Source organism: Crotalus tigris, unplaced genomic scaffold (assembly GCF_016545835.1).
Source record: "Crotalus tigris isolate CLP2741 ecotype Arizona unplaced genomic scaffold, ASM1654583v1 scf7180000017773.841730, whole genome shotgun sequence".
Taxonomy (NCBI): Eukaryota; Metazoa; Chordata; class Lepidosauria; order Squamata; family Viperidae; genus Crotalus; species Crotalus tigris.
In genome coordinates, this window is record NW_024096624.1 from 533,298 (window position 1) to 676,800 (window position 143,503).

General features: G+C 42.3%; 5 protein-coding genes across 14 annotated transcripts in view; 4 read left to right on the forward strand and 1 right to left on the reverse strand.

The window, feature by feature from the left end:
* Positions 1-37,049: 37,049 nt before the first annotated feature.
* VARS2 (valyl-tRNA synthetase 2, mitochondrial) lies at positions 37,050-80,578 on the reverse strand. Of its 4 annotated transcripts, XR_005556487.1 has the most exons (32): positions 80,440-80,578; positions 78,856-78,902; positions 77,785-78,143; positions 76,166-76,247; positions 74,977-75,077; positions 74,140-74,261; positions 73,316-73,382; positions 72,511-72,608; positions 71,405-71,486; positions 69,535-69,654; positions 69,199-69,310; positions 68,116-68,204; positions 65,997-66,087; positions 65,764-65,891; positions 65,485-65,588; positions 64,460-64,541; positions 63,487-63,563; positions 62,492-62,579; positions 62,256-62,364; positions 59,762-59,832; positions 56,897-57,022; positions 54,646-54,750; positions 54,224-54,292; positions 54,059-54,137; positions 53,245-53,372; positions 51,045-51,197; positions 48,885-49,094; positions 48,613-48,724; positions 39,007-39,188; positions 38,245-38,379; positions 37,434-38,099; positions 37,050-37,307 (listed from the first exon to the last, which is right to left on the reverse strand). XR_005556487.1 is itself a non-coding variant. In XM_039341892.1 (31 exons), the coding sequence occupies exons 3-31, from the start codon at positions 78,031-78,033 to the stop codon at positions 38,007-38,009; spliced, it is 3,264 nt and encodes a 1,087-aa protein (XP_039197826.1). In that variant the 5' UTR covers positions 78,034-78,143; positions 78,856-78,902; positions 80,440-80,578; the 3' UTR covers positions 37,377-38,006. The 4 variants fall into 4 exon arrangements, 3 of the variants coding, with proteins under 3 accessions (XP_039197826.1, XP_039197827.1, XP_039197828.1); XM_039341892.1 differs by lacking the exon at positions 37,050-37,307 and having other exon boundaries at positions 37,377-38,099; XM_039341893.1 differs by lacking the exons at positions 37,050-37,307; positions 80,440-80,578 and adding an exon at positions 80,267-80,329 and having other exon boundaries at positions 37,377-38,099.
* Positions 80,473-103,623, forward strand: GTF2H4 (general transcription factor IIH subunit 4). Of its 4 annotated transcripts, none has more exons than XM_039341895.1 (14): positions 80,473-80,601; positions 84,156-84,329; positions 86,277-86,381; positions 86,941-87,072; positions 89,253-89,349; positions 91,217-91,305; positions 94,215-94,326; positions 94,440-94,508; positions 96,472-96,555; positions 97,576-97,708; positions 98,550-98,680; positions 98,812-98,859; positions 100,380-100,458; positions 101,977-103,623. In XM_039341895.1, exons 2-14 carry the CDS (start codon positions 84,196-84,198, stop codon positions 102,147-102,149), a joined length of 1,386 nt encoding a protein of 461 aa, XP_039197829.1. In that variant the 5' UTR covers positions 80,473-80,601; positions 84,156-84,195; the 3' UTR covers positions 102,150-103,623. The 4 variants fall into 4 exon arrangements, with proteins under 4 accessions (XP_039197829.1, XP_039197831.1, XP_039197830.1 ...); XM_039341897.1 differs by having other exon boundaries at positions 94,485-94,508; XM_039341896.1 differs by having other exon boundaries at positions 94,218-94,326.
* Positions 103,624-113,698: 10,075 nt separating this feature from the next.
* Positions 113,699-125,964, forward strand: LOC120307274 (cholinesterase-like). The gene is made up of 5 exons (XM_039341838.1): positions 113,699-113,826; positions 115,083-116,604; positions 119,280-119,434; positions 124,035-124,083; positions 125,485-125,964. Exons 2-4 carry the CDS (start codon positions 115,109-115,111, stop codon positions 124,067-124,069), a joined length of 1,686 nt encoding a protein of 561 aa, XP_039197772.1. The 5' UTR covers positions 113,699-113,826; positions 115,083-115,108; the 3' UTR covers positions 124,070-124,083; positions 125,485-125,964.
* A 4,755-nt stretch (positions 125,965-130,719) lies between these two features.
* Positions 130,720-138,136, forward strand: LOC120307275 (cholinesterase-like). 3 transcript variants are annotated; one of them, XR_005556486.1, is made up of 7 exons: positions 130,720-130,872; positions 132,950-133,002; positions 133,852-135,376; positions 136,351-136,505; positions 137,383-137,431; positions 137,659-137,728; positions 137,830-138,136. XR_005556486.1 is itself a non-coding variant. In XM_039341839.1 (6 exons), the coding sequence occupies exons 2-5, from the start codon at positions 132,960-132,962 to the stop codon at positions 137,415-137,417; spliced, it is 1,758 nt and encodes a 585-aa protein (XP_039197773.1). In that variant the 5' UTR covers positions 130,721-130,872; positions 132,950-132,959; the 3' UTR covers positions 137,418-137,431; positions 137,659-138,136. The 3 variants fall into 3 exon arrangements, 2 of the variants coding, with proteins under 2 accessions (XP_039197773.1, XP_039197774.1); XM_039341839.1 differs by having other exon boundaries at positions 130,721-130,872; positions 137,659-138,136; XM_039341840.1 differs by lacking the exon at positions 132,950-133,002 and having other exon boundaries at positions 130,723-130,872; positions 137,659-138,136.
* A 2,362-nt stretch (positions 138,137-140,498) lies between these two features.
* The window catches only part of LOC120307276 (cholinesterase-like), a 7,928-nt gene continuing 4,923 nt past the window's right edge, over positions 140,499-143,503 (forward strand). Inside the window, exons 1-2 of one of the 2 annotated variants that reach the window (XM_039341842.1) lie at positions 140,499-140,619; positions 143,167-143,503. The exon at positions 143,167-143,503 is cut by the window's right edge and continues 1,188 nt beyond it. In XM_039341842.1, the coding sequence (XP_039197776.1) occupies positions 143,193-143,503 (311 nt within the window). In that variant the 5' untranslated portion in view covers positions 140,499-140,619; positions 143,167-143,192. Of the gene's footprint in view, positions 140,620-141,509; positions 141,654-143,166 lie in introns of those variants that run through there. The other variant, XM_039341841.1, reaches the window with a different exon arrangement.

Here is a 143,503-nt window from a genome sequence, read left to right on the forward strand (position 1 = left end):
TAATATCTATTTATTTACAAATATACAAATCAGAGCAGGTAGAAACAAATTACTGACAGAGCAAGCAGATAAGATAATTTAGCACTACTATATTACAGAAGGAAGAAAATTCACGTTTCAGATTCCTACAAGACTCTTGCATTCCAAAGCATTTACCAGTAATCCTCAACTTATGACCACAATTGGGACTGAATTTTCCATTTTAAGTCAGCATGGCTGTTCCGTAAGTCACCAGACTCAATTTTACTACCATTTTCACTGCGATCATTAAGCAAATCATCTTTCTTTTTCTTTCTTCTTTCTTTCTCTTCCTTCCTTCTTTCTTTCTCTTCCTTTCTTCCTTCCTTTCTTTTTCTACCTTTCTTTTTCTTTTTTTCTTTCCTTCTTTCCTTCTTCCTTCCTTTCTTCCTTCCTTTCTTTTTCTATCTTTCTCTTTCTTTCTTTCTTTCTTTCTTTCTTTCTTTCTTTCTTTCTTTCTCTTCCTTCCTTTCTTCCTTCTTTTCTTTTTCTATCTTTCTTTTTCTTTCTTTCTCTTCCTTTCTTTTTCTACCTCTTTCTTTCTTTCTTCCTTTCTTTTTTCTTTCTTTCTTTTCTCTCTCTCTCTCTCTCTCTCTCTCTCTCTCTCTCTCTCTCTCTGTCTCTTGCTCTAAATTTGCATCATATTCTACCTCTTCAGACCATTCTTTTGTTCCTTCTCATTAGCCTTTGCTGTTTCATAAATGAGGTTGAAAACTTTAGCACTGATCAATAAACTTTTTGGATATTTAGTAAGCCAAAGAGGGTCCCCCAGGACTCCATGGAGTGTGGGTTCCCTTCTTTATTCTTTACTGTCACAGAACTATCATCAGCTTCTCTGTCTCATTCCAATCTAAGAATACTTTTTATTTCTTTCAAGGGGGCACTACATAACAGAAAGTAGATAGGTGGTAAGCAGGAGTAGACAATTGATGGAGAAAAGCGCTAAGAATTACTAATTAACTACAACAGTCACCAATAGAAGTGAGATGTTCTGAAGAAATGTGTCTTTGAACACCAAACAACAGAGGTCCATTAAGGACCATTATGTTTGGCTTCCGAGCCAATGTAGAGTCCATATTCTAAATTATTGATAATCTGAGTCTACATGTGGAAGAAGGAAAATGTCCTGAATATGTATTAACAGTCTGTTCCAATTACGTCTTTTCCATTGTTTAACATCTTAGCATCGTCCACATTGCACAGCATGAGGGATGTAACTTCCTGTTGTTACACAAGTGCTCTGTTGCACAGGACATCTTCTCTTCAGATAATAGCAGATCTAAAGTAAACAAGAAAGGCTTTGTAAACATACGGTCATAATTGCTTCAATTTTGTCTTTCTACAACTCCCTGGAAATAGTTTTCCTGTCTTTTACAAGTTTCTCCCTATTTGCCCTCCGCTTCAAGAACCTAAGCATGAAATCTGCACTGCAATCAGCAGTTAGTCTTGCAGTGTTCGATAAGATCACATATATGAAGAGAGAAGAAAAATAAAAAGGATGTACGCTTTTCATAATGAAGCAGGGTGGGGGAAAGATGGCCCCTTTATGACTTGTGGACTTCAACTCCCAGAATTCCTGAGCTGATTCGATGAATGTGCACAAATTGACTACGTTTCACTTGTGGTGAAAATGGAGGTGGAACAGTCTCCAACCTGGGGTCTTCCAGGTTGGAGACTGGTAGCAATGGCTGGCTCAGCATGGCTGGCTCAGGAATTCTGGGAGTTGAAGTCCACAAGTCATAAATGGGCTATCGTTCCCCACCCCTGTAATAAAATATCTCAGTAAAGTACATGCCTCTCAGGGACCAATTGATCTATGCATGTAGGACAGGAGTGTCAAACTCAATTTCATTGAGGGCCGCATCAGCATAGCAGTTGCCCTTGGTGGGGGTGCGGCCTACTGGGTGGGCGTGGATGTAGTGGGTGTGGCCTATTGGGTGGGTGTTGCCAGCTCTACATCATTCACGTCAAGGGTGCCCGTGGGGGCCTGGGCAGGAGTAGGACAGATCTGAGGGTCTCTGGCAGAAGGGGGTGGGACCGGGACAGAGACCATCAAGCCGGATATGTGAAGTAGGCGAGGGCCGTTTGCTGGCCATTTCCAGGCGATGGTGCATTTCTTGATTCCTCATAAAAGGTGACACTTCCCCAGCATGCACTCAGGAGGTGGGCCGACACGGCAGGGGCTGGTTCCTCACTGTTTCCAGATGGCCTTGTGGAGCTAAGACTGAGTGCATTTCAGCATAGATGGCCACCACAAAATTGACTCCTGGCTGGCCTGGGCCAGGCCAAGGCAGCAGGGGCCATTCCCTCACTGTTTCCAGGATGGCTTCACGGGCCGCATCCGGCCCCTGGGCCTTGTGTTTGACATGTCTGATCTAGGACATTAGATTTTTTCCAGAAAAAGCTTTTACCCCTTTTTTTCATTGTGAGATCCTGATCCATTTTCCCTTGGAGATCAATGCAGAAGCAACAAACCAACCAGCCTATAAATAGCCATATATTTACCATGCACATTAATCCAAAGATCAGCATGCCTCCAAATAAACAGCCCAGAACAATCATCGCAATTTCCCAGGGTCTAAGGGTCACGTTATCTGTCAAAGGTTAGGAAACAAAAAGGAAACAGAGTTTCAATAAAAAGGCAAACCTATGCATGTTCTTCTACGATTCTAAAGGCGGTAGCAGCCAAAACAGAGAGAAGGATTTAATGGCTGATTTTGAGGAGCATTATCTTGCCTCCATAAGGATTTTGATTTTTTTTTTTTGCAAGATCAAAAGGTACCACCTGACTCTAGATTGTTCAAATGAAGAGGGCTTGAAGGAAGGTGGAAGATGGGACCGATTTTTTAGGCAAATGGACTAGACCAGTGGTAGGCAACCTTGGCTCTTTTATGACTCGTGGACTTCAACTCCCAGAATTCCTGAGCCAGCCATGCTGAGGGGAAAGGGAGAGATTTCCAAGCTGAGCCATGCTGGCTCAGGAATTCTGGGAGTTGAAGTCCACGAGTCATAAAAGAGCCAAGGTTGCTTACCCCTGGACTAGACACACAATTTTGGTTCAGTTGACATGGAATGCTAGGTCTACAGAAGTATCTAGAGATATTCTGCTCCTCAATATTATGTCTCTTTTGAATCTGGCTCTGAAAACATCAGATCTTTTCATGACTGTTGTAAAGCAGATTTCTTTGATCCCCTGGAAAACATACCGTAGACATGAACTCTCTTGCTCAAAGGGGACCTTGAAGACATTTCGACTCAAAGATATAAAGTAAATAGAGACCAGGAACAAGAGGGATCCCATCAGAACTCATGAGTCTTATCTGTGATTTTTCATTTCTTTTTTTTTCTTTTTGGTTGATTAATTAGATCTTTTTCTCTGCGTCCCCTGCCCAACCTTATCTTGAAACATAGCTATGTTAACATAAGACATGGTCAATAGCCAAAGGTCATCCAGTGAATGTTGTGGCTGTGATGAAACTTAGCTTCCTTAATTCCTACTCCATCAGAATGGGTTAAACTTCAGATGGCCATAGACACGATGTGACATTTTTGAAGGTTAAGACTCTCAAAGGGAAATTGGGGATATAGTAGTAGTAGTAGTAGTAGTAGTAGTAGTAGTAGTAGTAGTAGTAGTAGTAATAATAATAATAATAATAATAATAATAATAATAATAATAATAATAATAATAATAATGTTGGAAGGGACCTTGGAGGTCATCGAGTCCAACTTCCTGTTCGGACAAATGGCTGTCCAGTCTCTTCTTAAAAACTTCCAGTGTTGGAGCATTCACCGCTTATGGAGGCAGGTGGTTCCACTGGTTAATTGTTCTCATTGTCAGGAAATTTCTCCTTAATTCTAAGTTGCTTCTCTCTTTGATTAGTTTCCATCCATTGCTTCTTGTCCTACCTCAGGCACTTTGGAAAATAGCTTGACTCTCTCTTCTTTGTGGCAGCCCCTGAGATATTGAAACACTGCTATCATGTCCCCCCTCGTCCTTCTCTTCATTAAACTAGAGATACCCTATTCCAACAACCGTTCCTTATATGTTTTAGCCTCCAGTCCCCTAATCATCTTTGTTGCTCTTCTCTGTACTCTTTCTGTTGCTCTTCTCTGTACTCTTTCATGCACATGGGTCTGGCTGTATTTTGGAGAGGAGTTTGGAGATTTTTAAACTGAAATACAGGTAGTCCTCGACATACAACCAAAACTCTTTGTTGCTAAGTGAGACGGTTGTTAAGTGAGTTTTACCCCATTTTATGAACTTTCTTGTCACAGTTGTTAAGTGAGTCACTGCAGTTGTTAAGCTAGGAACACGGTGGTTAGGTGACTCTGGCTTCCCCACTGATTTTGCTTGTCAGAAGGTTGCAAATGGGAATCACGTGACCCTGGGGATGCTGCAATAGTTGTACATGTGAAAAACAGCATAAATCTCTTTTCTAGTGCCTTCAAACGACCACTAAACAAACTGTTGTAAGTCAAAGACTGCCTATATACCCATAATAGGCTTCTGTTATAACAGGGCAGGAAGCTGAATTGGCATTTTTCAGCCATTATGATTAGAAGGGCCCAACGAGTGCAAAGATTTGGAGACTGTCCACCCCATGGAATCTATGAGTTACATTGATATACATCTTACCATTGGTGGTAGCATAAGTTGTACCGCACCCATTTACTCCTAGAAGAGAAACAAATCAGGGGTGAGAATACTAAAATAAATATCACTGAATGATTAGTTCGAATTACAAATGACAACCCTAAAAATAACCGCATCAGATGAAATATTACTGCCATAATCTCTGCAGCTAAAATGAAAGAGACTAAAATTCACAACCACAGGCTGTTTTGCTGCAGTAATATTAATGTTCCTTGCCCAAACCACCATCTTTACTTCTCCAGAACCTCCTCGGACCAACATTCCCATTATCCCGTTGCATCCTCTTGAGGAGCTTCGGAAGGGAATAAATGAGAACGTCTAGACCAGGGGTAGGCAACCTTGGCTGTTTTATGACTCATGGACTTCAACTCCCAGAATTCCTGAGTCAGTCCACGAATCATAAAAGAGCCAAGGTTGTCTATCCCTGATCTAGATCACGGGTGTCAAACTCATCACGTGTCGCGACGTATCACAACTTTTTTTGCATTGCCAGAGCTGCGTGGGCGCGGCCTCCTTATGCTGCAACCGGCCCGCAGGCCAGCAGTTTGACACCCCTGGTCTAGATGGTGTGGTAATAGTGGTAGCCGATTTTGGCCCTACTCCTGAAGATCACCCCCCCCATCCCTACTATGCTCTCTATGAGTACAGCTGTAAAATTGAATTGCATCCCTGCTACAGTATTTGGTGGGTCTCATTGTCTATTCCAGCATTTTCTTGGGGGGGGGAGAGAGAGAAAATCACAAGTTCCACCACCTTATCACATCTCTTAAGACTTCTCCTCCTCCTTGCCATTAGGCAAAGACCTACAGGGGTTTCCACCAGATGCTATTACGCAGATGTCACACAAATGGCTGGATGCTTACCAGTTGTTGTCACTGGGGTGGTAGTGGTAGTGGTGGTGGTGGTAGTGGTGGTGGTAGTGACGGGCATTCTTGTAGTTGTTGTAGTGACAGGAACTCCTCCTCCGGTTCCACCGCCTCCGGTTCCACCACCGCCAGCTCCACCACCACCACCTCCCAGTATTGGTGTTCCTCCTCCTCCTGTTCCTCCTCCTCCTGTTCCTCCTGCTCCTGTTCCTCCTCCACCATCACCAACTATTGGTGTTCCTCCTAAAGAAACGTCAGTCCCGGGGAGCAATCCACCACCACCTCCTGGCGAGTCTCCTCCTGTAAGACCTCCGAGGAGTTGTGCATCTGGTAAGAAAACAGGACCATGGAAGATGACAGAATTGGCAAAACTGACTTGTCCGGTTAGGGAAAGAGCAGTAAACATATTTATTAGTGACTGGAAACCCCTTATGGACTTTTTGCTGGAAAAAAAATGAGTTTGTGATTTACGGGTTTGATGATTATGGAAAGAAGGAAATTATGATGTAAGGTAAAATATAAATATAAAATATAAAGAGCCCTGGTGGCGCAGTGGTTAGAAGGCAGTACTGCAGGCTACTTCTGCTGACTGCCGGCTGCCAGCAGTTCAGCAGTTCGATCCTCACCGGCTCAAGGTTGACTTCAGATTCTTCTGAAGGTGGTAAAACGAGGACCCAGTTTGTTGGGGGCAAATATGCTGACTCTGTATACCGCTTAGAGAGGGCTCTAAAGCACTATGAAGCAGTACATAAGTCTTAAGTGCTATTGCTATCAATGTACTTGTGACTGCTGTTAAAAAGATTGGAAGCCACCTCTTTACAATTTTTTTTCTTCTCTTCTATTTTTCTTTCTTTCTTTATCTCTCTTTTTTACATACCTAATACTTTATTTTTTCTACTTTCTTTTCCAAAATGTGTAATTTTTCTCTTGAAAATTTCTTGAATTAAAATTTTATACATATATACATATTGAAATTAGACAATGCTTGAAATGTGGTTAAGCGTCCAAATTACATCACTTTTAACTAGCAGCCAGACTGAAGGCAAGTCTGTTCTCCAAGCGCAGGTAGTCCTCGACTTACAACAATTCATTTAGTGACTGTTCAAAGTCACAACAGCACTGAAAAAAGTGATTTATAACCGTTTTTCACAGTTACGACCTTTCTAGCCTGCCCATGATCATGTGATTAAAATTCAAATGCTTGGCAACTGGTTCATATTTGTGACTGTTGCTGTGTCCCAAGATCATCTGATCCCCTTTTGCGACCTTCTGACAATCAAGATCAATGGGGAAGCCCCATTCACTTAACAACCAGGTTACTAACTTAACACCTGCAGTGATTCACTTAACAACTGAGGCAGGAAAGATCATAAAATAGGACAAATTTCACCTAAATATCTCACTTTTAACAGAAATTTTGGGCTCAATTGTGGTTGTAAGTTGAGGACTACCTGTAGCTGGAAACACGTGGTTTATTTTTTGTAAGTCTGTTTGCATTTTGGGGGAAAAAAATAACTCAATCTTTTTTTCTGAGGAATTTGGAATAGCTTTATCTCCACACCAAATAGAACCAGTTGTTTAGTTTTAGTAAAAGAAACTCGTATTTTGTTTTCTTTATGTCATCCTGTGTTTTTTCTGAATGCAGAGTGTCAGCAAAGTTGAAATAAACAAAAGCCAAACCAAAATTAAAGCTTAACCGGCTAGAAAAAAATACTACTTGAATTTGTTTTAAAAGCGTGACTAAGTGTGGGTTGGATATTTGCTTTGTTTAGTTACTTCAGCCTATGAGGACTGCTGTAGGGTGGTTCACAAATTTAAAAAAAAAAACACCTAGACACACTCAAAGGCAACAAATATATTAAAACAAAGCAAGAAATAACTATAGCAAATTATAGGTAGAGCTAGTTAGAAAACTTGGGCTTACAGGAATCATGGGAATAACCTATTTCTCTGTTGTTTAACAAATATTTTGACACCATGGAGTCTATATATAGGACTCATATGCTTTAGTTCCATAAAAAAGGCACGGCTAAGCCCATGATAGGAAATACCTATTTTTTATCAAGAATGGTCCTTTCTCACTTGGTCGAAGTACGAAATGAAAATCACCCCCAGATAATATGGAAATATTTGCAGATACACTGCAATACAACTTGGAAAGGCCAGTAATTTTTTCCCACTCTTCTAATGACAAACTTCTACCTGTTCAAAATTGAGACCTAAATATTCTTTTTTGAGAAAAACAAGGAATTTCTTGGAAATATTTCCTTTAATAACTAGGCTTTTCCAGGTCCACTGTTTATATATTTGGCTCAGTTGCTGTTTGATGTTTTCCTATTTGAAGTGATCTCACCCAATCAGGGATCCTATAGGAAATGCTGCCTTGTCTGCCTACAGTGGCTATATTGTGAATTGGAGTTAGCCCCCTTGAGATATCCCTATATCTCATACAGCATGCAAATGCATTACTATACTTATATTTATGCATCATTATATCAAGTATAGGGTGCAAGTATCATTGTGTGTAAATCAAACAGAACTGAAAGCAATATGGCTTAATTATTACAGCAATTTAGCCAATATGTTTAGCATTGTGCATGAAAAATGACCAGGTATATAGCCATGTTTTTAAAGTCTTGAAAAAGGCCAATAGGGTTGGGACCATTCTAATCTGGAATTATCCTTTAATCTTAATTGTTAATATAACTTAATCTTGAACAGAATTAGAATAGAATAACAAAGTTGCAAGGGACCTTAGAGGTCATCTAGTCCAACCCCCTGCTCAGGCAGAAAACCCTATAACATTTCAGACAAATGGTTGTCCAATCTCTTCTTAAAAACTTCCAGTGTTGGAGCATTCACAACTTCTGGACGCAAGTTGTTCCACTGATTAATTGTTCTCACTGTCAGGAATGTCTCCTTAAGTTCTAGGTTGCTTCTCCCCTTAATTAGTTTCCATCCATTGCTTCTTGTCCTGCCTTCAGGTGCTCTGGAGAATAGCTTGACTCCCTCTTCTTTGTGGCAGCCCCTGAGATATTGGAACACGGCTATTATGTCTCCCCTCGTCCTTCTCTTCATTAAACTAGACATTCCCAATTCCAACAACCGTTCTTTATATGTTGTATTCTATTTTGTATTCTATTTCAAAGCCTGCCAAATATGATATCAAAATAGGAAAGATGCCCCAAAACAGCCAGGTCAAGGGATCAAACCAACCAGGCAATTTAACCACTTGGGATTCACAAGCCCATAGTCCACTGTCTGTTCTCTGTAGTGGAAATAACAACAACCAACATGTGAAAGAGCTGAAGAATTAGCTATCTTCTCCTAATATCCAGAATTGCTTCTGATTTAGTCTGGCTAATGGGGACCTAGTTCACTTTCTTACCACACATCCATATCTACTTCCACTTTTTTTTTATAGATCACTTATCATTTCTTTAAAAGAATGGAAACAGTACACAGATTGAAAAGAAAGAAAAAAATGACAAATTTTGGAGCTGGGAGTTGATGCCACAGGCAGGTCACACAAACACTTGACATTTGATTTTTCCCTTTATCATCTATACTGGTTGTCCTTTTTTAAAAAAAGATAGGTCTGGACATCATGTTCTAGCAATTATGGTACTGTCAGGTGAAAGTCTGCAGAAGATCCTGTTTAACACTGACATATCGTTGAACCAAAACTTATGATGACACACACAATTTAGTTATTCCTTCAGACACATTTGTCATCTGTTATCCAAACAGAAAGTGACATGCTTACAGGGCCAAAAAATCATGAATGTAAAGAATGAATATAAAATCATGAATATAAAGAATGAATATAAAATTATGACTATAAAGAATGGCTCACTTTATCCTGTAATTAAGTTAGAACTGTGTTTCTCTACCTTGGTAACTTTAAGATGCATGTCTAGCTGGGGAATTCTGCAAGCTGAAGTCCACATGTCTTAAAGCAGTGGTTCTCAACCTTTTTAATGCCTTGACCCCCAACCGGTCGTAAGTCGAGGACTACTCAACTGGTTGTAAGTCGAGGACTACTCAACTGGTGCAGCACCGTTTGCAGAATGGGACTTTTGGTGGGCTCAGCAGGGCAGAGACAGCCTGAACAATTCTATTGGCTTTTGAAAGCCAATAGAATTAGACTCTATTCAAGAGAGTCTATTCTATTGGCTTTCAAAAGCCAATAGAATAAAAGTGAGTAGCACAGCTAAGGAAAAGGGGGAAAAAATGGCGGACTGCGTTGTTTGGCGACCCCCGTGAAATGGTCGTTTGACCCCAAATGGGGTCCCGACCCACAGGTTGAGAACCACTGTCTTAAAGTTACTAAAGTTGAGAAACACTGGATTAGAAGCATAAGGATCAGGTACAATTACCTATCAACTTCCTCAACTCTTCAATCCAGTCAAATTTTGGATTTGGGCTAGAAAATAATTTGTCATTAATATAGCCAAAGTTCACCAAACTGCAACAGGTTGTCGTAAAAATTCTTACGTTATTGGCCTTAAAGCACCTGATACTTTAACTATTGGATGTGTTATGTTAGAATCCCTATATATGGATGGAATAGAGCGAAGAGAAGGATGTATGCTAAGTACAGTTAAAAATGCCAAGCAAACATAAGGATTAATTTTGTGATATACATTATCAGAATATAAATGTAAACAGATGAATTACAGATGGATAACAGTAATAAAAATAAACTAGGTTGTACAAGATGTTTGTAATGCAGAATAAATCATTCAGTTTTAAAATTGTCTGAGGAATTATGGGAGTTGATATCTATACATTTGGAAAGCTTACATTCATTGGCATCTCTAACTAAACTGGTTAGACTATAGTAGAGAGTAGTGAAACATGTGGACCAACTAATCAGGTTATAAAATACACTTCAATGGAATTTACCCTAACTGCTGAATTAACTTTTTTCTCCATTGCATTACATCCATTATTATATGGTTTATTGCCAACATTTGCCCACATATTTGTAGATCGGTGTAGGATTTAAACCACAGAATTGTCTGTTAGTAGCAGTGAACATGGCAGCCTTCATGAGGGTTAGGACGATGAGACAAGCATTATGAAGGAAGTGTGACCAGCTCACAGCAGCCTCTCTTGCTATGCAAGAACATTCAGGTCTACTCAGAGAAGATGCAATGATTTACAATACAATATTTTGTCCTACCAGACCTCCCTTCAGAAATGATATGGTCCCTGTTTAGCAATTATGGAAGGAAGACTTACTTGTCCCTTGAAGGTATATAGCAATCCAGAGGAACAGCGTTGAGAAGAAGAAAAGTGATCTTTTGGGGTGATCCATGGCTGATGGGAAGGAAAGAAGGCAGGTGGTTGCCAGATGCCTACTTCCAGATCTTGTCCCTGTCTCCGGTTTTATCCTTGCTTAAATAAGCCTGGATAAAATGGCTCTATCCCCAACTAACCAGTTCAGGCTGTTATCATAAGACAGGGTTGCTGACATACATTTTGCCTGACAAGATTCCTGACTTTTGGTATTTTTGTAAGGAAAAACAAAACAAAAAAAAAAGAAGAGGGGAAGAATCCCTGTCTACTCATTCCAGAAGGGCCTATCACAGGAAACTGACACACAATTCCATGTAGACACAGGGATTAATAAAAATAATTCTGGATTGATGTGGGGAAATGATGAATTAAGCACACAAAGAAGAACACTAGTACACCCAGAAACATGCCAAAGACTTTTAAAATCAAATCCTTGTTAACTATGTGGAGCCTCTGGCTCAGAGGTCCCCAACCTTTTGGACACCAGGGACCAGTTACGTGGAGAAAGGTTTTTCCACGGACGGAAGGAGGAGTGGTTTTGTGTGCTGCCTGCATCCCACAGATGGGGCTTTGATTGTCTGTGTGGACCGGTTGCTGGCATGCTGCAGCGCGGTACTGGTCCATGGACTGGGGGTTGGGGACCCCTGCTTAGCTCACATAATTACAAAGTACATTTTAAAGATGCCATGATTTATTTGGGGGGGGGGAGCGGATGAAATTTGAGATGGACATTAGATATCCAAATATTAATTGCAATCCTTGGATTCAAGTGGTGCTCTGCAGTTCTAGAGTTCAACCAATATGGCCAATTCTGCTCCTACTGTAGAGTGTACTGCACAGAGAAGAGCAACAAAGATGATCAGGGGACTGGAGGCTAAAACATATAAGGAACAGTTGCTGGAATTGGGTATGTCCAGTTTAATGAAGAGAAGGATGAGGGGGGACATGATAGCAGTATTCCAATATCTCAGGGGCTGCCATAAAGAAGAAGGAGTCAAGCTATTTTCCAAAGCGCCTGAAGGCAGGACAAGAAGCAACAGATGGAAGCTAATCAAGGAGAGAAGCAACCTAGAACTAAGGAGAAACTTCCTGACAATTAGAACAATTAACCAGTGGAACAACCTGCCTCCATAAGTGGTAAATGCTCCAACACTGGAAGTTTTTAAGAAGAGACTGGACAGCCATTTGTCTGAAATGGTGTAGGGTTTCCTGCCTGAGCAAGGAGCTGAACTAGATCAGGGCTTTTCAACCTTTTCACCCATTGTACCACTTTTAGGGTATGGCAACATCTGAGTACCACCAGTCGCCTAGTAAGGTGTCAAAAACTTGATGACAAAAAAAGGAAAAAAAGTGATAAAGTACAGGTAGTCCTCAACTTACAACAGTTCACTTAGTGACTGTTCAAAGTTACAATGGTACTGAAAAAAGTGTCCCTCAAGCCACAGCCGAGCAAGACACCTGCCTGCCCATCCAGCAGCGCTCTTCCTCCTGTCCGAGGTTTTCATTGCTGTGAGCATTTCTGTTGAGGATTGGCAGCAGGGGTGGGGTGGGGGGTGTTTGGTTTTTATCCCCCCCGACTGCTGGCTGGTTGCAGCAGGTTTTGGTCACTTCACATGACCCTTGGACACTGTGACCATCATAAATATGAATCAGTTGCCAAGCATCTGAATGTAAATCACAAGCCCCTGGAGATGCTGCAACATTCCAGCTGATTGGCGCTTCTTCTGGGCTCAGAAGAAGTGCCAGGATCAGCGCCGAGCTCCAACTGGAGCCTGTCGCTGACCGTGGAGCTTCCACTGAGCCCTGACAGTCCCGAAGAAGCGCTGATCAGCTGGGAAGTGGCACTGATCCTGGTGCTTCCACTGAGCCCTGACAGCCTTGCAGCTCCAGCCATCTCTCGCTCAGGCTTGTGCAGTGCTGCCACCAGTTCAGTTCATTCCCCTGTGGTACATTGGCAACTGGCAGGTGGTATGCGATCATCCTAGAAAAATGGTAGCAGGGTAGGGGAATGAGCTGAACTAGTGGCAGCACTGCACAAGCCTCTGTCTATCTGAACCATGACATTATCTATCTATCTATCTATCTATCTATCTATCTATCTATCTATCTATCTATCTATCTATCTATCTATTATCTATCTATCTATCTATCTTTCTATCATCTATTTGTCTATCTATCTACAATCTATCTGTCTGTCTGTCTATCTATCTATATCTTGTATGCTGCCCATCTTGCCTAGAGATGATTTATGCTATTGAATGACGAAAGCAATGTTTCAATGTTTGCAGTTTTTTTTTCTCTGTGGGAATGCTTTGGAAAGGTTTTATAAAGAACCATTCGAAATACTAATCATTTTATTATGACAAATGTGTACAGGTTTTATAACAATAACAGTACTTAAATTAAACCAAGTAGAGTTTTGATAAGGAAGCATCTTAAGCACGAGGCTAAATCATCACATGGAGCTAAAGCCAAGGAATAGTAAATGCCACAAAGAAGAGGGAGTCAAGCTATTCTCCAAGATGCCTGAAGGCAGGACAAGAAGCAATGGGTGGAAACTAAGCAAGGAGAGAAGCAACCTAGAACTAAGGAGAAACTTCCTGACAGTTAGAACAATTAACCAGTGGAACAACAGTGATGAATGCTCCAACACTGGAAGTTTTTAAGAAGAGACTGGACAGCCATGTGTCTGAAATGGTGTAGGGTTTCCTGCCTGAGCAGGGGGTTGGACTAGATGACCTCCAAGGTCCCTTCCAACTTTATTATTATTATTATAACCATTAGGCTATAGCACCAATAACCTGGTGATGTCATGCTTAGGAATGAATACAAAGGGTGAATGCAATTAAATGGGGATGTACAAGGTGAGCCCTGCACATGAGCAAGGGTTTAAGACATGGAGGTGAACGGATCCAATCTGGGTCACCCTCACTAGAGGCGAGTGCTCTTTGAGGACTGGAGGGGTCTCCAAACTTGGCAACTTGTGGATTCAGTTCCCAGAATTCCTCAGTCAGCCAGTTTGGAGACTTTGGGATTTCTGCCAGGACCTGGCAATGTAAATAGCAGAGACCTGCATTTTTAGAGGAGATGAGGAAAAGGAGTTGTACATTTCGAACTGGATCTAGCAGGCAATTTGCTTTGTGTGATTCGGATTCAGTGATTCTCAACTTGGCAACTTTAACTTGGGTGGACTTCAACTCCCAGAACTCCCCAACCAGCCATGAAAAAAATGGTCATAACACGAGGACCACTTGTATTATATGGCATATTACAATATCCACTTTAACCACGACAATGTCCAAATGGCCCATTCAGACTGATTGGTGGATTCTCCACCCATTTCACTCAGGTTGTGAAAGCAAAAACCTATCACACTCCTTTCATGGATGGGTTTTGGTCAGTCCTTCAAAGTAAACCAAACTAGGAAACCAAAGTTATGTAGGTCAATATAACTTTTATTGTAAAATTATAGGAACAGAGTCTTGTAAGTCTGAATGCATGTTTTTTTTTTTTGAGGGGCTGAAAAAACAACTAGGCGCCCTTTTATGGAATTTTGGATGTGCCACCCAAACATATGAATCATTTATAGATTTCGGGGTCTGCCATACCCAATAATACTGTCCCATCCAGTCAATAGAGATTTTTCTTTTAATTATTTTTCTTTCTGTATTACTTCCTGTGTTGTTCATTTGTCCTTTGGCTTGTAAAACTCAATTTAATAAAAGTTTTTTTTTAAAAAAAATAGTCCCATTCTACCCATTCAGACCAGATTTCCTGGAAACAGGAAAATCTTTGAATCTAAAACATTAGCGTAAAATTGCTTTGGTGTCAGATTTAATCTGCTGGCCTTTGCTTCAGATGGAATGAGATAAGATCTCTCTTATAGAGGTAACCATTGTTACATTGGACATTAGGGTCAAAATATATTGCTGATGTTTCATTTGCCTTGTGAAGTACCACAATCTTTTGGGAATAAGTCCAATTAATACCAATTCCCTGGTGCAAAAGTACAGGATTTCCAATTCCCCAGGTATACTCCTCTAGAGTATGAAATAATAATGCCTTATAAACCTAAATTTCTACCCTTTTCACAACTGCATTTATGGCAGAAAGCCAGTAGATGCTTCTTTCTCCATCTGCCCAATAATGTTTATTTTTTGATCTCAGAATAACAGAGTTGGAAGGGATCTCCTGATCAAGCAGGAGACCCTATATCATTTCAGACAAATAGCTGTCCAATTTCTTAGTCCCACATCCTAACAAGATGACCATGATCTCCTGATTCCATCATCATGAAGAAAAACAAGGGGAGACATTTTCTGGAATATTTTTTTCTTCGTTTAAATTCACCTGGAGGTACAATATGATGGATTTATCTGCAGGTTCCCTTAGAATAAATATACGGGGGAGGAGATAGGTGGGGATTAGTCCTTTATGGGTTCCATCAGCAACTGAAGTGCCTATATAACTTTCTATTAAATTTGAAAATGGAGGATGAACAAATGAAAGATACAATGATACAACGGGCAAAAAAATTTGGATATAATATAGAATTAGAGAAATGGCAAAATCTTTGGGAAAGAAATTATAAACTGACAGTGGCAACTTCTTATAAAGAAAACCTATATGTTTTATAGATGGCACATACCACCTGCTAAATTAGCAAAAATGTTTAAAATATGTCAGATAGATGTTGGAAATGTAAACATAAGTCAATTTTTCAAGTACCCTTTTGCTTCAACATATGTCCACCATACATGATAATAAGTCAGGTACTTATTATCATGTATGGTGGACATATGTTGAAGCAAAAGGGTACTTGAAAAAAATACATACTTGGCTAGAAAAGATGCTGGGAAAACATGTAGATTTTAAACCCGAACTTTTTTTATTAGGTATTATGCCAGAAAAGATTGATAAACAAAGTATATATTTGATTTTACATGTGATAACAGCGGCAAGAATCATATTTGGACAATATTGGGAAAAGGAAGAGCTACCATCAGAGGAAGAAATAATTTAAAAAAATATTAGAATGTGCAGAAATGGACAGACTTACTATGAGGAAGAAAAAGAAGAAACAGAATACTATCAGATTTGGGACTTGTTTTATCAATGGCTGGAGAAAAAAAAATAAAGGATTAGGAATTAAATTTGTATTAGCAAATGATAAACTCAGACAACACATTGTTGAATAAGTACTATTGAATTGTATGGAAAAAATGTATAAAAATTTTACAAAAAAAGAAGATATTGGACTGTGGTAAAATGGACAGACTTATACTAAGGATCAAAGAGAAAAAAGATACAGAATATTTTCAAACATGAAATTTATTTTATCAATGGTTGGAAAAAAGGGGTAGAGACTAAGAATGTAACTTGTATTAAGCAAACAAATTAACCCAGGCAACATGATGTTTATTAAGCACTAATCAAATGTAATAATAGAAAATTAATATTTTTTGGGAAAAAAAACAATTGAAGTGTCAATTGCTTGAAGATATCTCTACATCAGCTTTCTTCGAAAACATGTCTATTTTCTTGAGCCTCCATCTCTTGTTGTGATTACCTTACAAATAATGAATCGAAAACAAATGTCTAGTTTGTGCAAAAACCAGCTGGAGCACTAGAGACCTTGGGGTCGGGTTTTCAAGATTCTTCTTCATCTCTTTTCATTCTAGAGGTAGGTTTTGTTCCTCTGGAGCCACATAGACCTTGTGGTTATATCGGGCACACGGTTGCTGAGCCCGTAAGCGTCGGCAGTGAAAGAAGTACCAGAGCTGGAGAACACAATCACAATCTGTTTTAATTTGTGTTATTATGATGTGGAATCTCATTGACCCCAGCAGTGAGAAATTATTCAAATTAAAAATGATAAATGATAAGAAATTATTAAAATTTAACTTATAAAGATTAAGAGTTGGTTTTACCAAGTAGCATGGGGGGGGGGGTTTCCTAAGAGTATGAGGTAACCCTGTGATGGTTGGTAGTTTAAAGGCACTCCCTCTGCCTTGTTAACCTTTTTTTTTAAAGCCTTCTGAATTTTTAACTTTGACTTTTACTTCTAATTTGTATGTTTTGACTTATTTTTAACTCAATTTTTATCTGTGTTTTAATCAGGTGTTTATATTGTTTTATGATGCTGTTGTAAACCACTCAGGTGAGCTGGACGATGTGGAAATTCAATAAATAAATTCTTCTTGAACAGGTGTTTGTGGATCACTTACCATAACTGGGAGACCAGCTAGGAGGAGCACTGCCAATAGGGCAGCTAAGCAGATAAGAAAAATGGCCCAACCCTGCAGACAGGTGGGTTTTGATGGCACATTGCTTTCTGTAGGGAACAAAGAATGAAATAAAACAATCCATTTTAAAAACTGCCCATTCCTTTTTTACTTCCTGAAATCTAGGAATCATCCATTTGCACAACTTAGTTACTGTGTTCTATGATTTTGGCAGTCATATCAAGTTTCTAGCGATCGTTGTTGAATCATTGTTGGTTTGTTTATTAAATCTGTATGCCACCATCTTGCCTACTACAAGGTGACTCTGCTGCCTTCCAGTTTTCACAGAATTAGTCAATAATGGTGAAGTGCTCAGTGGGATAACTAAGCTGGAACTTTAAGAGAACAAACTTACAGAAAAGGACAGGGGTAGGCAACCTTGGCTCTTTTATGACTCATGGACTTCAACTCCCAGAATTCCTGAACCAGCTATGCTGAGGAAAAAGGGAGAGGTTTCCAAGCTGAGCCATGCTGGCTCAGGAATTCTGGGAGTTGACCTACATAAAACCACTCGCGAAAAACTCAGAAAACATATATGTATGTTTTTGTAGATTTTCACGGGTATAGGTATGCAGGTCTTGGTGTATTCGGGTCTTTTTCCGTGTAAGATTGAGAGTATCTTGGCGCTAGACTGCAAACTCGGAGCCAAACCAAAGCCTGGTATGTGACTTCACAGCCTTCAGCCCTGGACATCACATCACAGAACTCAGGAGGCTACAATGCCAAAGCTCAGGATGTTACAACACAGCCAACCACCCAGGATGGTGCAACATAGAGTTCAGGATATCACTACACTAGATCTCAGGATGTCATCACACAACCCATTATCCAGGTTGTTACAGCACAAAAGACTAATGGGCACACAGCCAGCACTTCAACTACTCAGGATGTTACAAAACAGCCAAACAATCCACAAACAATAAGTCCTACACAGCCAAGCAATCCACCTACAGCAACTAAGCCAGCATTCCACATCCCTCCACCAATATATATAGAGAGACGGCAGCTCCGATCACACTTTGCTTGCACAAGCACGAAGCTGAAGACCCCAGTGAGTGGGACTTTGTCGAAATGTCACAAAGTGGGACCTCGTCGAAACGTCGGCAAGATACTCTCATTCTTACATGGGAAAAGACCCGAATACACCAAGACCTGCATATATATATATATATATATATATATATATATATATATATATATATATTCTGAGGTTTTCGCGGGTATTTGTATATAGGTCTTTGGTTGTTCGGGTTTTCTCCCACGTAAAATTGGAAGTGTCTTGGCGACGTTTCGACGAAGTCCCATTCGTCATCTTCAGGCTGGTGCTTTCAGCTTCGTGCCTCGAGCAGCAATGTGTGGTCTTAGCTGTTTCTTCCTTTTAACTGCCAGTGGGGGTATGAACTGATTGGGTGGGAGCTTGGCTGTGTTCTGATTGGGTGGAGGTGTGTTCTGATTGGTTAGGGGCTTGGCTGTGCTCTGATTGGCTGGGGGGTTGGCTGTGCTCTGATTGGCTGGGGGGTTAGATGTTGGTTCCTCTTTTTTGATTGAGTTCTTATGTTCTTCAATGCGTGCACTTATTCTTCTGTTGGTTTGTCCGATGTATGTGGTGGGACAAGTGGTGCATGGGATTTCGTATATATATATATATATATATATATATATATATATATATATATATATATATATATATATATATCTTAGCTGTTTCTTCCTTTTAACTGCCAGTGGGGGTATGAACTGATTGGGTGGGAGCTTGGCTGTGTTCTGATTGGGTGGAGGTGTGTTCTGATTGGTTAGGGGCGTGGCTGTGCTCTGATTGGCTGGGGGCTTGGCTGTGCTCTGATTGGCTGGGGGGTTGGCTGTGCTCTGATTGGCTGGGGGGTTGGCTGTGCTCTGATTGGCTGGGGGAGTGTTCTGTTTGGTTGTGCTCAGGTTAGTCTGAGTTGCAGAGGGGTTTAAGATTTTGGGCTGCCTTGCTATTTTTTGGTTTCGCGTTTGTGGTCGTGCCTCATTTTCATGGAGGGTGTCAGTTTGCTTCATGTATGGATTGGAGGGCTTTAAAGTGGCTAATGATGCAGCTCTGGTCTGGCTTCTGGTTTGTGGTCGTGCCTCATCATCGGTGTGGCTTTGGGTTTGCTTTTTGCGTGGATGTGTGGTGGTGACATCCTGTGTGGTTTTTGTGAGTGTGGGTCTGGTATCATTTTTTGTGTTAGGGAGTCGTTTGTCAATAAGGGCGGGTTTCCAAATGGCTGGTAGGCGGGAGGTATCATCTCGCTTGTTCATGCTGTGTGGGCGTTTTTCTATCTCGATGGCTTCTCTGATTATTCTGTTATTAAAATGTTCACTTTTGGCAATGGTTCTGGTATTTTTAAAGTCAATTTCATGTCCTGTGGCTTTAAGGTGTTGGACCAGGGAAGATGTTGGTTCCTCTTTTTTGACTGAGTTCTTATGTTCTTCAATGCGTGCACTTATTCTTCTGTTGGTTTGTCCGATGTATGTGGTGGGACAAGTGGTGCATGGGATTTCGTATACTCCTTGATTTTCTAATTCAATTTTATCTTTGGGGTTTCTAAGGATGGTGGATATTTTTCTGTTTGTGCAGAATGCTGTTTTGATGTTGTGTTTATGGAGGATCTTACTGATTCTGTCTGTGGTGCCTTTTATGTATGGGAGGAGGGCTTTGCCGTTTTCTTGTTCTTCGTCTTGGATTTTAGTGGGGGTTTCTTTTTGGATTAGGTTTGTAATCTTATTTCTTTGGAATCCATTGGATGTTAGTACATTGGTGAGAGTGTGTAGTTCGGTTTTTAGGTGTTGTTCGTCAGCTAAGCGTTTTGTTCTGGAGATGAGTGTCTTGGCTACAGAGTTGATCTGTGCTGGGTGGTGGTGTGAGAGAGCGTGCAGATAGCGGTTTGTGTGTGTTTTCTTCTGGTAGATGGTGTGTCCTAGGGAGCCATTGGATTTCTTGTAGACTAAGACATCCAGGAAGGGAAGTTGGTTGTTAGCTTCTGTTTCCATGGTGAACTGTATTTTGGGGTGTAGGCTGTTGAGGTGTGTGAGGAAGTTGTCCAGTTTTTCTTTCCCATGTGGCCAGATTATGAAGGTGTCGTCTACGTATCTGAGCCAGAGTTTGGGTTTGTGATCCGATTTTTCTAGAGCTTGGGTTTCAAAGTGTTCCATGTAGAGGTTGGCAATGACAGGTGAGAGGGGTGATCCCATGGGTGCTCCTTCTGTTTGTTTGTATTTTTGTCCATTATAGATGAAGTATGTGTTGGATAGGCAGTGGTTGGTCAGATCTAAGATGTGTTTGGGGGGGTTATATTTGTTTTGAATAGCTGTCAAGGCTTCTTTGATAGGCACTTGGGTGAAGAGGGATATGACATCGAAGCTCACTAGTAGGTCGCTGGGCTGTAAGTTTTGTTTCTTTATGATCTCTATAAACTGGAATGAGTTTTTTACGTGTGAGGTGATGGATTCTGCATAGGGCTGTAGTTGTTTGGCGAGAAATTTGGCTAGGTTTTGTAGAGGTGAGCCTATGGAGCTGACTATAGGTCTGAGTGGGGTTCCTTCCTTGTGTATCTTGGGGAGACCATAGAGTTTGGGGCATCTGGATGATTTCTCTCTGGGAATGATTCTTTGCTGGATCTCTTCGCTAATGGGGGAGGCTTTTATTTTGGATCTGGTGGTTTTTTCCAGGTAGGTGGTGGGATCTGTATTTAGGGGTTTGTATGTGGAGTCTTGGAGTAGGTTGGTTAATTTGGTTTGGTAGTCAGATGTGTTCATAACCACCGTGGCGTTGCCCTTGTCTGCTGGTAGGATTCCTGAAAGAAGACACCAGCATAATAATCCTACCAGCAGACAAGGGCAACGCCACGGTGGTCATGAACACATCTGACTACCAAACCAAATTAACCAACCTACTCCAAGACTCCACATACAAACCCCTAAATACAGATCCCACCACCTACCTGGAAAAAACCACCAGAATAAAAGCCTCCCCCATTAGCGAAGAGATCCAGCAAAGAATCATTCCCAGAGAGAAATCATCCAGATGCCCCAAACTCTATGGTCTCCCCAAGATACACAAAGAAGGAACCCCACTCAGACCTATAGTCAGCTCCATAGGCTCACCTCTACAAAACCTAGCCAAATTTCTCGCCAAACAACTACAGCCCTATGCAGAATCCATCACCTCACACGTAAAAAACTCATTCCACTTTATAGAGATCATAAAGAAACAAAACTTACAGCCCAGCGACCTACTTGTGAGCTTTGATGTCATATCCCTCTTCACCCAAGTGCCTATCAAAGAAGCCTTGACAGCTATCCAAAACAAATATAACCCCCCCAAACACATCTTAGATCTGACCAACCACTGCCTATCCAACACATACTTCATCTATAATGGACAAAAATACAAACAAACAGAAGGAGCACCCATGGGATCACCCCTCTCACCTGTCATTGCCAACCTCTACATGGAACACTTTGAAACCCAAGCTCTAGAAAAATCGGATCACAAACCCAAACTCTGGCTCAGATACGTAGACGACACCTTCATAATCTGGCCACATGGGAAAGAAAAACTGGACAACTTCCTCACACACCTCAACAGCCTACACCCCAAAATACAGTTCACCATGGAAACAGAAGCTAACAACCAACTTCCCTTCCTGGATGTCTTAGTCTACAAGAAATCCAATGGCTCCCTAGGACACACCATCTACCAGAAGAAAACACACACAAACCGCTATCTGCACGCTCTCTCACACCACCACCCAGCACAGATCAACTCTGTAGCCAAGACACTCATCTCCAGAACAAAACGCTTAGCTGACGAACAACACCTAAAAACCGAACTACACACTCTCACCAATGTACTAACATCCAATGGATTCCAAAGAAATAAGATTACAAACCTAATCCAAAAAGAAACCCCCACTAAAATCCAAGACGAAGAACAAGAAAACGGCAAAGCCCTCCTCCCATACATAAAAGGCACCACAGACAGAATCAGTAAGATCCTCCATAAACACAACATCAAAACAGCATTCTGCACAAACAGAAAAATATCCACCATCCTTAGAAACCCCAAAGATAAAATTGAATTAGAAAATCAAGGAGTATACGAAATCCCATGCACCACTTGTCCCACCACATACATCGGACAAACCAACAGAAGAATAAGTGCACGCATTGAAGAACATAAGAACTCAGTCAAAAAAGAGGAACCAACATCTTCCCTGGTCCAACACCTTAAAGCCACAGGACATGAAATTGACTTTAAAAATACCAGAACCATTGCCAAAAGTGAACATTTTAATAACAGAATAATCAGAGAAGCCATCGAGATAGAAAAACGCCCACACAGCATGAACAAGCGAGATGATACCTCCCGCCTACCAGCCATTTGGAAACCCGCCCTTATTGACAAACGACTCCCTAACACAAAAAATGATACCAGACCCACACTCACAAAAACCACACAGGATGTCACCACCACACATCCACGCAAAAAGCAAACCCAAAGCCACACCGATGATGAGGCACGACCACAAACCAGAAGCCAGACCAGAGCTGCATCATTAGCCACTTTAAAGCCCTCCAATCCATACATGAAGCAAACTGACACCCTCCATGAAAATGAGGCACGACCACAAACGCGAAGCCAAAAAATAGCAAGGCAGCCCAAAATCTTAAACCCCTCTGCAACTCAGACTAACCTGAGCACAACCAAACAGAACACTCCCCCAGCCAATCAGAGCACAGCCAACCCCCCAGCCAATCAGAGCACAGCCACGCCCCTAACCAATCAGAACACACCTCCACCCAATCAGAACACAGCCAAGCTCCCACCCAATCAGTTCATACCCCCACTGGCAGTTAAAAGGAAGAAACAGCTAAGACCACACATTGCTGCTCGAAGCACGAAGCTGAAAACACTAGCCTGAAGATGACGAATGGGACTTTGTCGAAACGTCGCCAAGACACTTCCAATTTTACGCGGGAGAAAACCTGAACAACCAAAGACCTACATATAAACATCCGCGAAAACCTCAGAAAACAAATATATATATATATATAATAGTAGTAAAGTTGGAAAGGACCTTGGGGGTCATCTAGTCCAATATATATGTGTGTGTGTTTGTGTGTGTGTGTGAGCGTGTTTGTGTGTGTGTGTGTGTGATACTATACATTAGAGGTCTTCAAACTTGGCCCTTTTATGACTTGTGGACTTCAACTCCCAGAATTCCTCAGCCAGGCATGCTGGCTGAGGAATTCTGGGAGTTGACATCCACAAGTCATAAAAGGGCCAAGTTTGAAGATCCCTGCTATACATCCTTGTCTTACTCCCTCTTCAGTGTTAACTATTCGCTGAGTATATACTGCTCAACGTATTGCAGACTACATTCACATGAATCATTATTCAAATTATTCGATCCTGATGACGTAGAACGAGAACTTGCAGACTAGGAAGAAAGATGAGGTCTGATATTTCTCCATGGCAGAATGTAGTTTGTAAGGAGCTGAGAGTTTTGTGAGAATCACATCCATCATTTGAACCATGCCATTTAGAAGTCCTCTTTCCACTGGAAGAACAATGCTATATTCTTTGCATGACTTTCAAAAATGAATGTTCAATCATTCCAACTCAGACCTATTTAAGCGACTTACCAGTGCTATTAGGTGAGGTGTAGAAGGGTAAATTAGTGGCTCCTGGTGCATTTTCTGTGGCGTTATAAGTTTCATTGGCATTTATTGTGGCTGTTGAACTGAGGGTTGTACTCTTTGTTGGGCAAGTTATCTTTTTATGGATGGCTTCTGGAGTCAAAGTTGCAGGAGTAGCGTTAATCATCTGAAGCCCAGCAAAGCCCTGAGGAGGGTTGTCCTCACAGCCTGTGGCTGGGTGTGGATGGTGAGAACCTGGAAAATGGAAAATACAAGAAAAATGGGATGAATATCATTTGTCCTAAATCAACACTACTCGTCATTATTGTGTTCTCAAGTATCGAGTATTGATTTTAACCCTCGTGTTTGGTCCTGGACCACAAATAAAATTTTGATTTGATTTTTAGCCTTCTGATTTTGATTTATTAGTATGGTATTATATCTGGGAGTAACTGATTCAGAGAAGACCAAAGATGGAAGGAGCATCCTGAAATTTTGTATAGCAGAAAGGTCAACATCCAAGCGAGCTGAGGAAATATCTAATTATAAGACCCCCCCCCCCGACAATGATAACTTGAAAGAAATGAACAGCCTCTGCTTTTCATAGAGTTTAAGGTGCTTGAAGACGAGGTGAGGGGTCTTCTGCACAGATGTACAGAAAGAGAGTTCCTTCATCAGCAACCGCTCCCAAACTGAGATTCTGTGGTGATTGTTTGTAACAACTCCCAATACCTCCCATTATTTCATTTCATATTTCATTCATATTTTCCAAAGCACCTGAAGGCAGGACAAGAAGCGATGGGTGGAAACTAATCAAGGAGAGAAGCAACCTAGAACTACAGAGAAACTTCCTGACAGTGAGAACAATTAATCAGTGGAACAACCTGCCTCCAGAAGCAGTAAATGCTCCAACACTGGAAGTTTTTAAGAAGAGACTGGACAGCCATTTGTCCGAAATGGTGTAGGCTTTCCTGCCTGAGCAGGGGGTTGGAGTAGATGACCTCCAAGGTACCTTCCAACTTTACTATTATTATTATTATTTGGCACTAGAGGCTGAGGAAGAAAATTCTGCACTTTGGCTATTTCGAATAAGATAGCCCTTTTGCCAGTCCATGTTCCGTAAACTATGGAACAGAAATGCACATTTCAGCAAATACATCCATTTTGCCAAGTTAATGCAATTTCAATTGTCATAAATTCAGGCAGGGAAAGATTCAGGCAAGATGGCAGAAAGGTGCTCAACTTACCATGAACCTTTTATTTTCTGTGGGAAATTCTTAACTTCCCACCCTTTTACAGCTGTATTTTAAGATAAGATAACCTTTATTGTCTTTTTTTTTTTTTACTGTGGGCACACTGGCACACATTAAAAATAAAATTCTGTTGCCCGCTCTCAAAAGTGTACACGTACATAACACACATATAAACATGCTAAATTCAACACATGTATATACCTACACCCTTACATATAAATAAGATATAAATATTAATCACTGTTCATCATGAATACATAGCGGAAAGAGGAAGTTTGAGAGTTCACAAGATTAATACTGCATGGAACAAAATTGTGACTGAATCTGGATGTTCTGCTACGGATACCACGAAGCCTCCGCCCAGAAGGTAACAAGGAAAACAGGCCGTGAAGAGGATGTGTGGTGTCCCAGATAATCTTACGGACCCTGCTCAAGCAACGCTTCTGTGCTACATCCTGGATGGAAAGGAGGGAATTGCCAATAATCTTTTCTGCCATCCTCACCACTCTCTCCACCGCCTTCCTGTCTGAAGCAGTGATGCTTCCAAACCAGACTCTGATGCAGTATGACAGGATGCTCTCTTTTCATCCAGATTCTGACTCCACATGAAGAAACATTGGATCTTGCCAACAACGAAGGGACACTATTTTCTCAATCGATAGCGAAAACTCAAGCTGCATGTATAATTTTGCCTAATGATGTTAAAACTTTGAAAAGTTCCTCAACTTTTGGCAAAATCTGATCTCCAGATGGCTTGATCCAGTGGTGGGAGTCAGCCAGTTCACACCAGTTCGGCAGAACCGGTAACTAATTTTTTGTTGCCCAGGCCCAGAATGGACTTCCAGAAGTGGCATCCAGACAGAGAACTGGTTGTTCACATATTTGAATCCCACCACTGGCTTGATCCAAATAACACGTGACAAAGATTCTTACCTGCTGTGCAGAGGAACAAGACAGTAAACATAAAGAGAATCCAGAGAGGGTCCTTGAGGCATTGCCATTTCTTCTCCATAGCAGCACCGTAGAGCAGAGAGCAGAGGACTTGGGCTGAGTGGTCAATTTCTAGCAAGCCTCCTGTAATATTTGCAACTCTTTTATATAAGTGATTGCAACAGCCAATTCTTTCCTAATTTAGCAATATCTCTGCAAGAAAATAAGTGCCTAATCGCAGGAAGCATTTGTCATATTTTATCAAAATATGCATATATATGCATTGAAACAGGAAAGGACCGGAAATACACTTGTAAATCTGGATTTTTGGCATCTTCCTTCAGCTAACGAAAAAGGGAGAATTGAAAAAAAGAAAAAGAGAGAGAGACAGACAGAAAGAAAGAAATATTGTCCAGATGCATTAAATTGCGGTGTAGGTTAGTCCCATGCAGTTAATTACAGAGACAAAAATTAACAGCGTGATTAATAGCCAAGTTGGAATGAAGCCAAGTTGAACTGAATTATGGGTGTTTCTGGAAATGACAAACCTGTTCCTGAAGTGTCCTATTATTATTTTTCTGTATATAGCCCTCGTCTTTATAAAAACTCACCACTACCTTATTACCTGCTACCTCAAGAATGCCTAGGATAACAAGGGCAGCGAATGAGATTTCTTCCAGGCTTGGTTAGAAGGCACTGAGATGTCAAGTCAGAAGAGGTAAGGATGTATCTCTCAATTTAGAGTCCCCTCTGGATGGAGGCAATTGAAAAACCCCATAAATAAATAAATAAGATCAATTCAACTCAGCCCAACCTAGTACCTTCCAATACATTTCCAATGCATCATGATTACATCTCCAATATTCCTCAGCAGTTGATAAAGATGGCCATCTCAACCATGTATGGATAGGAGAAATGGAGATAGACTTACATGCCCTCCATATATGTCCATATCCTTATGTTGGAATTGTAGGGTGTGGAAGTCAGGAAACGCATCCATATTTGCCTGACCTGAGCCCTTCCTTCTTGGTTAGGACATATTTATCTACACAATTATTTGAATCATGTGTATTAAATGCTGATAACCCATTCAGAGCTGCTAATAATAGCAATGGCAATAGCATTTACACTTATATACTTGCTTCATAGTGCTTTACAGCTTGGTCTAAGCGGTTTACAGAGTCAGCATATTGCCCCCAACAATCTAGGCCCTCATTTTATCCATTTCAAAAGTATGGAAAGCTGAATCAACGTTGAGTTGGTCAGGATTGAACTCTTGACAGTGGGCAGAGTTAGCTTGCAATACTGCATTCTAACCACTGTGCCACCATGGCTCTTGACTCATTTATTATAACAAATAAATGTCAAATAAAACACAACAAGATACAAAAAAGGAGTAACCATTTTGGAAGTTTATATCCAGTATTTCCAGAAAAACTCGAAGTATAGAGGAATATTGATCAGAAGAGAATATTTGTAACTCAGGGTTGACTTGTGGAGTCCTTGAGGTTCTCTCAGCTTGATTGTTTTATTGACGTTTCAGTACCAAACTAGGTAACATCATCAGTGCTAATAAGTACTAGTAATGAAACATCAACAGGAAAACAACCAAAGCTCAGAGAGCATCATAATACAGGAATATTCCTGACATCATCTGAGCATCATCATCGTCCTGGGTCCCGAAGAAGCTTTTTTGTACCTTTCTGGTGTTTTAGAAGTCTAGCAAGAAGGAGGAGATTCATCTTTTGTTTTTGCAGTTATTTACAATAATACTTCTTTTTTAATTACAGGTTATCCATATATTTACATAGGAAATAGTATACATTCTCTAGGTATATAGTGAGCCAGTTGTTCTTAATTTAACAGACCACTGTCCATAATCTTTGCTAAAAAAAATTTGGCTTGATTACACAGGTTAGACAATGAATAATTCACAAAAAAATGTTTTAATCAGAGTATCCATGTCTGGAATAATTCCGCAAATCTATCAACACTGAAGCAATCGTTCACACAATATGTAATTTTTTTTTTAATTTTAAAACTAAGAAAACATTACAAACAGCCATTTTAAATAGACGTGGTGACCTGGTCCAATAAATCTGAATATCTGGATGGCACCTCCAGCCAATCTTTTCTCTCTCTCTCTCTCTCTCTCTCTCTCTCTCTCTCTCTCTCTCTCTCTCTCTCTCTCTCTCTCTCTCTCTCTCTCTCTCTGTGTGTGTGTGTGTGTGTGTGTGTCTGTCTGTCTCTCTCTGTCTGTCTCTCTTGGTGTTTCTATTTCTTCTTTTCTCTATCCAACTTGATCCTGATGCTCCAAAAGCAGAGTGGTGAGAGTAGAGGCTGAGTGGAAGAAGCGCACCATGCTCAGCTTTGCTGACTCTCCGAGGCTGTCTGAGCAGGGCACCCAATCCACTTTTGGGGTGTCGGCAGCCTTAGTGAGTCTGAGGGAGCAGGAGACCGCCCTCCCAAAGGATTCTCTTCTCCGTGCCAAAAGCTTTTGCAAAAGGACGAAAAGCTTCGGGAGAGTGATCTCGCACTGCTTCAGACCTTCAGTCCCTTTGCAAAAGCTTTTGGTATGAGGAAGGCCGAAGGAGCCCGAAATTACATCCCAAAGGCTTCTCTTCTCTCTTGCACAAGTGGAGCTGCATGGGCCCCATGCAACCCAGTTCCCCTCTTCCTCCCCCCAGCTGGCCCATCAAACTGCAAAGGTTGGGACCGCTGGACTAGAAGTTGTCCAAGGTCCCTTCCAACTCTGTTATTGTATGTTCAAAGATGGAGAACTTGACTTCTTCTTTTCTTTCCTTTTCTTTTTGATTGGTACATCATCATCATCATCATCATAATCTGCCTATCCCTCTCCTTTGTGGCAGCCCCTGAGATATTGGAACACAGCTATCCTGTCACCCCTTATCCTTCTCTTCATTAAACTAGACATACCCAAATCCAGCAACCGTTCCTTGTATGTTTTAGCCTCCAGTCCCTATATACACTTAATGTCAAAGCTAAGTAATTCATACTCCATATTCTCCATGTTCTTAATGACTCCAGTAAAGTCATTTGTAAGTTTTTTCCAGGCCAATCTGGAGATGTTGAAGACTGAATTGTAGGCCCTTCTGCATAAAAATCAAGTGCTGACTGTTAACTATGCTCCCTTCTTAAAGTTGTGGAAATTTTTTCACATGTGACAATGGGAAAACATCTTTCCTCTTCTTAGGCAAACTCCCATATAAACTTGTATTTATAAAGTGTTACTTACAACACTTCCACAATGTTTAGGAAATGTTAGATGCAGTCATCCTGTTGATGGAAATATAATTCTGGAGCTGGAACATTCTTTGTAGATGTGTCCTATTATAAGTGCAGTTTGGACTGAAATTCACAGATTATGAACATAAGTTTACACCCTAGTACTGTACAAGCTTAGATATATTAAGTTGTCTGGATTTAATTGAAAAAATTAACAATTGTGAAGTTTTTATTCATGAAGGGTGGCCAACATGGAAGAAATATTCCATTTCTGATAGCCATCAATACGCTGCTGGTTTTGTCTCTCAACCTTTTTTTAAGAAAAAGTCAAAGAAGGAGATGTTTGAGCCATGTTTTAATTGTATGTATGTTAATGTTATGTTTATTGACAGATTTTATTGTTGCTGATTTTTATGTTTATGCTTATTTTATCTTGATTGCTGTGAGTTGCCCAGAATCTATGACCAAAAGGCATACAAATCATATATTGAATATAATATCATTTAATATAATAATAGATCAAATTTTTTGGAATGTTTGGGCTAATTGCCCAAGTCTTTCTTTCTTTCTTTCTTTCTTTCTTTCTTTCTTTCTTTCTTTCTTTCTTTCTTTCTTTCTTTCTTTCTTTCTTTCTTTCTTTCTTTCCTTCTTTTTTCTTTTTTTCTTCCTTCCTTCCTTCCTTCCTTTCTCTCTCCCTCCCTCCCTTCCTTTTTCCCTCCCTCCCTCCCTCCCTCCCTTCTTTTTCTTTCTTTCTATTTTGAAGTTATAACATATAGTATGTATAAATTTCCCTTAACTAGTTAATATAATAGTTTATATTTTAAACTAAATCCAATTGAAATAAGACTTAATTGTCTTTTTAAAAAATTGTTATTTATTTTGTTTGCTTCACTTCTGGCAAGCCCTGTCTTCCATGCAACTGCTTATTAGATAGGGAAGTCCATGTGTCATCATACTTTAGCAGTTTAGAATAACTGGAGCATATAAGATGATGCTATGTTTGTGATGGATGTGACATCTTGTGCTAATAGCCAAAGGCCACTTTATATTTAAGATGTGTTTTAAAGAACAAACATCCCCTCCTCCCATCTATATTAGATCCATTGTGTGGGGAAATGAGTGTTTAATTCTATCTCCATTTTATAGTTCCATTGAATATCATGACTTCGAAGCTGGTATTTGCTGTAGGAAGAAAACAGTATAGGAAGCAATTCACTTGTCTGAAATGGTGTAGGGTTTCCTGCCTGAGCAGGGAATTGGACTAGATGACCTCCAAGGTCCCTTCCAACATTATTATTATTATTATTATTATTATTATTATTATTATTATTATTATTATCATCATCATCATTATCATCATCATCATTATCATTATCATCATCATCATCATTATCATTATTATTATCTGCACAAGCTGGTATCTCAAATATTTTTCAGAATGTATTTATTTAAGCAATTTATATGACCACCAATCACACAAAAAACAAGTCTAGTAGTATACAAAGGTTAAAATCAGCAACAATTTAACAACAACCATAATATCTGAAACCACAAATAGGAAGATTAAGCTCATTTGTCTATTTGTTAGCCTCAGTCAGGTTTGATTCTGATATAAACATCAGATTCTGGGTATCATAACAAGCACAGGTAGCACAATTTGTTGTTGATAGATTTTTATTGCTAGATATCAAGACAAGGATGATGAGGATCATTTGACTGAGCATAAGCTGACTTGTTTGTTGAAGTCCACACATCTTAAAATAATCAAGTTTAAGAAACATTGAACGCCATTCTTGGGTGGATAAGGCATTGCCTATTGGCCTCAGCCCAGATCTTGGTCAAAAAGTGGCAAAAATCTCTCTAGTACAATAAAACTAAACAATTGTGACAAACATTAGGAGACAACCACATTTGCTCAGGCCTTTACAATGCATTTGCTCAGGCCTTTACAATGCTCCAAGATGACACCTGTGGGTTCACAGAATTACTGGGTATGATCTTCAAAAATAAAAGAAATGGTGGAAACATGGCAAGATTACTAAATCGCAGGAGATGCTGCAGTTCCTGTAAAGGATCTTGAAAAGTCAGAAGTGAGAATGGGTGAGCTCTTGGTGCATTGTCTTGAGCAGGGCTTTTCAACCAGTGGTACGGGTACCACCTGTGGTACATTGGCACCTGGCAGGTGGTACGCGACCATCCTAGACAAGTGGTAGCAGAGGAAGCGAATGAGCTGAACTGGTCGCACAAGCCTGAGTGAGAGATGACTGGAGCTGCAGGGCTGTCAAGGCTCAGCGGAAGTGCCAGGAGCAGCGCTGGGCTCCAACTAGAGCTCTGCGCTATCCTGGCGCTTCTGCTGAGCCCAGAAGAAGCGCCAATCAGCTGGAATGTTGCAGCATCTCCAGGGTCTTGTGATTTACATTCAGATGCTTGGCAACTGATTCATATTTATGACGGTTACAGTGTCCCAGGGTCATGTGAAGTGACCAAAACCTGCTGCAACCACCCAGCAGACGGGGGGAATAAAAACCAAACAACCCCCCCCCACCCCACTCCACTGCCAATCCTCAACAGAAATGCTCACAACAATGAAAACCTCGGACAGGAGAAAGAGCGCCGCTGGGTGGGCAGGCAGGTGTCTTGCTCGGCTATGCCTTGGGGGGCACTTTTTTCAGTGCCATTGTTAATGTTGAACAGTCACTAAGCGAACTATTATAAGTCGAGGACTACCTGTACTTTATCACTTTTTTATTTTTTATTTTTTTTTGGGTCATCAAGTTTTTGACACCTTGCTAGGTGACTGGTGATACTCGGATATTGCCATATTCTAAAAGTGGTACAATGGGTGAAAAGGTTGAAAAGCCCTAGTCTTGAGAATGTATGAAAGCTGGAAACTGAGATTACATAAAAATCCTATAAGGTTTGGTGATCTTGTACTACTTCAGCCATGCATAGGAGAGACAATGTGCATATCTGAAATAATCTATTTTGTAAAATTAGACCATGGCTGTTTGTAAAAGAAAAGCTCAGCTTTCCCCAGCATGTTCTGTTTGGTTAAACTAAAATGTTTGTCCTGAAGATACTTTAGGATTTTTAGTATTTTATAATGTATTTTATTTAACTATTTAATAGATAGTTTATTAATTGATTAGTCCCTATGGCTATATAAAAAAATAACAGAATCTAATTCCAGGGTAAATCGATAAAAGAAAATACAGTAATAAAATGCATATGTGATAAATGCAAAGAATCAATACATTACCTTTACAGGATACCCCAGTCTGTTGATATAATAACAGGTTCTTAGCTCAATTGCCTTAATTGCAAATTTAGCAGTCCTATTCACAATGTGTACTTCAGAGTCTGGGAGATTATTTGGTAATAGAAAGTCTTAATATAGTGAGGAATAAATGTCAGCTTATTTTTTAATTATGTTCTCACTATGCACAATTACTCTGAATACTTTCTTAGAAGATGATATATCAATATTTATTAGAACAAGATTTGTTAGAACAACAGGTAAAAGAAACAATGTTAATCTGGAGTAAAAATTTTGGTTAAGTGTTGACCTAGATAATTGGCAATCATTATGGGATAGAAACAGGAGGTTAACACTAGTCACCTCCTACAAAGAAAATTTATACAAGATGTTTTATAGATGGCACCTTCCCCCTACAAGGCTAGCAAAAATAGATAAAAAAAACCTCACCAACATGCTGGAAATGTAGAAGGCTTCCAGGGACTTATTATCACATGTGGTGGGAATGTTCAAAGGTGCAAAATTTTTGGAATCGGATAAAAAATTGGCTAGAAGAAATACTATTACAAAAAATTGATTTAAAACCAGAAATCTTCTTATTAGGGATTATTAATGATAAACTTAGCAAAGCATCTTTCTACTTACTATTGCATATTTTAACCGCAGCAAGATTGGCATACGCCCAAAAATGGAAAGGAAAGGAAACCCCCACTGAGGAAGAAATAATAAATAAAATTTTATCCTGTGCCGAAATGGACAGGTTAACTCTAGAGATGAAAAATAAAACTGAAACAGAGTATTATGAAATTTGGAAAAATTTGTATGATTGGTTAGAAATAAAGAGGATCGCTGAGTTGATTATCGATTGATTAGTTGATATTATAAGGACTTCTTATTAGTACCTATATTAGGACACAACTGAATGGTATGTAAATACGTTGATTAAAAGATGGTTTATCAAAAAATTTACAGATGTTATACGCAGTTTGTTATACTCTGTCCTGTTATAGAATTTATTTTAAGTTTCTGTTTTTCTTTCTGTAACATAAGGTAATATTAATAGCACTGTTGAAGCCAGAGAAGTTGAATCATGTCCATTTTTGTTTTTTTTTATATTTAATAAAATTTGTAAAAAAAAAACTTTCTTAGAAGATGAGAGAAAGAATATGATAAACCATAGGCCATGTCTGCAGCAGAAACTCATATGTTTTATTGGTGGAGAGCTAAATAAAGACGTAAAAGGACTCATTCTAAAATCCCATTTTATTAGCATGAAAATAACTCACAGCGTTTCCTTTCTTGAAAAAAAATCATATAATGCTTGAAAAATCCAAGGGTCCTTAAAGCAAAAGGATTTTTTTTTTCCAGTGAAAAGAAGGACCTTCTCTATAGGTTGAACTTTTTTTCTCTCTGAAGATGTGTTTCTCTTGCATTTAGGGGAAGATTACTATGAGTTCTAAGGATGGCTGCAACTCAACAAAATAATTTTCTATAGGCTTGAAGGTTTCTAGGCACCTTCAATGGAAATGTCAGATCTTCTCAGATGGGATTTCGCTCGGGCCAGTGGACGCTTCTCTTCCTTCTCCCCTTGAGTGTCTGCTTCAGCAGGCCCCAAGAAGAAAGAGGTACGGCTTGGTCAATGGTGGCCACACGGGTTGCTGGAAAACATGCGTGCGGTCAGTTCCTTGCGCATCAACTCATTCACTTCATACTGAAGGTCTTTGGAACTGAAGAAGCAGAGATTCCGGCCAACTTTTGTCCTTTTAGCTTTGGAGGAGGCCCGTCGGCTGGCACCGCTCCTGGTGGAGGAAGCTGCCTTCCCGCTGCCCTTCACGGGCAAGCGAGCTTTCCTTTGGTGACATACTTGAGACATCTTAGGCGCAGGCAAACCGGACGCCTGTCCCGTCTCCTTCCTCTTATTCCCCGACCTCAGAGTTGATGTTTTGAGGTCCCGTTTGCTTTGTCTCAGCTCTGGTTTCTTCTCCTTGGGTTGTATTATCTTGCATGGGGTCTTTCCTCCTGGAAGCTGCTGTGCTTTCTTCTGAGGCTGAGACTTCTTCTTTCCCTTTTGGGCAGCAGCCATTTTCCTTTTGTTTCTCGCTGCCAGCTCTGGGGCTTAGGGACAACGGCGTCTGTCCTCTTGCCACCTCTGGGAATTGTATTCGGTGAAGGACAGGTTTGACTGGCTGGCTGGACAAATGCAACTGCCTTGTGACATGGCACCTGGAGAACTTCATAATCTGTATCTATGAGGCATCCATCCTTCCCGACCATATGCAAATACAAGCAATTATGACATCAAATCCTTTGTTGGCCAACTGGAAGGATGACTAAAGCCAAAGAGTAATACAGTGGTTATTGGCGTCTCTGGGTTTGAAAAGTACCCAATAAAGTAATAAAGTCAGGGTTAAAACCTAATAAACAAACAACTCCCACAATTAATTAGCATCATTTTGATTAAATGTAGCATGTCTGGCTGAGGAATTCTGGGAGTTGAAATCCACAAGTCATAAAAGGGCCAAATTTGAAGAGCCCTACTCTAGAAGGAACATTGAGATGAACTACATCAGGGGTCCCCAACCTTGGCATCTTTAAGACCTGTGGAATTCTGGGAGTTGAAGTCCACAGGTCTTAAAGTTGCCAAGGTTGGGACCCCTGAATGACATGATATGGCAGAAGGTTGTCTGGTTTTGATGCAGTAGGGAATCTGAGGAAAAAAAGAATAATATTTAAGGAAGTATAAGAAATATATTTTGCTCAGTTGATTCCATGAGCTTTCTAGATACTTAGGAAAGAGCCACAGTGATTTTCATGACTGCAGCTATTGGCCCACTGACAAAATTAAACTCTTGCAAACTTATGCCATAGAAAACTGTTGAGTGATTCCCAGAAAAGTGGAAGGGATATGAAGGAGAAAGAAACTAGATTTATGGATTCCTGCACTGTTATTCCTTGTACTGCCATTTCATCTAGTGCTTTCCAATCCTGGGCACATCATTCAAAAGTGTTTTTTTCTTTGGGTAACAATACACAAATACCTTACTCAGAAAAGAGGGACATTTAAGTTGACTTAAAGATCGCCATGCGTGTTAAAATTTTTTCCAAAATCTCCCAAAGTATTCCCATTAGGACAAAAATTGATGAAATTACCAATAGAAATTTGTTGAAATGACATAAAAGATCATTCAATGGTATTGCTTCATAATACTCCAGATAATAATCCTTGAGTTACGTCTACTCATTCAACAATCCTTCAAAGCTACAACAGGGCTTTTGATAAGACTTTTGATAAGTGGTTTTGGATAATGAAGAAAAAAGTTTGCAAGGCAACTGAGTCAGGCATCCTTAAAAAGTAGCAGCATCTTTCTTGACTGTAGCTTTTGATGAAGTTAATCATTGCCAAGTAATCCTGCATAATCAGTCAGGATGGATTTACTTGCATATCCCAAAGAATTTGATGCCAACAAAAAGTAGGAATGGGTCATCACTGTGGTTGGATTTGATTCTACAGTCACCATGAATAGGATAAACTGCAAGATGGCAATCTAATGGAGCAATAAAATTGGACCGGGTGGAAATAAGCCAGCAATTTAGAAATGGTTCTTTTGACAGTTCTCTTTTGCTTCTCTGTTGAGACAACCAGGCCTCCTGCTGGTAAAATAACAAACTTACTAAAGCAGTAATAATAAATAGTCTGGGCTATCAGATCTGGGCTATAACATTCCAGGTGTCCAATAGCTGGCAGCAAAAACATACAGGAAAAATTAAATAGTCCTGTAAATTTCTGAAGCCAGAAATCAAAACTGACTTGAAGGATCATATGTATACACCTAGATTATACAATTATAATTATATACACCAGTGATGGCGAACCTTTTAGAGACCGAGTGCCCAAAAACTGGCCCCGTCCCTGCCCCACCCTCTACCCCGCCCCCACCCCCCCTGCCCGCAAGGCCACTCATCGCCTCCAGGACCCGCCGCAGATCGCTCAGGCATCCCAGCAGAGCCATGGCAGCCACACCCTCTGCCCGCGCACTGCAGCATCAACTGTCCGCGATGGGGCGTGATTCTCCTCCAGGAGGGCTGCTGGTGAGGAGGGGGTCGCGGGGGGAGACAAGGCTGGGGCAATGGCATGTGTGCCTACAGAGAGGGCTCCAAGTGCCGCCTTTGGCACCCGTGCCATAGGTTTGCCAACACTGATATACACTAAGTTTTCTTTCTTTCATAAAATAAGGTCATGTGACCATGGAACATTGCAAGCAACTGAAACTGTGGCTCGACTTGCGCACCTAGTGTGGTCATGTGACCACAGGAGAAGGGGCAGCAAACACCAGAATTTTAAATCCAGGTCATAAGCACCCCTTAGGTAGGTCCATCAGAACTTCAAACTGTCGCTTAAGTCAAGGAGTACCTGTATTAGGGCAACTCTCCAACTATGGCTTGGCTTTATAACTAGCTGGAGTGAACTGTCCATGGTCCTGAACTACTTTGCTCCTCAACAAAGGATCTCCATGCACTCCCAACTTGGGGAGGACCGGCCCTTTTTCTTGAAAGAAACTAACAGTAAAAAGTTTTAAAAACATAAAATATTTTAATAGGGTACCAAACAATATTATACTCCAAGTCACGTGAAACAATCTGAGCTGTGTAGTCAAAGGGGGCAAAAAAATGTTACCCATTTGATCATCCCTGCTAATGGAAAAGAATTTATCCCTAGGGGAAAAATACAATGCCCGTTTTCCCTCTATTAGAAAATTAGAACAACGAGCCATGGCATATTTCAGACATTCCTATCCTTGTCCAAATAATCTATATCAGTGTTTCTCAACCTTGACAATTTTAAGGCATGTGGACTTCAACTCCCAGAATTCCACAGCGCTGGCTGTGGAATTCTGGGAGTTGAAGTCCACATGCCTTAAAATTGTCAAGGTTGAGAAATACTGATCTATATCAACCATCTGTTAAGTAATACATTCATGTCGAAAACAGGTTTCCCCGCAGATGCCACCATGATGGCTCTAATAATATTTTCTCAGCCTCCATCATTATGTGAATTTCTTGTGACTTCTTCCCTTGGACGGTCAGGCTCGTGCATTTTGCTCTCAATGTGGAGGTATTTCTGGGAGAGTTCGAAATACATTCTCCTGGGCTGAGATTTTACAATAATGTGCTGACCGTCCAAGAAATCTGGCTACGTTGTGGGCAAAGAATGCATTTTGTAGAAAGAACATTGATTTCTTGTTAGAATTCACATTTCCATTAGAAATAAAGGATCCTAGGTAAAAAACAAAAAACACATCTCTTCCATGGAGACTCCATGACTGCTTATGTTAGTTAGTCCATTGATGCTTCTGAAATTGGGGCTGGTGCCACCGAATCCTGTGTGATAAAATCCAGGATCAATTCGCAACACGGAAGGTGATGGTGCCTAAACTCTCGTAAACCTTTCAGCATGTGCCCTCAAGCTCAGCATCTTTTGCTTTGGAGTTAATTCTGCTATCTGGAACAAAGTAAATCCACTAATTCTCCTAAGTCAGTTGAGCATTCTGGTGTTCAGCCATTTTCTGAAAAGTGGCAAACATCTGTTCTGTGTGCTCCAACTCCGAACGAAGCAAAGAAATCTGGGGGGAAAAAGAGAGTGTTAAGTAAATAGGTGGGCCACGCCTTGCCTATTTTCATGGCGATGGCTTTCTTTTGAGCCCTATGACATGCTCTCAAAACGTCAACTGGCCCAGTGGAACCGCACAATCAGGAATCTCTTGGTACCTTTTGCTCATGATTCAATTTGGCTTTTAAGGAGTTTTGCTTCTGAAGTTTTTCTGTGAGGTTTGCCAGCCGTTGCTTTAATTTCTGTTGCCGAGATGTCAGTTTGAGGAGTTCTTTGTGAGGATCCACCAAATCCTAGCATGAGGGAAGAATCAGAAAAAAATTGGTTGAATGGAAGATGTAACCCACCTTCTAAACACCCAACTCTCTGTCTATGGTCCTTCAGTTATCATTAACTCATCTCTCTCTCTCTCTCTCTCTCTCTCTCTCTCTCTCTCTCTCTCTCTCTCTCACATCTATCTATCTATCTATCTATCTATCTATCTATCTATCTATCTATCTATGTCTATTTATCAATCTATCAATCTATCTATCTATCTATCTATCTCTATTTATCAATCTATCAATCTATCAATCTATCTATCTATCTATCTATCTATCATCTATCTCTCTATGTCTATTTATCAATCAATCTATCTATCTATCTATCTATCATCTAATCTATCATCTAATCTATCAACTCTATCTATCTATCATCTATCTCTCAATCTATCTCTCTATGTCTATCTGTCTCTCAATCTATCTCTCTATGTCTGTCTGTCTGTCTGTCTGTCTCTCTCTCTCTATCATCTATCTATGGGGCATTGGCCTATACATGTTCCCTGAAAAGAGGCCATAAATTTTCCACAGTACTTTCAATCACCTCCTTTCTTTGATTCCCTATGAATCTTGAAGCCGGTAGTACCCTAAATTGTAACCCACCTGCAGATCCATGTAAAGGCTAGTGTGACCATTGACCTTCACAGCCAGGCAGTTCAGAGGTAGCTCTATTTCCTCAGAATTGGGGAGAAGATGCACAGATCCAGCCAAAGACAATGTCTGTAGTGGCTCCTGATATTTCTCATAGGTAGCCCAGGGGGCTGTTTCTGAGCAAGCCAGATACACTGGGGGACAAGTAGGGAAAAGAAATAATATATATGTGCCACCTTCAAGAAGTCAAGACCTCAGAGATACTTGAAGTGATAATTTGTTGATGTAAAACAATATCTGATTATGGTAATTCTAAATTGATAAAGCTTTAAAACAGGTTGAGTAGTAACAGAAATTTAAGCTAGAAATGGAATATATTAAATCTATTACGTTATTTGTGAGAAATAGAGAGATGATAGTGAATGTATTAAGTTGAGCTGTTTATGTATGTTTTTTACCTTGAAATGTTTGTTTACCCAAACACCACGGTGTGTCTTAAGTATTTTTTGTTAAAATTAAAAAACCAATAAAATATATTTAAAAAAAAAGAAGTCAAGACCTCAAGAGAACAAGAAACCAACATGCTTTTGATTGGGAACCTTGTTATTACTCTCACTTGGATATATTTTATAAAGTCTATAAATAAATGTCTAAGAAATCTTGCAAAGAGAAACCTTCCTCGTCAGCTAAACCTAAGTCTTGATATTCTGCCTACCTTTGCGACGAACCCAGGGATACCTCAAGAGATGTGGTGAGTTTTATTCCAGATCATTGCAAAAAAGCAAATACCACAAGAAAGCGAGTCACATGAATTTTTTTGGTTTCCCAGGGCATATAAGTTATGTTTACACCATACTGCATTAATTAAGTGAAGAATAACATTACAGATAATCCTCAACTTACAGCTGATCACTTGGCACTTGGAACCCCTCCCCCCACAGTTGTGCCCCAACTTTGGGTGCTTGGCAACCAGACAGCATTTATGGGCATTTGCAGCATCCAGTGGTCACATGACCATGTTTTATGTCACTTTGGCCGAGAACCAGAATTTACTTCTGGTTTTCAGCAAAACCGTACTCAGAGTGAACCACAGGTTTGACTTGCAACCGTGACGGGCAGGTTCCATTATAGCCATTAAGTCAATGACTATCTCTCTGTTTCACAAAAACCATCATTACATGGTTTCATTAAAAATACTTTATTGATAAAAATGTTAATCATCATTTGAGCTTTGACGAATGGTTCCCTTTTTTGCCAGTGGAAAGCCTTGTAAAACAATTGCAGTATCTGTGAAGCACCATCAAGAAAAGTGACTGAAACAAAATATATGTCTGTATCCATTTGAATATCTGTTGGACTGAAGTGGCTTTAAAGTATCTGTTGAAAATGCAGAATAGACAGAATGGAGCACATCTGCTGGTGCCGGTGCTACAATCCATAGGCCTATGGGTACATCCTATGCATTCTTTAAGATTATGTGCTACCCACAAAGTACAGGTCATCCCCGAGTTACGAGCGTTCACTTAACGCTCGTTCAAAGTTACACGATGAGCGCCCCCTAGTGCTTACAAGCAAGTCCCGAAGTTAGAAATATTGCAGCACCACAGCAGTCGTTCACCCTTACGAGCGACCGCAGTGGCTCTGCAACATTCACCCTGGTTAGTCCCTCCCTCCCCACCCCCAGTCTCCCTAGGCACCAGGCCTTCAATACTCATCCTGCGAAGATCAAGATCCTTTGCTTTCTTGGCTGCTCCAGGCCTTCGGTGCGTTCGCAGAGAATGGAGGCCTAAAGTAACGCAGGATCACGCAAGATCAGTGGGGCGAGATCTCACGCATGATCTCATGGTACTTTAGGCCTCTGTTCTCGGCAACAGAGAACAGAACCGAAGCTGGGGGACGCTTCCACGTGCCTCCAGAGGCTGGATCGGGGCTCCAGAGGCTTTTCCAGGCCGCTGCACTTGGATCGGGGATGTCAGAATCCAATCATATTTCATCTTTAATTATCAAATATAGAAACTCCCAATTCTGCCTTCTTTGGATTCTGCCATAAGAGGGAGAGAAGGGGGAGAACAAAGGGGCTTTATGGCCCTCACTTCCTTCAGTACACTTCAAAGAGCTGAATGCTGAATGTGTGTTTATTGTAACATCAAAGCGTTAGCACTAGAGGACCTTATCATAACAAAGCAGGGTATTTGCCTTTCATGTAGTTACCTGAAGTCTCCATTCAGACGGAAGAAAGAAGAAAGGGGGTGGAATTGTGATACTTGAAACTATCACTGGAAGGGGGGTTGATTGGGTGGGACTACTGGGGAACCCCTTAAAACCTTGAATGGGAGAGCTTGGACCCCAAGTCCTGTCTAGCATGCCTGCAACCATTTTCTCTTAATAAAGGATTCCTGTTGGAAGAATTATTCCAAGAGTTCTGTCTTCTTAAGATGCAAAGTGGGGTGGGTCCTTACATTAGACAGGACTTGCAAAATTAATCCACCTGGAAGGGAGACCCTTGCCGGGGGATTTTGCAAAAATTTACCATGTCAGACAATGGAGCAAGAGAGGGGGAAACTCCCTGGAAAGAGAGCCGCTGACCCAGTTGGAACCTTGCCAGATGTTGGGATCCGAGAGGCCAGATTCCTCAGGAGAAGAAGTGGTGGAGACACAGGACCACAAGCCTCGCTGGTCGATGGGCGTTGGAAAGAAAAGTGAGTGGGGAAAGGAATCAAGAAAGGTGACCCTGAGACGGGGGACCAAGCAACCAGAATGGAAGCAGGAGATGGAGAAATCCCTGCACGCAAGTGAAAAGGGAGGAAGCTGGGCACCGCACTCAGACTGGATCCTAGAGAAAGCCATTGACCTGATGAAGAGAACTCTCAGCTCCCTAGGAGAGGAGAATACTGAGCCCTACGGCCGCCCCAGTTCCTGGAGCCGCAAAGGGAGAGACACCGAGGGGGACATGGAACCTGCAACCCCAGGGACATCTACTGATCCAGGAGCCCCCACCCCCTACCGGACCACAGATGGCAATCTGGACGGAAGGCACTACCACCCACAACAGAGGCACCGATCCATTCCAAGACGTCCACCGTTGGAAGTGAAATTCAAAGGGGAGCCAACACGCTTGGGATTTTTCCTAACCCAAGTCCTCAGCTACATGGAGGAATATGGGCAGGATATTCCCAGCGACAAAGCCCGCATCCGGATCGTGCAATCTGCCCTGGATGGACCAGCTGCGGATTGGGTAGTGAACTTGCATGACTCCAATGCCCCAGAACTCAGTAACTTCAACCGTTTCATGTCCTCTTTGAGAAGACGATTTGAAGACCCCCTGGCTGATCGCAAAGCCCGTGAAAGAATAACAACGATGAGGCAGGGCAAACGCCCAGTGGCTGAGTATACACAAGAATTCCGGGCCATTGCCAGCAAACTGAATTGGCCAGAAGACATCCTCCTTGGCCATTTCAAAGACGGACTAAACTATGATCTATATGATACTTGCCTGCCCCGAGGGGACCCACATCGACTTGAGGAATGGTACGTCTTGGCAGAGGAAGCAGAGATCGACATATTGAAGAGGCACCGCCGAGGAAAACAATGGAGCCGCCCCCCGCCTGAGCTGACACACCAACCGGTGAAATCATCGGATACAGCCAAGAAGCAAATGGGATGTTTCAAGTGCGGAAGAGAAGGGCATCGAGCTGTAGAATGCCGCTCAAAGGCCCCCCAGCACAACCCAGACAGATCCCCAATCAACAAACCCGGAAAGTATTCAGCTAAGCCAAAAGAAACGGCCATGAGAATGATGGAAATTGCAGAAACCCCCACCTCTGCTCACCAAGGGGAAAGGACTCCAGCCTACACCACAGGGCCGGTGGATGCCTCAGATGACAGCTCGGAGGGCGAACCCCTGGTAAGTGGATGCATCACACCCATCTTCAAAACAGTGACTATATTAATCCCCCCCATGCCCGAAGCTGTGAAGGTGAAAGCCTTAATAGACTCTGGCTGCACCCGCTGCCTCATTAGCCCAACACTAGTGGGGAATCTGGGCATCCCATCCAGGAGACTGGAACAACCAATCTCATTTGGCCAGCTAGATGGATCCATAGCAGGGGGGGTGCCAGCTACCCTAGCCACTTTGCCAATACATCTCTCCCTGGGCAACCATGAAGAGGACTTAACGTTTGTGGTGACCCCAGGTATGGAATGCCCAATGATTCTAGGGATGGAATGGTTGAAAAAATGGAACCCCTGGGTAAATTGGAGGACGACAGAAATCAAATTCCCGAAGGGGGACCCTATGGACTTAAAACCCCAAGGGAGGCTACCAGAATCAAGAATAGAAAAAGCATCCATAGGAGAGGAAAAAAGATTAACAGAAATACCAGAGGAATATAGGGACCTTGCTGAAGTCTTCAGTGAGGAGAGGGCGAATGAGCTTCCCCCCCACCGACCCACAGACTGTACCATTGAATTCAAGCCTGGGGCAAAACTCCCGAAGCCCAGATTATACTCCATGAGCCCAAAGGAGAAGGAGGAAATGGAAAGATTTATAAAAAAAACCTGGAGAGAGGTTTCATTGAGCCAGCCAAGCCTAAAGTGGCTGCCCCGGTCCTTTTTAGAGAGAAGAAGGATGGCTCTTTACGTTTATGCGTGGATTATAGGGCCCTGAATACAATCAGTGAAAGCAACCTATACCCGCTGCCCCTCATGAAAGACATGCTGTCACACCTATCGAAAGGGAAAATTTTTTCTAAACTAGACTTAAGGGAAGCTTACTATCGCGTGAGAATCAAGGAAGGGGACGAATGGAAGACTGCATTTAACTGCCCCATGGGGTGCTATCAATTCAAAGTCTTGCCATTTGGATTACAAGGGGGCCCTGCAGTCTTTATGCAATTAATCAATGACGTTCTAAGGGAGCACCTGTTTAAGGGGGTCCTTGTTTACTTGGACGACATTCTTATCTTTACTGAAACAAAAGAAGAACACGTCAAACTTGTCAGAGCGGTTTTAAAGAAGCTGCGAGCCGCTCACCTATATGCCAAACTCTCAAAATGCGAATTCCACCAGGAAAGGATAGACTACCTAGGCTATCGCATATCCCCACAGGGCATTGAAATGGACCCAGAGAAGGTCAAAGCAGTACTAAATTGGGCACCACCCCGCACAAGAAAGCAACTACAAAGTTTCCTGGGCTTTGCAAATTTTTACCGCCAATTCATCCCCTCATTTGCACAGATAGCCTTGCCCCTCACTAACTTACTAAAAACGAAGGGAACATCCTCAGTAAAACCTAGCCAGCCACTAACATGGACAATGGAGTGCCAAGCAGCGTTTGAGAGACTAAAGAGACTTTTTTCTGCCGAACCAGTACTAAGGCACCCAGACATGGACAAGCCCTTCGTAATACAGGCAGATGCAAGTGATGTGGCAGTGGGGGCTGTGCTATTACAAGAAAATGATGATGCAGTATTGCAACCCTGTGCATATACATCCAAGAAACTCACGGAAACAGAACAGCGCTGGCCCGTATGGGAGAAGGAGGCTTATGGGATACGTTGGGCATTACTCACGTGGCGACAGTTCCTGGAAGGCAACAAAATCCCCTTCCAGGTGTGGACTGATCACAAAAATTTAGAAGCCCTGAAAACTTCCAGGAAACTCAATCCCAAACAAGCCCGCTGGTCCCAGCATTTTCACCAATTCCAATTTAAGCTCAAACATTTACCAGGAAGAAAGAACTTCCTGGCAGATGCACTATCTCGCATGCCCCAATATAACAGCGCACGAACCACAGACTCTAGACCAATAATGGCAGAGTCACAACTGGCAGCACCAGTAACCACAAGAACCCAAGCCAAAATAAAACCACAACTGGACAGCCAAACTGGGATTGAATTCAGAAAAAGTTTGGAAACAGATGAATGGTTCCAGAAAAACAAAAATGTGTGCACAATGAGAGACGGGTTGCCTTGGGTAGGGGAAAAGTTATATATACCAACAACTCAAAGAGTAACTTTCATGCACCTTTGCCATGACACAAAATCAGCAGGGCATTTTGGATTTGTAAAAACTTTACATTTAATTAAACGGCAATTTTGGTGGCCATCCATGAAAAAGGACATTGAAAGTTATATAGCCAGTTGTCCAAAATGTGCCACGGCAAAGAGGTTGCAAGGGAAAGTGCCAGGACTATTGCAAACAGTGGCAAGTCCCTCAGCCCCCTGGAGAGAAATAGCCATGGATTTTATAGTGGAATTGCCAGAAAGCAATGGGAATACTGTGGTCTGGACGGTCACGGACTTGTTTTCCAAACAGGTGCACTTTATCCCTTGCCAAAAGATTCCCACTGCAAAAGCCTTAGCAAAACTTTTCATCCAACACATTTACAGATTGCATGGGGCACCCCAACGCATCATCTCTGACAGGGGGGTGCAATTTACGTCTGCATTTTGGAAGGAATTTTTATCCCTCTTAGGAACCACTCAGGGACTGACATCTAGCCACCACCCTCAAGGAAATGGGGGGGCTGAAAAAATGAACTCCGTACTTAAGCAATATTTAAGATGTTTTCTTAGTTTCCAGCAGACCGAGTGGGCGGACTTACTCCCTTTTGCAGAAGTTGCCTACAATAATGCAGTCCACTCCAGCACAGGTTACACTCCTTTTCAAATAGCCACCGGTCAAAGTTTCAACCCCATGCCAGAATTAACCCCAAACGAACCAACGATCCCCTCGCTGAAAGAATGGATGGAGAAATTACAAAACACCTGGCCAATAGTCAGAAAAGCACTAGATGAAGCTAGGCAGGCATATAAAACACAAGCCGATAAAAAAAGGGTTGAGCCTACACCATTCATTATAGGAGAAATGGTGTACTTATCTACAAAATACCTAAAGTCCCTACAGCCCTGTAAAAAACTTGGACCAAAATATATAGGACCTTTTCCAATTAAAAGAATCATAAATCCAGTAACAGTAGAATTAGAATTACCCAAAAATCTCAGGCAAATACACCCAATTTTTCATTGCAGCTTGCTGAAAAGAGAGCATCAGTCACCTCTACGGCCAAAAATCCCCCCCCCCCACCTCCAATCATGGTGGAGGGTGAACAACACTTCGAAATAAAGGAAGTCCTTGACTCTAGGAGATATCATGGAGCAACTCAGTACCTAGTTGCCTGGAAACACCTCCCTCCCTCACAAAATGAGTGGGTCCATAAACGTCATGTCAGAGCCCCGAAGCTATTGAAGAAGTTTCACACAGAGTATCCTAACAAGCCTAACTAAATTTTATACTTGTGTTTTCTTTCAGGTGGATCTCTCTTATTTTTAAGAGGGGCCGGATGTCAGAATCCAATCATATTTCATCTTTAATTATCAAATATAGAAACTCCCAATTCTGCCTTCTTTGGATTCTGCCATAAGAGGGAGAGAAGGGGGAGAACAAAGGGGCTTTATGGCCCTCACTTCCTTCAGTACACTTCAAAGAGCTGAATGCTGAATGTGTGTTTATTGTAACATCAAAGCGTTAGCACTAGAGGACCTTATCATAACAAAGCAGGGTATTTGCCTTTCATGTAGTTACCTGAAGTCTCCATTCAGACGGAAGAAAGAAGAAAGGGGGTGGAATTGTGATACTTGAAACTATCACTGGAAGGGGGGTTGATTGGGTGGGACTACTGGGGAACCCCTTAAATCTTGAATGGGAGAGCTTGAACCCCAAGTCCTGTCTAGCATGCCTGCAACCATTTTCTCTTAATAAAGGATTCCTGTTGGAAGAATTATTCCAAGAGTTCTGTCTTCTTAAGATGCAAAGTGGGGTGGGTCCTTACAGGGCCATGGGGGGATAGCGGAAGCATTCCCCAGCCTCAAATCTGGGTAGTAGCGGCCTGAAAAAGGCCTCTGGAACCCAGATTGGGCCATGGGGGGGGAGGCAGAAGCCTCCCCCAGCCTTAGATCCGGGCGGCAGCGGCCTGGAAAAGGCCTCTGGAGCCTGGATCGGGCCGCACAGGGTGCGTGGAAGTGTTTCCTGGCCTCAAATCTGGGCGGCAGCAGGAGACGGATCTTTTGTAGGTGAGTCTGGCACGGCAGGAAGGGAGGGGGAAGCATGTGGTATCTTAGTCGGTCGGGAAGGCCTTGGGGGTCTATTCCAGCACTAGGCCCTCCATGGCTTTCCCCACCCTGAGATACCTCATGTTCGCTTAACGAGCCGCGTGTGTTTTAACAAGCAAGGTGTCAGAATCCAATTATATTTCATCTCTAGTTATCGACTATGGAAAACCCCATTTCTGCCTCTCTGGATTCTGTCCTACGATGAAGGGGAAGGGGGGTGAACAAAGGGGTTTTATGGCCCTCACTTCCTTCAGTACAACTTCAAAAGGGACTGAATGTGGATACCACCAAAAGGACTAACCATAACAAAGGGGCCATCAGCTTTCATCTACTCCCCTCTGAAGTCTCCCTTCCACTGGCAGTGAGGAAAAAGGGGGTGGAAATGTAACGCCTGGGATTGTCGCTTGAAAGATGGTAGGGTGGGGCTGCTGGGGACCCCTTAAAACCTTGAACCGTAGGGCTTGGGCCCCAGGTCCTGTCTAGAACGCCTGCAACCCTTTTCTCTTAATAAAGGATGCCTGTTGGAAGAAATATTCCAAGAGTTCTGTCTTCTTAAGATGCAAAGTGGGTATTACCATATCTGGTGGTCATGTAAAAGTATAAAAGCTTTTTGGATTAAGGTATGGTGGAATATTCAAAGAATTTTTAAAAGAAGGATAAAATTTACTCCACAATTGTTTTTGTTGGGTATTGTTTCGGATTGTGATGACAAAGAGATCATTTTAATGTTAAATTTAATTACTGCGGCTAGGTTGTTAATAGGGCAATATTGGAAGAAGGAATCTTTGCCTACTCTGCAAGAATGGTTTTTTAAAGTCTCTTATTTAGCGGAAATGGCAAAAATTTCGGCTTTCTTGAAAGATCAATCGCAAGAGAAGTATCTCTTGGTGTGGAAAAGATGGATAAATTTTATACAATATAAGTATGATATAAGAGAATATCATCTAGCTTTTGAATAATTTATATTTAAAGTTCAAGATATTATTTAGAAGTGTAATTATTATTATTCTTTAATTTTTTATTTTTTATTTTCTTTTGCCTTTTTTTTTTCTTCTTTCCCCTTTCTGTTTTCTGTTTTTTATATATAATGGAGTTAAAGTATTTTATAATTTGTTTATTGAGTGTAATTATATTTGTTTAAGGTTTATTTGGGTTTAAAACTTTTTTTCTTTTAATTTCTAGTTAAGCCTGTATTCAGCTCTGGGAAGAATGGGGGAGGGTTTTGGGGTGGGTTGGGAGGGATCGGGGAACGGGTTTTTATTGTAAAATTTTTAAGAAAATTTTAATAATAAAAAAAAAGATGCAAAGTGGGGTGGGTCCTTACACAAGGAAGTGATCTCATACCTCGAACGAGATTCACTCTACGAGTTTTCGAGTTACGAGTGGAATGGGCAGCCTCCATCACACTCGTAACTCGTGGACTACCTGTATTATCCACGTAATACTCTGCTAGAGGGAGCTCCGTCAATCTACAAGCTTTGGTAGAAAATGGAGAGTTTAGACTCACCTGTTGGTCGAGCTTTGGTTAGCTGGTAAGTCGCCCTCGTGGAACGTATCACTTGGATAATTTCCTGCACTAACGAGAAGTTTGCCTCTTCCTCAGGATTACTCCAATGTCTCTACAAGTGGAAGAAAATCACTCTTGAAAAGGTGTCTTTTTCGTGCTGTCAAATTCTAGAACGTCATCGTAATTTATTCGAGGAAGAACTAGGTTTGCCCCAGGTAAAGGAGGTCACCAAGGGAGCTTGCCAGTTAACCTTCTCTGAAAGGTGGACTCACCAGATGTTCGGGGCTTGGGTACCTGGCCACACAGATACTAGGAGAAGTCTCCAGCTCTGTCTTGGGAAGCCGCTGCCACAGCTCCTCCGTGAGGAAAGGCATGAAGGGGGACAGGAGGCGCAGAGCCAGGTCTACGCAATTGTACAAAATCTGCCGAGTAGACAAAAGGCAAGCTGGATCTCCACTCCTCAGGGTGGGCTTGACAGAGTCCTAGGAAAAGAGAGACAACACGTTTGTGATGGAGCTCTAAAACTTACTGCATCCAGTTTTGGTCACCACGATGTAAAAAAGATGTTGAGACTCTAGAAAGAGTACAGAGAAGAGCAACAAAGATGATTAGGGGACTGGAGGCTAAAACATATAAGGAACGGTTGCTAGAATTGGGTATGTCTAGTTTAACGAAGAGAAGGACAAGGGGGGACATGATAGCAGTATTCCAATATCTCATGGGCTGCCATAAAGAAGAGGGAATTAAGCTATTTTCCAAAGCACCTGAAGGCAGGACAAGAAGCAACGGGTGGAAACTAATCAAGGAGAGAATCAACCTAGAACTAAGGAGAAACTTCCTGACAGTGAGAACAATTAATCAGTGGAACAGCTTGCCTCCAGAAGCAGTAAATGCTCCAACACTGGAAGTTTTTAAGAAGAGACTGGACAGCCATTTGTCCGAAATGGTATAGGGTTTCCTGCCTGAGCAGAGGGTTGGACTAGATGACCTCCAAGATCCCTTCCAACTTTATTACTATTATTATTACTATTACTATTATTATTATTATTATTATTATTATTATTATTATCCCGTGAAAGTTTTAGCACACACACACCTGCAACCCAATGAGCTTTGCAGGAGTTAAACTGCAACTCCTGGAACTAGTATTAGCATAGGGAAGCCTGTTTTAACATAAGGCACACCTTCTGGGCACTGTAATACAACGTGTCTGGGTCTTTCAGTAAATGCACATAAAAAGAGCCCAACATAGAACAACCTATCTACAGGTAGTCCTTGACTTACAACCTTTCATTTAGTGTGACCGTTTTTCACATCTACAACCATTTCAGCATCCCTATGATCACTTGATCAAAATTCAGATGCTTGGCAACTGGCATGTACTTATGATGGTTGCAGTGTCCCGGGGTCATGTGATCACCTTTCTGACTTTCTGATAAGCAAACTCAAGTGGGAAGCCAGATTCGTATAACAACTGTGTTACTAACTTAACAACTGCAGGGATTCGTTTAACAACTGTGGGAAGAAAGGTGGTAAAATGGGACAAAACTCACTTAACAACTGTCTCGCTTAGCGACAGAAATGTTGGGCTCGGTTGTGGTCATACGTCAAGGACTACCTGTACTCCACTCGGCCTCCAATGAGGAATCTCACCCGAAATATCACATTCCCCCAAATTCTTGGGCTCTCTGTGCATTTTCCTTCTTAACATCAACCTGCAGTCTTTCGTAGGGCAAACTAAGCTTGTCCCACCGCAAGGGGGTCTTTTGAACCCTGTGTTCTGTCCCAGCCCATGTTGAGTCCTTATTAACTCACAAACCCCTCTTTTAACAAGTAGGCTGGAAATGCAGGAAAAACAAACCTCTTTTAGTAATTAGGTACAGACCTGCAAAATGTCCCAAAAGCAAAGGCAAACAAAACACAATGCAAACGAAGAATTGTCCCAAGGCAAACAGAACACGATTCAAACGGAGAATTGTTCACAGGCAAGGCAAAGAGAATCTGATTCCATGAAACTTCAGTCCTTTGCAAATGGTTGCTTTCAGAAACTAGCACCTCCCACACCTTCCCTTTTTATTATGCAGCTCCCAGGCGTGACTTCTCAATGCCTTCTCCTCCTCCCTTGGAGTCACTCCATTGCCTCCCTCTGCCCTGCTCTTGTTGCCTGTCTGCGTTTGCGAGTGTCTATGATGTCTTCCAGTTGTGAGTCCTCAGAGTCTCTCAGCTTCCCTGCACAGCTGAGTCTCAGCCTGAGCACGATTGGAGGGGCCAGGCTCTTCATCAGATTATAAGTCCTGGAGCTCATCAGAGCCTTCCTCCGACTCTGGTGGCTCTCCAGGTCCCTCCTCCTCCTCCTCTGATTCACCGGATTCAGCTACCAGGTCCAGTGGCTGGCACGGACTCACAACACCCTGAATCAACAGTAAGCTCACCAGATAGGTGCTGCAAAAATCCTGCAGCCAGAACAGATAAACAGCATTGGCCACAGAATGCAATTTGTACTCCTCAAAGTGCTGGGCACAATATTCTGCCGTGTGATAGAGACGGCTCAAGATCCACTGTTCCATCGGAAAGCTTGGGAAGACCTGGAGGGAGGAAAGAAAGATAATTCAGAGTCACGATGATGCTTTTCAGGTATTAATGAACGTATCCTTTCTTGAAAACAGAGGAAGATAAAGTGGTTAAAAACTGATGACAGAGAAGCCATAAATACAGAGGCAAGAGAGGATCCTAGATAAGGAAGGGCCCTCTCTTTGAGACAAGTTTGAAAGTGGGACCATTACAGCTAGTCCTCAACTTACAATGGGTTGCTCACAGTTATGACAGACCATCCAAAAGTATTCATGACCTGGTTTTGAAGTTCTGACAGCTGGCCCCTTGCCCTGCACGGTCATGTGAGTGCAGTTACAGTGCCCTGTGGTCAAGTGACCATTTAAGTCTTTGCTGAAAAATGACATTTATTTAGGCTTTTCAGCGAAAACGCTTAAACCGTGGCATTCGCTAATGACCGTAGATTCACTTAATGACCTTGGTAATTCATTTAACAACCGCCGGATAAAGAGATTGCAAAATTGGGTCGTGATGATGCACTTTATGACTATCTTGATTTATGACCAGGTTTGGGCAGGTTTCATTATGGTCATAAGTCAAGGACTGTCTTGTACACACATGGAAAAAAAACGTTATGTTCCAGATTTCTATAGCGCAGCCCCTATTTGCACTGAATTACTCGCCATTGCTGTAATTGTGCTGAAGGTGGTAGATGCGAGGAATGGAATTTCTCGTATCATTCTAGATATGGTCATTTCTAAATTGTGGTTATATGGCAAATCACAGCAGAAGCACAGCTCCCACAGCTTCTGAGACAATTGCCAGGAATTAATAATTAACTTCTAGTGTAATAATCAATGTCTAGTCCAGGGGTAGGCAACCTTGGCTCTTTTATGACTCGTGGACTTCAACTCCCAGAATTCCTGAGCCAGCCACGCTGGCTCAGGAATTCTGGGACTTGAAGTCCATGAGTCATAAAAGAAGCAAGGTTGCCTACCCCTGGTCTAGTCTAATGGAAAAAAGGACTAGCAGTGACATGATAGCAGTGTTCCAACATTTGAGGGGCCACCACGAAGAAAAGGGGGTCAACGCATTCTCCAAAACACCTGAAGGCAGGACAAGAAGCAATGGATGGAAACTTATCAAGGAAAGACCAATCTAGAACTAAGGAGAAATTTCCTGACAGCGAGAATAATAAATCAGTGGAATGGTTTTACTTCACAAATTGTGGGTGCTTTATCACTGGAGACTTTTAAGAAGAGACTGGACAGCCACCTGTCTGAAATGGTATAGGGTCTCCTGCTTGTGATGGGAGATTGGACAAGAAGATCTCCAAGGTCCAACTCTGTTATTCTCTTATATGAGATGGTTATCCACCCCACCAGGGAATCCAAAGTTCAGGAGACCCACAATATTTGGGGACCTGAAGTTTATTTATCTATGCCTCTTCTTACTTCTTGACTAAAGGTAGACTGTGGGGAAAAATGCACACGCAGCAATCTGCCGTGCTTTCCCCCACACAAACCTCATAACCTTTTGACACCCTTTGTCCCAATGAAGCAGCCAGAAGGTCATCCCCTTTTGACTTAATGCCTCACCTACCTAAACAGATAATATGCTTAAGTTCCTTCGTATCTCTTCCTGTCTTTGTCAGTTCTTTCTCCTTTCGATCTACCTGTATTTGTTCTTACCTGGTCTTTGACCATGTAATGTGTTACTAGAAAATAGTTGCTTACATGAAGACATTTTCCAATGAAGAAACCTTTGTCAGCATCTAATGGTTAAGCTGGTGTATGTAACAAGTATATAAGAAGCAATAAACTCAGAGTTTGTCAAGCTGTGTCCTGCAGCTTCAAACCTTTGCTCAAGACATGCCTGTGTCTTTTTCTTAGCGTCTTACAGTAGACTACTGTACATCCAATGATTTTCAACACCACTTGGGCACCCAAGGTTAGGATTATCACCTAAATTCAATATAGGGGTCCCCAATGTCCCAACAGAGCTTTTATCCCATACAACAAAAGACAGTGCCATTTTCAAACGTCTTCTCACAATCACATCATAGCTGTCCCTCTCAGTTACCTGCTCTGGATCCAGAGGGGCAAATTCTTCTCCCAAGGCTGCCAAAGTGAACTTTAGGGCATTCCACACCTTGTTGCAGAAATGAGAGGCTTTTTCCATGGCTGCCATATTTAGATTAATACTGGTGCCTGTTGGGATATGAATGGAGTCTCAATTTTCGAGTGTACCTCTGACAGACAGTTGTCATTCATTTATACGACCAGCAGTTGTATTATGTTATAAAGTCAAGGCTAACTACAGGGTGCTTATCGATTCCCCCCATAATATTTCTCCTGACACCTCAGATTTCCTAATTCTTCTGACTTTTTCACATATCCTTTAAATCTAAATAAATAAACAGGCGGTTCTTTGCTGCAAGAAATCCAGCCTGGTGTAATAGTTAAAACAGGCTTCACAGCCTTGAAAACTTTTAAGATATATGGACTTCTACTGCAGGGAGGGAGGGAGGGATGAAGGAAGGAAGGAAGGAAGGAAGGAAGGAAGGAAGGAAGGAAGGAAGGAAGGAAGGAAGGAAGGAAGGAAGGAAGGAAGGAAGGAAGGAAGGAAGAGACACTTTAATGAATTCAATGCAAGTCTCAGTGGGAACTGACCCTTGCAATTTTCAAGGTTGTATTTTCAATCCAGGCCAGCATGAAAGAGACTTTTCTAAAATATGTATCATTCTAGCCTCCTTGGTTGGCAACTACCTGGAGCTTGACCGATGGCCAGGTCAATAATAAACTGTTAATATTGTTGTTCTTGTTAGGAGTTCTTATAGGGCCAGCAACAGATCAACATCATGAAAAAAAAATGACTGAATGAATGAATTTCTCACCGTGAGCGTCATAACGGCAGAGAGCAAACCTTAGAGCATCAGAACCACTTTCGGCAATTCCTTGAGGAAAATTTTGCAGCTGAAAAGGAACAGAGAGGGGAGGAGTGAGACCACAAGGGCCATGGGAATAAAGGGGAGTGGGGTCCAAGAAGGAAAAGGGCTTACCAGGCCTTCGGAACCAATGACAATCTCTCGTGGGCTCAAATTGCTATCCTTTAGCTTCTGCTGTAGGACCTGAAACACGAATAGAAGCGGTCAGCGACTGGCGGGAAACCCCCTCCGTGCAACCCAAACCCATTTTTACACCACACTCAACCTTCCCCAAAATTAGAGCACCCAAATTCTGGCAGCACTTTTCTCATGTTTTTCATGATATAAGCCCCCCTGCACACATATATACAAGGCCTCAGGTACTTTAAAGGTACTTTAAGATGAAGCATTCCTTATTTCCTCCTTTAAGAAGGTTTTGAATCTCCAGGCTATAATCCTACATCCTCTGATATAGAAATAAGCCCAGTTGGTGGATTTAAAAAAAAAATTCAAAGGGAAGACTAAGGAAACTCATAAATGTCCCCAAATGAAAATACCTGCAAAGAGGCCCCATGAACAACATCCAAAGGGTCAATCACATTCCCAAGAGACTTGCTCATTTTCCTGCCATGGGCATCATGGATTAAGGAGTGAAGGAACACCTGGATCAGAGGGAAAGAAGACAGGATGGAGCACATGGCTTTGGTAACCATCCTCACCTTGGACGCTGTTTTCTCAGACACAGGTTTCGTAAAATCCTAGAACTGAGAGGTAACTGAGGTTAAGTACATAAGACCTACCTTTTGTTGAGTTCTTTGAACTATGGTGCTGGAGAAGACTCCTGCGAGTCCCCTGGACTGCAAGGCGATCAAACCGGTCAGTCCTAGAGGAGATCAACCCTGACTGCTCTTTAGAAGGCCAGATCCTGAAGTTGAAACTGCAAGGCGATCAAACTGGTCAATCCTAGAGGAGATCAACCCTGATTGCTCTTTAGAAGGCCAGATCCTGAAGTTGAAACTCAAATACTTTGGCTACCTAATGAGAAGGAAGGACTCACTGGAGAAGAGCCTAATGCTGGGAAATATTGAAGGCAAAAGAAGGGGACGACAGAGAATGAGGTGGCTGGATGGAGTCACTGAAGTGGTAGGCGTGAGCTTAAATGGACTCCAGAAGAAGGTAGAGGACAGGAAGGCCTGGAGGAACATTGTCCATGGGGCCATGATGGGTCGGACACGACTTCGCAACTAACAACAACAAATCAATCGCTGTGTGTCCTCTGCATACCAAGGACATCCAGGAGAGAAGTCCCACAGCTCTCTACCTAATTGATTGCTCTGATGAACAAATACCATAAGAAATTCTTCCTGATATACAAGGCAGAACTGCCCTCCAGCAACTTAAGATCACATCCCGTACTCTAGGAGTGTGGGAGTGCTTGATCAGTAGAAAGGAAAAATGATTTTCTCCAAATAATTTGTATAACTATGATTCCTCATCATTAGCTACATCCTGGATATTTAAAGCTCCAAATAAACCCGCTATCCTGTAGAAGATGTATTATGGTTCTTCAAAAGAAACAGAAGTAAACAACAGGATATTCCCTATTTTAGGCTATGTTTTTACAATTCTTCACCGACTTTGGCTGAAGCTGGTGGAGCGCAATCTAACTGAAGGGCACAAGATTGTTTATTTCTAATTTACACCATTTATTAAGACAATAAAAGGTCATTATAGTCCCCCAATTATGATCCAGGGTGACAAAGTACAACGCAAGTAATCCTCAACCTATGCCCATTATGGTCATATGTTTCAACAGTCCCAAAACAGGATTGTCACACAAACAACCCGATTTCACATTTTTATTTTTTTTTACAGTAGCCATTAAGTGAATATGGCAGTTGTAAAGCATGGCTTTGACACAAACACCGCTGTCATTAAACAAGCAAATGCTTTGTTATGGGCACAGTTTTACCGAAAATCAGGAATGCTGATCATAAACAGCAGTCATGTAATTGTGAGATGTTGCACATGGCTGTAAATGCATCCATGTTGCCAAGTGCCTAAAGTTCGGTCACGTCATCATGAAGGGGGCCTTCAAACTTCAAACAGCTGCTATGCAACCAGTAATAGGTCAAGGACTGTCTAAATAACAATTTAAGCTGAATTCAGTGTGGCAAATACAGGGGATGTCAATCAACGTTAACTGTCATGATTCCGATAAATGAGACCAGTAGAAATAAGAATTCTGAGGCAATTGCTTTCCTCAAAGAACACTTTTAATGGCTATATAATATCAGCACGAACATAGGTGAAATCAAGACTGAAAGTTACCCCCCCCAAAAGGTTACAAAGTAAAAGCTGAACTCCCCACCCCTTAGTGTGTCATAAATTACAATCCCCAATTTACACCAACGGTAGCTCCAGCCCGCCAAACACTTAGGCTGCTTGACCTTGGTTCCCACAGGAAAGTTATTGTTTTGACTAATCTATAAGAACGTATCTCCCCTCCTCCCATTGCTGTGGCAACCCAAAAACAAGAAACATGGCTGTATTCAGAGCATCTGAAGGTTTGACAGTAACAGCCCAAACAGGAGCTATTTCAGGGTGACAGAAAAATTAAGAAATGGAATTCAACAGGGAAAATGCAGATTGTGAGGAAAAACACCCTATTGAGGAGCCTAGCTAAGATTAAGCAAAGCTTTTCAATGTTAATGAGTACTTTGGCTCCTATGCCTCTGCTGGGTATCCCTACTGTGCCCTCAGGTCCCTGAAGCCCAAAAGGCAAGACACCTGGCTTCCGGCCCTCACCTGAGAGAAAGGCAGTTCTCCAGTTAGCTGTTTTCCCAGCATCACCATCCGGGCGACCCAAAAGAACAGAAGATCACTCCCAGTCTCCAAAAGGTTGTTGGGAAAGAACTGCTGGAGGTCTTCTGTCTGAGGGAAAGAGAGATGCATCTGATATCACCGTCTTCATCAGGGAACACCTGCCCATCTTGGGAAATAGCCTAGAGAGGGTCTGCTGAAGGTCCCATTTTCACAAGAGGTGAAAAAGAGCGAACCCAGGAGCAGGACTTTGGGGCGATTGCCCCAGTGCTGTGGAACATGTTGCTTCCACCGATGCAACTGGTCCACCCCACTCCCAGACATCCAGACTGGAGAAAGAAGACACTTCTTTTAGCAGATTTGGGAGACGTAATCAGGTAATGAATGGACAGCCATTGAGTTACCTCTTGCTATTGTTTTCATATTGGGGCTGACCGGGTTGTTGATTTTTATGGCAAGCTGCAGGGTGTTAGTTAGGGATTGCGTTTTATATTATTTTACACTGTATATTTGTCAGAGTTGTTTTGAGTGGGTGGTATAGGTCATCTGTAAAATAAACATGCACATTTTAAGAAATGAAGTGGTCACTTTCAGGTTTTTTTTTGTTTATCAATCTCAGGAACCTCTGGTATGAAAGCGAGGGATTGGAATAATTAATCCATAGGATATTCTTGAGATACCCATTTAAGAACGGGTCTACATGTTGGACTAAACCAGGGGTAGGCAACCTTGGCTCTTTTATGACTCGTGGACTTCAACTCCCAGAATTCCTGAGCCAGCATGGCTCAACTTGGAAACCTCTCCCTTTCCCCTCAGCATGGCTGGCTCAGGAATTCTGGGAGTTGAAGTCCACGAGTCATAAGAGCCGAGGTTGCCAACCCCTGGGCTAAACCATAACATAGTTTTAGTATTATTTTAGCGTTTTGGGTGGAAAGAGCCACTTTGGTTTGCAAGCCGTGGCTGATGACTTCACATTCTTGATGATCCCAGCCATCTCTGGCTCAGTCATTAACCCACAGCTAAACCAACTTATGGTTTGCAATAGTGGCAAATATCTGTACCTCAGGTATAGGCTGAGGGTGAAGGTTCCAAGTTTGTGTGTTAGTTTCCAAATGTTTCATTACCAGGCTAGGTAAGACCAGCAGTTCACCTCCCAACGACCGTGACCTGATGTAATCTCCCCATCACAAGATCTATCACAAGCCTCTCACTGATGACTCACACCTGACCCATGACAAGACCCTCATTTCACATACCCATACCTGAAGCCCTTATTAACAGAAGACTGTTTAGAACACTGACATCCCCTAAACTCCGCTGAAGATGTTACCTAGCCTAGTATCAAAATGTTTGGAAACCAACCCAGAAGCTTGGAGAACAAACCTCCACCCTCAGACTTATGGTTTTCCATAATGGGTGAATCAAACCTAAATCTCCATGCTCAAACTGTGAAATAGAAAGACCAGCAACCCAACGCTTGGCTTGATTTAGAAGATACAGTGGTGGCCAAAATTGTGGAAACCTTTTGAGAAAAGCATACAGTAGAAATGCCACCTTTGGTTAAGTTTCCACCAATTTTTCTTCTAATTTCTTTATAACTGTAGCCTTGTTCACTTAATAATATTATTTTACATCGCTTTCTGGGCAACCAGTGAACTCTTTGCACCATTACTTTAATTTTATTACGTTTTACAAGCTCACTAAATGAAAGAACACAACCCCCCCCCCCAACCAACTGGATAGCAATCACATAACACACTGACAAATGTCCTCCTCTCAGCTTCAATACATGACATCAATCACTGAATCCTACTGAGATCTGATTGGTTCATTGTCAAAACAAGATGACACCTGATTGGTTCTCTAAACACTCATGCTCATTGGCTACAATCAGATGAAGGAAAGCTACCTGATATCAACCTAACCTTCCTTTTTCTGGTTATTTGGCTATAACTTTTCACAGAATACAGTACAGATAATTGAACAAACTTTGTTGCATTACATTCTTGATTAAATTATCTTTCCATTGATATATAATTTTATGGTACTACTCCCCCCCAAAAAGTGGTGTTATTAGCCATCAAACCTCAAAAATACACTTTTCCCAAAAGGTTTCCACAATTTTGGCCACTACTGTAAAGAGGACAGACTTGGGTCTGGCCTTGGCAGCTCCAGTCCCATCAGATCTGGAGAAGTTGGCCAAAAGCTGCAAAATCTTTTGCCTACCAAATTTTTCAAAACATGCTTTTTTTCACGGTGACAATTTTCATGGGAAAGCAATCAAGTGCCAAAATGCCACCCACTTCAAATGTTCTAGCTGTCTATCATTCCTGGGCAGGACTTATCAGAAATGGTCAAACAGCAGAAGATGTTGCTTCCAAAACAGCCATCTCCTGGATTGCGGATTGCAATTCACACATTCCATCCAGAAAGGCCAACAGCAATGGCTGATAAGAAAGGCAGTTTGATTCTCACGTATAATTTCCAGTGAGCCTAAACAAGAGATGGGTGTGATGGGAGTTGGAATCCAATATACCTAGATGTAGGAAGCTGGATGTAATCTAATGAGAATAACTTTGGCAGACAGGAGCCAGAGCTGTAGCTTGGGCAACGGTCAGATAAAGAAACATCTCAGCCCACAGAATGAATGGGGATGGACAAGCATCTCAGGAGGGACCCTTCTTAATTCTCTGGAAAGCACAGGCAAGGGAGGGGAGAAGTACTTTCAGACTCGCAAGATTGTTGCTGTATCCTTAAAAGAAAAGTATTGCACTGGACAGTTTCCTGTCCAGACTACCACAAGTACGGTCAATGCAAGCCAACTGCTCTACTTCTCCAAAGGTTACTCACCTTCTGGGGCCAGCCCAAAGCAGCAAAAGGGAAGAGGCTGGAGGAGAACCAAGTATCCAAGACATCAGCATCTAGAGAAGAGAAAAGCAAGTGGAAATTTTGCATTTAAATTATCTCATAGCCCAGTGGTTCTCAACCTTTTTAATGCCGCGACCCCCAACCGGTCGTAAGTCGAGGACTACTCAACTGGTGCAGCACCGTTTGTAGAATGGGACTTTTGGCGGGCTCAGCAGGGCAGAGACAGCCTGAACAATTCCTATTGGCTTTTGAAAGCCAACAGAATTAGACTCTATTCAAGAGAGTCTATCCTATTGGCTTTCAAAAGCCAATAGAATAAAAGGGAGTAGCACAGCTAAGGAAAAGGGGAGAAAAAATGGCGGACTGCGTTGTTTGGCGACCCTTGTGAAATGGTCGTTCAACCCCACTGCCATAGCCCTTAAGATTCTAAAAGACTAAGTTTTTAGCCAGATGTTTGTGAAAAAAAGTTCCACAGAAATATATCCCATTTCAGGAAGGCAACAGGGGCTGGTTTTGAAAAGTCTTCTATTTCTCCTAAGTGCTATTTCTAGCTGCCTCCTTAAGTCTTAAAAGTCTTGGGGAGGATTAAATGAAATGTTTTAATGAAATCATCTATGGGAGAATATAAATATATAAATAATAGAGGTATTAAAACCACATCAGCACCACGAGATTAAAACATCACCGGTCAAGAACAAAATCATGTCATTAAATTACAATCAAAGTCACTAAGAAAAATCTAAAAGAAAAATCACACAATTAGATACTAGCCAATGCCAATAAGACAGCATCATATAGACCAGCGGTTCTCAACCTATGGGTCGCGACCCCATTTGGGGTCGAACGACCATTTTACGGGGGTCGCCAAACAATGCGATCCGCCATTTTTCCCCCTCAGGGGGACGCCGCCGCACATGCGCACCACGCATAGGGCGCCGCCGCGCATGCACGCCACGCATGGGGTGCCACCGCGCATGCACACCACGCCGTGTGTGACGGGGGTTGCTGTCACACAAAGGTTGAGAACTGCTGATATAGACCAATTAAATAAATAAATAAATAAATAAATCATCACCAGAGGTCCTCCAAAGCAATTATATGTGTAATGTTTTTTTCAGAAGGCCATGTCAACAGCTAGATCAGACCAGGAAATCAAGTCCCCAAGAAGACTAAAAGTTATTTTTATTCAAATTGGCAATAATGGGAGAATCTTAAAAGTGTGATTGGGCTGTCCTCCTCCTGCTTCTTATAATTTAGTGAATTAGAGATGTATTTGTCCAAGCCATTTCTGAATGTTATCTGGCTGTTTTGGATTTAAACTATGCTGCAGACCCTTTCGTTGCCTAGGCAACAGCTCCTGTAGAGCATTAGGAAGATTATCTTCCTTGTTCTCTACAGCAGGGGTCCGCAACCTGAGGGGTTTGCAACTGGACTGTGGAAGCAGCCGGCACTGGATCGCGCACGCACATTCTCATTAGTGAGAGCAGCGGGCGAGCACACTCTCCATTTAAGTGAGTGGCAAGCAAGCGTGCACCCAGCTCTCGCAAATGGAGTTGTGTGCCCGTGTGCTTGCCAGCTGCTCGCATGGAACCATCCTCTTCCCCTCCCCCTTGCTGGTTTGCCAGAAACATTGGGGATCTCTGCTCTACAGGCCATCATATTGGGGCCAAGCCTGACATCCACATAATTACAGCTACATAATTGGAGCCATTAAGAAAAACTTTATTTCAGTTCCTCTAATCTTGCAACAAATACATGAAATCTTCAAGAGTTTTTCCCATGATGAATGTATTGGGTAGACTGTAGTTGGAGAATGTAACCCCTGAGGTGCCTTAGAGACAAACCATAAAGGATATTAAGGTCAAAACTAACCCTTTAAATTGCACTCAGATGCCTCTTGTGAATACTCAATAAAAGCGTCTTCCTGGGAACACAAATGGCTCTTTTCCTCACAGAAATGTACAGATAAGTCCTCAGCCTACGACCACAGCTGAGCCCAAAATTTCTGTCGCTAAGTGAGACAGTTGTTAAGCGAGCTTTGCCCCGTTGTACGACCTTTTTTGCCACAGTTGTTTAGAGAATCACTGCAGTCGTTAAGTTAGTAACACGGTTGTTAAGAAGTGAATCAGCTTCCCATTGACTCTGCTTGTCAGATTTGCCAAAGATGATCACATGACGTTGCATTCAGAAATATGAACCAGTTGCCAAGCATCCAAATTTTGATCATGTGACTGCAGAGGTCCTGCAACGGTCACAAGTGTGAAAAATAGTCGTTAAGTCACTTTTTCCAGTACTGTTGTAACTTTGAACAACCGCTAAAATTTCAGTGTTTCTCAACCTTGACAATTTTAAGGCATGTGGACTTCAACTCCCAGAATTCCACATGCCTTAAAATTGTCAAGGTTGAGAAACACTGCGCTAAATGAACTGTTGTTAAGTCGAGGACTGCCTGGAAGCTCCTGTATTGTTGCTTTACCTTTCACCAGCTCCAGCTGCTGTTCAGATTTTCCCAGCATGCCGGCTGCTTTCCTCCGGGCTTCTGCTTCTGTCCTGCCCACTACCCATAATCCATTGCTCTCCCTCTGCTGAGATACAGACACAAAGGAATATAAGTTGCACGATGGCTGACAGAAGCAGACATTTTCCCCCTCCCTCCTCAGCCGAGCATTCATTTTCAGTTCCTGATCGACAGTCAGAAAGCTTGATGCTTACCTCTTCTAGGTCAGGTGACCCAGGAAGCATGACCTGATAGGCTGGAATCTGATGGCCCCACCACAATTGTCGAGAAATACACCAATCACTAAGCAAGGACATCAGAAGGACAGCATGAGGAGTTTAAAAGATAAAAAAAAAACCACCACGGCATCACACTAAATCATCTAGCTTGGTCTTCCCTACACTAAGAATGTCCTCTTGTATAACTTCCTCAGAGCTGAAATCCCTAAAAATGCACAACAGCTCAGCTCAAGAGAGCATGTAATGTTACCACCAACTAGACCAGTGATGGCGAACCTTTTAGAGACCGAGTGCCCAAACTGCAACCCAAAACCCACTTATTTATCGCCGGGTGCCAGGTGGGCGTGGCCCACTGGGTGGGCGTGGCTGTGGTGGTCATGGCAGACTGGGTGGGAGTGGCCAAGGTGGGCGTGATCACCTTGATGTTGATCGTGGGGAGGGATGTCTGTGGGGACTGGGCAGGGTTGGGGGAGATCCAGGGGGTCTCTGGCAGGTGGGACGGTGGGCAGGAGGCTCGTCCTGCGGGGTGAGGCGAGGCAAGGCAAGGCAGGGCGGGGGTGCCATTGTCACAGGGAAAGGGGTGCTGCCTGACACCATCGACCCCCGCACACAGAGACCAGCAAGTGCATGGGTGTTGGGATGCATCTGGCCATGTGGGACCTCGGCCAGTTAGCGGGCAGCTGGTTGAAGAGGGACGGTTGCTATTTCTGGGGCACGGCGTGCATGCCCACAGAGAGGGCTCTGAGTGCCGCCTCTGGCACACGTGCCATAGGTTCGCCACCACTGAACTAGACTGAACAGTGGTGACCAAATAAAGAATAATTTAAGCCATTAAGCTATTTAATAAAGGCCGTTTTTCTCATCGGTGGAGGCTACAATGCTGAGCCAGTCTTCAAAAACATGAATCCCAGCCAAACAGAGGATAATAAAAAGAACATGCAACTATTCGTGGAAGCTCTCCCTTGTCTTACTTGATGTTCAAGAGCCAGGTTCTCCAGTTTTTCTTATAAAATTGGGGGGTCAGCTTCAAAGATCCAGATTCCACTGCCTTAGGAGATAAACAGGAGAGGTGAATTCTTATAGAATCTGTCTATTTATTTTCTTCTTAACTGTGGTGATGACAAAACTGTACAATTTAACACCATCATATACCTCTACAGCAAAGCTTTCATTTCCATGATGGAATCAGAGGTCACAAGAAGCCGTAATAGCATTTGTCTGATTTTAGCTGAGCAATATGATGGTAAACAATAAATGCTAGAATCAGGAGCAGAGGTTTTTCAACAGACCATGCATAAAAAAACATGGATGCCATGTATAAATATATTACAGTTAGTCCTCAACTTATAACCAAAGTTACAACAGATCTGAAAAAGGGGACTTACAATCCCTTGTCCAAAATCCTGACAGTCACCCCTTCTTCATGTCACCACACTTTGGGCTCAGCAACACAGTCACAGCTATAGCTGGTTCCCACACCCCACAGTCACGTGACTGCATTTTACAACAGTTTTGCTGAAGACCAAGGCTTACTTCCAGTTTTCTGCAAAAATGTGCCATAACAAACCATGGGTTCACTTAACAACCACCATGTTTGCTTAATGATGGCTGCAAAAGCCATAAAATCAAGTTGGCCATGTGACCAGCCTATTTTTCTGACTGATATGACTTACAACATTAATGGGCAGGCTCCATTATGGTCATAATTCAAGGACTGCCTTCAGGTTCATTCTCAAAATTAAATATATTGAAGGGCCTGCCAATTCTTCAAACAAGCCAGAAAAAAAAATGGAGCAAAGATTGGTAACTATGGCAACTTTATGACCTGTGGACTCCAACTCCCAGATTTCTTGAGCCTGCCACAGCTGGCTCAGGAATTCTGGGAGTTGGAGTCCACAGGTTATAAAATTGCCATAGCGGCCCACCCCTGATTTGGAGGGTTACCTCTAAGGCGCTTTGAGCAATAGCTTCACATCGGACAAACCACTGGTTCTTCAAGAGGATTTCAATCACATCTCCAGAGCGGCTGTGGATGAAAAAAATAAACCAAGAGCTCCCTTACAATCTCTTTGTTCCCTTTAATTTAATTTAGGCCCCACCTTTCATTCAGATAAGCATGTGAGGCAGCTATAAAATTTAGAAATGAAAACAAAATACAGTTAATGATACAAAGCTAGAAGCTAAAGGAGTTAAACCTTTAAGTTCAGGAAGAAGTTTACATTATCAGTACAACTTCAAAAGGTTAATAAACGTAAGGATGTTTAAATTGTACAATTAAAGCTAAGTATGACATTGGAAGACCTTTGCAAAGTGCATTTAAGGTTCCTGTGGGGTCCTTGGTGCCTCTCAGCTTGATGGTTTTCTTGCAAACATTTCACTACCAAACTAGGTAATATCATCAGTGCTGGCATATGATATTGTATATAACCGTGGTGGCGAACCTATGGCACGCGTGCCACAGGTGGCACGCAGAGCCCTCTCTGTGGGCACGTGCGCCATTGCCCAGTCCTAGGCCTTCATCTGGGTTTTATAAAACCTTTTCACTTTAGGCCTCGGCCACGGTGTGAAAAAAAAAAAGGTTCAGTCAATCAATCAATTTCAACTTCTCGAGGGGAAAAAAAAAAAAGATCTCGCAAAGTTGGAATTGATAGATTGAACTTTTTAGTCCCACCCAGTCTGCCGTTAGTACCGCAGCCATGCCCACCCAACGGGCCACGCCCACCCAACAGGCCACACCCACCCAGCACCCGACGATACGTAAGTGGGTTTTGGGTTGCAGTTTGGGCACTCGGTCTCTAAAAGGTTCGCCATCACTGGTATATAATATGTATTTTTGTCAAATGTTTACCCTGTCTGACCTCCCGTGACTTCTTAGCAGCTTCCCACAAAATCTGTCCCATAACCCTGGAGGGAGGGAGGCAAAGGGGGACAGGAGGGAGCCCAACATAAACATTTCAGGGTCCCATTACCTGCAAACAGGAAGGACTAAGCAATGGTCTTTCGCACCCCGATAGAGCCCTTTCTCCTTCAAAGCAGCCAACACTTTCTCTCGAGCCAGGAATCGATGCAGTCCCTGAAAAAGGAACCGCCCGTGTCCAAACCAGCTCGGTGGCATCTATTTTACTATGGCAACTGGTTGAGTTGCCTCTTCAAAAGGGGCAATTACCCCCCCCCCCCAAAGTCCACACCATCTGTTCAGTGGTGCTGAGTGAAACCCAACCATTATGAATTGCAAAAAATGGACTTACCTGCACCCATTCCCCACATTCTGCGGTCATCGTGCCGTCGTCTGCAATAACTGAAACGAGTGGCAAGTTGTGCCTCTGGGCCAGTTTGTAGTCAGCGTGGTTGTGTGCTGGAGTGACCTTCACAGCCCCTGAAAGAGGGTGTGGAGCACAAGCTGAGAGGCATCTCTCAAGGCAAGCGTTTGCCACATCAACCTCTGGCTTCTGCCAGGCGGGAACAGAGGCGCGTTTCTCACCTGTGCCCATCTGCAGCTCCACGGCTGGATCCGTAACGATAGGAAGGAGACGTCCGGTGAACGGGTGGCAGACTCTCTTGCCGTGCAAGTGCTGCCAAAAACATGCCAGAAAGACAGTTCAGGTCATATATGTGTAGGGTCAAGAGGTTCTGCCTGAAATAAACAGATGGGCAAAAATCTGTGTCAACGTGGCCTTCCGTGGACTCAACAGGGTACAACGTACAAAGCTGCTTTATCCCATTTTAGGCAATATCGTGATGAAGGCCAGTATTACAGGCATTGTTTATCAGGATTTTTGTATTTTTTTGTATTTAATTTTATTTATATGCCGCCCAATCCCAAAGGACTCAGGGCGGCGTACAGAGTTAAAACAATCATAAAACAATAAAATAATACAGTCATACCGCGAGTCCGATCATATCCCGCCCCCCGCCCCGGGGACATCAGCCCCAGGCCTGCCGGAACAGGAGAGTTTTAACAGCTTTCTTAAAGGCCGGCAGGGTCGGAGTAGTTCGAACCTCGGGGGAAAGTTGATTCCACCAGGTCGGAGCCACCACAGAAAAGGCCCTTCCCCGAGGGCCCGCCAGCCGACATTGTCTGGCCGACGGGACCTGAAGGAGGCCCAATCTATGGGACCTCACCGGTCTCTGGGAACTGTGCGGCAGTTCCCTAAAGCCGTGTTTCTCAATCTTGGCAACTTTAAATTGTGTGTACATCAAATCCCAGAGTTCCCCAGTACCTTCCTGGCTGAGGAACGCTGGGAGTAGAGGTCCATACAGCTCAAAGTTACCAAGGTTAACAAACATTGTCCTAGAGCAAGGGTAGGCAACCTTGGCTCTTTTACATGTATTCCTGGCTCAGGAATTCTGGGAGTTGAAGTCCACGAGTCATAAAAGAGCCAAGGTTGCCTACCCCTGGACTAGAGTAAGAATGAATTATCTGAAGTCCAGAGGTTATATATGGATCTCTGAACCTCTTTTGGCAGTCCCCTTCTATTCCAACATCACAAGGCAAGAATGTCAGTGACAACAACAGAAAATCACACCATGCATTGTAAAAAAGATGTAAAATTGCTATGTTATGTCCCCAAAATTTAATACATCTTTTTTTCCAACTCTCACATCACCTTCCAGCTTTTCTGCCTCCAGAGATGCCATATATCAAGAGTTCCCCAACGTTTCCAGCTTTGTGGACCAGCGGGGGGGGAGGGGGAGAGGGGATGGTTCAGCTCCATTTGTGCAAGCAGCGTGCACACACGCTTGCCACTCACTTAAATGGAGCGTGCACGTTCACTCACTGCTCGCACAAGTGAGGATGCACGTGTTAAGCGCTCACTGGCCATTTTCATGGCCTAGTGGGCCACAGGCTACAGGTTGGGGACCCCTGCCATATATCTCATGTCTCTTGTACTTTTAGAAGATGGGAGAAGTTGAGGGGGGGGGGGTAGGGCAAGTCCTCGTTCTTCTCTTCATTAAACTAGACATACCCAATTCCAGCAACTGTTCCTTATATGTTTTAGGGGACTGGATGCTAAAACATATAAGGAATGGTTGCTGGAATTGGGTATTTCTAGTTTAATGAAGGATGAGGGGGGACATGATAGCAGTGTATCTCAGGGGCTGCCACAAAGAAGAGGGAGTCAAGCTATTCTCCAAGGCGCTTGATGGCAGGATAAGAAGCAACGGATGGAAACTAACTAAAGAGAGAAGCAACCTAGAACTAAGGAGAAATTTCCTGACAATCAGAATAATTAACCAGTGGAACAACCTGCCTCCAGAAGCTGTGAATGCTCCAACACTGGAAGTTTTTAAGAAGAGACTGGACAGCCATTTGTCCGAAATGGTATAGGGTTTCCTGCCTGAGCAGGGGTTGGACTAGAAGACCTCCATGGTCCCTTCCAACATTATTATTATTATTATTACTATTATTATCTCAATCTAAGAGAACCACTTAACTCTATAATTCAAGATGGCTTTGTTTTTCTGTCTTTTCTTCGAAAAAAAAAAGAAAAGGATCCAACCCATTACACTTACAAGATGTAATAACATTAAATACAATCTCAGAACAGATCAAAGTTTCCTTTTACTCTGAAAGGAGGCCTTGGGCAGAACAGCCTTACCAAGTAGCGTGAGTCATCAGGGTGAATGGCAACAGCCACATCGCCAAACATTGTCTCAGGGCGAGTAGTAGATATAGGAACTTCCATGCCTGTTTTTATCAAGGAAAGGTAATTGTCATTGGAATGAAAATAGAGCCATCCAACATTACCACAACTATCTTTAATTGTTTTATGATTGTTTGCCACCCAGTCACTTTTTTGAAATTGGATGGCTATAGAAATTGAAGAAGTAAACAAATAAACAAACAAACATTATTTAGATAGATGACCAGTTGCCTGTGGCTTTCATGAATAGTTAACTCAGACAGAGATGTGGTTGAGTAAGGAGTCGGCAATTTAAAGAATTTTGTAATGGATCTTGCCTAAAACGTTCATCCTCATTTAGGAAAATGTCTAAAGTTAACCAATTCTTAGCTTTTTAAATTCTTTTCACAGCAAAGTGTCCTGCACATTCAGGCTTTTTCTCCTTTGCAGCACTTCTTAGACTGACCCTGGGAAGCTGTATAGGCAAAGGGTCATTCCAGGGAATGATGGAGCAAAAATGAAAAAAAAAAAAAAGGAAGACAACCTATGTTATTCAAAATGCTTTTTTTATCATGAAAAGAGGTAAAATTCCAAGAGACCCTCATAGTTCATTCATTTTCCAAACAATTTAGACCTGGCAATTAGGCCAGACACTAATTCTCCAAGTTGAAAGTAAATAAAGACAGATTTACATCGAGCCTTATATCCAAAACACTGTTTCTCAATATCCGTAGCTTTTAAGCCTGCAGTCAGGGAAGTTCTGGAGTTGAAACCCACATCATAAAGTTGCTGGACTTGAAAAACAATGGTCCAGAGCAGCGGTTCTAAAGCACCCTGCCGTGGCACATGGGTATCCTGTCATGCCTCGCTTAGCAACAGAGTTGCTAGTTCCAACAGCAATCAGTAAGAGAGGACTACCTTTATCTACAACTTTAAGCTAAAGATACAAAACAAAATCACATCCTGAAAATATCCAGCAAGAATTGTGACCGGCCAGCAGCCAAAACTCAAGATTATCATCCCATTAAAATGCGAGCTGCCTCAGGAGTGCCAACTCACTTTCCTCTCCTTCGACTTTGTAGGCAAACGTCTCCAATACCCCAAACAGCACTTTGTCCTCAAGTCCAGGCACAGAGAGCTTTGTCCGTCCTTCTATCTGTCTATTCTCCACCTGCCAGGGATACAGTCTATCAGTTTCTAGTCTCTAAATATTACCAAAGTCCTCACTTGAGGCTCTACTCCAGTGTTTCTCAACCTTGACAATTTTAAGGCATGTGGACTTCAACTCCCAGAATTCCACAGCCAGCATTGCTGGCTGTGGAATTCTGGGAGTTGAAGTCCACATGTCTTAAAATTGTCAAGGTTGAGAAACACTGCTCTACTCCAACCGCATACCTCGATGTCAGAAATGGCCGACTGCAAGGCACAAGACCAGTTCACCAGGCGCTTGTCTCGATATATCAGGCCTTGTTCGTGAAGTTGCACAAAAGCCTCTTTCACGGCTTGAGAGAAACGCTGGACAAGAAGAGGAGGAGAATTGTTACAATAAATCCGTCTTTTTCAAACTAAGACGTGTGGAGTTTAACTCCCAGAATTCCCTTGCTGCTGCTGAATTGTGGGAGTTGAAGTCCACATCTTAAAGTTGCTAAGGTTGAAAAACATCACCATAAAGGCTAATTTGCCTCATAAATCAAAACCGAATTCCCTCTTACTGATTTCCTAATTAACGCCACAGCCACAAAGACTCCACTAAAAACACTTAGGGCCCATTCTGAAATGGAAAAGTTACATTCCAAACTACAAATGGAAAGTTAACTTCTCCCCTTCAAAAGAACTGATGTTAACAGAGGCTTATTTTAATAAACATTTTCCTGCAGATTCCCCCCTTTTTTTAAATAAAAGAGAGATAGAAAAAGGGAGACTGGTCAGCCAATTAACCTGGTATCTCTCTGGGGAATTGAATCTAGCTATTTTTACACCCAGATTCAATACTGACGCCAGTAACTACTGATTCTCTTGTTAAAAAAATGACCATTCCCCAAAGACAAACAACTGAAATTGCTCAGCGTCCCCAAATTAATGGTTAAGGCAAGACATAGTCTTAAAGCCTCTGCCAAAATCCCAAAACAGAAAACACTCAATGGGAGACACTAATGGGAGTAGAAAATGATTCTTTAAGTGGAATATGAAATCTAAATGGGATTTCATTTGTAAATGTCTCTTATCTTTCCCTTGAATTTCACATTTAGTCTGGTAAAATTTTCCTCCGTCACTGTTGCCTTTTGATCCTTTCCTCAGCTGTTCTCAGGGTATCAGCAGACAGCCATTTTTATCTTCTTTTGTTTCTTATAATGTAGATTATTTTGAATGGCTTCATCTTTAACAATATCACACAATTTGGTCCAGAGTTCTTCAGGCACTGCATTTATGAAAATCAATCTATTAAATCAGTATCATTGGGACATGCAAGCCCCTTCACCACTTCAAGGTAATGATCCATGCAGGAGTTTTTACACAATGTGGCTGTACAAAATGGGAATGGACCTTTAGTCCTTGACTTATGGCTTAATGACCATTTGAAGTTATGATGGACACCCCCAAAAGGGTATTCAGTTCCAACAGCTAGATCCCACCCTACAGTCACATGACTGCATTTCAGATCCTTGCAATCAACTCACATTTATGGCTGTTTACAGCATCCTGTGATAATATGACCACAATTAAGAAGAAACTGGACAACCATTTGTCTGAAATGGTATAAGGTTTCCTGCCTGAGCAGGGGGTTGGACTAGAAGACCTCCAAAGTCCCTTCCAACTCTATATTATTATTATTATAATATTTACACTTTTGCCCAAAATTGGCATTTATTCCAGATTTTGGCAAATTCACACCATAGCAAAAAACGGGTTCTCTTAACAACTGCAGCGTCCACTTCATAAGTGTGCCATTCATTTTACGACCAATATGTATGCTTAAAGACTGCTCCAATTGGGTCAGTTGTATAGGTGACTCGCTTTATGACCATCATAACATACAATCGTAATGGACAGACTCCATTATGATTATAAGTCAAGCGACCTATCTATATGTGTTATTTTACACATTGCAAAGCTTACTATGGGCAGACAGAATTGTGTCTGCTGAATACTAAAACTTGTAAACTGGACTCTATTAGATTGAGAGCTGGCTGCCTTCTGCTCTCTGAATGTGAGGAAAGAATACAGAAACAGAAAACATTTGCTGGTAGAGATATCAACTACTCACTGAATCCATAGTAAAGCAGGCTCTGTCCCAGTCCAAAGATGCTCCCATCTCTTTCAGCTGTTGGAATATTTCATTCCCTTTCCTGATATTGCAGAAAGACAAAATAAAGCAAACCTTTTTTTGGGGGGGGGAGTCAGAAATATAAAGGAAAATACAAAGCATTCGACAGGGTTAGATGTTCAGAGAGAAATTGCCCAGTTTCTACTTTCAATAACCTGTTTCAGTGTTTTTCAACCTCAGCCAAGTCTGGACTTCAGCTCCCAGAATTCCCCAGCCAGTATGAAGTCCAGACATCTTAAAGTTACTCAAGCTGAAAAACACTATTTTTTTCATCTATTTAACCTTAACATTAAATCATTCCTATCGAATCTATTCTTAAACCAGAATTAGCCACCTGCCAGATACAGATATCTGTATCTTTTGTAGCCAAAAGCACATAAAGGGGTTTCCACAGCATTATTTATTTATATTTTACATTTCTAAACCGCCCATATGTCCTCAAAGAGAGATTCTGAGCAGGTACAATAAAACCTCAAAGCATAAAGCAATATATAACAAATTAAAATGCTAGAGTTAAATTTTGCGTTATTTTTTTTTAAATTACTTTTTCCTGAAATAAGTAGCAAATAGATCTATTTATTTATCCAAGAGGCAAACATATACTATATTCCTTTTTCCTCCTATTTTCCCTACAACCCTGTGAGGTGGGTTGGGCTGAGAGTGAGTGACTGGCTCAAAGTCACCCAGTCAGCTTTCATGACTAAGGCGGGATTAGAACTCATAGCCACCTGGTTTCTAGGCCAACACCTTCACCACAACACCAAACTGGTTACTCTTAAACCAAAGATAGGCACCCTTGGCTCTTTTATGACTCGTGGACTTCAACTCCCAGAATTCCTGAACCAGCATGGCTCAGCTTGGAAACCTCTTCCTTTCCCCTCAGCATGGCTGGCTCAGGAATGCTGGGAGTTGAAGTCCACGAGTCATAAAAGAGCCAAGGTTGCCTATCCCTGTCTTAAACCTTCAAGAGACTCAGCCTATTGTTAGTTCAGAAAATTGTCACTACCAATTCCATCCACTGCAGCTTCTTCATTTCTAATACTCACTCCTCGATCCACTTCCAAACTTCTTGGAGAAATTCATCCCGTGAGAGATCCTGGTGCAAAACTCCCTGTTCTTTCCAGATCTTTTTTTCTACCACAGCCTAATCAGATGAAGAAAGAACATAAAAACTTGTGAGAGACTCACAAGTGAGACAAAGAATCTGTCCCAATGGTATACAGCTAGTTCTTGACTTACAACCAATCGAGCTCAAACATTCCATTGCTAACGTTGCTAACAAGTGAGTTTTGCCCCATTTTGAGATCTTTTTTGCCATAATTGCAATCGCTACAGTTGTTAAGTTAGTAACATAGTTTTTAAGTGAATCTGACCCTCCCACTGATTTTGCCGGTCACAAAGTCACAAATATTGATCACATGACCTCTGGCCACTGCAACCGTCATAAATACATGTCAGTTACCAATCAGCCAAAGTTTGAACATGTGACCGTAGGGATGCTTTATCCAAACATCCCCAGAGTCCAAGTATGAAAAACAGTCATAAGCCACTTTTTTCAGTGCCACTGAACAGTCACTAAACAAATTGTTGTAAGTCAAGGACTACTGGTATATTTAAATGAGCTGAGATTTCTTTTTATGTTTTCTGGTTTGATTAAAAGCCACTGTGAGAGTCTTCCTCTTGGGCAGAAAGTTGGGTTAAAATATGCTTAGTAATTCACATCCATCCCGTTTTCCGCCCCAAGAATCCTTCCAGTTAATTCTAAAAGGATCAGAATCCTTACAGGAAGCGGAAGACTGATCAATTATTATTCAGGATTAAAAGCTTCAGCTTTGAACTGCTGATTCTCACCTGAGTTGCAATCCCAGCATGATCAGAACCTGGAAGCCAGAGAACTCGATAGCCTTGCATTCGTCTCCTGGAACACATCAAGGAGAAACAAATCTAGAATTCAGCTATCTTCTTTAAAAGTTCCAAATCCTTAGATCAGCGTTTCTCAACGTTTGTGTGATGGCGACCCCCGTCACACGGACGCGCCCCCATGCGCGGCGCCCCCCATGCGCGGTGCCCTCCATGCGTGGCACGCATGCGCGCCGCCGCCCCGAGGGGGGGAAATAGCGGATCGCGTTGTTTGGCGACCCCCGTAAAATGGTCGTTCGACCCCAAATGGGGTCACGACCCATAGGTTGAGAACCGCTGCCTTAGATGGCTTTCAGATACAAACAGAAATGCTCAAAATGCAGAGGAACAGGAAGAGAAAAGGAAAAGTACTGCTGTCAGCTAAGACAATATTTCTCAAAACTTAGCAGATTTAAGATGTGTGGACTTCAACTCCCAGAATTCCTCAGCCAGCATGGCTGAGGAATTCTGGGAGTTGAAGTCCACACATCTTAAACTTGCCAAAGTCAAGAAACACTAAATTAAGGAAAGGATTGTCCCATGGTAGGAAGACAGGCCACATCATTGCCAATAGAAGCAATTCAACCACATCACTCTAATTTCCCAGTAGTGCCATTTTTTTTGTATTCATCTCCCTTTTTATAGATATCTCTATTTCTCAGTGATTCAGCATGACTAAAATGCATCAGTAATAAACTTAATGCCTGTGGGGTCCATTGCTATTAATGCTCAAGGATCTGCACGACCATTTCCCAACTCCCTAGAAACACACTTACCATCGTACCAAAGCATCTTCGATAGCTACCGTCAAGGCATGCCCCAGGTGAAGGGATCCTGTGACATTAGGTGGTGGGAGAGAGATAGAAAATGTTTCTGGCTTCCTATGGGGCAGGTGTTGCTGTCAAAAAGAGGAACTGGATTTAGCATCGATCTGAGTTCACCTCCATACCATCCTACAGAGGCTCCAGACTGGTACTACAAACCCTGAAACTCTTAAAAATGTGACAGAAGTGCCTTCTTCTCCAGTTCGTTTACAAACTAAGTATGAAAACAGGTTGATTAGTGTTTCCCACAGAAAGTACTATTCACAAGGAAACACTCATCTAATTCAAATTTGCACAGCTAGTCCTCGACTTAAATGAGCCAGGTTGTAAGTCATGTTAGTAGCAAGTCATTACATGACCAACCCAACTTTATGATACTTTTTTACAGAAGTCGTTAAGCAAGCCTATTGTCCGCAATGGGCCGTTTTTGCTGGAAACTGGAAGTTGGTTTCCGGCGCAAAAATGTTGTAAATTGGAGTCACATGACTGTGGGATGCTACGAATAGCCACAAATGCAGGCCAGTTGCCAAATACCCAAAATGCAAATCACATGACAGCAAGGGGTTCCCTACGTGACTCATCATATCTAAGGAATGTCACAGGTGCATGAGAAATTGTGTGAAATGCATCCTCAGCCAATTGGATTGGATGACTCAAATAGTCACTATTATGAGAAAAGGAAGAAAAAAGTTTTAGCAACTTTCTCTCCTATCAAACATTGGCGCATTCGCTCATGACAAAGACTAATATTAAAGACCAATATTAATAATTTTACAGAAACATTTTTACCTGGAATTCTGGTTTAAAGAAACCTTCTTTCACCCACCAAGGATACCAGGCAGCTTCAACATAGCGTGGACTGTAGGAGGCGGGCAAAGGTGCTGAGGTATCTATGGGAAAGAAAGTCAAATTAAGATCCCGATAAATAAAATGGGCGCTTCTGCAATTCACACATCCAAAATTTTGTTGTATGAACGCAGCAAAATTGAGCACAAGACACAGCAACAACCATTCTAAAATTCTCAGCTTTCAGATGTTAATAAGGGCATCTTTAGTACGGATGATCAAGTCAAAAACATCTGGAGAACATGTGGACAGAATCTCAGATCTCTAACAGTATGACAAAATAGAAGCACAGCTGCATTCAAAAATTATGCTAATTGAGGATATAAATATGCTAAAAATATTGAGGAATAAAAAATCGGGCCCATAGGCAATTTAATGCCACAAACTTCATAAAATGTTCCAATTTAAGTTAACCCTTTTATAAAATTTATTATAATTGCCCATCCTGTTAGATTCAAGGTGGCATACAAAATCCAGAAGCACAATTAAGCATAGATAAATAATCAGCCTGGACTAAAACAATCAAAATAATAAACCATACAGATGGGCCCAAGGCCCCACAGATACACCAATGAAGACAAAGCTAGATGCTAAGGATGGCTGCCATTTTCTTCTAAATACTCCCTCACTCACTTGACAGACAACTATGAAATAAACTTTTCTTTGAAAACAGAATAAAATATCCCGTGACTGGACTATGCGGCCTCACTTTACCCAGCATATTGTTTCTATGGGACAAACAATTCTTGGCACATTAAAAATGATATAGCCTTATTAGTTTAGAATGAGGAGTATCAAATCAATTGCTTTGCCAAATTAGTCTGGATAAAACTGGAGCAGGAAAGAGTGACATTTTTCTAATCAACTCTGCCTAATAATCTTTCTGACAGCCAAACGTATGAAGAGGAATTTAATACAAGTGTGTGGAGACAGTAAAAGTGGAATGGATCTCACTATCAGAGCTAATCCTGGCTATATGTCAGCTCCATTCCTTTCTTGTCCATTCCTTTTCTTTTTACTAGCTCACGAGGACGCCAGAAATCCATGCTAGCCACCAGTTAACAACTTACACACACAGACAAAGAAAGGAAAATCCTGGAAGCCCATTTGAAACAGACTATTCTCATCTTACCTTTTTTCTGTCCAACTATAGTTGGGATGTCATATTCTGCAATGTTTTTTGAGGAAAGGATCTTGCCTTGATTTGAAGTTTCCTTCAAAGAGGAGGAAAAAGAGGGGAAGGTGTAAAAAAGTTTTTAAAAGAGGAAAAAATAAACTTAGTTGTTTATTTACATTTATCTGGCTTGTATAATGCCAAACCCTATAGGACACATGGAAGTTAACCATGATGTGTTAAATCACCCAAGATAAATAACGAAACACTAAAATACCGTATTTTCCGGCGTATAAGGCGACTCGGCGTATAAGACTCCCGACTTCGGAGCCGATTTGCATGCCTAGAAAGTCGTCTTATATGCCAGAGACTACCGTAATTTCCGGCATATAAGATGACTCGGCGTATAAGACGACCCCTGACTTCGGAGCCAATTTGCATGCTTTAGAAAGTCATCTTATACACCGGAAAATACGGTATTAAAATAAAATAAAAAACAAAACATTACTTTTAAGTCATTGTGATCATGTTAAAATCCTAAAAATAATGTCACCATCAATTTAGACAAAAATGTATCATCCCATAATTGATTCAGATCAAGATGGCACCGATCAATTGACAAACTGGACCATAGAGACATATTGGAGAGGTAGCCCAGATTCCCAGGAGGGAGGAGCTGCATTCTGGAGGAGCAAGAGAAGCGAAGTTTAGTTTGGTGGGGAGAAAGAGGGACAAGACAGCTCCTCTCTAGCAGTTCTTTATTTGGCAAGATTTCTGTCTGTAGGTGAGAACAATAAAAGAAACTACTCTGAAGAACTCGGTGTGTCTTTCTTGTTTTTTGGAACCTGACAAATCTTACTTATATAACAGCAGCCCTGCTGCCTAAGATCTCTTCCCAAGACGTAGACATGATCTTAAGGAAGGTGATATATCATGACTTCAACCTCCATAGGGGCCAAAAAACATGGTTTTTCCCTCTGATAGCAACAACCTCTGACTATCAGATTGGTCTTTATGGTGATGACCTGCCAGATACAAGGGATCAGGATCACGTGAAAACTTCTAACTCAGAAGATTTATTGCTCCAGCCTATACATAAGAATCTAGTCCACTAATGATTCATAAATTAGTACTAGGTAAGAATCAAGGGAATTGGGGGGGGGGGTGGGATGGGATCACTTGTGGCAATCTAATGACTCCATTAGATGGGGCCAAACTCACTTAAGAAATGTCTCACTTAACAACATAAATGTTGGGCTCAATTGTGGTTGTATATTTTGATATTTTGAAATTGTGCTATTGTACAGACTAATGATCCCTTATTTATTAATTTACTGTATTATAAAGTTAAGGGGATATATTAATTTTATTGTTCTCCCTTTACATCTTTATATTTACCAGGAATTCTGTGAAGGTCTAGTACAGATGGATCTGAATAACAGCTGACGAACAACATTTGTAGCAGCCAGTGACCAGAATGCCAGTTACATCATCAATATGAGAAAATCACAGCAAGTTCTACAAACAACAAGCAGAACTTACCCTAGCTTTGACAGGAAGATGCTGATGTTTTTAAAAATCAAGCCATTACTTTTGATCAAATATGGTTATTGTCAGTTTCCATTAAGCAGCCTTACCTTGGATCCAGCAGCCATCTGAGCTTCAATAGCCTCCATCTTTTTCCACAGCCGTTTTTGTCTTTGTTCCTTATTTTTTAGATGATCCATCTTCCCCACTTGCTTATTAAGATCAGTCTTACTTCCTTGGGAATAACCCCTCCTCCATCCACCAAATTCATCCCAGTGCCTCTTCTCTGCCCGGAGAAGCAGACGGCAAAGAACAGACATATTCCGATGGGAAGCAGAATTAAGATGGGCTGAAGGCATGTTTGACTGTAGGTGTGCTTAGTCCTCTTGCACACCAGCTTTCTCCCTTCCATTCCATACACACATGCTTCTAATCGTCACTTTTCCATCTCTTGTATTGCTGGAGGAGCCTGGAGAAATAAGTACCAAAACAATTATATAAATAAGGTTATAAACATAAGGTATTACTTGTGCATAATCTCTCATCTATCCAAAAAAAGAAACATAAATTCCTACTCCCGGTGGATGGGTGGGTGGGTGGATGGATGAACAGAAGAAGGAAGGAAGGAAGGGAGGGAGGGAGGGAGGGAGGGAGGGAGGGAGGGAGGGAGGGAGGGAGGGAGGGAGGGAGGGAGGAAAGAAGGGAGGTGACATGATAGCAATGTTCCAATATCTCAGGGGCGGCCACAAAAAAGAGGGAGTCAAGCTATTCTCCAAAGCATCTGAAGGCAGGATAAGAAGCAACGGATGGAAACTAATCAAGGAGAGAAGTAACCTAGAACTTAAGGAGAAACTTCCTGACAGTTAGAACAATTAACCAGTGGAACAACCTGCCTCCAGAAGCTGTGAATGCTCCAACACTGGAAGTTTTTAAGAAGAGACTGGACAGCCATTTATCCAAAATGATATAGGGTTTCCTGCCTGAGCAGAGGGTTGGACTAGAAGACCTCCAAGGTCCCTTCCAACTTTATTATTATTATAAGAAAGAAAGAAAGAAAGAAAGAAAGAAAGAAAGAAAGAAAGAAAGAAAGAAAGAAAGAAAGAAAGAATACATACATATAGGTGGCCTTCCTGATATTCATTCTGCAATTAAGCAAATGAAACAAACTTTTGTTGATGTACCTCTAAAGTGTCAAGTCTTCAAGGTTGTCCAGATCAGGAAACAGACCCTACAAGAATAGAAAAACTAAAAACTTTACTGAAAGTTAGGGGGAAATCAGCCTAATACTGTCTCCTTTCCCAGGGATTAAGGCAGATGTATGTCCTTTTTGATTTTGCAATGACCTCCGAATAGCTCCCTCAAGGCCATCTACATGGCTCTCTACATCAATAGAAAATACACCCTTGTATTACCTCTTTGTACAAACACTTTTATAAATTATGAGGACTTCAAAATAACTTTTGTTTCTATGGATTAATTGTTATTGACTGTATTTAAATTTAAAATTGACATATTTGCTGCCACTACTGCTCCTCAGAATTGTTTGATCAGATTGTAATATTGTGTTATTTTTCTTCATAAGGTGCCAAATCATTTTGATTTCGCAGATCCCTGAGAGAGTGTAGAGGACCTCCAGAGGTCCTCGGATCACATTTTGTGAAACATTGTTCTGAGACAATCGTTTTGTGTGAATATACATATTTATAAATGCACGCACACAATCTGCTATTCCCTTTTGAATAAGCAACGAAGAGAGCAGAAAAGGAGTAAAAAATGGTACTAACAAAAAAACCCCAAGGACAAGGTTCGGACTAAGGTTTTGGTTAGGGATTAGATTAGGGATAGAAAACTGGGCGGGATTCCAAATCCCATGCGCCTTAGCAAACATAGCCAGAGTTGGTGGAGTACGAGCATGATAAATATACATTAATATGATGAATCTTCAGTCAGTTAAAAATACAATACAATGGAAACTAATACAGATGGTGAGAGTCAGGAAGAGATTAAGGAAATAAGATAACCATATAGGCAAAAATAGTTGGGTCTGAGAAAGGAAGAACAGAAGCTATAAAAATATATAGGAAATGGCTAGCCAGGAAGTATAGGAAAGAAGGAAACCAGGCCAAATAAGATAAGAAGAGAATGATGAATTGAAATGATGAATTGAATTGAAAAGCAGGAAAAGAGCTTATTGTGGAGACAGAAATAAATATATTGAGTTTAAAAATAACCATAAGAAAATAATTTTTCTTATTCTTATTGTATATGTGAATATGATTTAGTATGTTATCAGGAAATGTGTATAGGCGGACGGAAAGAGTGTAACCTCATACTACCTCAGCCAATGGGGAAAGAGGAGGGCTGTAGCGGCCGGTGAGAGGGATGAATAAAAGGAGATATTTTGGATTAAAACTTTGGAGAGAACCAAGCTTTGAGCTTCTCTCCCCGCTTATTGCAATAAATGAAACAAAAGGCCTTCACTGTGTCTTGGCTGGTTATTGGTCAGGCGAGCTTGCCTCTGGTCACGAAGGAAAGTAGCCAGGAGCACATACCAAGCACATCTGGAAAATATACATTATTAAGAAAACTCACACTTCCCCCTCGTCCTCAGCACTAGATTCTTATGATTCCCAGCTCCGAGTTTTGCACGCCTCACGCTTTTAAAAGTCCTGCCTTCTTTCCTACCCCCACCCCCCCACCCCTTCTTCCTCTAATCTAGATATCCCCCAAACCACGATCCGGAACACATTCAAAACCAGTCTTACCTCTTGCAACGGGGCCTTTTTCCGCGCTCCCGACATGCAACTCACACAGGAAAAGGGGCCGACGCCGAGAGGTGGAGTGTGCCGAGCGCTTCCTGCTCGTCGGGAGGGCCGGCTGGCGTGGAGGTGGCGCCGCGGTTCTTCTCCTCGTCTCCTCTGTTGAAGGTGAGACCTTTGGATCGGAACATGCAAGCGCCTTGCAGCACCCGGGTTGGGGAAACCGGAGGAGCCGCGCTGCCTTCGCGCGGGGTCTGGGGAGGGGCGGGTTGGCATGTTGAAAGCGCCGCCCCGTCTAAGAATAAAGCGCTGGAGGGGCTTCTCCCGACCTGGGCTTCATCCCGGGGTCTCCGGAGAAGCAGCGTGAGAAAGTATAGGGAGATCTAGAAGCCGTGTGGATTTCTTTACTGGGTTGGTAAATCGCTCCAATCCTAGGAAATTCCGAGCAGTGTAGATACCCGCTGCAGCACTCCATTGAAAAAGAAAGCAGATAAAGATATATGATTCCCAAATTACACCAAGTAGGCACATTATTTGAGGGCTGCCACAAAGAAGAGGGAGTCAAATTATTCTCCAGAGGGCAGGACAAGAAACAATGGTTGGAAACTGTTCAAAGAGGGAAGCAATCTGGAATGAAGGAGAAACTTCCTGACAGTAAGGACAATTAATCAGTGGAACAACTTGCCTTCAGAAATCGTGGGCGCTCCATCACTGGAGGTTTTTAAGAGGAGACTGGACATTCTCTTGTCTGAGATGGTATAGGTGCTCCTGCTTGAACGGGGGGGGGGGGGAAGCTGAACTAGAAGACCTCCAAGGTCCCTTCCAGCTCTATTCTATTCTAATTAGCAGCAATACATATAGAGACTTTTCCCCACTGGAAATCTCTGTCCTCCTACCTCTGTCTGTTGTGCACGTATGTATGTACAGTATGTACTGTACATACATGTACAGTATGTATGTATCTTTTTTCTATTTTTATTATTTCTACATTGTCTTTCTATCCTTATCTATTTCTGCCTATTGTCTAATATCTATCTCTGGCTAGATAGAGATCTAATCATGTATTCTCCTTTTTGTCATCCATTCATGCCTAAATCCATCTATCTTAAAAGGTATATATAGCTTCTGATATTGTAACCACAACCCTTAATTAGGAACGAATTAACCTATCCATTCCCCCGTTATGGCTGTATCGAGTGGAGCATGGTGCAAAAAGAATTATATTAAGAAATTAGGAAAGTGGTATTCTTCAAGAGGCGAAGAAAGGGTTGTGATCTGTTTTGGAAAAGGCAATATTTTTTACTAATCAAAGGGTGCAGCAGTATGTTTCTACGGCAGATACTCTGTGATATCTTATAATATTTTGTATTGTTCAGATTATATTAGCAAATTTATTGGTAATCCAGTATATTAGAGGGTTTTTTTCTTTTCTTTTCCTTCTTAGTATGTATTTTAATTCATTCTTTTGATTTTTTTTGTAATTTTCTTTTTAAAGATGAAGTATTGCTTTGTTACAATAAATAAATAAAAGTTAGTCTATCAAGTCCTGAAGACACGCCAAGAGTCAGGTCTTAATAGCTTTTCAAAGACATGAGCATGTGGCTATTCTGGCATTAATTTTTTACATAGCATTAGATCAGTGTTTTTCAACCTCAGCAACTTTAAGATGTGTGGGTTTCTATTCTCAGAATTCCCCAACCTGTTGATGTTCACACAAAATACTGAGTTTGAAAAACACTGAGCAAGACCATTTCCAAGCTATTGAACTGATACTTCATGGGTGATTTGGTGACATCTAGAGCAGTGGTTCTCAACCTTTTTAATGCCGTGACCCCCAACAGGTCGTAAGTCGAGGACTACTCAACCGGTCGTAGGTCGAGGACTACTCAACTGGTGCAACACCGTTTGCAGAATGGGACTTTTGGCGGGCTCAGCAGGGCAGAGACAGCCTGGACAATTCCTATTGGCTTTTGAAAGCCAATAGAATTAGACTCTATTCAAGAGAGTCTATTCTATTGGCTTTCAAAAGCCAATAGAATAAGAGGGAGTAGCACAGCTAAGGAAAAGGGGGAAAAAATGGCGGGCTGCGTTGTTTGGCGACCCCTGTGAAATGGTCATTCGACCCCAGATGGGGTCCCGACACACAGGTTGAGAACCACTGATCTAGAGTCATGTCATTTAAAACAGAGAAATCTGCAAACAGATCCTTCATTCTGCTTCTCTTCCTGAGGGGGAAAAAAAAACAACAACCAGAAATTGGCAGGAATCTTTTGCATGCAAATTGTAGCTTGTGTTTTCTAGACTCCCTCTTTTAAAATTAAAACTTTTCTCCTCATCTGTTGAAAGTTTCACTTGCCATATTGCATCTGGAAGCAAAACCACCAGAAGAACACTCAGGCAGCAATACATTTGCTATTTATTGGGGCATTTTCTTTATGGGGAATTAGCCTAGAAAAAAAGTTAAGTCTCTCAAGACGTTGTAAATGGTTCCCTCTTATTAATACTGTGTCAAATTTCCCATATAGGTGGTCCTTAACTTGCAACCATAATCAGGACCAGAATTTCCATTGCTATGCAAGGTAGTTGTTACATGAGTGGTGTCCAATTTTATGGCCTTTTTGCCATGGTTGTTAAGTGAATCACTGCAGTTGTTAAATGAATCATGTGGTTGTTAAGCAACACTGACTTCCCTCATTGATTTTGCTCATCAGAAGTTGACTGACAAAAGTTTTGCAAATGATGATCGCATGATCCCAGGATCCTGCAACAATCACAAATATATGCTGGTTGCAAACCGCCTAAATTTTAATCATGAGGGTGCTATAGTGATTATCACTGTGTCAAGAATGAAACTTTGGCAGCTACGTGCCTCTTCGTGTCAACTTGCCAATAGAGTAAAGGGGGGAACGGGTTGCTTTAGAATGGGCTAGATCAGGGGTAGGCAACTGGCTCTTTTATGACTCGTGGACTTCAACTCCCAGAATTCCTGAGCCAGCATAGCTGACTCAGAAATTCTGAGAGTTGAAGTCCACGAGTTATAAAAGACAAGGTTGCCTACTCCTGGGTTAGATGGAGAAACGAAATCTCTACAATCCAACTGAACACCGTAAGAGCATGAAACCTTTCCAAGGACACTGCAGCAGGTGTGAAGAGGAAGCGGATGGTTCCTATAACAAAGTGAAATTGTTTACATGGACTACATGAGAGGGTGGGGGTTTGTCTGGAGAAATTATTGTTTAATTCTATGAACTGGTGTCTGGGAACCTCAGAGTTAGTTTTGCTTTGACATTACCATTCCGTGTATTCAAAATAAACAGTAAGATTTTTCGAAATGGAATGAACCTGGGGTTTTATTTGGATAATAATAAAGTTGGAAGGGACCTTGGAAGTCATCTAATCCAACCCCCTGCTCAGGTAGGAAACCCTATACCATTTCAGACAAATTCTCAAACTGGATATTGACACACTGTGAGGACCAGTCGAAATCACATTTTCCCCTACCATTGTAACTTTAAATGGTCATTAAACAAATGGTTGTAAGCTGAGTTGTATAGGAACAGGTGATCCTAAATATTACACCACAGATTTCTGGGTGCTTGCTTTAATTCACAGACTTTCCTGGAAAATGTGGCTTTGCGCTTATCCCAGTGCTAGTTCCGTTCACAGTGAGCATATTGTGTTACTGAATTCACCAGATGTTTTTTTTCTTCCAACTGTCACAGCCTCTGCAGAAAAATGTCCCGGTGATGAAGGGCAGCTGTCATGACGGAGTCAGTGATGAAACTCCAGAGAGTGCAGCTAAAATGCAAGAACCTTCACGAATACCTGCGAGGTCTTAGCCCTGGGATTCTGGATCGGCTGTATAATCATCCTGCCACTTGTCTTGCTGTCCTGCGGTAAGGGAGAATCTCGTATGTCCTCAAGTATTAGAACAGTGGTTCTCAACCTGTGGGTCAGGACCCCATTTGGGGTCGAACGACCATTTCACGGGGGTCGCCAAACAAGGCTGTCCGCCATTTTTTCCCCTTTGGCCACGCCCCTGGCACCCGGTGATGTATAAGTGGTTGGGGGGTCACCACAACATGGGGAACTGTATTATGGGGTCGCGGCATTAGAAAGGTTGAGAACCACTGTATTAGAATTTTGGCCAGCTGGGGATCAGATTGGAGATTAAAAATCCAAATGCATTAACTTTATGTATTTGAAGCCACATTTCCTAGGCAATAACTGGTTCCTGGTTCCTGATGTTGGACCCAGGGTTTTTGCCAAATAGGCTGTCAGACCTGCCACCACTTAAACCTCTAAATAGAAACGATCCTTGGCTCCATTTGTTGAGAAAAGTAGTGTTAATAGAAGCCACGTGCACTGCAGTAATGCATAGCCAGAACTGAGAATCATATGCCAAAATCATTTAAGTTCAACTTTTCCCTCCCTTAGCTACCTTCCATTGTCTACCCTCCCCCACATACACACACAAGTAGTCAGGTTCAGGCAGGATGTTTTCGTAACAACCAGTCCAAGCTCAGGATGGTATGCAGCTGGTATGCCGGGTGAACTTGAAGCAGCCTCTCAAAGAGATCTACATTCAGTTTCATTTCCCCCCTTGCCTTCTCCCTTCCCCTTAGTTCAGGGGTGTTAAACTCAATTTCATTGAGGGCAGCATCAGCACTGCTGTTGTCCTCAGGGGGCCAGGTGGGTGTGGCCAGGGTGGGTGTGGCCTACTGCGTGGGCATGGCTGGAGTAGGTGTGGCCTACTGCATGGGCATGGCTAGCTCTACATCGTTCGCGTCAAGGGTGCCTGTGGGGGCCTGGGCAGGAGTGGGACAGATCTGAAGGTCTCTGGCTGAAGGGGGTGGGACCAGGGGCAAACGCCAAGGCATGGTCCACTGGAGGAGTCTGCTGAAACCCTTCCCCCGGAGCCCATCAAGCCAGATATGTGAAGTAGGTGAGGGCCATTTGTTGGCCACTTCCAGGCGATGGTGCATTTCTTCATTCCTCACAAAGGGTGACACCTCCCCAGCATGCACCCAGGGGACGGGGCCGATACAGCAGGGGCTGGTTCCTCACTGTTTCCAGATGGCCTTGTGGAGCTAAGACTGAATGTGTTTCAGCATAGATGGCCATCACAAAATTGTACATTGGCTCCCGGACGGCCTGAGCCGGGGCCAAGGCAGTGGGGTCCATTCCCTCACTGTTTCCAGAATGGCTTCGCGGGCCACATGAAACCACATCGCGGGCCACATCCGGCCCCTGGACCTTGTGTTTGATATCTGCCTTAGTACATGGCAGTCTGTCACTATAGCCCAGGTGGCGCAGCAGTTAGAGTGCAGTACTGCAGGCCACTTTAGCTGACTGTGTTCAGCAGGTCAGCGGTTCAAATCTCACCGGCTCAAGATTGACTCAGCCTTCCATCCTTCTGGGGTAGGTAAAATGAGGACCCAGATTGTTGGGGGCAATGTAAATATATATATACATTGCTTACTGGTGTACACCGCTTAGAGAGTGCTTGCACTTAAAAGCGGTATATAAGTCTCATAAATAAATAAATAAATAAATAGGCAACCTTGGCTCTTTTATGACTCATGGACTTCAACTCCCAGAATTCCTGAGCCAGCCATGCTGAGGGGAAAGGGAGAGGTTTCCAAGCTGAGTCATGCTGGCTCAGGAATTCTGGGAGTTGAAGTCCACGAGTCATAAAAGAGCCAAGGTTGCCTACCCCTGCTATAGCTGAAGCACAAGCAAGCATTAAGGTGGCAGCTGACATAGACTTTGGCAGACCTTGCCTGGCTATGAAAAAAAAGCAACTTGTTTGTGGCACTGACCTTACATTCTTCTCTTCTCAGGGAGCTGCCTGGGTTGGCCAAAAATTATGTCATGCGGATGCTTTTTCTGGAACAGCCTCTTCGTCAAGCAGCCATGGTCCTGTGGGTGAAGAAGGAATATGTCAAGTAAGTTTGTCTAGCAAAGTTTTTTTAAAAATATGATTATTGCTCAAATGAACATTGTAAGATTAAATGTATACTTTGCATGGAGACATTCCGTAAGTAGCAACATGGCTGGCTGGTATAAATAAAGCTCATTTTCATTTATTTAATAAACTTCTTCACCGCCTTATTTACCATGACAACTCGAGACATCTAACATATTAGGATTAAAATAAGAAAAAAAAAACCCTCAAAAGCCACAACAGTAGCAACATACTAATAGAAGAGAATATTTGTAAGTCAGGGTTGACCTCTGGAGTCCTTGGTGCTCTCTGAGCTTGGTTGCTTTCTTGCAGACGTTTCATTACCCAACTAGATAATATCATCAGTGCTAGAAAGGAGTGGGATTTGCTGTCTGTTTATATACAGTCAGTGTTTATAGACCTATCAGTGTCGGTGGGAGTGTTGTTTTCTTCTTGGTAGATTAAGGCGCTACCGTAATTACTCTTAGTTGTCTTAATCTTAATTAACTACCTTAATTAAGGAACTACACTTCCCAAATTCATGATGGGCTCTGTTTCAGGGAACAAGAGGAGAGCTCGGATATCTTGCTGGGACTGCGCCTTTGGCACACACAGCTGCTTCCAGGGGGCCTCGAAGGGATCGTCTTGAACCCCATCTTCAAGGAAAATCTGCGCATCGCTCTCTTGGGAGGGTGAGTGAAGGCCGTCCAGATTCTTAAGATTGGAGAGTGGAGGCAGAGGCTCATAGAAATTACTGCACTGATGAAGATGGAGATGGTTTCAGACTTCTGAAAAGGGTGTATTTTGGGACCCTCCCACTTCACAGACGGGGAGCAAACTAGCTACTATGGCAGTGGTGGCGATCCTATGGCAAGCGTGCCAGAGGCGGCACTCAGAGGCCTCTCTGTTGGCACATGTGCCACTGTCACCAGCAGCAGGTCCATTAGGCTGCCACCGCCACCCGGAGCAGGAGCCCCGCCCAGCACAAAGGAGGCAAAGTGGCTGACTAGCAAGCTTGAGTAGAGGTGGTAGAGTAGAGGTCACCAACCATTGTCGATTGGTGGAGTGGAAGAAAAGGGAGGGGGAAGCATTTTACAAGGGTGCATGCGCGCACAGGGCCATAAGCATGCACACACTGCAAATGGGGCAGGGCTAGGGCCTGTGTGATACTCACTAGCCCTGCCCCGTTCTTGCATGGTGCAGTGCCTTGTATTTGCACCCCGTGGTGCCGTGGCGACCGTTTTTGCACCTTGCAGCACGGTGGCCCATTTTGTGCCCCCGGGTTTTCCGTGCCAGAGGCGGCACTCAGAGGCGCCTTCCTGCCCCCCCCCTCCAGGGCACCACAATGCTGATGTGGCCCTGGCACTTTGCGATAAACAAGTGGGCTTTGGGTTGCGGTTTGGGCACTCGGTCTCTAAAAGGTTCGCCATCACTGTATTATGGGGTCAGATGTCTATAAGAGATTCTCAGTCATCCAGGTCATGGTTGTCCCGAAGCTGCTTTTCCAAAAGGCAATTGGACGTTCTTGGTTTGTTTACTTGAAAACATTTCGCTTCTCATCCAAGAAGAGCTGAACTGAAGAAGCTTCTTGGATGAAAAGCAAAATGTCTTGAAGGAAAATAAAAATTTCCAGTTGCCTTTCAGAAAAGCACCTTTGGGATAATGGGTCAAGTGCAAATGTGGGTCAAATTTTGTGCCTCTTTTTATATGATCCAGCAAAAGGACTTGAAAATTATGCTTTGGAAAGATTTGCCTTCCTGCTGTGCATAGGTATGGTTTTCACGGTCACTTTAAGCCGTAGTGTAGTGTGAATGTTCATGCTAGCACACACATTTTATTTATATTTCGCCCAACCCAAAGATTCTAGGTGGTATAGAAAGAAAACTATATAAGATGCATCTAGCAACAATACATAATTAAAGCAGCATTAAACAATAACTAAAGAAAAGGTAACAAAAATGATCACAACCTAACAGTGATTGGGATTTGCACACTATGTGTTTCCTGTTGCTTCCTCGTGGCCATGGAGAGCAAAACAAACCATTAAAATCAATGTAATCTGAGGGAATCTTCAAAGCATGCAGCATTATTGGTGTCATGGTTCTGACAGATGAAACTCTTCAAAGAACTTCGAGGCATTGTTTACCTTAAAGAATCTTTATTCGAATAGCATAGCATCAGCACGTACATAGCAAAGTCAAAATCTGAATTCCACTCCCTTGAGCACATAGTATCCAGCACATATCCCTCCTCTAATTAACAGATAAATCGCATTCTCCAATTAGTTTGAAATGCAGGCTTTGCCTCCTATTCTCCAACCCACCATTTCAAAAAACCTTAGTTCTCACACTATTACAATATTGTTATGTTTAACTAACTCCCATATACATTCCTTCTCCTCCCCCCCCCCAGTATCATCTAATTCCAATTCTAATTCTAAGAGTAAAACATAAGAAGGAAAATGGCTGCATCTCCATCTGTTGTCAAAGCAAGAACATCCGATGTTAGCAGCGTTGACAATTGGGCTATGTAGTACAGAATATTTTGAAGAGCTTCAACCAACAATATTTGGTGGTTAGGTGCTACTATTTCCTTCAGAAATCAGGGAAGGAGTTAACTTTTGCACCCGGTATCTACAAAAGACCCATTGTGATCTAGATGAAGAATCCTTACACATACCGTATTTTCCGGCGTATTAGACGACCCGGCGTATAAGACGACCCCCGACTTCAGAGCCGATTTGAATGCTTTAGAAAGTCATCTTATATGCCAGAAAATACGGTACTCTTGTGTCATGGATGAGGGCATTGCTAGTGCTATCCTACTTTCTCATAATAATGGAGTTTCTTGCTTCTCAATTCTGTGTCCACAGAGGTAAAGCCTGGTCTGATGATACTAGCCAACTGGGCCCAGATAAGCATGCCCGAGATGTCCCATCCTTGGATAAGTATGCAGAAGAAAGGTGGGAGGTGAGCATTTTGCCTTCTCTCAGTAGCCTGATTCATTATGTGCTGCATTACAGGTAGTCCTTGACTTACAGCCTTAAAGTCTTTTGTTTAGTGACTATTCAAAGTTACTGACGCACCTGCCCCAACGTGACTTTTTAGGAAAGAAAGACTCTCGGCTCCATTCATAAGGAAAAGTATACTTTTACTAAAAGCCAAGTGGATTACAGCAAAGCAGAGCCAGAACTGAGATTTAGTTGCTAAAGTTCCCCCATTAACTTTTCCTCCATCTTGTTTCTCCCCTTGCAAGTCCTCCATTGTCCAATTAGGTTCGAATAAAGTGTTTTGGGAATGGTCTCTACTGTAGCGGGTTAGTTGGTGAGACGTTCCATTTCATTCCCAGGCTTTGACCTTGAGATGGGGTCTCTGGATGAGCGGTCGGTGTTCCCACACACACATAGCTCGTCCATCCGTCCGTCCCCCGCCACCCCCCATGGCAGGCTGGCAGCAAGCAAGGTGAAGCTGAGGGAAATGAGGGCAGATCTGACAGTTACAACAAAAAAAGTGACTTACCCACAGCCCTCACACAACTGTTGCAGCATCCTCACAGTCATGTGATCAAAATTTGGACACTTAGTAACTGGCATGTATTTCGGATGGTTGATCCCAGGGTCATATGATTGCCATTTGTGATCTCTACAGGTGGTCTCCAAGAAGCAGAGTGAACGGGGAGAAGCCAGAGTTGCTTAACAACTTAGCTGTAGAGATATGCTTAATAACTATGGCAAAAAGATCATAAAATTGGGCATGACTCACTTAACAACCATCTGGCTTAGCAATAGTGATTCTGATGCCAATTGTGGTCATAAGTCAAGGACTACCTTAAAAAGACTGACTTCGTTGCAGTGCTCTCCTACCGCTTGCCAGTAAAGTCAACCAAGACTGCTGCTTCCTCTCCTTCCTTGCCTGGGTCTAGTTCAGGGGTAGGCAACCTTGGCTCTTTTATGACTCATGGACTTCAACTCCCAGAATTCCTGAGCCAGCTGTGCTGGCTCAGGAATTCTGGGAGTTGAAGTCCCTGAGTCATAAAAGAGCCAAGGTTGCCTACCCCTGGTCTAGTTCAAAAGCCTTCCTTTTGGGTAAAATAGCAGATTAATCCTGCAGAAAGAAGATCTTCTGATATGCTTTGGTTAACATTGTTCTTAGCACTTTAAATTTTCTTGGAACCTGAGAATTTAAAATGGTGTGTTTCCACCATTATGTTTCCTTTACACCAGGGGATCCATGTTTCTCTCTCAATTCCGTACTAACTCTCCCTTTACCTTATGTGGTCCGTATGGTCTTTTAGTAGCATTTGCAGTGGCCTATTACTTTATACTTCATATAATTTCAACTGAGAGTAGTTGCCGTTAAAAACCAGGATCCCTCAATTGGGTCTGTCCTAGAATTCTGCCCATCAAAGAAATACACGCAGTAATGATGAATGGAGTTACAACCATTCGTAGAATCTCCTCTGACCAGGTGGCCTTTGCATATTTATTTATGAGACTTATATACCGCTTTAAGTGCAAGCACTCTCTAAGCGGTGTACACCAGTAAGCAATGTATATATATATATATTTACATTGCCCCCAACAATCTGGGTCCTCATTTTACCTACCCCGGAAGGATGGAAGGCTGAGTCAACCTTGAGCCGGTGAGATTTGAACCGCTGACCTGCTGAACACAGTCAGCTAAAGGGGCCTGCAGTACTGCACTCTAACTGCTGCGCCACCTCGGCTCTTACATATGGTGCATAGCCCACAATGAACTGACTTTACCAAACACCATTGTGGACATAGTTCCACAGGCATCGCAATTCTCTTCTCTTTCTCTGCACTGTCCCATTTAGGTCATCCTGCATTTCATGGTAGGCTCTCCTAGTGCAGCGGTGAGTCAGGACCTGGCTCAGCTGCTGATTGAAGCTGGCCTGATGAAGAGGTAAGTGTCACAGAGAGAAAGAGTTGTTGTTGTTAATTGCGAAGTTGTATCTGACCCATCGCGACCCCATGCACAACGTTCCTCCAGGTCTTCCTGTCCTCTACCATCTTCTGGAGTCCATTTATGTTCACACCTACTGCTTCAGTGACTCCATCCAGCCATCTCATTCTCTGTCGTCCCCTTCTTAAAAAAAAGCCCAGTGTCTGTTTTAAGAACAGTTGAGAATCCTCAGATTTGATATTAGGAGAAAAGGACCTCTGTGCAGAAAGACAGGGGTTGTATTCAGACAATATCTTTTCCCTCTGATCATGATATACTGCAGAGGTTCTAACTATGGGTTAGGACAGTGGTGGCGAACCTATGGCACGTGTGCCAGAAGCGGCACTCGGAGCCCTCTCTGTGGGCAGGTGCGCCGTTGCCCCAGCCCCACCTCCCCCCACAGCCCCCTCCTCACCAGCAGCCTGCCCGGAGGAGAGGCTCCCCCAGGCGCAGCCCACGCAGAGCAGCACAGCCAAGCACATGGCAGCAGGGGCAAGACGCCGCCCTCGCGCCCCATCATGTGCAGATGATGCTGCGAGATGCAGGCAGAGGGCTGGCCGCCATGGAACTGCAAGGCAGCCTGGGGCGATCTGTGGTGAGTGGCCCTGCGGGCAGGTGGAGCAGGGGGCAAAGCGAGGCCGAGCCAGGGAGCAGCCCGGTTTTTGGGCACTCGGTCTCTAAAAGGTTCGCCATCACTGGGTTAGGACCTTCCTAGGGAGTGGTCTTGAGCAACTGATGAGTAGGTATCCTTTTTTTAAAAAAAAAAAAATCCTGGTCAGGCTTGACTAGATCAGTGGTTCTCAACCTTTTTAATGCCGTGACCCCCAACCAGTTGTAAGTCGAGGACTACTCAACCGGTCGTAAGTCGAGGACTACTCAACTAGTGAAGCACCGTTTGCAAAATGGGACTTTTGGCGGGCTCCGCAGGGCAGAGACAGCCTGGACAATTCCTCTTGGCTTTTGAAAGCCAATAGAATTAGACTCTATTCAAGAGAGTCTATTCTATTGGCTTTCAAAAGCCAATAGAATAAAAGGGAGTAGCACAGCTAAGGAAAAGGGGGGAAAAATGGCGGACTGCGTTGTTTGCCGACCCCCGTGAAATGGTCGTTCGACCGCAAATGGGGTCCCAACCCACAGGTTGAGAACCACTGGACTAGATCAAGGAACTCCAAACTTGGCAACTTTAAGACTTGTAGATTTCAAGTCAGCTATAAATTTGGAGACCCCTGGTCTATATAAAGTGAGGAGACTGATATTTTGCATGCAGAGCGCAAGAATCATCATAACGTTTAGATTTTAAAATTTTAAATGTCAGATTTAAAAAAATTGGTATATTTATTTCTTGCCCAGCCAGATTTCCAATCATTTCTTTTTTTCAACAGCCATTGTGGAAGGTTATAGTACTACAGAAATGGAGTATACACAAATATTGAGTACATTTTTGGGGGAGAGGTGGAGTTTGGACAACATACTGAGTCATAAATTCATTGCCCAGGTTAACTTTGCACACAATTGTAGGCTTATGTAGGATGAGGCAATTGGTGTGTTACATTGCCATAACTCATATCCCTGTGAACAAGGGATGGCGAAACTCCTACAAAGGGCTGGGTGACTGGTACCAGGGAAAGATGGGAGGCACAGTAATTAGTATGGACACACACACACACACACACACACATACACCAGTGGAATGGATGGAAACTAATCAAGGAGAGACCCAAACTAGAAACAAGAAGAAATTTCCTGACAGTTAGAACAATTAATCAGTGGAATGGCTGATCAGTGAACACCCTCCAGAAGTTGTGGGTACTCCAACACTGGAGGTTTTCAAGAAGAGATTGGACAACCATTTGTCTGAAATGGTCTAGGGCAGCGTTTCTCAGCCTGTGGGTCGCGACCCCTTTGGGGATCGAACGACCCTTTCACAGGGGTCGCCTAAGACCATTGGAAAACACATATTTCCGATGGTCTTAGGAACCAAGACATCGCTCCTCTATCCACTCCGCACGGCTTCGAGCTGGAGGCTGTTGCAGCGCCGGATTCGTTTCCGTCGAGCATCTCCTAAGGCAGTGGTTCTCAACCTATGGGTCGGGACCCCATTTGGGGTCGAACAATCATTTCACGGGGGTCGCCAAACAAGGCTGTCCGCCATTTTCCCCCTTTTCTTTGGCCACGCCCCTGGCACCTGGTGATGTATAAGTGGTTGGGGGTCACCACAACATGGGGAACTGTATTATGGGGTTGCGGCATTAGAAAGGTTGAGAACCACTGTCCTAAGGGAAGCTGTGTTGCTTCGCGGCCCTTTCCGCGGAGGAAGCTGAACTAAGCTCTGCCAGCATTGTTGCCCTTTTGGCTCTCTCTCTCCCCCTCTCCCTGCCTGGGTGCTTCTCCAACCAGGCTGGGCAGAGCCGGCAGAGCGGCCTTCCTGCCCCCCCCTCCCCGGCCAGCTGGAGCTGGGCAGGCTGGCGACCTTTGGAAGTGAGGCGAGAACAGGCGAGGCACGCTGAGCCCCGGGTGCGGCGGGTGAGTGGGCGGTGTCAGTGTGCGCTTGGAGAGCCCTTAGGGTGGGGTTAACCACAACATGAACTGTATTAAAGGGTCGCAGCATTAGGAAGGTTGAGAGCCACTGGTCTAGGGTCTCCCGCTTGAGCAGGAAGTTGGACTAGAAGACCGCCAAGGTCCTTATTTTGTCAGACATGAACACTCAGATAATGGCAGGATACATAGCCTATCAGTCCCCTGTAGCCTCAGGGAACAGTAGCCACCATCACTGTGAACCATGTGCAACTTGGGTACAACTTTGCAAAACCAAGAACAAATTTTTTCTTTTCTGGATTTTTTTCTTGAGTTACTCTTCTTCTTCCCCCCAGTAGTGAGCCTGGGGAACCTCCCTGCATCACATCCTCTGGCTTCCAGTTCCTGTTGCTGGATACTTCATCGCAGCTGTGGTACTTCATGCTCCAGTATCTCCAGTCAGCAGAGGTGAGGAGAAACGGTGCCATCTCAGCTCTGGTTATTCTACCCTTTTCTTGTTTCTGCTTCTAATTCCTTTCCCCACCCCCCCCCACCCCTTTTTTTTTTGCATCACTCTACAGACCAGGGGCATGGACTTGGTGGAGATTCTTTCCTTTCTCTTTCAGCTCAGCTTCTCCACACTTGGCAAGGTGAGAAGGGTAGAAGAAGGAACCTCTCTCTTATCTACTGTATGAGCAACGTTCGTTGGTGAGAAGTTGGGTTATATATTAAGTCAATAGGCAAGTAGAGTAATTATTGCCAATGTGGTGTTCTGCAGAAGTTTAGGACACTCTATAAAAGGAAGAAAAAAGATATAGGAAGAGAAAAGTCCCATAATTAGACCATCTAAGAACAGTACCAGCTTGGGATCATCTCTCTGTTCATTCCACCCATCTTGTTTACAATATCCCAACTTTATTGTCATTGTTTAACATTAATCTCTTGATTCATTTATATGTGTCCCTCTGATCAATTTGCTGACCTTTGCAATATCCTAGACCAGGGGTAGGCAACCTTGGCTCTTTTATGACTCATGGACTTCAACTCCCAGAATTCCTGAGCCAGCATGGCTCAGCTTGGAAACCTCTCCCTTTCCCCTCAGCATGGCTGGCTCAGGAATTCTGGGAGTTGAAGTCCACGAGTAATGAAAGAGTCCAGGTGGCCTAGCCGTGTACTAATAGAATATGAGATATTTCAATTGCAACTGCATCATTGCTATCTATGGAGGCTTCGTAGCCTTTTGCAATGCCTTCAGAATGTCTTGGGGGCAGAGGTGTTCCCTTTCCATTTATAAAGCTCTTTCCAGTGACTTTCAAGAGACCATTTTTTACAACTAGTCATGTCAACAAAACCACTTGTGTTTCTTATCTATTTATCAGTGATGGGCAAAGTCGTCTATAGAACAGAAGAATGGGGTTAATCTTGAATATGAGGACTGGCAGTCTCCATTTGCAGTAGCTTAAGTAGACTTAAAAGAGACTTGGTGTCAAGTCCCTGCTTGATCACCAAAGCACTGGATCACTTTGAGCCAGTCATTGAAGCATAGACTGACCCGCATATTACAGTGTTTTTTTTGTGTGGGTAACGTTGGAGGAAACTCCCTTGTTAGGCAAAAGCTTAAGGAGAAAAATTTGGAAATGAATTTAGTGATGAAGAAAGCAGAGGTTATGAATGGAGTAAAAAATCTGGCTTTGCTAATCATCATGAATGAAAGGACTGCTGTGCACAAGGTTGGTTCATGAAACTAACCCTATAGCTGCAGTTAGGGGGTAACTGCTCCTTGAATTAACCCTAATTAAAGTTTCACATCTAGATTATATTACATTACTAAGCTAAACAATAACCTTTGAGGGGGTGAAGCTGAAAGGCACAGGGTCTTGCAAGCATAGAACCTAGAAAATTGGAGCAATTCCTGACAGTGAGAACAATTAACCAGTGGAACAACCTGCCTCCAGAAGCGGGGAATGCTCCAACACTGGAAGTTTTTAAGAAGAGACTGGACAGCCATTTGTCTGAAATGGTATAGGGTTTCCTGCCTGAGCAGGGGGCTGGACTAGATGACCTCCAAGGTCCCTTCCAACTTTATTATTATTATTATCAATCATCGCACAGTCACCCAGATGTTCAGATTGGATTACTATTATTATTATTATCGATCATCGCACAGTCAGCCAGATGTTCAGACTGGATTTGGCATTTTGTCTACCTATCGAGTCCTTACCCAGGATGATGATTATTATTATTATTATTATTATTATTATTATTAAGTGGCTGAAAATAGGCATTTATTCAGTGCAGAAATAGTGCCTTTGCTAAATGCTCAATTTAAATTATGACATTACAAGCATATTCTAATTGCTCAGAAAACAAAGCATGGCTGATATCTGCCCAGACATGTGTTGGCTTATATGCATTCATCCTTTAATAAGTGCAAGCTCAATAGTTGACTCTTAACAGGTAAATCAGCAGAAGAATTCTTGCAGTGCCTCCCAATGTGATCTGGTTGACTATTCAGAGCAATTCACCTACTGGTCCTTAAGCACTAATTGATCAAGATGTTCCTATAATGTACTTGCCTGGGAACAAATTCTTTTCCAATTTCTTTGTTCTCAGGATTATTCTGTGGAAGGAATGAGTGATTCTCTTCTGAATTTCCTTCAGCATCTCCGGGAATTTGGCCTGGTGTTTCAAAGAAAGGTATAAAACAGTAGGGGAATTATATGAGGAGTTGAACCAAAGTTTTTAAAAAAGACAAATTGTCTTTTTTATATTAGATATTAGAGCAGTGGTGGAGAACCTATGGCACGCGTGCCAGAGGCGGTACTCGGAGCCCTATCTGTGGGCACACGTGCCGTTGCCCCAGCGTCGCCTCCCCCCACAACCCCCCTCTCACCACCAGCCCCCCTGGAGGAGAGTCACCCCCAAGCGTGGCCCACACGGAGCAGTGCAGCCAAGGACATGGCAGCCAGGCAGTGTAGACAAGACTCTGCCCTCATGCCTGTCAATTGTCCTTTCCACCTCCGACGTCTAGCTGGCCGTTGAGATTCCCCGGTGCTCGGCAATAAGGGGGAGGCAGCCACGGTGGGGGGCGGCCTCTCCGACACCCAGCTGGTCTTCAGGATTCGGGCGGCACACAGGGGTCAGCTGTGCCGGCGCATGGATGTCGGCTGGCCGCCAGCTATTCCGTTCCTCCCGCCACCGGTTCATGTCGAGCCCAGGGGCTTGACAACGCCCCATCATGCACAGTTGATGCTGTGGACCGCGGGCAGAGGGTATGGCCGCCATGGCACTGCTGGGCTGCCTGAGCGATCTGCGGTGAGCCCTGGAGGCGGTGAGTGGCTCTGCGGGCAGGTGGTATGGGGAGGGCAGGGAGGAGCAGGGGCGGGGCCAGTTTTGGGGCACTTGGTCTCTAAAAGGTTTGCCATCACTGTATTACAGTGTTTCCCAAACTTGACAATTTTAAGGCATGTGGACTTCAACTCCCAGAATTCCACAGCCAGCGTTGCTGGCTGTGGAATTCTGGGAGTTGAAGTCCTCATGCCTTAAAATTGTCAAGTTTGGGAAACACTGCTGTATTAGAACATTTAGGAATTTCTTCAAGAATCTGGAGTTTGTGAACTGAAATTGTAGATTTTTTTTCTTCTGAAAGATGTACTGTTAGGCAACTCTGAACTTGCCAGAAACTTGTTACTAATGTCTTTTCTTCTTTCTTTACAGAGAAAATCCAGGCGTTACTATCCCACCCGCTTAGCTATTAATCTTTCCTCCGGCATCTCAGGTACCACCGTGGACACCCATAATCAAGGCTTCATCGTGGTGGAGACAAACTACAGGATCTATGCATACACAGGTCTGATGTAGGCTCATCCCTCTTCTAATTCAGAATTGGTAATCGGTGCTTCCAACCCATTTGAAAAAAAATTCTCTTGGCTGTATAACACAGGGCTGAGCTTTTGCTTTACAGACTGAGGGAAAAGACTATTTAGCCACAATCACTTTCTTCATGTGACATAGGACAATATTTCTTAAATTGTCTGCTATCCTGATATAATTCAACTTCTGAAAGAAAGCGTGGGGACCACCCCATTAAATACACTCCATTAAATACATTAAACAGGGGAGATTCCATTATTTGAAAATACTTACTTTCCATTCCTCTGTTTTAAAAGGCATCTTTTAGATTAAACTTTGAGCCAAAATATGTAATCCAAAATTAAGTATTAATTTGCCCCCTTGGGCAGGGGGGAGGGGCAATACTGGCTGAGGAATTCTGGGGTTTATAGCCCAGGGGTCTGCAAACTTGGCCCTTTTATGACTTGTGGACTTCAACTCCCAGAATTCCTCAGCCAGCATGGCTGGCTGAGGAATTCTGGGAATGGAAGTCTACAAGTCATAAAAGGCCCAAATTTGAAGACCCTTGGTATAGCCCATACAATAAAATGGCCAAAACTGAGAAACACTGAACTATTTAAAGGACACCAGGCTGGGGACAGCTGCTCATCTATTATAAAGCAGTGTTTCTGAAGCTCAGCCATTTTAAGGTGTGTGGACTTCGACTCTCAGAGTTCCTCAGCCAAGCACACTGGCGGGGAATTCTGGGGGTTTTTTTAGTCCACACACCTTAAAGTGGCTGAGCTTGAGAAACCTTGTTTTAAAATGTTACATTTCCTTCTCTCTGTGCTTACTTCCAGATTCAGAACTACAGATTGCACTAATTGCCCTCTTCTCTGAGATGCTGTATCGCTTCCCTAACTTGGTGGTGGCTCAGGTCACCCGAGAGAGCACACAGCAGGCCATTGCCAATGGCATCACGGCCGATCAGGTGAGGATAGGTTTAAAGGGGACGTCGGAGTTGTGCTCTGCTTTTCTCGGCTGGTTGGGTGGGGGGCTGAAACTTCAATGACGGAGTCCCAAATAAAACATGAGTATGTTCATGATCCTCTTTTGCTACAGATCATTCATTTCCTACGGACAAGAGCTCATGCTGTGATGCTAAAACAGGTGAGGAAATGACCACAGGAGATGAAGGACCCAATGTGACGTTGAAGAAAAATGTTGCTCTTTGTAATAGTTTACATAATAATAATAATAATAATAATAATAATAATACCATCAAACATCTGCCTATCCCAGGTCCTGGGTAAGGACTCGATAGGTAGACAAAATGCCAAATCCAGTCTGAACATCTGGCTGACTGTGCGATGATCGACAATAATAATAATAATAAGTCATAGAAAATGATAAAATTAAACTGCTCTGGGACTTCAGAATTCAAACAGACAAGCACCTGCAACATAACACCCCAGATTTAACAATTGTCGATAAGAAAGACAAAAAAGTCTAGTGGACGTGGCAGTGCCTGGAGATAGCAGAGTAGAAGAGAAAGAACTGGAGAAGATAACAAAATACAAATACCTACAAATAGAAATAGAAAGACTGTGGCAAAAGTAAGCAAGGGTAGTACCAATAGTAATAGGCTCCTTGGGTGTAATCCCAAAACAACTGGAGCACCACTTGAACACCATTGGCATTGACAAATTTGCTATTAGTCAATTGCAAAAGGCGGCCTTATTAAGAACTGCTTCCATCCTGCGACGATATCTGTAATACCATCAAACATCCACATCTGCCTATCCCAGGTCCTGGGTAAGGACTCGATAGGTAGACAAAATGCCAAATCCAGTCTGAACATCTGGCTGACTGTGCGATGATTGATAATAATAATAATAATAGTTGGAAGGGACCTTGGAGGTCATCTAGTCCAACCCCCTGCTCAGACAGGAAACCCTATCATTTCAGACAAATGGCTGTCCAGTCTCTTCTTAAAAAGTTCCAGTGTTGGAGCATTCACAGCTTCTGGAGGCAGGTTGTTCCACTGGTTAATTGTTCTAACTGTCAGGGAGTTTCTCCTTAGTTCTCGGTTGCTTCTCTCCTTGATTAGTTTCCATCCGTTGCTTCTTGTCCTGCCTTCGGGTGCTTTGGAGAATAGCTTGACTCCCTCTTCTTTGTGGCAGCCCCTGAGATGTTGGAACATTGCTACCATGTCCTCTCCCCCCCCCCCCGGTCTTTCTCTTCATTAAACTAGACATACCCAATTCCAGCAACCGTTCCTTATATGTTTTAACCTCCAGTCCACTGATCATCTTTGTTGCTCTTCTCTGCACTCTTTCTAAGTTTCTACTTTAATAAAGCTGGTGCAATATTTATGCTAACGCAGCACTCAAGCACCCCAAACGGCATCCCTGGAACCACAAAATTAAGTTTCTAAAAATATATTGGTCTTGTGTCGGTTAAAAAGTTGAAAGTTACTGGCACCTGAAAATGAAATTATGCATAAAGGAAGGTTGCTAGGCCTCCTGTTGTTTAACCCTGATCCAAAATGTGAAATAATGGATCCAAAGGTTGGGGAAAGCAGGGCTTGGTCAATTCTAGAGAAAAATGCAGTGGGGAGATTGTTTTTTTCTGCTCTTTAGCAAATAGGTATTTTTCTGTCTGTAACCTTTCCACTCTCCTCCCCACAGACCCCTGTGCTGCCCCCCACAATCACAGATCAGATCCGGCTGTGGGAGCTGGAACGGGACAGACTGCGCTTTTCTGAGGGTGAGCATCTTCGAGAGATGGGACAGGGTGTCAGGAGAGGAAGCGATAACCATGAGAAGAATCTAATACAGAGGTCCCCAACCTTTTGGGCACCAAAGACCAGTTCTGTGGAGAGAGGTTTTTCTGCAGACCAGAGGGGGTGTAGTTTTGTGTGCTGCCTGCATCTGGCAGATGAGGCTTTGCTTGTTTTTGCAGACCGGTTGCTGGCATGCCACGGACCGGAACTGGTCCACGGACCGGGGGTTGGGGACCCCTGATCTAATAGGATGTCAAACTAGGTCAGTTATAGTTTGGCCTGTTCCCCAGCCTGGTCTCCTCTCCAAATGTGCTGAACTCCAGTGTTGCCATTAGTTGGACTGTCTTAACTTTATTCCGATACAGATGTAGTCTTAACTTTATTCCGATACAGATGTAGTCCTCGACTTACGACCACAACTGAGACCAGAATTTCCATTGCTAAGCAAGGTGGTTATTAAGTGAGCTGCACTCGATTTTATGACCTGATTTGCTCCAGTGTTTAAGGCAAATCACCACAGTTGTTAAGTGAATCATATGGTCATTAAGCAAATGCAGTTGTTTCCATTGTTGGAAGCCTGCTGGGAAGCTTGCAAATGGAGATCATGTAAACCTGAAATGCTGCAACTTCATAAATACATGCTGGTTGCCAGGCGCCTGAATTTTGATCATGTGACCACGGGGATGCCAGGATGGCAATACCATATATGCCGGCGTACAAGGCGACCTGGCGTATAAGACGACCCCCGTCTTTATCGCCGAGCTGCATTCCTAGAACGTCGTCTTATACGCCGGAAACTACCAGTATTTCTGGCGTATAAGACGACTCGGCGTATAAGACGACCCCCGTCTTTGGCACCGATTTCAGCACTCGCGGAAGTCGCCTTATACGCCGGCATTTACGATAAGTGTAAGGAACAGTCCTTTTTTAGTGATGCTGTAACTTCAAATGCTTACTAAACGAATGGTTATAAATGGAGGACTACCTATATATCAGAGAGGCACCAGGTTTGGCCACTGACTGCAGTTCTTGCTCACCTTCATCTCTACTTTCTTTAGCCTTAGACTAGCAACCTTGGCTCTTTTATGACTCGTGGACTTCCAACTCCCAGAATTCCTGAGCCAGCCATGCTGGCTTAGGAATTCTGGGAGTTGAGGTCCACGAGTCATAAAAGAGCCAAGGTTGCCTACCCCTGGACTAGTTTTTCTCAACCTTAGTAACTTTAAGATGTATGGACTTCAACTCCCAGAATTCCACAGCCTGACTGTGGAATTCTGGGAATTGAAATCCACACATCTTAAATTTGCCAAAATCAAAATATACTGCCTTAGCCTCGTAGACTTCCTGGTCTGAGTTTGGATTTCATTCTTTGTATATTTCTTCCATCTTTATTCCTCTTTTACCACATATTGCTGCCCCTGTCTCTTTTCCACGCTACTTTCCCAGCAACCTCTCCTTGAATGGCTTCCTGATCATCTTTTTTTCCCAATTCTTTCTCATAGGTGTCCTATACAACCAGTTCTTATCCCAGGTGGACTTTGAGCTGCTCCGTAACCATGCCAAGGAACTTGGGGTCCTCGTTTTTGAGAACCCAGCCAAGCGTCTCATGGTGGTGACTCCCGCCGGCCATTCAGATGTCAAACGCTTCTGGAAGCGTCAGAAACACAGTTCCTGAAGACATGGCTTGCACTCCACGTTCTTCTGAATAAGTTTGTTGGGAAGTGGACCAAACAAAAAGGCAGGAATATCTCTCCTCCCATTACTTTGAAATGGATACAAGATACAGAGAGAAGGAAAACAGAGATGCCTGCCTTATTATCCCTTTCCAGCCAAAAAGAGATTTGAAACTTAACAAAAAGGAACAGCAAGAAAAAAAGGTCATTGGTTCAGTTTAAGTGTCACCTTTCATCAACTCTCTCTGGCAGGAGTGACACCCTAACTGGGATAACACTGGCACGAAATAGGGTAGAAGTCCAATAAAATGCTTTGGGAAAATAGAAATAGCAGGGGCAAAGCCATCTCACTAAACTAAAAGGAACCACTTGAGGCCAATGAGTTGTTGATGCAAAGTTATTAAAAATGAAGGGATGCATAATTCGTTCCCTGCATGGTTGGATACTGAATCTTCAAGGTGCAAGGGAGTACTAGTTTCAGACTATCTACAATGTGGCATCATCCAACTATTTAAACCCTTGCTACTATCCTCCTGAGACCTATCTGGGGAATGATGGAAATTGGAGCCCATTACATCTAGAGTGCACCTCGTTGGAGAAGGATATATAAAAAAAAGCGTTAAGCAGTTATCATTTTTATTCTTTAAATGGCTTGACCCTCTCAGCTCAACGGGTGCAAAAAGAAGAGACAGTATTTCATTTTAGTTTTATAGAAACTGCTAATGTATAGCTTAAGTTCAGGCTGGCTTGTTCTAATAAGACGTGTGGTTTTTATAGGTGTAATTCAAGGTGTTTTTCTATCCATGTGTGAATGAAGACAGCTCTCTATGCAGAAGCTGGGTTTATACATTGCATTAACCCATATTGTGATTAGTTTGGCCCTAACATGATGAGTTCAGCACACCAAATCACCCTATTTTGATCTGGCAATGTGCCCAATCTGATATCAAGGGAATATCATATTCCCTCATGGGGTTGCCATTTGTTTTTTAAAACCAGTGTCAAATATTCAGATGTTTCAACGGGACTCAACCCTGTAACTCCAGCACAAAGATGCTGTGATTTCACTTGTTCCTGTTCTGCCTGGAAGGGAGACCACTGTTGAAGTTAAGCAGATATTCTATTCACCAATCTGTCCTGTGTTGATGAACGTACTGAATCCTGTACGCACAGTTGAAGCCTCTGTTCAGATGGACAGATCAGTCAGCAGGTTCCTCATTCCACCTCTTTTATCTGAAATTCAGATATTGCATTAAAACTAGCTGAGAAGTTGTGGTGGAAATAGCATCAGGTTTTTATTCTTCATCCTAAATTTGGCATCTCCAAACATTGCAGAGGATGTGCTGTATTTTATACTTGGGAAGCTGTGCTAAGAGGCTTATGGGTGGTTGTAAAGAGGAAGTGGGAATCTTTTGTGTAAATCAAACAGATAAATACGATTTTTTTTAAAAAAAAGAATAAACTATCTTGGATGTATTCCTGTACTCAGAAGTTTTGTTATTGCAAAGTAAAGAATAAGGCTAGCAAATGGGGACCCAGATTGTTGGGACAATAGGCTGACTCTGTAAACCACTTAGAGAGGGCTGTAAATCTCTATGAAGCGGTATATAAGTCTAAGTGTTACTGCTATTGCTAAATGTAGTAATTGCTAAAGATGAAGCTAATAAAATTATTAGTTATTTCTGGCTGTCATAGACATAGGCTTTCTATCACTGAAAGGGAATTCCTTCCCCAATCAGAAGTTTGTCAAATTGCTTTAGTGCAGTGGTGGCGAACCTACGGCACGAGTGCCAGAGGCGGCACTCGGAGCCCTCTCTGTGGGCACGCACACTGTCGCCCCAGACCCGCCTCCCCTCGCAGCCCATTCCTCACCAGCAACCCCCCCCCAGAGGAAAGTCACCCCTGGGTGCGGCCCACGCAGCCAAGCACATGGCAGCTGGGCAGCACATGATACTGCGGGGCACGGGCGGAGGGTGTAGCTACCATGGTGCTGCAGGGCTGCCAGGGTGATCTGAGGCAGGCCGTGGATGGCCCTGAGGGCGGGCAGGGTGAGGGCAGGGGCTGGGCAGTTTTGGGGCACTTGGTCTCTAAAAGGTTTGCCATTACTGCTTTAGTGAGTTTCTCCTATTGTGATGCACACTTAAAATAACTTTATACAAACTCAGAAGTTCCCAACTAGGCCAGTCTTTCTCACAGGGTAGCGGTTGTGAGGTAAATAGGAGGAGAAAGAAGTACAGGTAGTCCTCGACTTACAGCCACAATTGATTCCAAAATTTCCATTGCTAAGCAGGACAAGTTGTTAAGTGAGCTTTGCCCCATTTTGCAACTTTTCTTGCCACAGTTGTTAAGTGAATCACTGCGGTTGTTAAGTTAGTAACCCGGTTGTTAAGTGAATTTGGCTTCCCCATTGAGTTTGCTTGTCAGAAGGTTGCAAAAGGTGATCACATGACCCCCTCCCTCAGGACACTACAGACCATCATAAATACATGCCAGTTGCTAAGCATCCCAAGTAATAGTAATAGTAGTAAAGTTGGAAGGGACCTTGGAGATCATCTAGTCCAACCCCCTGCTCAGGCAGGAAACCCTACACCATTTCGGACAAATGGCTGTCTAGTCTCTTCTTAAAAACTTCCAGTGTTGGAGCATTCACTGCTTCTGGAGGCAGGCTGTTCCACTGATTAATTGTTCTCACTGTCACGAAGTTTCTCCTTAGTTCGAGGTTGCTTCTCTCCTTGATTAGTTTCCACCCGTTGCTTCTTGTCCGGCCTTCAGGTGCTTTGGAAAATAGCTTAATTCCCTCTTCTTTATGGCAGCCCCTGAGATATTGGAATACTGCTATCATGTCCCCCCTTGTCCTTCTCTTCGTTAAACTAGACATACCCAATTCTGGCAACCGTTCCTTATATGTTTTAGCCTCTAGTCCCCTAATCATCTTTGTTGCTCTTCTAGAGTCTCAACATCTTTTTTACATCGTGGTGACCAAAACTGGATGCAGTATTCCAAGTGTGGCCTTAGCAAGGCATTGAAGAGTGGTATTAATACTTCACGTGATCTTGATTCTATCCCTCTGTTAATGCAGCCTAGCACTGTGTTGGCCTTTTTGGCAGCTGCAGCACACTGCTGGCTCATATTTAAGTGATTGTCTACTATGACTCCGAGGTCCCTCTCACAGTTACTACTATTGAGCATGGTGCCACCTATACTGTACTTGTGCATTTGGTTTTTCTTGCCTAAATGTAGAACCTTGCTTTTTTCACCATTGAATTTCATTTTGTTAGTTAGTGCCCAGTGTTCAAGTCTGTCCAGATTCTTCTGTATCTTAATCCTGTCTTCTGGAGTGTTGGCTATTCCTGCCAGCTTGGTGTCGTCTGCAAATTTGATGAGTTCCCCATCTATCCCTTCATCCCAATTTTGATCACGTGACCACAGGGATGCTTCAACAGGTGTAATCGTGAAAAATGGTCCTAAGTCGTTTTTTTTTTTGCAGTGCCCTTGTGATTTTCAACGGTCACTTAAAAAATGATTGTAAGTTGAAGACTACCTGTATTGGATATGAGTTGTTTATAAAAATAAAGGCTGGATATAAATCAAATATTACTCCATGGAATGGGCAGATCAAAGAGGAAAGGACCTCCCCACCTCTTTCGGCATCCAATGATGCCAGCATACTTTCCCACCTGTAATCTCGCCGTAGTCTTAATCGCAGTATTAAAAGAGGCGTTAAGGAAGAATCAGAAACCACCACTCTTGCATCCAGTTGCATATTAGCCCAGTTTTTGAGTCGTTTTTTTGGATCCCAGACTTGGTGGCTTCTGTCCCTTTGGCTAGTGCCTGGCAGCCTAGTAGTGGACACTGTGTGTGTGTGTGAGAGAGAGAGAGAGAGAGAGGGAGGGAGGGAGGGAGGGAGAGAGGGAGGGAGAGGGAGAGAGAGAGAGAGAGAGAGAGAGAGAGAGATCAGTAAAAGTTTGCTGTTATTTTAAATGCACTGAGTCTCTGTATTTTAAAGAACCATTTGTGCCTCAGTGTTTAGTTGATTTGGGATTAATGTGGCAGTTTTCCAGGCCAGTGAGTGTGTGAGTGAGTGATTATAAGCGGAACCTGAGAGCCCACTTGTGTAACAGGAGCAAGACCAGAAATCAGGTGAGTGTGGTCTATTGTGGAAAAGTCACATCATTACAGCATAAAAGCCCCCAGTCAACTTTAATTTAATCAGTGGTGGCTCATGAACTTAGGCCAGGCTAGGTATTTACTTCTGTGCAAAATACTTTGCAGCTCATTATTGTCTATGTTGCATTGCACATAATATAGCTACCTGTGTAGCAGCATAATAAAATATGTAACTTCAAAGGTGTGTTTCTTTGTTAGTAAACCCCACGTACTGTTCTAATGTTTCCCTACATTTGAATTATTGACACTAGGCCTATTGCCTTGCTCTGTGTAAGGTGGTCCTCAGTTAATGATGGAAATTAGGATCAGAATTTCTGTTGCTAAGCAATGTAGTCATAAAGCATGATGTCACACAACTGCCCTACTTAGTGACAGCAGTTTTGACACTTCCCAGTTGCCATTATTAAATGAATACTGAGCCATCATTAAGTGAGGATGTCAGGTGGTTACCTCCCAATTGCTTCCATGTCCTAGTTGTCCCAGAGGTGCTTTTTCCAAAAGGCAACTGGACTTTCTTGGGTTTTTTTCTTTGAAAATGTTTCTTTTCTCCTCCAAGAAACTTCTTCAGTTCTAACTGGTGAGGAATGGAAGGATTTATATTCTATGCAGTGATCTGGTTGTTTGTACTCTTGAGGGTCATTGAGGCCATTTGGGGGTTTATCTATATCCTCAGAGTCACCTGAATTAGAGTGCAAATGGGTGTGGAACCTTCTTGGGATTGCTGAAAGGACTGTATTGTAAAGAAGGAGATATCCCTCCCCCTCTGTTGCAAACCTGCACAAGAATCATTTCACAAGTTCATGGCACAACGCAGGACAACAAACTCATCAGGACAGGATTCAGCAACCCCTGGACTTCCGATGGTTCCGGCGACGACGAATGGCGGCGTTTTACAAAGCCGCCCATTCCTGGTGCGTGTAAAAGCCGCGGGACTTTGACAATCAGCTGTCCCGCGGCTTGAATCTCCTCCCTGGGAAAAAGGGAGGAGGAGAGCTCTCAGGTAGAGGTAAGAGCTCCCCTGGATTCCTGTTAATTTGGGGATCGGAGGGTAGAGCTCCCTCGGAGCCTGAGCAACTCCGCGTTCCAGGGAGACTTCATTCCGAAGTTTTTGGGATGAAGCAAGTTGCCGCTTCCACATCTTCTTTTTTTTCCAGCTGCTTGTGAGTATTTGAAAGCAGACGGAGCAGACCAGGAGAGACTGTGCTTAAGTTTGATGGTGCCTTTAACTTCAGCAAGTTTCCTCTTCCTTTTCTTTTGTTCACTTTCCCTTTAGAAGAAAGTGAAAGTGAAAACTAAAATGGCGATCGTCTTTCTTGCCTGATTTGCATTACAGAGTAAAACCTGGATACAGATTAACTCTTTAAATACAGAAGTAAGAATTTGGCTTTTATTCTTTCCTCTTTTTTCTCTATTTTTTTTTCTCTTTTTTTTAAGAACACTTAAAAGAACTGTGCCCCTTTTTTTTTTCCAATAAGAATCTTTCTTCTTGGAACTTAAGAAAATGGCTTCAAAACGTCTGCCTCCCGCCCCTAAGGTTCCTATTTCTTCTCCAATGCCTCAGCCTGCATCTCAGAAACCAAAATCACCTCCACCTTCTCCTCCTCCTCCTGCAATTTCTCTTAATGATTTACAGGATGCTTTAAAACAGCATGCCTTGGATATTAAGGAGGAGGTAAAAGATCTTATAAATTGCAGAGAGGGCTAATACAGAAGAATTATTGGAGAAAAAGAACAAACAAGTAAGAGACCATATCCTTCTAGCCTTTCAGGGCCTAGCCCTGCACATAGAAAGGATTGATGACCAGATGGAAAAGATTACTGAAAATGCATCAAGGATGGAATTTAGAATGCAGGAGGTAGAGAACAAGATAGAAATTACACAGGATGAAAAAATCATTTCACAATATAGGGAGATGGAACACGCATTGCGTATCAGAGGCCTGAGGGAGAACCCTCAGGAAGACTTAAAGATGCTTATTGTGAAAGATATTGCTCCTAATATTGGTTGGCGGCCTGAAATAATTGAGAATGAGATAGAAAAATTTTTTAGAGTTAATTCACAGGTTGCTAGACAGAGAAATTTACCAAGAGATGTGGTTATTTATTTTTCTAGAAGATCTATCCGTAATGAAATTATACAGGCTTTTTACAAACAAAAGTTTCAAATTGCTGATCAAGACGTGATAATTTTAAAAGAGATACCTCCAAAAATTTTAAGAGCCAGAAAAGATTTTACTTTCTTGTCTGATGAGTTGAAACCTCGTCAAATTCAGTTCAGATGGGAGATTCCAAGAGGAATAATAGTAAATTATGAAGGGATACGTCACAGATTAACTACTGTTTCCAAAGCAAGAGATTTTTATCAGTCTATCTTAAAAGCAAGATTGTCACCACCACCACAAATAAGGATGACGGAAGAGTCTCTTATGGCAGGAGCCTCATCAATGATGGTTATGGAACAAGCTGCACCGAATTCTGACATAAAAGAGCAAAGTATGACACGAGCTGCCCATAAACGTAAAGAAAAAGAGCAGTTGCAGAAGAGTGGTGAAAGTTTGGTTGTTACAGAGCCTGTGGGAGGGGCAAGACCAAAAAGATCTTCGACAGCAGATCTGCAGGCCATGCTCCAGAGGCTCCAGGCCGGTGGAGATGGTCAGTTTCCTGACCTGGAATGTTAATGGCTTAAACGTGCCCCAGAAACGAAGAAAGATTTTCAATTATTTGAAACAACATAATAATGATTTGATATGTTTGCAGGAGACTCATATAACTTTAAAGGATTCTAAATTCTTGATGAATTCCTGTCTGGGCACACATTTTACTGCTCCAGCCCCTGGGAAAAAAGGGGGAGTGGTAATTTATGTGAAGAAAACTTTTTCAGCTAAACTAATTGAGGCTGATTCTGAAGGAAGATATCTTTTTGTGGAATTATTATTACAAGGCCGAAAGGTTCTTATTGTTGGACTCTATGCTCCCAATCAACAACAGAAACAATTTTATAAGTTGCTGCATGGCAAGATATCTCAGTTGGATTATAAATCGGTAATTTTGATGGGTGACTGGAATGGGGTTTTAGACCCAACTATAGACAAAAGAAGTTCCTCTAAAACTTTTATTCAAACTAAATTACCTATGACTTTCTTTGATTTGAAGGAAGAATTGGAGCTTATTGATATTTGGCGAGAAAGGAATACAAGTGATAGAGACTTTACCTTTTATTCTGATAGACACCAGTCATTTTCAAGGATTGATTTTTTTTTATTACTAGTGACTTCCTCCCTAGAGTGAGGAAGGTGAAAATTTTTCCTAGAACATTGTCAGATCATAGTCCGGTGTGGATGGAGTTATATTCGGAAGACGGGAATAGAAGATCCTGGAGATTGAATGAGAACTTATTTAATCGGGAGGAGTTCGTACAAAATTGTAAAGAACATTTAAAGGACTTTTTTACTATAAATATGAATAAGGGAACATCGATGTCTATGGTGTGGGACGCTAGTAAAGCATATATGAGGGGAATTTTGATTCAATTGAATAAAGTTTTTAGGGAAAAAGGGTCACACAGACGTAGAGAAATAGAAGAAGAGATCAAATCAAAAGAACAAGAGTTGGTTCTTAACCCTACTGATAATAATTTAAAGGTATCTATAAAGATGCTTAAGGAACAATTTAACATGTTGATGGCAGATCAGGTGGCTACCAATCTGTCGTATATGAGACATAATCCTTTTTGCAATGCGAATAAGCCTGGGAGGTGGTTGGCTTATCAGTTACGAAAGAAACAGAAAGCTAGAATTATAGAGCAAGTAAAATATAAAGGTACTGAGGTTTTTCAGCAAGATTTGATTAAAAAAAGCTTTTTGGACTTTTACACAAAATTATATTCAAGTGATAATATAAGGGGTTTGGATATAGATAAATATTTACAATCAGTACATTTTCCTAGACTTTCAGAGGAACAACAAAATGGGATGACTAGTTTAATTACTGTGGAGGAAATTGGCTTAGCTATTAAGCAGTTAAAGGTTGGAAAGTCTCCTGGAACAGATGGACTGACTTCTAGGTATTATAAGATTTTATCTGAAGAAATGATAGAGCCACTAACGGAACTCTTTAATAGTATTTTGTTGGGTATGCAAGTTCCTCCTTCTTGGAAAAGAGCTTTTATATCACTGATTCCGAAGGAAGATCAGGATCTTACAGAGCCTAAGAATTATAGGCCAATTTCATTATTGAATGTTGATTATAAGATCTTTACAAAAATTTTGGCAAATAGATTAATGCAGGTTATGAAAGACTTGATTCATAGTGATCAAGCAGGATTTATAACAGGGAGATATATGAAACATAATGTTAGACAAATTATTAACTTAATAGAGTACTTGGATAAGAATAATCAGATTCCTGTGGCTTTTATCTTTTTGGACGCTGAAAAAGCTTTTGATCAATTGGACTGGCAATTTTTATTTTCTTTGGTAGAGAAAATGAATTTTGGGGATAATTTTTTTACATGCACTTAAAGCTATGTATCAGTAGCAATCTGCACAAATTGTTGTAAATGGGGGATTGACTGAGAATTTTAATATTCAAAAAGGGACAAGACAAGGATGTCCATTATCCCCATTGTTAGTTGTTTTAACATTGGAAATTTTATTGATTCAGATTCGGGAATCGAAGTTAATTAAGGGTGTAAAGATAAGGAAGAATGAGTATAAATTGCGGGCATTTGCGGATGATTTGGTTTTAATTTTGGAACAGCCGAATCAGGCGATTGATGGTTTATTAGAACTTATAACACAGTATGGGAATGTTTCTGGTTTTAAAGTTAATAATTATAAGACTAAGATATTATCTAAGAATATGTCAGTTAAAGAAAGGGAAAGTTTGATTAAAGCCACAGGTTTTCAGATGGTAAAAAAGGTTAAATACTTGGGAGTATATCTAACTGCTTCAAATGGAAAATTGTACAAGAACAATTATGAACCACTATGGGCAAAAGTCCAAAAGGATTTAATAGATTGGAAAAAATTGCAATTGTCATTGTTGGGGAGAATTTCAGCTGTAAAAATGAATGTTCTACCAAAGTTTCTTTTTTTGTTTCAGATGATACCTATTCTTAAAAAAGAGGCAAATTTGGAGGAATGGCAAAAGGGTATCAATAATTTTATATGGGCCGGGAAGAAACCAAGGGTTAAATTTAAGATATTACAGGATGCTCGAGAAAGAGGGGGACTTAAGGCACCTAATTTGAAATTATATTATGATGCAGCCGCCCTAACTTGGTTAAGTGATTGGCTTAATTTAACAAATATGGATATTCTTTTTTTGGAAGGTTGGGATTTAATATATGGTTGGCATGCATATTTAATTTTTAATAAGAAAGTTGATCGGACTTTTAAATCACATATTTTGAGGAATGCCTTACTTCGTGTTTGGAAGAAGTATTATTATAGATTAAATTATAAAATACCTATCTGGGGGATTCCCAGACATGCAATTGAGGGAACCTCTAAGGGGACAAATTTTGATAAAATTTCATATAAAGAATTGTTAATTTGTTCTGGTTCGAATTGGCATTTGAAATCCCTAGATGTATTAAGGCAGCAAAATATTCTACAGTCATGGTTTCAATATTTACAAATAATGGATAGATGGACTGTAGACAAGAAAGAGGGAATAACACTAGAAGATAGACAATTGGTTATTCAGATTAAAAACCAAGGTCCGGCTCATATAAAAAGAATATATAATGTTTTATTAGAGTTAGATTCGGAAACAGAATTGGTTAAAGATTGTATGATTAAATGGGCTCAGAATATACAGGAGCCGATCTCATTGGATTTATGGGAGATAATTTGGATAAGAAATGTTAAATTTACACAAGCTCAAAATTTGAGAGAAAATTTTTATAAAATGTTTTATAGATGGCATTTAGATCCTAAAAAATTATCTTGTATGTATTCCAACATACAGCCCAAATGTTGGAGATGTGGCAATAATGATGCGACATACTTTCATATTTGGTGGAATTGTAAAAAAGTAAAGGCTTTTTGGATTATGATTTGGTGGAACATTCAAAAGATTTTTAGAAAGAAGATAAAGTTTACTCCTCAACTATTTTTACTTGGTATTTTTGTTGACTTAAATGAAAAAGAAACTACTTTGATGTTGAATTTATTAATTGCAGCAAGGTTACTAGTAGGTCTATATTGGAAGAAAGATTCTTTGCCTACTTTAGAAGAATGGATATTTAAAGTATCTAGTTTTGCAGAAATGGCAAAAATTTCATACACAAGAAAGATATATTACTGTATGGGGAAGATGGATAGATTATATTCAGAAAAAATATGGAATTAAAAAGTTTTATTTATTTTATGAATGAATATCAAATATTATAGAGAATTGTTTTATAAGTTATGGAGTTAAAGGTTAATTATGATATTTTTTTTTCTTTCTCTCTCTTTTTTTCTTTTTTCTTAATTATTATAATTTTCTTTTTCTTTTTTTTTCTTAACCCTGTATTCTGCTCTGGGAAGTGAAGGGAGGGGGGGTGGGGGTGGGAGGGAGGGTAAGGGGGGGGTTTCTCTATTTTAAAATTTTATTGTATTTTTATAAATGATTGTATGTTTTAAAAAATAAAAATTTTCAATTAAAAAAAAAAAAAAGGATTCAGCAACCCCTCTGCACCTGAAAGACAAAGGTCACTCTTTTAAAGACAGCAAAGTCCACATTCTGGACAGAGAGGGCCACTGGTTTGAAAGAGGTGCCAAATTAAAAAAGTGAATAGCCCTCCCCCAACAGGACTGTCTCTTTTGCACAGGAGGTAGAAGTTCTTTATGTATCTATCGATGGCCGATTTGTCACAGTGCCAGGTTTCCAGGAATTCTCTAGAATTTTTGGACCTGGCTTGGTCTACGACAGTCACAGTTTCCCAGTTGAAATTATGGTTAAGTCTGTCCATAATTTGTGAAATTAAAGAGTTTTTATACAGTCCTGTGATTAGCACTCTGACAAACTGGCCATTTTTCTGCAAGAAAACAAGCAAGGTCAGAGAGCACCAAGGACTCCTCATTTCAACCCTTAGCTACAAGTCTTCTCCTTTAAAGTAGAACAAATTGCACCAGATCACTTGTAGCATCTCAAGTGAGAATGCTGGGTGGATTTCCTCAATGATGTGTTATTTGCTTTTGGGTTATTTAGTTGTTTTGAAATCTGGATAGATGTTGTAATGGCTCAGGTTGCACACCAGAGATGGTGACTGTCCTTTACTCTGGAGTTCTCTCACCCCATTTGAAGGAAGTTCTCTGCTTTTCCCTCTCTTTGATCCTGGAGCTTTTTGCCAATATTTGCAGATTCCTCCCCCTTTATGGGCAGAATCCAGTGGGTCAATGCACCCTCATGCAATATATAAAGGTGCTCTTTTCATGATCATTTTTTGTGAGCAAGATATAGCCTGGTCATCTCTGAAACTTTCCTCTTTCGAATAACCAGTAGTCCCGTTAAATCTGACAAGTGAGTAAAGTCTGCAGAATTTTTTTAAAAAACATTTTTTTCAGAGAATTACAAAATGATTTTTTGGAAAGGGACTAGAATTTCTTATTTTCTGGCTAGTTAATTTAGGCTATATAGGCTAGTTAATGCTATTCCAGGCTAAACATATGTAAAGAGACAACAATTTCTTCAGCCATAATAGGAAATCCCTGCTAGAGTTTGAGACATAGAGAAGAAGGGGGGGGGGGAGGGAGAGACAGTGAACAGAAAGTCCCAACTGGGGTGCCATTTCTTCTAGGTTCAGACATGTGCTTGCAAATTTCTTCCATCTTTATCTACCAATAAGGCCTGTTAAAAATCAGAGGGAGATTTTTCTAAGTAGATGTTGATAGAATTGCATTTCCTAAAACAGTTGTGGAATTCTACTGAATGTAATGGATACATTATGCATGTTATCATTTCTACTTTGTTTTGCTCTAATATGGTGGACTGTACAGCTGACAATTTGTTCAGTTTTGAGATCAGACTATCCTGTTCCTTGAAGACAAATAAAGTTAGCCCTTCCTCAGAAAAACCAAAGAGATGATTATGCTAGGCAGCCTAGAACACCTGCGGAGGAAAGCATGTGTAGATGAGAAAATATTACGGTTAGGGCAGAGTTTCCCAACCATTTCGGCTTTGTGGATCAGCGGGGAGGGGGGAGAGAGGATGGATCCATATGTGTGGCAGGCAGGCATGCTGCTCGTGTGAGTGGGTATGCACGCATGCACACGCACTCACCTGCCACTTCTGCAGCTCAGTTCTGAAAGGCTCAAGGCCTGGTAGTGGGCTGTGGCCCAAGGGTTGGGGACAATGATCTTGCTTAGTAGTGGAAATTTTGGGCTTAATTGTGGGTTATAAGTCGAAGATTCTCTATATAGTGGGCATGTTTAAGAGAGGAAAGACCCAACGTTGATTAACCTTTTAGTTGGTTGAGCAACTGTGGCAGGAAAAGGGAATCTCAGGCAAATCAAGGTTAACCTTCAGGAGTGAAAGGACTATAGTGGTAGAAAGCTCAGTTTTTCAATGACTTTCTCCACTGTGAAAATCATTTCATTTATTTCTATTGGTTGTGTGCCACGTAGAGTTACTTTTTTCGAGATGGGGGGACATAAAGGTGAGAAATAAAAATAATATTTATTTATCACATTTATCATATATAAATCAATGATGAATTGGCATAAGGTGGGCTTATACAATAAGAGGAATAATCTCATATTGGTTGTAACTTTTTCCAGGTCCATCAACTCTTCCTACTGTTGCAATGCTTTGTCAGCTATGCCCTTCTCTCCAGTGCTGCCTCCTCCTCCTCCTCTTTCCATTAGCCTCCAGTTCTGCTTCTAATGGGGACACAGTGGTCATAACCAGCAGTGGCCCTATTAAGGGCAAGCAGTTCCTGGCTGGCCCTGGATCTGTGACAGCCTATCTAGGCATTCCTTATGCTGAGCCTCCCCTGGGAAAGTTGCGCTTCCAGAAACCTCTTCCACATCAGCCATGGACTCAAACTTTGGAGGCCACCAGCTTTGGCAATTCCTGTCCTCAATTTATTTTCCGGGATGTCCCTGAAGCAGAGACATGGACTCCTAAAACACCACACTCAGAAGATTGCCTTTCCCTCAACATCTGGGTGCCGCACCCACAACCTTCTTCACCAGAGCCTGTTTTGGTCTGGATACACGGAGGAGGATATTTCATAGGCTCATCTTCTCTGGACATATACAATGGGGCATTCTTAGCTGCCACTGAAAATGTCATTGTGGTCACCATCAATTATCGCTTGGGAGCCCTAGGCTTTCTTTACTTGCCACCAGCTGCTCCAGGGAACCTAGGCTTATGGGACCAACAGCTGGCCCTGAAGTGGATAAAAGAGAATGCAGCTGCCTTTGGGGGAGACCCTTCTCGGGTGACCATTTTTGGCCAGAGTGCTGGAGGATGTTCTGTGAATTTCCATCTTCTTGCGTCAAAAAGCCAGGACCTTTTTGCCCAAGCGGTGATCCAGAGTGGAGCAGCCAATGCTTTCTGGTCTTGGAGGTCTCCTGAGGAAGCCAAACGGTTATCGCTGGAATTTGCTCATTTGCTAGGTTGCTCCGAGGACAGTAATACCAGCATACTGCATTGCCTGGAAACAAAAAATGTTTCTGAATTTATTCGACATGAAATATCTATGTACTTCAAAGGTGGCTTCCTTCTTAATTTTCCCTTCAGGCCAACCGTAGATGGGGATTTTTTGCTTGGTGATCCAGAGAAACTCATGGAGGAGGGGCAAATTCAAGTCAAACCAGTCCTCATAGGAAAAACCTCTGATGAAGGAGCTTCATTTGTCCCTTATCTTTTCTCTAACACCACCCACAATCTCATCAATCAGGAGCAGCTTCTGAAAGGGATAGGACTCTTTGCGCCAAATGCAACTCAAGACTTTGTTCAGACAATTGCCCTGAGGTACAGTGAAGGAAATCAGGGCCCAGCAAAATACCGCTCTGCTCTGTCCCAATTCTATACAGATCGTATCATTGCATGCCCATTGATTGAAGTTGCAAGAAATATCAGGAAAACGGGGAGTCCTGTATATGCCTATTTATTCGCACATCGCCCTTCAGGGTCAGTCTGGCCTGAATGGATTGGGGCAACCCACGGTGCTGAGATTCCTTACGTTTTTAGGACCCTTGAATCCGTGCTTCCTGTCAATCAAACATACACAGAGGCTGAAGCCAGACTGAGCCATAAGATGATGCAATACTGGGCAGAGTTTGCCAGAACTGGGTAAGTGGTTCACTTTATTTCTATAAATTTGTATTTTAAATCCAAAGAAAGCCCTCACCAGTCAACAAATGCACTTTATTTTATTTTATTTTATTAAAAAAAGTTTTTATTTTCCATTTATTCATACAAAATACAATTTAGTAATAGTAGTAAAGTTGGAAGGGACCTTGGAGGTCATCTAGTCCAACCCCCTGCTCAGGCAGGAAACCCTACACCAGTGGTTCTCAACCTGTGGGTCGGGACCCCATTTGAGGTCGAACGACCATTTCACGGGGGTCGCCAAACAAGGCTGTCCGCCATTTTTTTCCCCTTTTCTTTGGCCATGCCCCTGGCACCGAGTGATATATAAGTGGTTGGGGAACTGTATTATGGGGTCGCGGCATTAGAAAGGTTGAGAACCACTGCCCTACACCATTTCGGAAAAATGGCTGTCCAGTCTCTTCTTAAAAACTTCCAGCGTTGGAGCATTTACTGCTTCTGGAGGCAGGCTGTTCCACTGATTAATTGTTCTCACTGTCAGGAAGTTTCTCCTTAGTTCTAGGTTGCTTCTCTCCTTGATTAGTTTCCACCCGTTGCTTCTTGTCCTGCCTTCAGGTGCTTTGGAAAATAGCTTAATTCCCTCTTCTTTATGGCAGCCCCTGAGATATTGGAATACTGCTATCATGTCCCCCCTTGTCCTTCTCTTCGTTAAACTAGACATACCCAATTCTAGCAACCGTTCTTTATATGTTTTAGCCTCCAGTCCCCTAATCATCTTTGTTGCTCTTCACTGTACTCTTTCTAGAATCTCAACATCTTTTTTACATCGTGGTGACCAAAACTGGATGCAGTATTCCAGGTGTGGCCTTACCAAGGCATGAAAAGTGGTATTAATACTTCACATGATCTTGATTCTATCCCTCTGTTAATGCAGCCTAGCACTGTGTTGGCCTTTTTGGCAGCTGCAGCACACTGCTGGCTCATATTTAGGTGATTGTCTACTAGGACTCCGAGGTCCCTCTCACAGTTACTATTATTGAGCATGGTGCCATCTATGCTGTACTTGTGCATTTGGTTTTTCTTGCCTAAATGTAGAACCTTGCTTTTTTCACCATTGAATTTCATTTTGTTAGTTAACCATTTGTTAGTTAACCATTAACCATTGGTACCGCCTGCCCATTCCCCCCAGGCTGTGTCCACCCTCTCTAAAGCTTCCCTACTTCCCTCCTCTTTCTCTCCTCCCCTCCTACTCTCTTCCCCTCCCCATCTCCTCTAACCATCCTACTTCCTCCCTACTCCTTCCTCCCCTCTCATCTCTCTCACACACATGAACGCAGCATAGGGGAAATGCCCAAGCATTTGCCATAACTATATTATCATTACCCACTCACCCACCCACCCACCCACCCTCAACCCTCCCCCCTTGCTTCCCAGAGCAGAGTACAGGGTTATTAATAAGAAGGTTAACAATAATAAAAAAAGGAAAAAAAGAAAGAAAAGAAAGAAAAAAGAAAAAAAATCATACTTAACCTTTAACTCCCCTTAAATTAAGACATATAAACAAATCTCTACAACAATTAGTATAAAATTTACTCATAAAATAAATGAAACTTTAAAGTACCATATTTTTTCTGAATATAATCTATCCATCTTCTTCATACAATAATATATCTTTCTTGTGTATGATCCTTCAAATAAGCAGAAATTTTTGCCATTTCTGCAAAGTTAGAAACTTTAAATATCCATTCTTCTAAAGTAGGCAACGAGTCCTTCTTCCAATACGAGCCTACTAATAATCTTGCTGCAGTTAATAAATTCAACATTAAAGTAGTTTCTTTGTCAAACAAATGCACTTTATGTCTAAAGTAATGCAGCCATAAAGTAATGCATTCTATTCCTTTTTTCTATGTTTACAGATTATTTTAATACAGGTGGTTCACAATTAACGACTAGTTGGGATCAGAATTGTTAAGCAAGTTGTTAAGTGAATCATACCCAATTTTAAGACCTTTCTTACCACAGTCGTTAAGCAAGGGAGTAAGTAGTAAAGAGGAAACTCCGAAGATGGAGGATGCCCAGGGTATGAGGAATGGGGGTGGTGGATTGGGATTGGCAGATTTCAATAGTCTGTGAAGAGCTGACCTGGGTTTGGATCAGCCAGGAGGAGACACAAGAGATTTCACCAAACCAAACCCCACCCTTCCCTCAAAGTCCCCTTTGAGAGTTCCCTTTGGTTATAGTTTCTCAAGTCAATACTGGTTCCTTTGGAAAAGAGCTACATCAGAATAACATACATCAGAATAACAGCATGGGAAGGGACCCTGGAGGTCTTCTAGTCCCACCTCCTGCTCAAGCAGGAGACCCTATTCCAGTGATGGGATTCAAATATGTGAACAACTGGTTCTCTGTGTGGATGCCGCTTCCAGAAGTCCACTCTGGGCCTGGGCAACAAAAAATTAGCTACCGGTTCTGCCAAAGTGGTGCGAACCGGCTGAATCCCACCACTGCCCCATTCCATTCTGGACAAATGGCTGTCCAATCTCTTCTTTGAAACCTCCAGTGATGAAGCATCCACAGCTTCTGAAGGCAAGCCGTTCCACTGATCAATTATTCTCACTGTGAGGAAATTTATCCTTATTTCTGGGTTGGTTCTCTCCTTGATTGGTTTCCATTAGCATCCTTTTCTTCCTCCATAGGAATCCTGCTGGGCTGGTGGCCACCAAGGATGAGTGGCTGCTCTACAATGCCACAGAGCAGAATTTCTTCCTTCTTAATACTGAGCCATTCCAGCAAAGGGCGAACGAGCATTGTGACTTTTTAAAGAGCCATTTTTCAAAGGCTGACGAGCCACGTAAGTTCAACTATTAGTTTTGCCTTTGGAGGGGAGTAGTGGTTGATGAAAAAGATATTTTTAAAAACCTTATTGAGGTTTTTAATGTAGAGACTACCCATCTCACTCACAGAGCAATCTCTTAAAAATTTTGTTTTTATTGCCAGTCTTTGCTGAGACTGAAAAAGACATACTCATTTGATTTTGTACTGGGCAATTTTGTAGAGCAAGAATCTTTCATGATGTGTCAAGAGTTAGGTCTGTAGTTATGTCTTAGGACAGTGGTTCTCAGCCTGTGGTCCGTGGACCCTTGGGGAGCCTCAGTGTGATCAAAGGGGCCCGGCGAAGACTTGAAAAGGTGTTTTATGATTGAAATCTTGAGTTACGTTTTGGGGTCTGTTACCACAAAAGGTATTTAAAGGGGGTCTGTGATGAAGAAAAGATTGAAAACTACTGTCTTAGGAGATCTCTATGTATGCCTTAGTTGCCTACTTAAAGGTAACAACAACCATAATAATATTAATGTTAATCTCAAAATATCTGGATCACCACTTGACCACCATTGGCATTGACAAAATCCCTGACAGTCAATTGCAAAAGGCAGCTTTACTTGGAACAGCTTACATCCTGCAACCTGTAACACTATCAAACAATATCTGTCTGTCCCAGCTCTTTGGGAATGGCTGGTTATGTGTACCAAAAATGTCAAATGTATTCTAAACATCTGGCTGACTATGTAACAAACAATAACATATATATATATATATATATATATATATATATATATATATATATATATATATATATATATATGTTTTCTGAGGTTTTCGCGGGTATTTGTATGTAGGTCTTTGGTTGTTCGGGTTTTAAAGGTTGCCAAGCTTTCGTTGGGAAAACTCCCAACATCTTATTAGAAACGATCTCTCAGCCCTGAAGTTGTTGAGGAGTTTTCCCAACGAAAGCTTGGGAACCTTTTAATATAGTAAAATACTTTAATTAAAGTATTTTAACTTTAAACTCTCCTGGTGAATGCGCTTTATTCATTCTATTTATAATTATGCCCGGGAGTCGCATTTTCACCATCATTATTTCCAAATGGCTGGTAGGCAGGAGGTATCATCTCGCTTGTTCATGCTGTGTGGGCGTTTTTCTATCCCATGCACCACTTGTCCCACCACATACATCGGACAAACCAACAGAAGAATAAGTGCACGCATTGAAGAACATAAGAACTCAGTCAAAAAAGAGGAACCAACATCTTCCCTGGTCCAACACCTTAAAGCCACAGGACATGAAATTGACTTTAAAAATACCAGAACCATTGCCAAAAGTGAACATTTTAATAACAGAATAATCAGAGAAGCCATCGAGATAGAAAAACGCCCACACAGCATGAACAAGCGAGATGATACCTCCCGCCTACCAGCCATTTGGAAACCCGCCCTTATTGACAAACGACTCCCTAACACAAAAAATGATACCAGACCCACACTCACAAAAACCACACAGGATGTCACCACCACACATCCATGCAAAAAACAAACCCAAAGCCACACCGATGATGAGGCACGACCACAAACCAGAAGCCAGACCACAGCTGCATCATTAGCCACTTTAAACCCCTCCAATCCATACATGAAGCAAACTGACACCCTCCATGAAGAGGAGACACAACCACGAACGAGAAGCCAAAAAATAGCAAGGCAGCCCAAAATCTTAAACCCCTCTGCAACTCAGACTAACCTGAACACAACCAAACAGAACACTCCCCCAGCCAATCAGAGCACAGCCAAGCCCCTAACCATTCAGAACACACCTCCACCCAATCAGAACACAGCCAAGCTCCCACCCAATCAGTTCATACCCCCACTGGCAGTTAAAAGGAAGAAACAGCTAAGACCACACATTGCTGCTCAAAGCACGAAGCTGAAAGCACCAGCCTGAAGATGACGAATGGGACTTCGTCGAAACGTCGCCAAGACACTTCCAATTTTACGCGGGAGAAAACCCGAACAACCAAAGACCTACATATATATATATTCTTATTAATATATATATATTAATAAGAATAGTGAAAATAAAAATATGATTCCTGGGTGAATCCATAGTCAATTACCAATAAAGCGTGAACACCAGGAATATAATAAACTATAAAAGTTTAATACCATCACCGATCACCAAGCTTTCGTCAGATACTTCTGACATCGTCAGGGTTAATGCTGGTCTGTGGGAGAGTGCCTTTATAGGTGAGCCGTCATTTGCACACGGCTCCTAGATCTTGTCGTAGGTCCTAATTGATTTAACTGCTTTTTAATTACGGTTTCCATACTGATGACTCCTCTTTTCTTGCTTTTACTGCTTGTGGGGAATAATGACACACCCACAAGCAGTAAAAGCAAGAAAAGAGGAGTCATCAGTATGGAAGCCATAATTAAAAAGCAGTCAATTAGGACCTAAGACAAGATCTAGGAGCCGTGTGCAAATGACGGCTCACCTATAAAGGCACTCTCCCACAGACCAGCATTAACCCTGACGATGTCAGAAGTATCTGACGAAAGCTTGGTAATCGGTGATGGTATTAAACTTTTATAGTTTATTATATTCCTGGTGTTCACACTTTATTGGTAATTGACTATATATATATATATATATATATATATATATATATATATATATGTAGGTCTTTGGTTGTTCGGGTTTTCTCCCGCGTAAAATTGGAAGTGTCTTGGCGACGTTTCGACGAAGTCCCATTCGTCATCTTCAGGCTGGTGTTTTCAGCTTCGTGCTTCGAGCAGCAATGTGTGGTCTTAGCTGTTTCTTCCTTTTAACTGCCAGTGGGGGTATGAACTGATTGGGTGGGAGCTTGGCTGTGTTCTGATTGGGTGGAGGTGTGTTCTGATTGGTTAGGGGCTTGGCTGTGCTCTGATTGGCTGGGGGGTTGGCTGTGCTCTCTGATTGGCTGGGGGAGTGTTCTGTTTGGTTGTGCTCAGGTTATTCTGAGTTGCAGAGGGGTTTAAGATTTTGGGCTGCCTTGCTATTTTTTGGCTTCGCGTTTGTGGTCGTGCCTCATTTTCATGGAGGGTGTCAGTTTGCTTCATGTATGGATTGGAGGGCTTTAAAGTGGCTAATGATGCAGCTCTGGTCTGGCTTCTGGTTTGTGGTCGTGCCTCATCATCGGTGTGGCTTTGGGTTTGCTTTTTGCGTGGATGTGTGGTGGTGACATCCTGTGTGGTTTTTGTGAGTGTGGGTCTGGTATCATTTTTTGTGTTAGGGAGTCGTTTGTCAATAAGGGCGGGTTTCCAAATGGCTGGTAGGCGGGAGGTATCATCTCGCTTGTTCATGCTGTGTGGGCGTTTTTCTATCTCGATGGCTTCTCTGATTATTCTGTTATTAAAATGTTCACTTTTGGCAATGGTTCTGGTATTTTTAAAGTCAATTTCATGTCCTGTGGCTTTAAGGTGTTGGACCAGGGAAGATGTTGGTTCCTCTTTTTTGACTGAGTTCTTATGTTCTTCAATGCGTGCACTTATTCTTCTGTTGGTTTGTCCGATGTATGTGGTGGGACAAGTGGTGCATGGGATTTCGTATACTCCTTGATTTTCTAATTCAATTTTATCTTTGGGGTTTCTAAGGATGGTGGATATTTTTCTGTTTGTGCAGAATGCTGTTTTGATGTTGTGTTTATGGAGGATCTTGCTGATTCTGTCTGTGGTGCCTTTTATGTATGGGAGGAGGGCTTTGCCTCCCGCCTACCAGCCATTTGGAAACCCGCCCTTATTGACAAACGACTCCCTAATACAAAAAATGATACCAGACCCACACTCACAAAAACCACACAGGATGTCACCACCACACATCCACGCAAAAAGCAAACCCAAAGCCACACCGATGATGAGGCACGACCACAAACCAGAAGCCAGACCAGAGCTGCATCATTAGCCACTTTAAAGCCCTCCAATCCATACATGAAGCAAACTGACACCCTCCATGAAAATGAGGCACGACCACAAACGCGAAGCCAAAAAATAGCAAGGCAGCCCAAAATCTTAAACCCCTCTGCAACTCAGACTAACCTGAGCACAACCAAACAGAACACTCCCCCAGCCAATCAGAGCACAGCCAACCCCCCAATCAGAGCACAGCCAACCCCCGCCAATCAGAGCACAGCCACGCCCCTAACCAATCAGAACACACCTCCACCCAATCAGAACACAGCCAAGCTCCCACCCAATCAGTTCATACCCCCACTGGCAGTTAAAAGGAAGAAACAGCTAAGACCACACATTGCTGCTCGAAGCACGAAGCTGAAAACACCAGCCTGAAGATGACGAATGGGACTTCGTCGAAACGTCGCCAAGACACTTCCAATTTTACGCGGGAGAAAACCCGAACAACCAAAGACCTACATACAAACACCCGCGAAAACCTCAGAAAACATATATATATATATATATATATATATATATATATATATATATATATATATATATATATATATATATATATATATATATTATGCCTCAGAATCTATGGAATCCTCAGAATCCAACTTCTAGATTCATATTCTTTAGTAATAAGATGTCCACCTTATCTTCATATTTCATTTTTCTTTGTTCTGCAGACACATCCAAAGATGATTCTGTTTCATCAAACTAGGAAGAAGACGAAAGGTAGGGATCCAGTGCTTAACAGCTGTCAGCTAGGATCAAATTGGATGATTTCAGAAGGGGCTAAACTTCTTTCTAAATAGTATTTTCCATTGGAATTCCCCAAAAATTTTTAAGTAGCACTTTTGTGGCTCAGCCTCATTGAGTGGTGCCAATGGCCTTTGTGGAAGAGGAACTACGACCTTAGCATAAATATAGGGAATGAATGAGCCATTAAGAGTAGTAAATTACAGAAAGGATTACAAGTGCTGATAAAGAGAAAGCATGAGCATAAAACCTGTGAGGGAAATCAGTTTTCAGCTGAATGGGACTATTTAATAGACAAATAGAGACATAAGGAATGTGTCCTTGTAGCCTAGAGTTACCTAGGAATATATATGCATGTGTCATTTTCCCCTCCATTTTGAAATATATAAATAGGAGTACATCTGTCAGGTCTGCCATCATAATTGCTTCAGCCTACTTAGTTTCTCTGACATACTGCCATAAAATGTAGGAAGGGGGAGAGAATGGGGAAGTAGGGAGGGGAGAGAATGACAGGATGACAGAAACCAGAGGTGCCAATCTGAAACACACTGGCAGATCCAAGGACATGAGCGTGAGAAAGAGGCATCAAATCTCAAAGCTATTACCAAGACACCTAATTTGAATATTATTAGATGCTTACAAATTGGCCAATGGGGGAGGGCCAGGAAGAAGGGGAAAGGGCAGGCTTTGCGCAGGAATACTCAGATCCAGCTTTTCTTGCACTGTAACCACTTGACTTTAGTAAAAGTGTACTTTTTCCTACAAATGGAGATGAGGGTCTTTATTTCCTAAACATCCAAACTGGGACAAACCTAATAATCATCATCATCATCATCTTTGTTGATCTGACACCATCCTTTTTTCTGCAAGAGTTCCTCCCACTATTTTCTGGAGGGAATTTCTCCAGTGCACACTGTTAACAGTAAATGCTGCAGTGAGCCTTGATTAATTCCTTTGGGTCTTGCATTTGGATTCCACAAACCCCACCAAGTTTACTATAAGATGGGAACAGAGAGCACCTTAGATAGACTTTTAAGGTTAAGATTAAGGGACCAGACTAGACATCAGGAGACTGTGAGTTCTAGTCCTACCTTAGCCACGAAAGCCATTAAAGTAGGATTAGAACTCACAGTCTGGTAACATTTAGCCTGGTGCCTTAATCTGAATCTCAAAAGTCCATCGAAGATGCTCTGTGTTCCCATTATACTAAACAGGTTGATTTTAGAATAGTCACTCTCTCTCAGCCCAACTCACCTCACAGGGTTATTGTTGTTGTGGGGAAAATAGGAGGAGGAAGGAGTGTGGGTTTATTTGTAGAAATAACCATATAATAAATACATATAATAAATAAAAATCTCTTATTCTACTTTACTACAGAGAAGAACATTCTGGAATCTCTGCTTTGCCTATTTCCTGAACTGGCCTACCATGAAGGGCTGCCATTTAAGTTGAATCTCTTTGAAAGTCCACATCTTAAAGGCACTATTTGAAGATGTTACTCCAGTGTTGTTGGCTTCAGAATAGCGGTTGTGTCTTTATTTCTCTCAGGAACCAATCAAGACCTTTCCTTAAAGCCTGGGGAAATGATGACAAGCTGTGCCAGAGAACCTTCCAGAAGATCCATTGTCCTTTCAGAGACTAACTAGGGGAAACTTGGAAGACGAATAAGGAGACAACTAAACCCCACATAACTTTTGCTGTAAAAATAATAAACTGCTAGGTGTAATTTGTTATATCTTGATTTGAGGCAGGCTTTTAATTACCCCCCCCCCCAAAAGAACCTCTTAATAAATACTGTCTGAATAATTTGGATAAAAAACACTTGATGCAATATGGAAAAACAAATAAAGGAAACAGGAATTCTGCCCAATTTTCCTATAATTTAATGACTCACATATCTTTTTCATAGGGCTGAGCTCCTTAAATCTAATAAATGGGCAGGTCTGGTATTCTGGGTATTGCAATCAAAACTATTTTAATATAACCTGATATGGAGGAACCAATTTAGGCAGGATGCTTAAATTAGGATATGATCCATTTAATTAGAGATGTTTTCTCATGTGTTGTAAAAACAGTTTCAATCTCAGATTCCAGCAGTTACTGGAATCCTTTTCCTGCTTTGGAAAAGGAAGTTCACCTGTTTTTCAACCAGCAGAAATTCATAGTATTAAGAGTTGGGCTTTCTAAAGTTTTCCCTTTAGTAACTATATACTGAAAGTACCTCCATCAGCTTCTCCCACCCCAAACTCCTAATGTTTCTCTTGAAAATGATGTGGGGAAGACCCATCTCTACTCCTTGTGCTTTCAATCTGGACTCCATTGTTAAAACTGTCGAATATAATAAAAGACACACGTGTTAGAATGGCCCAAGGAGCAGGCTTCAAGAGGACAGAACAGTCACACATAGCATATGTTTAAAAAGGCAGAAATAACTACCATTTGCAACCTCCCAACTGCTTCCCTGTTGACTTTGCTTATAGGAAACTGGCGAAGAATGCCATAAATGGCAACCACCTGTTCATGGGATGCTGTGATATAATAGTTAGCCACAGCACTGAGCACCCAGATTGTGACACTGTGACTATAGGGACACTGCAATGGCCAGAACCTCAAGGACATCATCACCACTCGTTCAGTGCTATCATGAGTTCAAATGGTTGCTGAATGATTGGGTCATTCAGTGAGGACCACCTGTAATGTTATCATGCAATCATTGATTTGGGGAATAAGATAAAATTAATGGGAAGGAAATAAGGACATGTGTGCTGTGAAATTTCACAGAAGTTGGTTCCTCAAGTCTTTTTCCACATGTCCTATCGCTGCAAAGCAACAAGGACGTGTCCTATGGCTGCAAAGCAACAAGGATGTGTCATAAATGCCTGTGGCTACCCCTCAACACCTTTCTTGATGCTAACAAATGCTTCTTTGCAAATCTCAAAGCCACCAGCACAATTCAAGGTTGTAGTCTTACGTGTCTCTTTTTACTTTCACTGCTACTTCTCCAAATCTCCTGGACAATCTTCCATTCCTTTTGTTTCCTGAACTCAGAAATCCAGATGATGCTGGCTTGCAAAAACAACTTGCGAGTCCCCTCAGAGCTGGGCCTTTTTGGCTTCATTCTTCTTAGTTAAATGTCTGTGGAGATTTTCAGTCATCCACATCATGGTTGCCCCAAAGATGCTTTTTCCAAAAGGCCACTGGACTTTCTTGGGTTTTTTTCTTTGAAAATGTTTCTTTTCTCATTCAAGAAACTTCTTCAGTTCTAACTAACTGGTGGGGAATGGAAGGATTTATATCCTATGCAGTGATCTGGTTGTTCGTACTCTTGAGGGTCATTGAGGCCATTTGGGGGTTTATCTATATCCTCAGAGTCACCTGAATTAGAGTGCAAATGGGTGTGGAACCTTCTTGGGATTGCTGAAAGGACTGTATTGTAAAGAAGGAGATATCCCTCCCCCTCTGTTGCAAACCTGCACAAGAATCATTTCACAAGTGCATGGCACAACACAGGACAACAAACTCATCAGGACAGGATTCAGCAATCCCTCTGCACCTGGAAGACAAAGGTCACTATTTTAAAGACAGCGAAATCCACATTCTGGACAGAGAGGGCCACTGGTTTGAGAGAGGTGCCAAATTAAAACTGAATAGCCCTTCCCCCAACAGGACTGTCTCTTTTGCACAGGAGGTAGAAGTTGCTTATATATCTATCAATGGCCGATTTGTCACAGTGCCAGGCTTCCAGGAATTCTCTAGAATTTTTGGACTTGGCTTGCTCTACGATGGTCACAGTTTCCCAGTTGAAATTATGGTTAAGTCTGTCCATAATTTGTGAAATTAAAGTGTTTTCATACAGTCCTGTGACTAGACTCTGAAAAATTGGCCACTTTTCTGCAAGAGAACAAGCAAGGTCAGAGAGCACCAAGGACTCATTTCAACCCTTAGCTACAAGTCTTCTCCTTTAAAGTAGACTAAATTGCGCCAGATCACTTGTAGAATCTCAAGTGAGAATGCTGGGTGGATTTCCTCAATGATCCATTGGTTTCTGTTCTTGGCTGACCATGGTAGTTTCAGGAGTCTTCTCCATCATAAAGTTCTAAGGTGTCAATATTCTTCCTATCCTGCTTCTTAAAAATCCAACTTTTGCCTCCGTAGAGTGTCACAGGGAATAGCATCGTCTAACACTAATCAGTCGAACACACAAGATTGCTAATGTAAAGGGTTCATAAGGATCAATGTACTGCCATTGACCCAGTTGATGGCAAACATTGCTATCATGGGAGGAGATCCAACTTGTAGGGTGCCACCTTCTCTCACCAGTAAGGCAACATTTCTTTGTTGAAGGTATATTACAAACTGGAGCCTCAGATGTCCTTGGGATGGGAAAGGCCTGAGGATGGCAAGGCCATGGGGTCTAAGTGGGGAGCCCCGCTCTATTGATTATCTCCCCACCTGAATTGATGTCTGCTCCCACCTTCTGGAAAGGCATCAAACCTTGTAAATTATTTCCTGGCCTATCTCATACAACATAGCCCAGCACAGTTATCTTGGCTCCTTTTTTGACAAGGTAACTACTCTGATTGACAAGGACAAGACTTGGAATGTATCTCAATTTCAGTAAAGCTTTTGATCAGATGGCACGTGACAATCTCATTAATCAGCTGTTGGATTGTGGTTTGAATGGCTGTGCAGTAAAGTGAGTCCGCAATTGGATGGATCACCTTATGCAGAACATCAGCATTAATAGCTCTGTATCAGGTTGGAAAGCGTAGTCTCTATATACATAGGACTTAGACTTTTAAAAACAAATTAATTAGTATAGAATATAGAATCATAGGGCTGGAGAGGACCTTAGAGGTCTTCTAGTCCAACCCCTCCTCAAGACAGTAGACCTTATACCAGTGGTGGCGAACCTATGGCATGAGTGCCAGAGGAGGCACTTGGAGTCCTCTCTTGATGACCAAAAAAACAACACCTGTTCAAAGTTGCAATTGCATTGAAATGACTTATGATCATTTTTCACACTTATGACCATTGCAGCATGTCCAGGGTCATGTGATTTATATTTGGATGCTTGGCAACTGATTCATATTTATGATGGTCACAGTGTCCCACGTGATCCCCTTTTGCAACCTTTTGACAAGTAAAGTCAATGGCAGGGCTGCTGGTGGTCAGGTGTTAAGGCGGGACTTCCCTCCCTACTTCTATGCCTCCCTCTTTCCCACATATTCTCTCTTCCATATATTCATCAAACAAGGAAAAGCCTCCAGAGACAGAAAAGACAAACTGATGAGTGAACTAGCTTAAAAAGGCACATTCCCCTTTAAGAATTAGCTACTGGCTAGAAAGGAAAGTTGAGGAGCACAGCAGCACTTAAGGAAGAAAAAAAATGTAAATAAGTACAGGCTGCCGGCTAAGGCAACCTCCCCAAATGGCTCCATTTATTAGAGGAATGCTACAGGCAAAATCTATTCAGGAGAAAAATACTTCAAAATCCCTTGCAGCAAAACTTACAGCTAACAATAGCAGAGCAATAGAAGCTAACAGGAGACATCAGCCATCAGCCAAATAGAAATTGCCAAACACTCCTTAAGAACACAAAGCCCACATTGCACAAATCCCAGAACTTTAAAGTCACAAAAGCAATAAGAATCCTTCCACTCTCCATCTCCCTCCTTCCCCTAGTGCCTCTCCTTCAGCCATTGCTGCCTTTTTTCATTCCTCTTGGAGGATGACCCCTCCCCCACTGCACTTCTTGCCTGTTTGCTGCTGCTAGCACAGGTGGCTGCCACAGCAGTTATAGATCAGCTCATGGCCGGCCTGCTTGATTTCCTCTCCTCTCCCCCCACCCTCCTCCTCCTCCTCCTTTCTTCTTTCCCTTCGGTGCAGCTAGAGCTGACTCTGCCTCCTCCCAAGGCTGCTGCTTTTTTTCTCTCCCTCTCCCACCCAAACTGCCTTCTTTTATAGCCTCTCCTGTCTCCTCCTCCTCCCTCATGCGGGAGGGTGAGCCAGAAGTGAGCCTGGGGCCTTTGCCTTACCCCAGCCACTCTGCAGCTCCAGAGGACTCTCTCACAGTAAGTTCTTGCCTGTGCTGGCTCTTTCCCTCCCCCACTACACTTGGTTAGGCAGGGCTGCGTACCACCTGCCACTTGTTAATGTGCCACAAGTGGTACATGTACCACCAGTTGAAAAGTCCTGCCCTAGAGAATGAGTCAATCCCGTTTTCTTTATGCCAGCCCCTCAAGTATTGGAAGACAGCTATCATGTCCCCTCTAATCCTTCTTTTTGACAGGCTAGCAGTGAGACATCCCTAGCTCCCGCTATTCATGATACCTGCCAAGTGCAGTTGGTCAATCAATTGCGAGTCTATCTGGTGGTGATTGCTGTCTGTCCTACATTTTGAGAGTCATCCAGTTTGGGCTCACCTCAGGTATTTGTTATTTGCTTTCTGGTTCTGGACAGATTGTAATATCTCTTTTCAAGGCTACAGGTTGCACACTAGAGATGGTGACTGTCCTCTGCACTAGAGTTCTCTCACCCCATTTGAAGGAAGTTCTCTGCTTTTCCCTCTCTTTGATCTTGGAGCCTTTTGCCAATATTTGCAGCTTCCTCCCCCTTTATGGGCAGAATCCAATTGCTCAATGCACCTTAGTGCAATATATCAAGTTGCTCTTTTCATGATCATTTTGTGTGAGCAGGATACAGCCTGGTCATCTCTGAAACTTTCTTCTTTCGAATAACCAGTAGTCCCATTGAATCTGACAAGTGAGTAAAGTCTGCAGACTTTTTTAAAAAAACATTTTGTCAGAGAATTAGAAGATGATTTTTAGGAAGGACTAGAATTTCTTGTTTTCTGGCTAGTTAATTTAGGCTATATAGGCTAGTTAATGCTATATTAATGCTAACATATGTAAAGAGACAACAGTTTCTTCAGCCATAATAGGAAATGACTGCTAGAGTTTGAGACATAGAGAAGGAGAATGGGGGGGGGGGAAGGCAGTGAACAGAAAGCCCCAACTGGGGTGCCATTTCTCCTAGGTTCAGACATGTGCCTGCAAATTTCTGCCATCTTTATCTAGCAATAAAACCCTTCAAATATCAGCAGGAGATTCTTCTAGGTAGATGTTGATAGAATTGCATTTTCTAAAACACTTGTGCAATTGTACTAAATGTAATGGATACATTATACAAGGTATTATTTCTCCTTTGTTTTGCTCTAATATTGCAACTGTACAGCTGACAATTTGTTCAGTTTTGGGATCAGAGTATCCTGTTCCTTGAGGACAAATAAAGTTAGGCCTTCTTCAGAAAAACCACAGTGTCATGCCTCCATCTGAGCCTGAATCTGTGGAGGCTGAGGCAGGCCAGGGCCCTTCAGGATTGGAACAAGGGAGACAAGAGTTCAGGTGATGAGCAAAGCCCACCCCCACCTGATCCTAGAACAAGGAGAGTGGAGAGAAGGAGGCACCAACAGAGGCAGGCTCAATTACTCTGGAGGAGAGCATCCCGCCCCATTCCACAAGGCACACCTGGGGATTAAGATTTAAGGAGATGCTGTGGGGTGGGGCATTTGTCGGGAACAAATGCTGATTCATTGGAGTGTTGTGTATTATTGCTCTTGTTCTGTGCCTTCTGTTTGGAAACCTGGAAACCTTGACTATCGGACTGTATTTCGGATTCTCTATTTTATCTCTATGGCCATGACTACTTTGTTATACTAATCAGCCTGTATTTGAACCTACTTTCAACCAGAGTCGGCTGAAGGGATGTTTCATGGTTTATAGTCTTCCCAAACCCAGGCAGTCCAGCCAACAGGGAAGGACCTTTTTTCACGCCTTGCGCATGCGCACAAGTCCGGCGCCAGCCAGTCTGGTCCTGGGCAGCTTTTCGGTTGCCCAGGACCGTTTGCAACATTTTTGGTCCTGCTGAAATGCTCCAGCAGACCCAGGACACAACAGGATGTATGTGTGATCTTTTGTTGGAGGCTTGCCAGCAAACGGAGCATTTGGGGAAATTTGGGAGCAATAAAAGAACTGTTTGAATTGCCAGCTGACTGCATTGCCTCTGTGCTGTGCCCCGGGTCATCACATACAGAGATGCTTATATTAGCCAGCATACAGCACCTGCCAAGGAAAGCATGTGTGGATGGGAAAATATTACAGTTAAGGCAGAGTTCCCCAAGATTTTGGCTTTGTGGATCAGCGGGGAGGGGGGAGCGGGGATGGATCCATATATGTGGCAGTCATGCATGCTGCTTGTGTGAGACGATATGCACACGCACTTGCCTGCCACTTCCGTGGCCCAATTGTGAAAGGCTCAAGGCCCAGTATTGGGCTGTGGCCCAAGGGTTGGGAACAATGATCTTGGCAACTTTAAGATGTGTGGACTTCAACTTCTGGGAATTGAAGTCCACACATCTTAAAGTTGCCAAGACTGAAAAACATTGCTTTATAGACTTTACAGATTAGCTTTCTCCATTTTTTTCTGATGCTTTACAACTTTGGTTAATGTTTCTAGGTTTTAAAGAGTACCATGTTTGTTGGTGTTCTGTGCTGGTCTCTTTTATAAGTACTTCCAACCATTCTGATCATAACTGGCTATTCTAAGGAATTTTATTGCACAACATAACCAAAAGAGGGCAGGCTTATCTTCATAATCCTAGGTTTCAGTGTGACATGGTCTAAAATCTCCTTGGTTGTTATTTTTGCTCTCCAAGATATGAGCATTAGTGGTCTCCAATCCCACAATTTCCAAGAATCAAATTTTCTTCTGTCTCCCTTCTTTTTAATTGTCCAATTTTCACAACTATATATAGTTATACGCAGGGCTTTTTTTCTCATAGAACGCCCAGAATGGAGTACCAGCACCTTTTTTGGATGGAACCTTGTACGGTAGGTAAGGCGGGTTGTATGATGTGTGTGAGTTCCGGCACTTTTTTTTTTTTTTTTAGAAAAAAAGCACTGGTTATAGGAAAGACTGTAGTACAGGTAGTCCTCAATTTATATCCATTTTTAATGACCATTCAAAGTTACACCAGCAGGGATAAAAGTGATTTACAACCATTTTTCATACTTATGGCCATTGCAGCATCCCCATGGTCATGTGATCAAAATCTGGATACTTGGCAATTGCCTCATATGCATGGTGGTTGCAGTGTCCCGGGGTTAGGTGACCACCTATTGCAACCTTCTGACAACCAAATGTAGAAACCAGATTCACTTAACAACTGTGTTACTAAGTTAACAATTGCAGTGTTTCACTTAACAACTGTGGCAAGAAAGGTCGTAAAATGGAGCAAAACCCATTTAACAACAATGATCTTGCTTAGTAGTGGAAATGTTGGGCTTAATTGTGGGTTATAAGTCAAAGATTCTCTGTATAGTGGGCATGTTTAAGAGAGGAAAGACCCAAAGTTGATTAATCTTTTAGTTGTTTGAGCAACTGTGGCAGGAAAAGGGAATCTCAGACAAATCAAGGTTAACATTCAGGTGTGAAAGGACTACAGGGGTAGAAAGCTCAGTTTTTCAATGACTTTCTCCACTGTGAAAATCATTTCATTTATTTTTATTGATGGTTGTGTGCCACCTAGAGTAACTTTTGGTGAGATGGGTGGACTTATAAAGGTGAGAAATAAAAATAATATTTATTTATCACATTTATCACATATAAATCAATGATGAATTGGCATAAGGTGGGCTTATACAAGAAGAAGAAGAATCTCATATTGGTTGTAACTTTTTCCAGGTCCATCAACTCTTCCTACTGTTGCAATGCTTTGTCAGCTATGCTCTTCTCTCCGGTGCTGCCTCCTCCTCCTCCTCCTCTTTCCATTAGCCTCCAGTTCTTCTTCTAATGGGGACACAGTGGTCATAACCAGCAGTGGCCCTATTAAGGGCAAGCAGTTCCTGGCTGGCCCTGGATCTGTGACAGCCTATCTAGGCATTCCTTATGCTGAGCCTCCCCTGGGAAAGTTGCGCTTCCAGAAACCTCTTCCACATCAGCCTTGGACTCAAACTTTGGAGGCCAGCAGCTTTGGCAATTCCTGTCCTCAATTTATTTTCCAGGATTTCCCTGAAGTAGAGACATGGACTCCTAAAACACCACACTCAGAAGATTGCCTTTCCCTCAACATCTGGGTGCCGCACCCACAACCTTCTTCACCAGTGCCTGTTTTGGTCTGGATACACGGAGGGGGTTATTTCACGGGCTCATCTTCTTTGGATGTGTTCAATGGGGCATCCTTAGCTGCCACTGAGAATGTTATTGTGGTCTCCATCAATTATCGCTTAGGAGCCCTAGGCTTTTTTTACTTGCCACCAGCTGCTCCAGGGAACTTAGGTTTATGGGACCAACAGCTGGCCCTGAGGTGGATAAAAGAGAATGCAGCTGCCTTTGGGGGAGACTCTTCTCGGGTGACCATTTTTGGCCTGAGTGCTGGAGGATCTTCTGTGAATTTCCATCTTCTTGCGTCAAAAAGCCAGGACCTTTTTGCCCAAGCGGTGATTCAGAGTGGAGCAGCCAATGCTTTCTGGTCTTGGAGGTCTCCTGAGGAAGCCAAACGGTTATCGCTGGAATTTGCTCATTTGTTAGGTTGCTCCGAGGACAGTAATACCAGCATACTGCATTGCCTGGAATCAAAAAATGTTTCTGAATTTATTCAGCATGAAATATCTATGTACTTCAAAGGTGGCTTCCTTCTTAATTTTCCCTTCAGGCCAACTGTAGATGGGGATTTTTTGCTTGGTGATCCAGAGAAACTCATGGAGGAGGGGCAAATTCAAGTCAAACCAGTCCTCATAGGAAAAACCTCTGATGAAGGAGCTTCATTTGCCCCTTATGTTTTCTCTAACACCACCCACAATCTCATCAATCAGGAGCAGCTTCTGAAAGGGATAGGACTGCTGGTGCCAAATGCAACTGAAGACTTTGTTCAGACAATTGCCCTGAGGTACAGTGAAGGAAATCAGGGCCCAGCAAAATACCGCTCTGCTCTGTCCCAATTCTATACAGATCATATCATTGCATGCCCCTTGATTGAAGCTGCAAGAAATATCAGGAAAACGGGGAGTCCTGTATATGCCTATTTATTCGCACATCGCCCTTCAGGGTCAGTCTGGCCTGAATGGATTGGGGCAACCCACGGTGCTGAGGCTTCTTATGTTTTTGGGACCCTTGAATCCGTGCTTCCTGTCAATCAAATGTTCACAGAGGCTGAAGCCAGACTGAGCCGTAAGATGATGCAATATTGGGCAGAGTTTGCCAGAACTGGGTAAGTGGTTCATTTTATTTCTATAAATTTGTATTTTAAATCCAAAGAAAGCCCCCCCCTCCAGTCAACAAATGCACTTTACGTCTAAAGTAATGCAGCCATAAATAATGCACACTATTCCTTTTTTCTATGTTTACAGGTTATGTTAATACAGGTAGTTCACATTTAATGACTAGTTGGGATCAGAATTTCTATTGTTAAGCAAGTTGTTAGGTGAATCATACCCAATTTTAAGACCTTTCTTACCACAGTCGTTAAGCAAATCACTGCAGTTGTTAAGTATAACATATAGTTACGTGAATCCAGCTTCCTCCACTGATGTTGCTTGTTGAAAGTCAGCTGGAAAGCTTCCAAATGGTGACCACGTGACCCATGGATGCTGTAGCCATTGTAAATATATGCCAGATAGAAAACAAAGCATTACTGTATCATTTGGAGAATGAGCAAAGGCTAGCAAGGGAGTAAGTAGTAAAGAGGAAACTCCCAAGATGGAGGATGCCCAGGGTGTGAGGAATGGGGGTGGTGGATCGGGATTGGCAGATTTCCAGAGTCTGTGAGGAGCTGACCTGGGTTTGGATTAGCAGGGAGGAGACACAAGAGATTTCACCAAGCCAAACCACACCCTTCCCTCAAAGTCCCCTTTGGGAGTTCCCTTTGGTTATAGTTTCTCAAGTCAAGACCGGTCCCTTTGGAAAAGAGCTACATCAGAATAACATACATCAGAATAACAGCATGGGAAGGGACCTTGGAGGTCTTCTGGTCCAATCTCCTGCTCAAGCAGGAGACCCCATTCCATTCTGGACAAATGGCTGTCTAATCTCTTCTTTGAAACCTCCAGTGATGAAGCATCCACAGCTTCTGAAGGCAAGCCGTTCCTCTGATCAATTGTTCTCACGGTCAGGAATTTTATCCTTATTTCTGGGTTGGTTCTCTCCTTGATTGGTTTCCATCAGCATCCTTTTCTTCCTCCATAGGAATCCTGCTGGGTTGGTGGCCACTGAGGATGAATGGCTGCTCTACAATGCCACAGAGCAGAATTTCTTCCTTCTTAATACTGAGCCATTCCAGGAAAGGGCGAACGAGCACTGTGACTTTTTAAAGAGCCATTTTTCAAAGGCTGACGAGCCACGTAAGTTCAACTATTAGTTCTGCCTTTGGAGGGGAGTAGTGGTTGATGAAAAAGATATTTTTAAAAAATCTTATTGATATTTATACATCAAGTGTAGAGACCAGACCACCCATCTCACTCACAGAGCAATCTCTTAAAAATTTTGTTTTTATTGCCAGTCTCTGCTGAGACTGAAAAAAACATACTCATTTGATTTTGTACTGGGCAATTTTGTAGAGCAAGAATCTTTCATGATGTTTCAAGAGTTAGGTCTGTAGTTATGTCTTAGGACAGTGGTTCTCAGCCTGTGGTCCGTGGACCCTTGGGGAGCTGCAGTGTGATTAAAGGGGCCCGGCGAAGGCTTGAAAAAGTGTTATGATTGAAATCTTGAGTTACGTTTTGGGGTCTGTTACCACAAAAGGTATTTAAAGGGGGTCTGTGATGAAGAAAAGATTGAGAACTACTGTCTTAGGAGATGTCTATGTATGCCTTAGTTGCCTACTTAAAAATAACAACAACCATAATAATATTAATGTTAATTTCAAAATATCTGGATCACCACTTGACCACCATTGGCACTGACAAAATCCCTGACAGTCAATTGCAAAAGGCAGCTTTACTTGGAACAGCTTACATCCTGCAACCTGTAACACTATCAAACAATATCTGTCTGTCCCAGCTCTTTGGGAATGGCTGGATATGTGTACCAAAAATGTCAAATGTATTCTAAATATCTGGCTGACTATGTGACAAACAATAACATCTTTTGATATATATATAATAAATATATATTATGCCTCAGAATCTATGGAATCCTCAGAATCCAACTTATAGATTCAGATTCTTTAGTAATAAGATGTCCACCTTATTTGATATTTCATTTTTTTTTGTTCTGCAGACAAGTCCGAAGGTGATTCTGTTTCATCGAACTAGGAAGAAGATAGAAGGTAGAGAACCAATGCTTAACAGCTGTCAGCTAGGATCAAATTGGATGATTTCAGAAGGGGCTAGACTTCTTTCTAAATAGTATTTTCCATTGGAATTCCCCCCCAAAATTAAGTAGTTATTGTTGTGGGGAAAATAGGAGGAGGAAGGGGTGTGGGTTTATTTGTAGAAATAACCATATAATAAATACATATAATAAATAAAAATCTCTTATTCTACTTTACTACAGAGAAGAACATTCTGGAATCTCTGCTTTGCCTATTTCCTGAACTGGCCTACCATGAAGGGCTGCCATTTAGGTTGAATCTCTTTGAAAGTCCACATCTTAAAGGCACTATTTGAAGATGTAGCTACAATGTTGTTGGCTTCAGAATAGCGGTTGTGTCTTTATTTCTCTCAGGAACCAATCAAGACCTTTCCTTAAAGCCTGGGGAAATGATGACAAGCTGTGCCAGAGAACCTTCCAGAAGATCCATTGTCCTTTCAGAGACTGACTAGGGGAAACTTGGAAGACGAATAAGGAGACAACTAAACCCCACATACCTTTTGCTGTAGAAATAATAAACTGCTAGGTGTAATTTGTTATATCTTGATTTGAGACAGGCTTTTAATTACCCCCCCAAAAGAACCTCTTAATAAATACTGTCTGAATAATTTGGATAAAAAACACTTGATGCAATATGGAAAAACAAATAAAGGAAACAGGAATTCTGCCCAATTTTTCTATAACTTAATGACTCATATATCTTTTTCATAGGGCTGAGCTCCTTAAATCTAATAAATGGGCAGATCTGGTATTCTGGGTATTGCAATCAAAACTATTTTAATATAACTGGATATGGAGGAACCAGTTTAGTCAGGATGCTTAAATTAGGAGATGATCCATTTAATTAGAGATGTTTTCTCACATGTTGTAAAAACAGTTTCAATCTCAGATTCCAGCAGTTACTGGAATCCTTTTCCTGCTTTGGAAAAGGAAGTTCACCTGTGGCCCAACCAGTAGAAATTCATAGTAATAAGAGTTGGGCTTTCTAAAGTTTTCCCTTTAGCAACTATCTACTGAAACTACCTCCATCAGCTTCTCCCACCCCAAACTCCTAATGTTTCTCTTGAAAGTGATGTGGGGAAGACCCATCTCTACTCCTTGTGCTTTCAATCTGGACTCCATTGTTAAAACTGTCAAATATAATAAAAGACACACGTGTTAGAATGGCCCAAGGAGCAGGCTTCAAGAGGACAGAACAGTCACACATAGCAAATGTTTAAAAAGGCAGAAATAACTACCATTTGCAACCTCTCAACTGCTTCCCTATTGACCTTGATTGCAGGAAGCTGGTGAAGAATGCCATAAATGGCAACCACCCCACATGGGATGCTGTGATATAATAGTTAGCCACAGCACTGAACACCCAGATTGTGACACTGTGACTATGGAGACACTGCAATGGCCAGAACCTCAAGGACATCATCACCACTCGTTCAATTCTATCATGAGTTCAAATGGTTGCTGAATGATTGGGTCATTCAGTGAGGACCACCTGTAATGTTATCACGCAATCATTCGTTTGAAGAATAAGATAAAATTAATGGGAAGGAAATAAGGACATTTGTGCTTTGAAATTTCACAGAATTTAATTTCTCACATCTTTCTCCACATGTCCTATGGCTGCAAAGCAACAAGAATGTGTCATAATTGCTTGTGGCTACCCTCAACACCTTCTTTGATGCTAACAAATGCTCCTTTGCAAATCTCAAAGCCACCAGCACAACCCAAGGTTGTAGTCTTACGTGTCTCTTTTTACTTTCACTGCTACTTCTCCAAATCTCCTGAGAATCTTCCATTCCTTTTGTTTCCTGAACTCAGAAATCCAGATGATGCTGGCTTGCAAACACAACTTGCGAGTCCCCTCAAAGCTGGGCCTTTTTGGCTTCATTCTTCTTAATTAAATGTCTATGGAGATTCTCAGTCATCCACATCATGATTGCCCCAAAGATGCTTTTTCCAAAAGGCAACTGGACTTTCTTGGTTTTTTTTCTTTGAAAATGTTTCTTTTCTCATACAAGAAACTTCTTCAGTTCTAACTAACTGGGGGGGGAATGGAAGGATTTATATCCTATGCAGTGATCTGGTTGTTCGTACTCTTGAGGGTCATTGAGGCCATTTGGGGGTTTATCTATATGCTCAGAGTTACCTGAATTAGAGTGCAAATGGTTGTGGAACCTTCTTGGGATTGCTGAAAGGACTGTATTGTAAAGAAGGAGATATCCATCCCCCTCTGTTGCAAACCTGTACAAGAATCATTTCACAAGTGCATGGCACAACACAGGAGAACAAACACATCAGGACAGGATTCAGCAATCCCTCTGCACCTGAAAGACAAAGGTCACTCTTTTAAAGACAGCAAGGTCCACATTCTGGACAGAGAGGGCCACTGGTTTGAGAGAGGTGCCAAATTAAAACTGAATAGCCCTCCCCCAACAGGATTGTCTCTTTTGCACAGGAGGTAGAAGTTGCTTATGTATCTATCAATGGCCAATTTGTCACAGTTCCAGGCTTCCAGGAATTCTCTAGAATTTTTGGACCTGGCTTGGTCTACTACAGTCACAGTTTCCCAGTTGAAATTATGGTTAAGTCTGTCCATAATTTGTGAAATTAAAGTGTTTTTATACAGTCCTGTGATTAGCATTCTGACAAATTGGCCACTTTTCTGCAAGAAAACAACCAAGGTCAGAGAGCACCAAGGACTCCTCATTTCAACCCTTAGCTACAAGTCTTCTCCTTTAAAGTAGAATAAATTGCGCCAGATCACTTGTAGTATCTCAGGTGATACTACAAGTAGGTGGATTTGCTCAATGTTATTTGCTTTCGGGTTCTTTAGTTGCTTTGAAATCTGGATAGATGTTGTAATGGTTCAGGTTGCACACCAGAGATGGTGACTGTCCTTTGCTCTGGAGTTCTCTCACCCCATTTGAAGGAAGTTCTCTGCTTTTCCCTCTCTTTGATCCTGGAGCCTTTTGCCAATATTTGCAGCTTCCTCCCCCTTTATGGGCAGAATCCAATTGCTCAATGCATCTTAGTGCAATATATCAAGTTGCTCTTTTCATGATCATTTTGTGTGAGCAGGATACAGCCTGATCATCTCTGAACTTTCTTCTTTCAAATAACCAGTAGTCCCATTGAATCTGACAAGTGAGTAAAGTCTGCAGAATTTTTTTAAAAAACATTTTTTCAGAGAATTAGAAGATGATTTTTAGGAAAGGGACTAGAATTTCTTATTTTCTGGCTAGTTAATTTAGGCTATATAGGCTAGTTAATGCTATTCCAGGCTAAACATATCTAAAGAGACAATAGTTTCTTCAGCCATAATAGGAAATGCCTGCTAGAGTTTGAGACATAGAGAAGGAGAATGGGGGGGGGGGCAGGCAGTGAACAGAAAGCCCCAACTGGGGTGCCATTTCTCCTACGTTCAGACATGTGCTTGCAAATTTCTACCATCTTTATCTAGCAATAAGGCCCGTTAAAAATCAGCAGGAGATTTTTCTAGGTAGATATTGATAGAATTGCATTTCCTAAAACAGTTGTGGAATTCTACTGAATGTAATGGATACATTATGCAAATTATCATTTCTACTTTGTTTTGCTCTAATATTACGGCCTGTACACTTGACAATTTGTTCAGTTTTGGAATCAGAGTATCCTGTTCCTTGAGGACACATAAAGTTAGGCCTTCTTTAGAAAAACCACAGTGTCATGCCTCCGTCTGAGCCTGAATCTGAGGAGGAAATGGAGCTGGAACAGGACCCTATGGAGGCAGAGGGAGAGGTGCCTGTGGCTTCAGAAGACTGTGGGGAAGAGCAGGCTGAGGCAGGCCAGGTCCCTTCAGGATTGGAACAAGGGAGACAAGAGTTCAGGTGATGAGCAAAGCCCACCTGATCCTAGAGCAAGGAGAATGGAGAGAAGGAGGGAACAACCCAGACAGGCTCAATTACTCGGGAGGAGAGTGTCCCGCCCCATTCCACAACACATACCTAGGGATTGAGATTTAAGAAGATGCTGTGGGGTGGGGCATTTGTCGGGAACAAACTCTGACTCTTTGGAGTGTTGTGTGTTGTTGCTCTTGTTCTGTGCCTTCTGTTTGGAAACTTGGAAACCTTGACTATCGGACTGTATTTTGGATTCTCTCTTTTGGAAACTGCTCAGGCAAGCTCGGATTCAAATGACTGGTTAAGTTTATGTTTTCTTCCTTGTTATCTCTATGGCTTTGACTACTTTCTTATGCTAATCAGTCTGTATTTGAACCTACTTTCAACCAGAGTCGGCTGAAGGGATGTGTATGTGATCTTTTGTTGGAGGCTTGCCAGCAAATGTGGGAGCATTTGGGGAAAATTGGGAGCAATAAAAGAACTGTTTGAATTACCAGCTGACTGCATTGCCTCTGTGCTGTCCCCTGGGTCATCACACACAGAGATGCTTATATTAGCCAGCATAGAGCACCTGCCAAGGAATGCATGTGTGGATGGGAAAATATTACAGTTAGGGCAGAATTCCCCAACATTTTGGCTTGGTGGATCAGCGGGGAGGGGGGAAGAGGGGATGGATCCATACGTGTGGCAGGCATGCATGCTGCTTGTGTGAGTGGGTATGCACGCATCTATATATGCACTTGCCTGCCACTTCCGTGGCCCAATTGTGAAAGGCTCAAGGCCCAGTAGTGGACTGTAGCCCAAGGGTTGGGGATCCCTCAGGTTAGGGGAATGTAGCTATTCTAAAAAAAACATTTCTAAGGCTGGCCTTTGTGTGAAAGAAAATGCAGGTCAGCTTTATTTAGTAAATCCCATGGTGATTAGAAATCCTGAGTTGCTGGGTTCAGAGACAGAGGATGAAATTGTGCTCTTTATCTTTTCAGTTGTACCTGACTTTTTATAATGCTGTTTCTCAAACTTGGCGACTTTAACTGGTGTGGACTTCAACTCGCAGAATTCTGGGAATTGAAGTCCACACATCTTAAAGTTGCCAAGACTGAAAAACATTGCTTTATAGACTTTAGAGATTAGTTCTCTCCATTTTTTTCTGATGCTTTACAACTTTGTTTAATGTTTCTAGGTTTTAAACAGTGTCATGTTTGTTGATATTCTGCGCTGGTCTCTTTTATAAGTGCTTCCAACCATTCTGATCATAACTGGCTTTTCTAAGGAATTTTATTGCACAATATAACCAAAAGATGTCAGGCTTACCTTCGCAATCCTAGGTTTCAGTGTGACATGGTCTAAAATCTCCTTGGTTGTTATTTTTGCTCTCCAAGATATGAGCATTAGTGGTCTCCAATCCCACAATTTCCAAGAATCAAATTTTCTTCTGTCTCCCTTCTTTTTGATTGTCCAATTTTCACAACTGTATATAGTTATAGGAAAGACTATAGTACAGGTAGTCCTCAATTTATATCCATTTTTAGTGACCATTCAAAGTTACAACAGCAGGGATAAAGGACTACAGTGGTAGAAAGCTCAGTTTTTCAATGACTTTCTCCACTGTGAAAATCATTTCGTTTATTTTTATTGATGGTTGTGTGCCACCTAGAGTCACTTTTTGCAAGATGGGTGTACTTATAAAGGTGAGAAATAAAAATAATATTTATTTATTAATCACATTTATCACATATAAATCAATGATGAATTGGCATAAGGTGGGCTTATACAATAAGAGGAATAATCTCATATTGGTTGTAACTTTTTCCAGGTCCATCAACTCTTCCTACTGTTGCAATGCTTTGTCAGCTATGCCCTTCTCTCCGGTGCTGCCTCCTCCTCCTCTTCCTCTTTCCATTAGCCTCCAGTTCTTCTTCTAATGGGGACACAGTGGTCATAACCAGCAATGGCCCTATTAAGGGCAAGCAGTTCCTGGCTGGCCCTGGATCTGTGACAGCCTATCTAGGCATTCCTTATGCCGAGCCTCCCCTGGGAAAGTTGCGCTTCCAGAAACCTCTTCCACATCAGCCTTGGACTCAAACTTTGGAGGCCACCAGCTTTGGCAATTCCTGTCCTCAATTTATTTTCCGGGATGTCCCTGAAGGAGA

Excerpts from the sequence above, each read along its gene's own strand:
- LOC120307275 (XM_039341839.1), top strand. The coding sequence starts at position 132,960 with ATGGAGTACCAGCACCTTTTTTGGATGGAACCTTGTACGGTAG. Across the intron at positions 135,377-136,350 it reads GCAGAGTTTGCCAGAACTGG|GAATCCTGCTGGGTTGGTGG; the intron begins GTAAGTGGTTCA and ends CTTCCTCCATAG. Across the intron at positions 136,506-137,382 it reads TTCAAAGGCTGACGAGCCAC|ACAAGTCCGAAGGTGATTCT; the intron begins GTAAGTTCAACT and ends TTTGTTCTGCAG.
- LOC120307274 (XM_039341838.1), top strand. The coding sequence starts at position 115,109 with ATGCTTTGTCAGCTATGCCCTTCTCTCCAGTGCTGCCTCCTCCTCCTC. Across the intron at positions 116,605-119,279 it reads GCAGAGTTTGCCAGAACTGG|GAATCCTGCTGGGCTGGTGG; the intron begins GTAAGTGGTTCA and ends CTTCCTCCATAG. Across the intron at positions 119,435-124,034 it reads TTCAAAGGCTGACGAGCCAC|ACACATCCAAAGATGATTCT; the intron begins GTAAGTTCAACT and ends TTTGTTCTGCAG.
- GTF2H4 (XM_039341895.1), top strand. The coding sequence starts at position 84,196 with ATGACGGAGTCAGTGATGAAACTCCAGAGAGTGCAGCTAAAATGCAAG. Across the intron at positions 91,306-94,214 it reads GAAGCTGGCCTGATGAAGAG|TAGTGAGCCTGGGGAACCTC; the intron begins GTAAGTGTCACA and ends TCTTCCCCCCAG. Across the intron at positions 100,459-101,976 it reads CAGACTGCGCTTTTCTGAGG|GTGTCCTATACAACCAGTTC; the intron begins GTGAGCATCTTC and ends TCTTTCTCATAG.
- VARS2 (XM_039341892.1), bottom strand. The coding sequence starts at position 78,033 with ATGCCTTCAGCCCATCTTAATTCTGCTTCCCATCGGAATATGTCTGTT. Across the intron at positions 75,078-76,165 it reads TATAGTTGGACAGAAAAAAG|ATACCTCAGCACCTTTGCCC; the intron begins GTAAGATGAGAA and ends TCTTTCCCATAG. Across the intron at positions 65,892-65,996 it reads GGAGCTGCAGATGGGCACAG|GGGCTGTGAAGGTCACTCCA; the intron begins GTGAGAAACGCG and ends ACCCTCTTTCAG.